The following is a 141,664-nucleotide window of genomic DNA, read 5'->3' as shown; positions in this document are numbered from 1 at the left end:
AGCATTATTATGATTTAGTCATTTATAGTTCTAACTTGCACAGAAAACAACCCTCAAGACTGAAGGTGATTTTACTCACTAAAATAATGCAAATTTCATGCGTGAGAGTCTGGCATTCTTTATATCTCTGGATCCTTCCTGTGTCTTAGGGATCTACCAAGTACTATTACATTCATCTCAGGCTGAAAAGACTGTCTTGCAGTTGCTGAGAGCAGATTACATCTAGAAACACAGCTCAGATATTTTCTTTATTTCTGTAAGCTGACAGAGCAAGCTCTGACCAGAGAGTTCTCCTGAAGTGCAGTTCTAAAGGAGTTTTGTATATGAGTCATATGAAGTAAATATTCTCATCTGGTTAAGGTTTCAAAAGGTTTGCTCTATCTGCAATTAATTAGCTCCCTTCAAAAGCTCAGTATGACTTCAAGGTCAAGTCTCCTGATAGCTAACTGATTGTCAGTTACTTTTGTACATGAATGTATACTCCTCAGAGTAGAGTGAAAATACTTGAGATTGGAGTAGAAGGTTTTACTTCTAAATAGAATCTTCAAAAGGTAGTGGGAAACGGCACGTATATCATACAAAGGATATATTTAGAGAAAGTGTTTCTAGCTAAAAAATGCTTTTGTAAAGTGACCTGAATATCTGTATATGCCTAGAGAAATACATTGAGAAAGTGAGCCTAGCGGACATCAGGTTTTCTTCCGGGCTTCTGGATACTGAAGTAACTGGAGAGTCCCCCGGGGTGAAATTAAGAACCAAAAGTGCTGGAGAGTCTCTGAGAACTCTACAAGGACTGGTAAGAGATCTGACAGGCTCTAATAACTGTAATACTTTGCACTCCCATTGCACCTTCCATCCAGAGCTCTCCAAGTACTTTAAAACCAGCTATTAGTTAAGGCTTACAGCCTTTGCCAGGTGAGGCTCATTAACGCCATTTTAAAGTTGGGGAACTGATTGCTGGAGTACAGCATTACAAATCAGTCCTGTTTTACTCTGCTCACTCTGACCTCCAAGAAATGGACCCCAGCTAAGCTGTTTGCCAGGAATTTGAGGTTTGCCAGAAGCCTGATCTTCTGAACTGTAGCAGGCAGTCCAGAAATTAAAATTCATATTTAACATTTCAAGACCAGTTCTAGAATAAGTCAGATGCAGATAGACCAATATGCCTATGTAAAATCTTTGGCATTTTCTGTAATGCTGAGGAGAAACAGGTCTTTGCAAAAGCAGTCCCAAATGGGACTGAAAATAGAACTGGTTGCTTTTGCTTACAGTGGTACAGTTGCTTAAGAAATGTGTTGAGTAACCTGCTCAGTGACAGGTCCTTTACTCCTTAGTTATATCATACCTACTACTGACACTCGTGTCACGCATCTGGAGTAAAAGATGCCTTCACTGAAGACAAACAATGTATAAATGAGAGAACAGTTCGCTCCATGCTTTCCTCCTGATGCCCAGATACCCCTACATCTCAAGAAGGAACCCTTCAATAATCTCCCAACCCACCATGGGCCAGGGAAGCCAGAAGCTGTCCTTATACTATATGAGAACAATTCAGAGCATGGTAGAAATACCTACAACTGACACATTGCACAGCAATTTTCTTAACATTTGGCCCTTGGCTTTCTGGTATACTATTTGCTCTTTTGCCTCTAATTATGGGAAATATTCTTCTTTCTTATTTTGCTCTTTACTTTAAAAAAAAAAAAAAAGGAAAAAAGAAAACAAGAAAAACATGCTGTCTCAGGTCCAGGCCCAGTCCTAGTCACACACAGGGTCCAGAGGAGGTCACTGCCTGCCTTCCAGCCAGGCTATGCCAAAAGAAGGCTCATGGGTTTAGAGTTAAGAGGTCTTCCCAGAGGCAGCATCAGGAACCTGAGCAGGTTGCTTCTGCTGGCTGTGACAAGAGCTGAGGCCCTGTCAGTAAGAGAGATGAAGAACATCTTTTTTCTAAGCCAGACTGTCTGACAGCCCCTCATGGGAAGAGACCACATTTTGACAAGCTGAAGTCTCCTGCCAGCATTGTGTCATGGTGCTACTTGTGGTCTGTGACTCCCTGGCCTTGGGTCCCGGCCTTCAGATGCGGCCCCATGCGGAAGAAAACCACCATGACTCTGGCCCCCCACCACCACCATCTGTGTTTGTTGAAAACAACTCAGGGGCAAGGCCACCCAAGAAGAGTTGGGCATCTCCCTTTCCCCGGCTATCCAACGTTATATGGTCCCTCAACTGCCAGGCGGGAGCCCCACATCGGTGCGAATGCAGCTTGACTAACATGTGTTCCAACCTGGGGAAAGAGGACATGGAAGGTTGGTGGGAGAAGAAGCATGCTTGGGGGGTGCTGGGTGGAGTGTGGGAACTGTCAGCAGCTTCCAGCGCTTTCCCACATCACTCCTCCCTGCTGTGTACCACCCACAGGCTGCACAGAGGAGCTTGCTGGCTTAGTGGCAGCTTCCCATGGCCAGAACTGCCACCACTGAGTTGCCACTTGGCTCCCCCCAGTCCCAAGTGATGCACACAGTGACAATGACAATTTCCATTGTACGCAGGTCTCCCTGGCAGCCCTTACAGGTCTCCACAGCCTGTCGCAGACCTGGCACCAATTCCACACACAGGGCAGTGCACAGCAAGCAGCCGCAAGGGATCAGATGAACATCTCTAAGAGAGATTTGGCTTCCCAAGTTTTGAAATATATCACAGGATCACAAAGTCCATTGGTTACTCTTCCTAAGGTGGGGAAATCCAAGTCATGCTCATTGAAGTAGTGTCACAAGGCTCAAATTTCTCTGTGCCTGACCTACATTTGTTTAAAAACCTGGGTGTCTATTGAAAAAAAAGGCATACTAGTAATGCAGGCAAGGAGGTGAGCCTTTTGGATTCTAGCATGTATTGATTTTATCTTCTCACTATATTCTTCAAGCCCTTTCTGTTACATCTCTTCTTTCCTCCCTCCTATTTTAATTTATTATCTATCTATCTGATCATGTCTATGTTAGCTTGCTGTAAGTTTCAGCAGACATACTTTAAACATTGCCAGATCTTGATGGGGAGAGGTTCATTGTGTACACTCTACCACAGATTTGGAATTTCTGTGGATCAGAAACTTGGTGGAATATCATATTTGCAAAATGAAACAAAAAATCTGAAGCCTGAAACTTGGTCTTGTTTACATCAGAGAATACAGTGAAATTATTTTTGATTTCTGAGTGTGTAATTGAGATCAGACTTTGGCTGTAGCCATGTCTTCTGTCAAAGGCAGAAGACCACAGTCACCTTTGGGATAATGGTCAATTATAACCATCAGGCTGCCTTTCCTGTGCAGGTGGTGCAATGTCATATCATGTGTTTATTCTCCCCAAGTATCTGACTTACTAGATCTGCAAACTTCCCAGCCTCTGTGAGCTGTTCTGTAATAAGGAAGAAATTAATGATCAAAATCAGTGATAAGCCACAAAGTTCAAGTCCAGACTGGACTGCTGTAAGAGCTGGGGCTGGAAGCAAGGTTTGGTTATAAGGTTTCATGTCATCTAACTAATATGGAGCAAAAATGGATTGGGGGAAGAAGTTTGGCACCTGTGAATGTCTGCAGGTGCTCAGCACTGATTTAGGTAGGGCCCAGTGTGAGTATTCACAAGTGCAAAAAGAAATTGGACTATTCCCCACACATGCATGCAGCATTACAGAGAACAGCAGGAAAAGCATTTACAGTATCCTCCTGACCCTGAATTCACCTCATCCTTTTTCAGTACATAAACTACTGTAAATGTCAGATGTGACATACTGTAGTTTGATGCAAGCCAGTACAAAACTGCACGTGGTTCATTTAAAGAAATACCTTCTCTTTTAGCCACTGGATAGAATCAAAAGCGACCACATTTCCACCATTTCCTGTGTGCACCTGATATTTGCTCCTACAAGTTCTCAGTTACTAGTAAAAACACAGCACATCTTGTGCAGTAGTGCCAAAGAGAAGAAAATGTTTGCATTGTACTGAAGCATAGAAATGGTTCATTTTTAGCCTGGCAATGCAATTCACCTTCAAATACCTGCAGCAAACCATAAGCTGAGAGTTATTTTAAAGGATGGTGAGATATTTTAAAGTTAAAAGGCAGCCTTCCCAATCTCTACCCCATCTCCTTACTGAAGACAGGAATGGAGGATGTGGTTCCTGTGATGTGTTAGAAGACAGGCAGGGCCAGTGCAGGTCCCCATAGACTCTGCTTGCAAGAATACAGATGCAAACTTCTAAAAAACTGAGCACATACAGTGAGAACCCCTGAACCTGATTTTGGAGAAGAACATGCTAGATACTGAATTAGTATCTGGCTAGAAGAAGTAACTACTAGATACTGCATTAGTGGTGACTCCCAATAGTCTTCCTGTATTGCCTTCCACTCCAGTGTCTCAGGATGCCAGTGTTGTCGATTTGTTAAAGAGTTGAGATCAATTGATTTTATTGGTTTGATTATCTGATTTTATAGAGTTATTTTATAGAATAGAAATATAGGAGGATAAGAAATATTTTTAATGAAACTTATAGTTGTACAGTAAAAGCTGCTATGAGATTTTCTGTACGTCCTGTATCAAGGCTAGAAGAAGGGCCTGGAACTATTGTTAAAACATAGGTAATAACTCTAGGGTTGAAAGGTTCCTTTGTATCTAACTAGTCTTCTGTATAAAGAAAGTATATTGAGATGTCAGAATGTAGGATTAATGGGAACTGGGGAGAGTCGACTGGAACAGCTTGTAGTTACCTGCCAAGAAACTGTGAACTTTAGTAAAAGGTAATTCCGGCAGGGGGAGATCGCGACCACCGACTCATATACCACCTACCCAAATCGTACCCTAGACCCATTTCTAGACCTTTCTACGCTTTACTGCGCAGAATCGGATATAGGAGGAGAATATGTTAATGATTTCTGGGAAATGTTATGATTATGCATGAATAATTAATGAATATGTATGAATAAGCTCTATATATGGAATCTGCTTTTGAGACCTGGCGTGCGTTGATCGCGAGAGGACTCGCTCACGCACCCGGCCGTTAATAAAGAAGTGTCTGCTTATCTACATCACATTGGTGTCGATAAGTTCTTCATTCCGAGATTTCGGTAACACCAGGAAGAGCAGCTGCAGCTGTTGGAGTCAGGTGTGCATTAACCAACTTCACTTCTGAAAGCTGTCACTAGTTTTCAATGGGGAGAATGGCCGGCCTCTGTCCCCATGCCAGTCTCTTCTAGGGAGGTAACATTTTTCTTACTCACGAGGTGTCCAAAGAACTAATGTCCTCCTTGATCTGCTGTGTCAACCTTGCCCTGATGCTAAAGCCAGTGTGTTGGTTTCACCTGGGCTTTTTTCTCACCACACACATCAGTCAGGTTCTGTCTCTAACAGTCAGATGATCTCCATGTGCTCGTGTGATGACCCAGCACTAGAACAGAGCCTTCAGGTCAGGTTTCTAACTTGGAGACAAAAGAAAGGGCTATGAAATTTGAAAGTGATTCCAAAAAAGAACTAATAAATGTTTTAAAATAAAAATGCATCCTCTTCCTCCACAAGAATGTTGACTATACGTGACCTAACCAGTAAAAAATAAATTTGAGAAGAAAACCTATCCTTTAATGTGGAGATGAATACTTCTAACCCCATCGTAAGAGTTCCTGAAGAAAGAACATGTCCACAAATATAATGGGTAATGTCAGGGTATTGCAAGGGATGATCAGTTAAATATTTTTCAAAGGATCAACTAAGAAGGATACCAGACATTAAGAATACTGAATTACCAGTTAGCTTTTGCCAAACACTTGCCTTTTATCTTTGTTCATATCACAGGCTCTGAATTTCAGTCTCTGATTCTATGAAATGTTCTAGGAATAATATTACTTAGCAAAGTGTAGGTACTGTGCAGCACTAATGCACTTAATACCTGCAAATTCTATGGAAAACTTTCCGTGAAGTACTTTCAAATGCACAAATGTATTATTTTCTGTTCTCTATCTCATGCCTAAGAAATATTTTTTCTTTACAGCCATATAAATTTGTCCATAATGTGCATATTTTTATTAATCATCACTAAAAGCCTGTAAATATCTAAAGAGAAAATCACCCGATTTAATAGCTATACCCATGTAAACAAGCTAATCCACAGCAGTGGTGAGGCTCTGTGTGTTTCTGTAGGTGTGTCTCTTAGGCAAAGAGGGGGAGAACCTAAGATTGCTTCAGAAATTAACTAAGGAGATGAAATACGTAAGGTAGGCTTTTGTTTCAGCATCTCCAAGGTTGTTTATTGTATAGTTCAGTTACTACATTTTCACAAAGTATGAAATGTGCTGACAATTATGGGTGCAACACAAATGTGTCATTCTTTAAAAGTTTATGTATGGTACCAGGAAATGCCATAAGAATGGATTTTATCAGAAACAAGGACTGGGCGAACCTGGCAAGTTGCAAAATATCAGTAGCCAAAAGATTATCATTCCCTAGTGGATTAATTTTTACAATACCAGCTCCATTTTATTTTTGCTCTGTTGGAACATGAGCTATATGCTATTGCTGAGAAGGGATACTGTAGTCTGAAAACAAGGACAAAAGCTCCATGGCAAGCATACGGTTTGCTGAGACTGAGGTTTTGTTGTTTGGAGCACTTCAGGAGGGTCTGATCTCACTCTGTCACTACTGTGCCACGTAACTACAGAAATGTAGTGCTCCATTTTCCAAGCAAGCTACTACTACTTAGCCTTCCCAGTGATGTTATTTCACTGTCTCAGGCGTGTATGCTAAAGAGGGGATTGCAAAAGTTCACTTTACAGTGCTGCTGTTGTTAGTCATGAAGCATAATAAACTGAAGTCCAACTGCTTTCTAGTGCCACTGAAATGACCTCTTCCATTCTTTAGGGCCTTGAATTTTATCTTGGTATCTGTTGCGCCTTTGTCTAAATCAGTTTTTGTAGCAAAAAAGCCCCATAAACCTAAAAAACTGACCCTAGAAGCCAATAAAAAAACTGCTACTGATTTTGCTGGAGACAAAAGATTCTGGGGCATTTACCTGACATAGTTCTTTAATTGAGTTGTACTGTATTAGTTGATTATTCTGTGAATGTTAAAATAATATTCTGTGTTTCTAGCAGGGAAGTAGCTGTCATTTTCTTCTGTGGTATGGAGTTGCAAAACAGTCTTGGCTCATTACACAAAAGAAGTTATGATGTGTTAGCAATAAATGCTTAAGTGAAGCAACTCTTTTAGACCTGCAGAACAATACCCATCATCTGCATATTCTTGAAGGCTCAAATTCTCCTTTTTCCTGTAAGTCCAGATTTCTTGCCATACCATTTCAATCAGTCTTTTAAAAATTGCTATATATAGATATAGGTATATATAATAATCTTACCTTTAAAAGACAATTTATTTAGCCTGATGGATGGCTTGACGTAAAAATTTTTGCCTAAGTGAATACTTTGTTCCTTTAAGCCACAAATTAAAATCCTAGCAGCATCATTTCACCCGTGCTTTTCAAATCAAATCAAAATGTCATGCCCTATTCTTTGGTAGAAGATGGTGAGTTATGTTAATTATTCTCTGGCATTTTATGCAAGAGATTTTTCTGTACCTTTGATCAATCTTCCTTTCTTCTCTTCATTACCTAACATATTTCATGTGCATTAGTTTTGTCTCCTTCATGGCAGAGGAATAAAACAACAGTGATGCTACACAGCTCTAATCCCTGAAGTGCTTTGTAATAAAACGCAAACAAAAGAGTTACTGCTATGTGAAGTAAATGTAAAATATTGGTCTGTATTAAAATGGTTTTGTGGCACAATAAGAAGCTTCAAAATGAACATTTTTAAAAGGAAAAACAAGAAAAGGGGTGGTGAAAGATTATCTCACATTCTCCCAATGCACCAGGGCCCAGTATGACTCATGCCAGCCTGTAAAAAACAGTTGTGATTTCATCCTTTTCATTAAGCTTCTTTATATTCTTAATTTGCCAGTGCATATAGGAATTGTATTCATTAAAGCCTTGGAAAAGAAGAAGATTTGTTTTGCTTTTATGCTTATACAGTGTTTATGCTGTCTTGGAATGTTTATACAAAGCATACTTGTTTCCAAAGGGTAATGGCACTTGGTCCTTCCTTCAGGGAAGTGGGCAAAACAACGGCATAATTTTTCAAGGAAGCAGCATAAAAAAAACCCAAACAAACAAACAAACAAAACAAAACAAAACCAAAACAAAGCAAAATAAACCCAACAAACAACGTTCTGTGGAAAGTATCTGATTTCACTGTTAAGTCATCCTGACTAAATGTTCATTTCTTCTGATCTGAATTTATGCCCTCTAAGACCTCAGTTCTGCAGTGCTGTCTGTTCAGATCCAACCCACAAGCAAATGCTAGCACAGCAGTCATAGCATCCTTTTCCTCTATATGCAGAACTGTGCACTTACATTAGTCTGTTGTATTTGAAATACTCCATTTACAGTATAGAAATAGAAAGTTTGTAACTGTGACTAATATCTGAATTTTGCAAACTTTCAATAATAATTATATTTTAAAAAAATCATAAAAAGAAATTACTTTTTTTTCTGCATTTGGAAAAGTTTCTTTACTCCGGCTAGTGTCTTCTGCTTGAGTGTCACTGGCATTTTATGTGAGCAAAATCAGACCTACTGTGTAAGACCCTAAGACAGGACAGTAGAACCTGTCCTGCAGCTCCTTTGTGTCAAAGTACTGATACAAAGTAGCCCTAAACCTGTGGTAGCTTATGACAGAAGCCTAGCTTCCAGCAGTTTAGAACGATAGTCAAGACTCGATGTTCATCATAGTGTGACTGGACCTAAAATAGGTGAACCCAAAAAAGACATATATTTTTAGTTTTCTTGGAAAAAAAAACCACCTTCATACTTCTTGTTTAATATATCAGATTATGTTTTGTGGTTTTAAAAAACAAACCCCACACTTGTCGGAAACAATGGATTTCCATTTTGGAGCATTTTTAAAAAACAATAAAACAGGAAAAGATATGACAAGCTGAGCTGGCTGACAGCATCCTTTTTTCATGGCAGCAGAATTATCAGAAAATCCACCCAGACACGGCAGCTCCAGATTCAGCCACATCGTCTGCCTCTGTGCATGAAAACAAACAGTTCCCTTTGGTGTATCCCAGCCACCAGGCAACACAATACCTGGGAATGCTGGAAAAGGGTTTGTGAACCTTTTAAAGTCTTCCACTTAGTATAAAGTACAAAATAGTTGTTGGAAAACAAAAGTTCTTCCCCCAAGAGAATGCCAAAGGCATCCATCAATGCAAACAGCATCTATGGCCTCCTTCGCGGCCTCCTTTGTGAAGGAAGCGTTGAACCCTTTCTGAGGTGACCCAAATCCAATCTACTTGCTGCCTGAATAGTGTCAAGCTGAACTCATCAATCATTTCAGGGTGAGATATATCACATTTGAGGGAAAAGGATGATACTACTCATATAGTACCATAGTTTAAATTGTGACACTGCAAACACTGGCCAGATTTCCAGAACTTTGTCTACTAGCCACTACCATCAGCAGTCAGGCTGCCTGTGCTTGGAGGACACTGGAACAACACAATGAACCTTGGAAATGGGGAGCTAACAATAGAAAGAAAAGTATTTTGCTTTTTGATTTCCCTTTTGATTTTGCATGGCCTCAAATGTAGCTGGAAACCTATGATTTTCTTTTTTTATTATTGTATCATTAAATATGCAGCACATACATACAGTGGGTGTTTAAAATCTCAAGGTCCATCTTTTCCTTTGTTTCCTATGTTCAGGGCTTCAGGAAGTAAGAGCCAGAATATCAGTTTAGTGCTCCTTTCTCTCAACACAAAGCAAGCTAATTAGGGTCTTGATGAAGCCCTGCCTGCCAGCCAGCAGAGCCCACGCCTGTGCCCACAGCAGGGGTGATCCCCACCGGGAGGAACAGGCAGCCACAGCCCTGGGTGACAGACAGAGAACACTGACCCCGGGCGAGGGAGCAGCCAGCATGGCAGGAAGAGCTGTGCCGAGGATCCAGAGCCCCCATCAGGCTGGTGGGCACAGCAAGCGCCTTCCACCCTTCCCTGCCCACCAGTGACAGCAGCACCTGACAAAGCCAGAGAAGCCCAGAACCAGCCCTCCTTGTGGCCTGGGTTTAGGGAGATAAGGGAGCTCTGGGCAAAGGAAAACCTCAGTGTAGGAGCAGAAAGTTATTGCTGTTACTGTGTGCTTCCCATACTACCCACCTCTTCCCCTGCGCTCATCCTCTCCACCCTGACCTATGGATTTGTCCCTATGTTGGCTGCACAGTGGGATTTCTGGTCTGTGCTAGGTCAGAGACACTCAAATATAGCAAATAATAATGATACAATAATATAGTAACACAACAGGGAAGTAAAAGCTACTTTAACTTGCCCTGATATAACCAGGCACTGTAGATATTCCACATGCAAGTACCAGAATGATTGGCATTAAAAGTATCTCAGTTAGGGTGTAATTTTATATAGTGTAAATACTGAAATACCCAGCCAGACCAGGGTGAATTAAGGATATGGTTTTGCCTTTTTAGGTTTAAAAGAGACAACTTTAATTTATGTAGCTTTTCCTTAGTTTTGAGCATAGCATGTACAGTAAAACAAAAACAACACTTATTGTCCTTGTACAGCTTCCAAAATCCGGAAGGATCAGTTATATTTATAAGAAACAAAGCCCCTGCTACTGATACCGTGTCCTGCCTGTAGCCTCTTTGGATTGGATACATCTGTGGACCCATTAGCAGTGAGTGCCTTTTGTGAGGCATTGGCTCTGATATTATTATCAGACTCTCCAGACACGATGTCATGAGAGCGCTGTCAGTGTGGTGCTGTGATACAACATGTCACCAAATTTTTCCATGAAGTAGCTGAAACTGTCACAAGAAATAGCTTAGTATGGGTGGTATGTGAGGGCATACAGCTTGTGTGGTGGGGGAGGTTTTTTAAAAACAGTGAAAAGCATCATTTTGTAGTAAGAACTAAGGGATTTAGTCTGCATTTCTTTTATTGTTGCCAATGGCAGCTTCTTTTATCCAAAGAGATTAAAATATGCTTTTAAGTGCTTGTGAAGCCTTGGAATGTGTGGTTTGCAACAGTATTAAGAACTGACCTATAATTACAAATAGACATGGCACTAGTAATTTATTTGGTAAGCTTCTGAAATGCTGACTGTTTCATTCCTTCTTATAGATTGAATTTAGGTTGTCCAAAAGCAGGCAAAGCAGAAGGTCATGGTTTCCCTCCATGTCCCCTTGCCCCGGGAATTCAAACAGAGTGTGTTTTTTCTGGATGCAGCTTGATTCCGAATGTTTCCTTTCCTTCAGAATCCACAGCACTGAAGCATCCCTGACTCTATCTAACCCAAGCTGATGCTGGTCAGGTTTTTTTATACAATACACCTACTGGCAGGGCTTGTCCACTTTACAACACTGGTGTCTGCAGATCAAGCAAGAGCTCAACAAAGTAACTTTTAAAAGATCAGGAATAGCTTATAGACACTGCCTTGCTGTACAAGTCCTCTCTCGGTAGAATGAATGCCTTGCCACCTTTGCAAGCATCAGAAAAGCCCAGACACTGATTACCTTACCTGTGCCATGTGAGAAGTCTTTAGCAGAGACTAGCCAGCCGAGAATGGGGCCTTTGTCTTTACAGTTCATTTGATGTATTTGCTCAGCCACTCACGTAACACTGAAATGTACCCATCACCTATGCCCAGAGGACTAGCACTCAAAATAGACCTTAAAGAGTAAAACTGGGAATTCTGCCTTATATGAATAAACTCGTGACTGATTTTGTTGCTATTGTTATGATTTACAAGTCAGCTCAAATCAGGGTTTTTTTTAAGTAATCAATTCTTCAGTAGTATATTGAACATTAAGAAGTGAAACCCATTTGGGCTTCTTTTAAATCAAGATTCATGCAAAACCCATGAAAATTTGTGGCAACAAAAGGAACTTGAAATTTTTCATCAGACTGGTGTTGTTGTACAATGGTATCAATTCTTGTGTTTCATCAAGCTATATAAAGAAAAGGAGTGACAGGGATTTGCCAAACGTGCTTTCTTTAAAGAATTTAGGAAATGTTATTTTCATTGCATCTGTTGACCCACTTACTTCAGCAACGACATATTCAGAACTGGAATTCCTGGGACTGATTATGGTGGCAATGACAGAAAATTGAGCTGACAAGGCAACCCAGTGTCAAGAATGCATAATCTGAGAAGTTCAGGTTCAAGTGTTACATCTGAATTCTTAATGTCAGTCCTAAATAATGAAAGAAGATGTCAGGATTGCCATTTCAGAAAGAGGTAGGTACTAGGCTGGATCAGTTGCTATTATGCTTTTTCACCACTTTCTTCATCGTGGTCCTCATAATTTGTGAAATTACATTAGTCAAAACTCTGACTCCTTCAAAGTATTTTGTGTTTTGGTGTGAGAATTTGTCCTTACCAAATATTATGACAAGAAAAATGGTAACAAAATTGCATAATCAGTTTTAATTAGTGTTTACTATAAGGTTAAAATGCCATGACGCAGTGTGCTAAAAGTAGCAGCTGGAAATGTGTCCTGGGTTCAGCTGGAGTAGAGTTAGTTTTCTTCTTAGTAGCTAGTGTGGTGCTGTGTTTTGGCTCTAATGTGAGAACAATGTTGGTTGGACACTGATGGTTCGCATTGTTGCTGGGTGATGTTTATACTCAGTCAAGGACTTTTCAGTTCCTTGGGCCCTGCCAATGAGAGGGCTGGGGGGGGGGCACAGGACATGGGGAAGGGACACAGCCAGGACAGCTGACCTGAACTACCCAAAGGGATATTCCATACCATGGGACATCATGCTGAGTATATAAACAGCGGGAAAAAGAAAGAAGGACCTGCCTGCCCATGGGAAGTAGTGAATGTAGTGAATGAATTCCTTGTTTTGCTTTGCTTGCGTGTGCAGCTTTTGCTTTACTTATCTCAACCCTCGAGTTTTACGTTCCTTTCTGATTGTCTTCCCCACCCCTCCGGGTGAGGGGGAGTGAGCAAGTAACTGCGTTGTGCTTGGTTTGCCGGCTGGGGTTAAACCACTACAAAATGGAAGATGCTCATAACACTTACTAGAAAGGAAGCTAGAACTGTGTCTTCTTACACAGTTGCAAACCCCACTGCTTGTGCGCCAAGCTAGAGGGTGATGGGTCTGTTCCAGTGTGGAAGTGATTTTAGCAGTGGTAGTCAAATGCTGTAGCTAATTCAACAGGGCCTGCTGAGAGTTCTCCTGAAAGGCAAACATATTATCTCAGGCTCACTGCCATGCTAAAGCACCGTATAGCTTCAGCTATCCAGACAACCAGAGCAAGCATTGGTCTCCTTGCAGCCTCTCATACAGGCATGCTTTTAGAGCCCAACTCAGAAATTTAGTCCTAATTTTGCCATTCATTTGGTACTTCTAATGTTAAGAAATTGCAACTGTTCCACCACAGTTTTTCTCAGGAGTAAGAAAGGATAGAAGCCATTTGAATATTGGAAAGGGTTTACAGAGAATAATTTAGGTTGGAAGTGAGTTTGAGAGGAGGACATGAAGAGATTTTTAGGTTTGGCAAATCTTAAGCAATCACTGCTTTAAATAATTTGGACATTCATACATACATAGACACAGTATTTTAAGGAAAAGAAGCAGTAGAAGGAGCAGAAAGTTCCAGTGAAGGATGCTAACCTGCATAGGAGTAGGAGGGCAGTTTACGCCAGCCTCTGGCCAGAGGCACAGTACTGAGAAGGCAAATCAAGAGACACATAAATTGGTGAGTACTTCACTCAAAAATGGCCAAACACTTTCAGTAAAAGGTACCCATTTTCATGAATGTGACAAGAGAAAAGCTAATTTACTTTTTTTCTATATATTTTTTTTGTTAATCTAGTTTTTGGTGATTCTTGTCTTTCTGTCTCAGTGAAGAGGCAGAAAGATGCCTTTGATTCTGGTAACCACATCATCAGACAACATATAGCACACCTGCAGAAAAGGCAAAGGAAAAGCAAGTTGTATTCTTTCTGGTACTTCTTACCTCTGTTTTATCTCATTTAAATGCTCAGCCCTCTCTGTGAATACAGAGGAAGGGACTGATCGTGTAACTGTGACTGTGACTGTCAAATCTTTACAGCAGTCTTTACAGCACACAATTCACAGCTAAGCTGTTGGCTGTAGTATCTTCTTACAAACCATGTCATGTTAGTTACTGCCTGAACAATGGGCACCTTCACATAGGGTTTTTAATGGGAAATTCACACTAGCAAAAAGAATTAATTTGATGGTTATTTGTTATAAATAAATAATGGAGATCGTCCAGCAGCAGCAAAGACAAACTTCATCATCTTTATGGGTATAAAATCTTTACAGGGAAAAAAAAAACCCAACCAAATAAGATCACATTAAATCTGCAGTTGTAAATGGGGAAGTAGCAGAAGAGGCTTAAGTTACAAAGAAAACATGTTGTCAAAGACTTCTAGAAGCAAAGAGCTTTAGGTTCTAAAATATGGAAAAGCCTTACTCGTTCCAATTACAGGCATGAAGAAAAGCTGGGTAACAGCGCAGAGAATAAACCTCCATGCCTCAGTCTAGACATACACCACATGCCAAACAGTAGTGTGGATAGTTTTGTCTCCATACTGTTCAACCTTGGTGTCAGTTCTTCTATAATGCATTTCTTATTTGGTATCTTTCTCTTCATTTTACTACCCATTTTGCTCATGGCCTGCTTATTTTGGCTGGTTATCCTTTCAGTCCTCTCTACCATCCTATGAACAGAGCACCTTACTTCTCTAGTCTATAATAACCTAGGTGGGATTGTGTACTTCATGGATCTCACTTTGAATCAAATTTAATGGAAAATATAGTAAAAGAGAGGACTGACTTTTGGGTAGAGTTACTGGACATGAACTGATGACAAAGGACAAGTGAACTTTCCATCATTGTACTTTTGTTTTCCAAAGCCATACCAGTTTGCTGTTGTTGTTACAGTTGATCAGAAAGTATGTAAGTTCTGCTGCACTTGCAACACCTTAATACACTCAGGGATATCAGCATTTCAGGGGGGAGCTTGGGGAGGAGGTAGCTGTGTTCCTTTGCCATTTCTCATCACACCCAATAAGAATATGTGCTACACATCCAACCATTAGGGTCTTCAAATATTTCAGCTTATCACAGAGAAAATGTACTTGAGTTTGCTCTTCTTATGTACAAGGAAAATTCATTGCAGCAGAAGAAAAGCTTGGAAGAAAAGCTTGGTCTGACATTCTGTCCTTTATTTACCACAAAATTTTCTCTCTAATCCAAATTAATTTACTTGCATGTTCAAACATGAAGTGATAGATCTAACTCCTGCCCTAGTTTTCAGACTCTGCTAGTCTCCTTGAGTGAAAATCTTATATGATAAACTTTTCATGAATTGGACTTCCAGGATTATAACTGAGAAAAACACTGACTTATAAAGGTGTTCTTTCATGCATAAGGGGAAAGGTTTATCCAGCTTGATCCTATTACAGACTCTGTTAGCACAGCTTATACTATTACCATGGCAGTGCTCCCTAATACTTCTGTGGCTCAAAATCTGTCAGCATTTCTCAAACACCCATCTCTTTGAGCTAACATTCACCTATTATTTTATCTCTTTTAAACTTCATAAATATATATGTTTTAAACAATTTTCTTTGGCTAAAGAAGGCACATAGATATTTGTAACTGTAGTTGTGTGAGATTGTAGGCTGTGTTACATACATTGAAGTGCGGAACAGCATCAAAATCCTGTGAACAAAAAAATACAATGGTGATGAACTTATTCCTTGGTTTTAAGAGCAACAGATAAGTGGAATAAATAAGTGTTTATTTCCTTCAATTAGCTGCATTTCTGTCCTACCACATAATGTCCTCCCTATATCTTAAAAAACAAATGAGAGCCTAGGCGTATTCCACCCTAAAATAAAACATTGTTTTAAAAACTGTTTGTCTCACAGAAGTGAGGGATCTGATACTTCAGGACTAATCTGCAGTCCAATACCATTCCTAAAAACCGGAACGTATCTTGTTATTTTAAACAGTGACAACAGCTTAATTTCAGAAGTATAGAATTACCTCAAATAAAAGATTTCCTATTTTAGCAGTTGTTGCACTCTCTGAGTCCCTCAAAAAGATCTGAACTTGATGTGTATATGTCACAGGATATGCAAAAAGCAAACATAGGTTAAGTGGCAAATGAGTCGGCTTTTGCAATATGGAAACATAGCATAGTTCAAGCAAAATCCTGACCCTAGTGAAACCAATGGAAATTTTGTCTTTTTTTTTTTTTTTTTTTTTTTTTTTCAGTAAAGCCAGAATTATGTTCTGCATGGGAGCTTGCAGCACTTTGACAACCCAGTTTGAACCCTATACATCTTTTTTTTTTTAAAAAAAAGCACACTGAAAAGAATTGCCTTAACTTAGTTTACCTACTTGTTTTCATTGATTTAGTGATAGTGTGCAATTTACTCTGAGAGATGTGTTAAAATTACAAAGCAAACAACAATTAACAACATAAAATTATTACCAGGTGGTCCTGGAGAGGCTGAATTGGTCCCTACTTCATTGAAGATGAAGCTGTGCTACACACACACACACACAAAATACAAACAAAACCACAAAAACACAAAAACCCAAACAAACCAAAACACAAAACCCCCTTCCATTACCTTCAAGCATGAAAATACCCAGAAATGGTGAACTAAAATTTACCAATTGCAGATGAAGGGAACTCAAAGAAACTTTGTATTATTTTTGTCTACTTACTTTTTCCTTGAAATCTTAAAACCAGTAAAGTTTCTTAACCAACATGACTCTGACCTTAAACCTTCATTCACTTAAGTAATGGGGTATTTTTTCAGTGTATCGTGATGTTTACAATATGCGTAATACTTTCTGTATTCCTGACTACTTACACTGGAAATCTAGTTTGCCCTTAACTCGGAGAGAAATGGTGGTAATAGACAATTCTTTCCAATGGACATAAGTATTTAGAAATATGATGAATTTACCTTGTCTGTTGTTGGTGGGATAGCTGGTGGAATAGTTGAAGCAGGTTAGAAGTTAAATTAATTCCACTGCAGCATGTTCACCAAACACTCTATGCATCCCTAGCACATTTAGCTTAAGCCATTCTGCAATCAGAATGGGTACATCGTCATTACTTGTCATGGTGTCATGATGCTGACCATGAGGGAAATTTAAGGATAGATATGAAGTGGAAGTATGGAAATGCAGGTTACCGCAATTGATAATTCAAAAGCAAATTGCTAAAACAGTAGAAGGAGAGGGAAGATGAGTGATGAAGAGATCACATCTGCCACAGGGAAATTAGATGTGGCAAGTAAATTTTCATTTCATTTGGACAACAACTACCTGCGTAGTTACATACAGCATTTAGGATCAGATGAGGTTATTTTGTTTGCTTTTTCCTGACGATACTCTTGTTGAGGTTCTTTTCTTGTTGTTTATCCCTGGTTAGTGTTACATATGGAAGAATAACACGGACTGAAAAAAAAGAAGCATATAGAGCAAACAGAAGGGATATGCCAAGTCAAGCATATTAAATCTAAAATAGCAGCTGGCTGAGAAAACGTTTGGCAAGGGGAAGAACAATGCCAGAGAACAGGCATCTCAGTGCTGGGTCAGGATTACTTCATATTCAACTGCATGAACTGTTTTACTTTTTTCTTTGTCAATAAGGCATTGAAAAGCCATCCAGCAGTCCAGGGACATGTGCTATTTCTATGCAATATCAGAATAGATGGTTACAATGAACTGACACTGGCAACATCAGATTTTCATGTAAAAAGACACACAAAAAGAATACATGGAAGAATTCCTCTACCTTATAAACATCAGTTGGACACCTACATGGGCACTATTGCCTGATCTTGCCAACAAAAGAACAGTACATCTTCTAATTACTCCATATGTCCTGAAATTCCATGAAAGTATTTCTCTTGCAGTTAACACTACCCTGACCTATTTTCTTGCTGGATCTGCTGACTGTACTTCCAGCCTTCTTACGCAGTGTAATCAAGTTCTGTCCCACTAACACTAGACCCAGCATAATCTCTCTCCTGAACATTTCCTATTTTTCCCTATTCATTGTGCCTTCCTCTGCTGCTTTCAGGATTCTCTCCGTCTTCATTTTCAACCCTATGTTTGGAAAAATTTTGTGAAGTCAGGGTGTTTAATCTCGACAGGTGCTAAGACTGCAGATTCCCCTGCTTTCCTTGAATGGGGTGGCTTCAAAGGAAGATGCACCTATCAGTGTCAGATCACAATTACTCTTGTTTTTTCTATTTTACCCTTAAAATTCACAGATTCTTCTTAGCTAATTCATAATTACCTCCATGATCTCCAGTACTTGAATGTTGACTTACATTTTAATTTTGCTGGTATCATCCTTAAGTGAAATAACTGACCTCACACATTTAGGTCTGGTTCTGAATTTGGCCTTTTCAGGCTTCACCATTGCTAGACACCCAAAATGCAATAGCTGGCAAAAGTACCTTGGGTTTTGTCGCTGGCTGGGAGACAGCCTGTTTTGGCAGATGGAAGTTTGGCTGGGAAGATCAATGAGCTTGGAGCCTTCAGGCTTCATTATTGCAATGTAACATAACTGGTCCAGAATAATTTCCCACAGGGTGAAGGATGTGACAGTCCATAGCTGTACACATTCTGATAGTACAGATACAGCATCTGATCCAGTAGGTTTCTGGGTTAAACTCCAAATTCTTGATGCAGATTCTCTTGAGGCATTCAGTTGGGTCTTGGCAATCACATAAAGGGGTCTGGGAGGAGAAGGGCTGAATAGCTTGATCCTCATGCTGGTCCAGTGCCAGGTCCCAAACAGTTAAAGTGACCAAAAAGGCGTTTCTAAACTACACCAGCTGCTAGCAGCTCCACAGGAACCATCTGCCAGGTTAGTGCATCCCCATGCAGTCATGCCTTCATTATGCAGCTTCCAGTTCTTACATGGGGAGGATGAATTGTATATAAAAAAACAGCTAGATGTTGACATAAAGCTTCCTTGGAAATCAGGAAATTCTGTTCCAGCAGCTGACAAGTTTCAAGCTACTTTGTAATCCTGTCATATGGCAAAGAGACCAGAAGAACGTGAGAAGATATAATTTCACATCTTAATTTTCCAAGTTCCCAACAGGCTAAGGACTCTGGAGTTATCCTTATTATGCAGGCACACCACAATAACAACAAATTTCTAGAACAATGGAGTTGTCACTAAGCGCAGAGGCTGGTACTTCCGTTGTGGCCCATGGGTGGAGAACATGCTGCCAAGAGAGATTCAAATCTGTTTTCTTCTGGAGAAAAAAATTGGAACCTGTTTCTTTGCCATTCGAATAACAATAATATCTCAAGGGAAAAGACAAAAAAGAAAGAGGAGGAGAAAAGGAAACGTCTGGAGAAAAGAGAAGAGTAACTCCAGTGTAGTACACAATACTGAGAGGACAAATACAAAGAAAATACGAATACTAAGTAAGATGTGCTATCAGTGGCTACTATTATGATCCATACTGAAATATTGAAAGGAAGAAAATGAAAGAGCAGAGCTGGAATCTCTATGGGTGTAAATCGGCATCACTCTTCCTTGCTGCAAAAAGCTATGACAATTTAGAACAGCTGGTTTTTTGGCCCGTGCTGTTTTTTAGGGTTTTTTTCTGGTTTTATTTTTGTAAATCACAGTGATGATCACAGGACAGAGGATGGATTGACAATATGAGCTGTGAATCCCATGGGATTTATCTGCTGTTTTGAGTTTTCAAAGCCTTTTGAATGCTTAATGCAATGCTATTTGAATAACTAACAAAGTTTTCTTTGGCAGAAACCCTATTTGGTATCAGAACAACTAAATGATGACTTCAAATGATAATTACCGAATTGTGTTATTGCTGGTTCATAATTGTATGTTTGGATGCTGGGAGAGGGAGGAATTAAATCCTGTATCATTGACCATGTCAGGAGAACTGGTATTCTGAGTTCAGAGGGAGACTTCAGTTCAGCTTTTGCTTTGAAAATGTGCTTTCTTCCTTATGGGGAACAACAACATGTTGTTTCTTAATTAGGTTTTGGTCTGTTTTGCCCACAGCCCTTATCTGCTTGTCAAGGATATTTACAAAGAGTACCACAATCCAGCACGCCTTTATAATTGTGACTCTTTTACAAATGATTTATTGCAGAAAAATAGGAGTATATACTACTCAGTAGCAACAGCAGAGTTGTAGAAAAAAGAACATAAATTGTTTTGTCTTTTGTTCACAGTACTTTAAATAGCCATGCGCTAGACATCAGAGATGGCAAACAGATAAATAATTACAGCAGTGGAAGAAAACAACAGTGAAATACAACATAGCAGAGTCAAAGGAAAATGCTGCCTGAAATAAGCTTGTTTGTAACTGCCTCTGTACATGGGTAAGAAAAACAGGCTTTCCCTATACAGTCATCTAGCAGCCAGGTTAAGTCTGTTTGAAGGTTCACAAAACAATTTGCTTTATCCACTAGGAATGTATAATACCACATGAAAATCTTTTTCAAGATGTTAATTATGGTAAATGAAGGCACGATCCTACTGTGCTTTTCTTCATTCTTAATTACTGTTTCAGTTCTTAGAAGTTTAAGGAGGTAGTTTTAGTAAGCTCTGGTGAAGACAGATTTGCCAAGTAATGGGTCATGTGAACAGGAATTTATTTTCTCATGTGAAGTTCAGTATTCAGAAATGTCTTGCCAGCCACTGAGAAGGTGAAATCTTTCAACACCTGCTCACAAAAATGAGTCTCCCTTTCCTCTGATGCTACAGGTGAAGTAGCTGCTTTGAGAACAAAGCAGCACCAATAGCGAGCATGGCCATAGCCTCCTGTTGACACCCATCAATGAAATGCCTGCGCCTAACTTCTGTGCAACTGCCAGATTCATTTGATGTCATCTGTCTCAATATATTGAAGATCTGTTATTAATTTTACGCAAAGTAGTGCCTTTGGTCTGGATTGGAGTATTTTAAGAGGTTATTTGAGAAGGCATCACAACGAGAGTGGTCTGTAACTGTTCAGTGTGGCCACTGTTAGCACCTGCACTTTCCTAAGAAGCAAAACAGACCACTTTGCACTCTCATCTGTTGAGCTAACCCAACAGATTAATCCTGTCTTCTAAGTGATTCACAGAGAATTAAGAAGGTTAAAGAACTGGTGTTTTCTTCCAAGGACTGATTATCAGGGCTAGTTTTGGCTATCACTGTGACAAGTTCATTTCATATAGATAGATAAGCAGACAGATGTCTGTGTCTGTGTGCATCTGTGTGTCTGCATGTGTTTTCTGAGATCCAACAGGACAAGAAAAGAGAAACCAGCCACCTCTCTTAACTGCTCAGGAACTCCTCATTTTGTCTCTGTGGCCCCCGAGTTGCCTCTGCCGAGAATTATTGTTGGACTCCTCATTTCAGCAGAGAAGTACCAGGCCCCAACACAGGCATTTGGTCAACTGCCAAAGTTGGAGCTTTTGCACCCTAATTTTTTAATAAGAAATAGTCCTCCTTTGTCATGTAGAGATTTATTACAAAGTGGTCTGGAAGTCTTTGCCTTCCTTTTAGGCCTTCGCTACACAGTCAGCTGTTTTCCAGAGATTCCTCCAGACTGTTTTTTTCATATCATCATTTTAGCAATTACTTAAAGATTGTTTGAAATGTCTTGCTTTGAACTAGTTCAGGAGATGGAGCCTTCTGCCAAGAGATTGACAGTAAGCGTAGATTTAAGATTTCTAACATTATTAATGGGGGTATCTTCAAAACAGTTGAATTAGTAGTGAAGTATCAGTTATAATTGTAAAGTTTTTCATTAATTCATAGGGTTGCTGTGATTAGAATTCACTTCTAGCTCTTACAATAAGTTTATGGTGGTACAGATTTTGCTTAAGGCTCAAGTGAAACATAATGTTTGGTCTTAATCCAATGTAATGTGTTGCCCAGTCAGGATTTCCTCTAATGACTCATTCATACACCTACTGAATTGAAAAGGATATGTGTAAATCGACATTGGACTCAAAACTCCAAGACTCTTGACTGTTTATCTTATCTCTGAATTGGCATCATACAACATATTTATACTGTAATCATATAAAAACCGCAACTCTTCCTTTTTGCTTTGTTTTTCCTGTCTAATGAGGTCACATCAAAGAATACAGGTCACACATACAGGATGGGACAAAAGTGGAGTGTAATTCTGGACAGCCAACTGCACGTGTATTCCCAGTATAAAACAGTAACTGAGTAATCCCACAAGCAAGCTATAATGCTGTAAGCAAATGCAGGAAACAGCGGGGTTCAGCTACTTTGCGGGATCTGCTTCTGTGCACGCTCTCGCCTCCTGATGAGTGCAAGTTCACTTGCCCCTTAACAAGAGCTCCTTCCCCCAGCAAGTGATCTGACTTCAGCACAGGAGGGAGAAGGGGCTACACCAGAGCAGTTATGGAGCAGAGGATGTAATCTGCTACTTCAAAGTTCTTCTTATCTTGCGGCAACTTATGTGGCCATACACAAAGGTGGTCTTTGTACATATAGCAGAGGAATAACAGATAGAAAAAAAAAAAGATGTGTTACCATCTGTAATTTGTTTTAAGGACTACACTTGAAAGGTTTCCAATTTGCCAAGATTAATTTCAGAATTAATATCCATGACGTCAAATATTCACAAATTCGAAGTTGTGGGCTGGTATTATTGTCAAAATCTCAGGGAATTCCAATAAATCCTTTAGCATCTATCCAAATAAACTTTTGAAAGGAGGCTTAAAAGTATACTGGAAATAAATGGATGGTAAGAAAATCTATGAGAATGGACAGCTTCTTATTTACAGTAGGCAAAGGCAAAACTAAAGCCAGTGTCAGAATTTCAAAACTCAAATAGCTGCATGAGAAGCTGCACCAAGCATACATAATTTAACAGTGAAGCTAATTACCTGTTACAACAGTGTTGTTGGGAGTGTAGTGATCAGGATTAGATCACTTTCTGAAAAAACATTCTTTAGTTCAACCAGGAATTATGGGGCTTTATGCCAGAAGCTAGAGTAGCTGATTATGGTAATTGTTCCTGACCTTTTGATCCAGTAATACCATGTACTAGCTTTCCAACCATACATACTACGTGCACTTCTTCTGCACAGTTTTCCTGAATGTGAGCAGGACCTTGGATGCCACATTGTGAAATACTGTGTGTGATTCACCCAATATAACAGATCAAATCAATAAGCATTTAACAAAGCCCAGACTTGAGACTCCTCTCCCCTCATGCTAGTTGCCAAGTAGATGGCCTCTTAAGATCACAGAAAATATCTTTCTGCACAATCCCAGAAACAAAGCTGTATGTGCTGAGAGATGTTTTTTAACTAATTATTCATGTTTTCATAATTCCATGTCTTCTTGCGGATGAGGATTCAACCTGCATCCTTTTCAAGGCAACCTCTTGCTTTCTGAAATTTTTTTTGGCAGCAGATAGGCCCATTGTGGGCTAATGGATCAGGTTCAGACTTCATAAACATTGAAACCAGTACAAAAACACTGCAGAAAAACAATTCTTTTTTATTGCAGTCCCAGGTACACAGTCCTACAGTTCCTTCAGATATAACAGCTTCATGAATCTAAGATGGTAGACTTATTTGTCAGCCCATGTCTGGTACTGTTTGTTGTAACCAAAGCAAAAGCAAAGCAGTCAGTCAGTGCCTCTTATCAGTCTGTGCAACGTTGTCATTGTTCTCTTGGTCAAACAGAATTATGCCTATATTTGCTATATCTGCTTCTCAGAATGGAAACGTTTTTCCAAATTAAGTAAGATATTTGATATATTGTAGGGCAAACTGACGGTGGAAAAAACTAAGAATGATGAGTTTTGAGAGTCAGATGCAAGGCTGACTTGGCCTATGTCCCATTTATCTCCATTCAGAATCTGAAGATGAAGACAGGAACAACGAACTTTGTTTGGGCTCACTCTTTTGAAATGAGTACATACATTCTGTCATGCTCTAAAAATGGTAGTTATTCTTACTGGTCCTCAAAGGTGAATGGGATTTATGTATTTATTTTTTAAGGAGAGCATCGAAGTGCCCTGATAACTGCTTCAAATGACTGTGATCATCATGGATCATCACATGACCAAGTTACAGCTTGCTCTTTGTTACTTCAGGAGATGTAATTACTCTCTAATTGCTAGGTTTTGCCTAATATGATACCGTTGGTGGTGTTCCTTGGTGGAGATATCACACAGCAGCAGTCCTAGGTCACCATCTGGAAGTCCACAGGCTGCTGTTATGTATGAAGCACTTCAAAAACTCTGCAGTGTTACCAACTCTTTAGCAGAACACTGACTCCCAGCCTTGCTGCTCTGAAAAAAAAAAAAAAAGGCAACATACTGTATCTTACCGAACTCATCCCTTTCTGGCTCCTGCTGCTTCCTTTTTGTTCCTATCCACCTTTTCTGTTGCAGGACTGCTCCGCATTTCCAGGAACAAAGAGGGAGGCACAAGAGCTGGTCCTGTACAGGAATAGAAAAGCTGCTGCAGGACATATCTCCATGGGCTTAGTGCCTTAACTAAAATGTGGTCATGTCTTCATGAGCAGTATTATCAAGCACAACACTTTCAAATCTCTCTCAAGGTCAGCTCTTAGAGGAGTTTCAAAAGTCATGGAAGGTTTTCTCTCATATTCATTAACATCGACAGATGTGATCATTGATGGTTGCTGTGATTGCTAATGACTGACATGGGTCCTTGGAGGAGGCCACAGAATTCTGTTTGGAAGTGCTGCTAGCTCACAGAAGACCTATCTTTTCCCATGTCCATCCAACCATCAGCCATGCAATTTTGATGCAAATACCAGACCCAGCTTCATCAGGTAGGAAAACTGAGGTTCAAGAAACCCTGAAATGATCCTAGAGCAACGTGCTAGGAAAACAATATGCAACATGGGAATTTGTTTCTATTTCTATCTGCTCACAGGATAAGAAGAGAGATATCATTAAATGATTTTATTTTAGCCAAAAAATAATGATAGTGCCATGTAGCTGGCAGTAAAAATTCATGGTAAAATTCTTAGAGGAACTGAAAGTTGTATATCATAATTCAGATTTTGTACAGCCATATAGCTTGATCCGCACTTCTTATTCAAAAAATATTCCCAGCAATGAGTTCAGAGGTAGATATATAAACAGGGTTATCAGCTCTAATTGAGATACTATCATATATAACACATACAAAGACACTTGGCAAGCTTTTATCTTACAAGCTGTATTTGCATATGGATGGTATTTATAGCCTCTAAATTAAAGTAAGATTTTTTTTGGTTTTGGTTTTTCATCAACACTGTTCGTCAAGAAGGCCATATAGGAATATGACATTGTGTTCTGGAGCTGACCTGCATTCCTTTCAAACCATTTAATCACACACAGCTGACCAACATTCCTGTAGAAAACCACCTAATCAAATGCATTACAAATACCCCAAATGGTTACTTAATTTCCGTATATGTACAAGTGTGAAATGTGCAGTGTCCAAATATGCCCTTTCATAAAAGCAAATGACATAAAAGCAAAAGGTGTTTCCAAAGTAAACCTTCTCCCCCCCTCAATCAGCAAAGACTTTTTTAAGGTGGTTAAGATGGTATTGCTCCTTGTAGTTGGCCTTGCACATGAATATTAGAATTCGCTGTAATTCGTATTCAAGTTTGTTTTCTACACATCTTAAAAATACAATTTAAGAAGAAAGAAATACAACAGCTTTCCACTTCTGGGCAAGTATGTCAAATGAGCTGCAAAATATTTGAAAATGCATGATGCTGTGGCACCCAGATAGCTCAAGGAACACATCACGGAGAACTGCACTTCCTTCCACCTCCTGATCACTGGGTTCAGCTGAAAAGCTTCTTGAGGCTGTTGCTGTCTGATGACTGTGTCTCAGGATTAAGCGAGTTATTATAACGAGTTATTTTCTTTATGCCCAGTAGCCACACTTCCACTAGCACTTTCACTAGAAATCCCTATAGGAAGGACAAAGACTCACTGAGTGGGGAAGCTGAACTGTTTTCCCTGTTTCCAGAGATCCTCATCTGGAACGCTGCTCCGTGCTGACTGATGCGGGCATACTTGCGGTGCTGCTGCGTGTGCCTCATGTGTTCTGCGGGCGATAGTTTTCCAAAATGCCCAACTAGCATAAATTCATTTAAATGTCCTAGATGGCATCTTTCGGGATTTTGCGGTGTTTGCTCATCAGAGAAAGTGAAATCTGAGAAGCTCTGTGTTTGAGATGTGAAAAGCTCACTAAAGCCAGGGGAGGTGGAAGGGTGATACATTTAAGAGACAGCATGGAAACTGCCTATGAACAGTGCTGGGTGGGGGAAAAAAAAAAGCCAGAAAAAAATAAAGGTCCCCGATAATGCTGCGAAAGCACGGCACAGAACAGGCTAAGTCACAACGAGGAAAAGCAGACAGCAGGCTCCCTGTCCTGCGCGCCCTCCACCGCCACCCACCACCCGCCACCCACCACCCGCGGGGCGACCTGTCGGGGTGGCCCCCCGGGCAGCCCCCGCCGCGCCTGGGCTGCTGGCGGGCGCACCGGGCAGCTTGGTGCGGGAGCGCCGTCGCTGCTCCGCTCGCCCCCGCACCCCGCGGGGACGGAGGCTGCGGGCCGAGACCCGCCCGCGGGGAGGTGCTGGGGGGGTGGGATGGGGAGGGGGGGTGCCCCGGCCCCATCCGCGCCAGCGGGCGGGCGGCGGCGGCGCTCTCCAGGTTTTACAGCGGACCAAAAAAAAAAACCAAAAAAACCCCCGCAGAACAGCCGCCACCCCAAACCCACCAAGTTTTTATTCCAAACAGATGTGAGCGGCCCGAACTCGCTGTTTTCAGGTATTTTTAGCGCAGCGCCGCGCCACGCGCTGTATCGCCTGGCACGAGGGCGCCGCGCTCCCCGCGGGCGCGGGCACGGCCGCACACGTGCGCAGAACGCGCGTCGCGGGGGCGGGGGGGCGGGGGGCACCCAGCGCCCGGGACCCCCGGCGGGGCAGCGCCGCCTCCGCGCCCCGGCCGTCCCGCCCCCGCCGCCCCCCACGCCTTCACGGGGCGCCTCCCCCCGGCGGGGGGTGGGGGGTGGGGGGGGGGGGCGCCGCCGGTCCCCGTCCCCCCTCCCTGCGCCGCCGGTCACGTGGCGTCGCCCCCCGCGCCCCGAGACCGCGGCGGCATTGTGACGCAGCAGGCCTCCGCCGCGGCGGGGGGAGGCGCGGCGCGGCGCGGCGGGGCGGGTGAGTGCCGCCTGCGGGAGCGCGCCGCCGGGCGGCCGGGGAGCGGGGCGTGCGGCGGGGCCGCCCCCTGCCTCCTGCCGGCCCCGGCCGCTGGCCGGTGGAAGGGCGGGGCGGCGGGAGCCGGGCCGCTGCCGGAGCCCTGCCTGCACCGGCGGGGAGTGGCGGGGGGCGGCAGCCGAGAGGCGGCACCTGGGTCCTTCCCCGTCTCCATCACCCCCGCGGCTGCCGTGGAACGACCGCGGCCGAGCGGAGCGGAGGGGTGAGGTGAGGCGACGGGAGCGGAGCGGAGCGGGCGGGAGGCTTTGTTGCCGCCGACAGCGCTGTCCCGCGGGGCGGCGGGGGGAGGCGGGCGGGGCCGCGGAGCCGGGCCCGGGGTCCCCTGCGGGGGGATGCGGTTAGCGCTGGGGGCGCCCGGCGCGGCTGGGGGCGTCCCGGGGGGCCGCGGGAGCGGGGGTGCCCGGGCGGCGGGAGAGGCGGCCGGGGGCGGGGGGAGGCTCGGCCCCCCCAGCCCGCCCCGGGGAAGTGCTTTCCGCATGAAATCACGGCTGAACGCGGGGGGATTGACCGGGGCCGAGCACATCCGTGATGCCAGCCCCGCGGGGTGCCGCCGCGGAGCCCCTCGCAGCGCAGTGGAAGCCACTGACACCCGAAGCGGTCGCAAATCTGCCGCTGCTCTGCGCGGGGCCGGGCGTCCCTGGAGGGGCACGCAGGCTTCAGCGCCCTCCTGTCCCACCGGGCACGCTGGAATCTGGAGGAAAACCGAGCAGGAGCGGAGTTGCCTGTAACTGCGGGGAAGCAAATGCCAGGTTGCCTGGCAGAAAAACTGCACCTTGGCTCATGTGCTTGGGTCGGTCCGAGATCGTGTTTTTGCACCACCAGGGATCAAACCTTTTCCATACCCACATCAGTGAGCGTTTTTATGTGAGCAAATGCAATTTGCGTGAGGAGCTCGAGGATCGGGTTCTGGGAGTACTGGCAACAAACCGGCTCCCAAAGAGTCTCAGTCTTCATTGTCAGTGTTATCACCCCGTGGCACTTTCAATGGCTGGCTTAAAGCCACAGCTCTTGGAGAGATACCACATCAGTCACAACTGCTTTTCAGAAAGCCTCCCCATCCCAAAATCCACCAAAAAACTGCTGCTGCCTATGGTTTCCATAGAAAATCTTGGAAGCATGGCCTCATTGTACACCTTGGCCATCCAACAGTGAAAGGTAACAAGTTTAAAAAAAATTATTCTGGAGCAAATCACTTGATTGTTGGATCCTTTTGTGATATTTAAATGGCTGAAGAAAAGAATACAATTGTAGCATAGGAAAAATCAAAACTACATTATATCTTAGGCAAATAGGTCTGATCCTGCGGCCAGGAATTACGTTGAATGATGTGCACGTATTCAAGCCTTGTACATGTCGCGACTTTCATAGGGTCCTGCCTTTGCTGAATTTAGTAGGTGTATGTACTGCACATACCTCCCACAAGCCATGCATAATATGACGCATTTCCTTACTGCCACCCATAAACATGAGCTTCTTCATCCTAAAATCCTCCGCAGCTAGCTCATGGGCTGCCCAGTGGACATGGTAAGTCACTCCCCTCTTCATACTGCTAAGTCTGCGAGTGTACCTGGCACCATACTGGAGCCATAGTTTGAAGATTTTGCACCTAAAGCTGGAAACCTGGTCTAGAGAGCAGGCTTGAGGGGTCACTCAAGAGAGAGTTCAAACACAGTGAGAAGAGCTCTTCATGTGAACAAAACAATTAGAATTTGACGTGTCCGGTTGTCAAGAAGAAACTTTACCACTGTCATTGCAAAATTGTATAGCAGCATTACCTTTAGGTATTCCTTCAGTTAACAGAGGCGTCGTGCCTGTGCCTGGTGAGAAAAGGCTCCCTTTGTAAGGTGTGGTGTGTTTCCTTTCTCTATGTTTTTGTGTGTCAAAGACTTGACTTATGCTAAGTGACTGCTCCCACTTCACCCAGTCACTAGGGTGTCTCAAACCAGCAGTTCGGTCATTTTTCAGATCTTTGTGATTTCTGGTCTGTGTTCTTGGCTCAATGTGTGGCAGAAAGCAGATGTGGCTTGTAGCTTGTTGAGAAAGTGGGTAAAACAGAATTATATTGGAGGAAGGGGCCAGTGAGGAGTTATCTCCAAATCAGAGGAGCCTGTAAAAGACCAGTCTGTTAAAAAAACCTCCATGTTTGAGCGAATAGTCCAGTGTGGGCTACTCAAAATACTCTTAAGTGGCATTTTGGCATAAGGAGATGAGCAGTCTTTCAGGTAAGTAGGTCCTGTAGAAGACAGTAAATTATGTTAGACAGAAACTGCTTGTCATCTCAACGTTTTTTCTCTAATGACGGTGACGTGGTAAGTAAGTATGACATGATTTCTTTAAGGCCAGCATCTGAGTTTACAAAGAGCTGCATGGGAAAGGTAGACTGGTTGGACGTGTGACTAAGTGGTACTTTCGGAGATGCAGTCCCTCTGCTGAGTACTGTGAATAAGTGATAGGTCACTTTGCATTTATTTTTTTCGTGATTGGAAATCCATAATTCCAAGTATCTACATATTTTGCAACCGTTTTTTGACAAGGCATCAGCAGAGCTTCAAGAAACTAGGAAGTGCCTCTTTCTGCCCCTCTGCTTCCCAAATTGTCTGGTCTTGCTGGGAGCCAAAACCTGTCCCCATGCAAACTTCATCAGTGCAAGAAGTCTTTCCCACACATACCTGAGGTGGGATACCACCCACACTGGTACACGTCTTTTTGCACAGTCCTTTTCCAGGATGTCCCAGCCCCCTGTTGTCTCTACACCCACAGCAGCTCTGTCCTGCTTGGACACTTGCCTGATTAGAACCAGGATGGGGAAAGCCCTGCTGCAGCTGCTGTAGTTTCTGTTGTCTGAGATGGACACATGCGGGTAGCACTGCCTCCACACTGTGATGAGATGCCAGCAAGAAAGGGGAGCACATGGCCAGAGGCAGCCCAGCGGGTGGGATTCTACCATCATGGAGAGCAGTACAAAAGTAAAGTGCAGGGATGCTGGGGCATTGTTTGATGCCATGTATACATGAAGTGGTGATGCTGCACCTCACAAGCACGAAGACCAGAAGTTCCAAGCAGCCTTTGTGGGATGTAGCAAGTTATCTCCCTTCACACAGTTTTTAAACATCTCAGCTGACAAGATGGGATGTGCAGCAGAGCTTTATTTCCACCCTTGTCTGACTCTATTACCTACCTGCATGAAGCTCCAGAAGCAACCCATGAATCATGAGCATGGTTACAGGAGCAAGGAGAGGAAGAGAAGGGAACAATTTCCATTTTTATTTCAGTGTTATTACAATAAACCTACATCTATTTCAGGTTAGAGTTGAAGGTAAATTGCCAGAAGGAGAATATTCTCATCATTCCTTATGGAACCATGTAATTAGTGCTAAGTAAAATAAAGTTCATATTTTTCAGGTGAAATTCGTTGTAAGGAACCAGTTTGTCAATGCTCTACCATATATTGCTTAGAAAATACAGTGATTTTGCACAGTTGAATGTATATGTTCATTGTCAAGATGAAAAATATCTTAAAGTTGAGAAGTATTGGATTTTGGAAGGGCAAGTAGTTGTACTTTTCAACTGCTGTCAGGATAGGACCACAACTAAACTAAAGGAAATAATGCTTAGACAGTTGGCAAGAGAACTTGGAGAAGTGTTGTGTCTGTGCTCTCTGTTTTTCTGGCAGATTTTGCCATTTCTCAAAGGAGACAGAGAAGATAGGCTTACATGGAGCAGGTGCATAGTAAACACAAGGGAATTTCTCTTTAAATGCAAATGTGGTTGTGCGATAGATTTATATGCACAGTGGAACCATTGGAAACAAGAAAATAGAACGTGTGCGTCAAATACCTTATTGATTCAAGGTCCCAAGAGTTTTTAACTGAGGGGGGGAAAAGGTATTTAATTAATTACTGTGGTGGAAATGTCACCTGCTGCTTACCTGTCTAAGGTGGAACTGTAATTTCATCTTTCAAGATAAAGCTCCAAGTGATTCAGAGGTCTGAAGATCTTAGAGGTATCAGCTGCCATAGTTTGGCAGTTGGGGCAGTCCTTCATTAGGTATGTTTTCTTGTATGTTAAGGACCATTTACAAAAGCTTATTTTGAGTATGAATGTGGTTGATTTGCACTTTATTAAGAATTACAGAGTAATGCTTGAAAATTGTTTTTCTGGTTAAAACGTAGCATTAGGTTCGTAAAGTTTGCTGTAAGTATTTCCTTTTCAGTTCCGTTTCCTCCCAAGTTCTTGTTTGCAGTCAAACTGCTGCCATTATTTTCTTTGTTTATACTGGAGAAAAAGGCATTGTCTCGCTTACCTTTTAAACTCAATACAGTGTATTGCATGACCTCTTCTTGAGTATAAATCCACACCCCCCACCCCCCCACCCCCCCCCACCCCCCCACCCCCCCCCACCCCCCATCTGTTTTATTGTTACTGTATCAATCTGGAACTTAACATTTACAATTAAATTCTAATCCGGAACCTAACACTTCCCTTCAAGCCTTGCTCCCCGCCCCCCCCACCCCCCCCCCCCCCCAGCCCCCCATCCTTTTAGCAAACTTGTTTACATCTGTTAGTAAAAATCAGGCTGTGCTGCATAGCTTTCTCACATGTGCATGACAGGGGTATGCACATGATTATGATTTGAAGCTATACTGCTCTGCTGGTTATTCATCCATGCAGGATCTGGCCACACTGAATGACATTTTTCTTAAGAAATAGGAAATATATTTAACTGTCCAGACTAACAACATATAACTGCTGGCATGCTTATACATGCGTGTACCTATCTTGTGTTCTCTTTTACTAAAATACAACTGTAAATACTCTGTCCTTTGTATGCTATGCTGTCAGTTCCAGTTTAATCACAGTAGTAAATTTATGAAGAGCCCAAGAATTGCTTTTGAATTGGCTCAAGATTTTAAGTATTGAAGTTGTCAGCATGGTGAGAGATTTATTTTAATATTTGTAAATCTGCGTCCAAGATGTTTTTAAAAACAAACCAACCAACCAAACAAACAAAATAAAACTGGGAAATACAGTGTGCACAGAAGCAGAGTGCTAGCAAGGTAAATAAGCTGCACATCACACTCCCTGACCCACACTCCTATTCTGCTCAGTCTAAGTACACTAATTTCTCCTCTTGTACATGCAGAGAGTCTGAAGGTATGTGACCTAATTACGTTAAATACTGGGATATTACAATTTTGCAAACTCATATGTTGAGCTCTGGATAAAGCACAATATTTATGCTTGTTGCTAGGACATGGGTAAAAACTTATCTTGAATTACAGAATGGAATCACCATAAGTTATACTTACATCACTAATTATTTGCTTTTCATTAACTTGAAACAGATTTTAAATTAGAGGTAAAGAGATTTATGGTGGCTAAATGTTAGCAACTTTGAGTAAATACTGTAAACTTGAACTCCACCAACGCTTTTCACTTCATACCTGCAGAACTCTAGCATTGTTCCTGTTTAAATTAATGGGCATCCTTGTGGTAGGTGTGAATGGAGTGAGGTGGTGTACCCATGGAAGAAGCAGCAAGTTAGAAAAAGGAGGATTCAGCTTTTCCATGTCCTCTAGAATATGATGCATTCTACAACATCTTGATGCGATATTTGCTTGAAGCAATTTGATAGCATAATTTTCAGGAGTCTGAGTTTGTTTGCATTCCTCTATATACATCTTTTTATTAGTTATTAGTGTATGGCATTTTAAGTTCACCATAGGAAAAGGAGAACTATCTTTTAATGTCTAATTATGATAGCATTAGTTGCCGTTATGATTGAACAGGCCAGATCTTGGAAAAAAACGCTGTGAAAGGAATTAGTTGCAAGTGAAAAGAGAACCAAATTTGTGATATACCGTTACGGAGCACATGGTGCAGTTCCCAAAATTAATAGTTGAAGGTTTTGCATTTAGTTCAATATGTTTCTTTTAATGTTTGTGTTAGAGTACCATGTTGTATCTGATAAATGGTAATGACACTGCTTTTGGTGATAAGTTGACTCTTAGTTCTAGATTCAGGAAGCCTCTGTTTACAAATAGCCCAATACAACATTTCTTGGAACAGAGTTTTGGGAGCACCAATATCTGAGAGATTAACATAAAATCATTACCTGTTGCTCAACATTATGAATCTGCTACTGATATGTATGACACAAATTTAACAGTTATCTCAGCTGCTTGGTAGTGCTTTCAAAAGCATTGATGATGTCAGTATAATGGGTAGGTTTTTCACAACATGGCTTGGCAACTTTAGCTGTTCATTCTCTAAGGCTGAACAGACAGCAATTAAACTCTCACCCACATCCTTACAGTTGTTCTTGAGAGTCATAGATGAAGCACATTAGCAAACAGTGTAATGGAAATTGTATTTCTGTTCTTTACTGTGATGCTCCCTGTGTAGAGGAGTTAACCATTGTCTCTCTGCACTTCCTAGTAAAGCACTTCACAAATACGATCTGAGATGAAATGGCTGGAACAGTACTGCCCAATAACTAGAGGTTTAGCTGTGATTGAGTGCTGAAATGACCAGGTCTGGACAGCTAAGTGGAGCATGACCGTGCATGTGCTCAAGGTTTCCACAGAGGGACAGGCAGCAGCATGGGATTTTTATCCATGTGCCCAGAATTTTCTGTAGTTCAGTAGATCACTTCTTCCCATGGTAAATGAGCCCATATATAATCCCTGCTGCTGTGATACGATTCCTACCAGAACTTTAATTGTCTGAATCAACACTAGCTTGTGTGTCTTTATACTCTTCTGGTGAGGCAGCTAAGCATGCTGAAGAGCTGCATTCCTTCTTAACTTGTCTTCTGGTTGTGATTTAGCAAAACACACTCAAAATCACTCTGGAGTGAATCATTCATGATGCAGTTTAGGAACATGTGTAAATCCCTTTGGTCACTTGCTGGGCAAATGGCAGTAAGTGATCCTTGAGAGGCTGTAGTGTCTCGTAGTTTGCAGCTAGCAGAGTTGTGTTGCAGCTGTACAGCAAACCATTGTCTGAGCGGAGGAGGTCCTCAGTTTGATGGAATTCATCAGCTCCTGGGTTTCTGCATCACAGGAAGTTCTGCCCCTGGTAGCAGCAGTAATGGATGAAGGCACTGTGGTGTCTTGATGTTCTGAAATAACTGGCCTTGAAGCAGCAGTTAACTGATGTGCCTGCTTAGGTGAGGGCTTCGGCATCCGGCATTAACGCTTTATGAAGAGGAATGAGTGCCGTTTACAGGTAACACAGATGCCTCCAGCTGCCTGTAGAGTGTAACAGTCTCTCTTCATTAGACAGTAAAGCTGGGTGAGTTGCTGTACCTGAAGGATCAGGATAATCTGGCCTGACTCAGTGAATTCCCAGAGGAAGGGCTGACCAGCACGTGTTACAGTGTCCTCCAGGAGGACAAGGGAAGCAAGTTGTGTAGGGGGAGGAATTAGCCCAGCTAATACAATTACCAAAATGGACACTCTTCCCAGCATGTGTTCCTCATCAAGTCCTATTTGCTTTACAGTGTGTTCCCAGGCTTTGCTTTTTGCAATTGCAATTTTTAGATTAACTTATCTACAGTAGCACTATTTCTGGATGTGTCTACACTGCAGTCGAGTAGTGTGATTGCAGGACATGCAGACAGATCTGTACTACCTTTGATCTATATGTGATGTGAAGATATGCCAGCCTAGGCTTAAGGGAGGACTGTCGAAGCCTTCTGGACAGATTGTTAAGCCGTGCTGAAGTCTGTTTTCATCTGTCTTCACTGCTATTTTTAACAGGGCTATCTAGATTAGCACTACTGTGGATACTCCTACGCATGCTGACATAAATTCACGACTGCATGGTCACTGCTTCCTTACAACGCTGTTGGTGGATGCTCTGCACCTGGGTGTGTGTCCCTTATTCTTTATACTGAGACAGACTAGTTTTATTTTCAGCTGGGTTTAGTTGGTTATTTCACTCTTTAATTCTTCTCTTTAAGGAATTATAGAAAGGGCACTGGAGTGTAGGAGAGACTTCTGGCAATTTTCCACTCCAAAAATTCATTTTATAGTCTCTATTCCAAGTCTGATTGTTAAGCTCAGCTTTAAATAACCTCCAGACCCAGGCCCACACATTTTTGCAAGTGTTAAAATCCAAATGAGAAACCAGGTTGATGGAGCAATGTTAAAAATTTAGCATTTTGAAATGTTCTTTATGAAAGCGTTGAACCTAGAGTACAATTATGTAAAAAAAAGTTGTGGTATTGTATGAAAAATAACAGCAATGACAGTAAGGTGGTTACCATACATAAAACACAGTCACACTTTATTAAAAGGATTTGAATATATTTTTAAGAGAAGTAATGTGTACGGTTTTTGAATGTTTCAAGGAGGAGCCCTACACTGCTGAGTTACTTGTTGGTTTTGTTTGGGTTTTGTTTTGGTTTGGTTTAATGGAGGTAATAAGGGTTATTTTTGCTTTGTCAGTCAGATTAATCCTTATTTTACTCCACATTTCTGTCAATGAAGTGTGCTTCTAATTAGGGTACCACGTTGTAAGAGTAAGGTTTGACCAACAAATATGTTTCCATGTCAGATTTTAGTGGTTTTTTATTCAGAACTCATTATAATCCAACCAGGCAAACAAACAAACCAGCAGAAAACAGCAAAACCGATCTGTATCTAAGGATATACTGTGAAAAGATCTGTCAAGTATCTAATTCTTTTACTATGCAATTTTAATGCTATTTAACAAAGGGAGAAAACAGGGCTTGAAAATTAGATTTAGGGCATAAAAAGATGAATTAATGCAGATTTTTTTCATGCCACAAAAATATTTCACATAAAAGCAAGTACTGTCAAACACAGAGGAATACAATATAGACTCTAACAAGGCATATGTTTCTGTGACATGAGACATGCTGTAGAGAAGTGAGGTGAAGCTGAGCTTTTTGCTCTGGCGGAATGTTGCAGCTTACTTATCTGCCAAGAAAATATTTTGTTTCTAGATAAATGGTTGAACTGAAATAAATAAAATATTCCCTCATCTTTCCTTAAACAGTTCTTTAAAAAAGTATTTTTTACGGTTGTCCTTGACACCTTTTTGAGGAAAAATAACCGTCTTGGTTCGCCAGATGGAGGGCAAGAACGCAAGCACATACTACCTAAGCCTGGTTCTAGCACCACGTGGCCCTGAATAAATTATCTTAACTCTTTTCACTTATCCATCTGTAAAATGAGAAGAAAATACATTAGGGAACTGCAGTAGCAGAATTGTCAATAGCAACATCTTTTTGTAATATGGAGATCTGAAAGTAACTAATATTTTTCATTGTGAAAAAGATTCATCCTTCTCTTGGAACAGCTCAGCCAGAGGCTGAGTGTATCTCCTGTAGTGTACTTAGTCTGCCTCGGTCCCCTCAGTGATCCTGCAAAATGCCAAGGGAGCCCTCCCACAGGACAGTGCTCTACACAGGTAGCTCATCGTGTGCTAAAAGTGTAGAACTCAACGTCTTCTTTTGGTTGAAGCTCCTTGGAAAAACAGCCATCACTGGAAATTACATAAACACTTAAAAGATATCTGATGATTACAAAGTCAGATGCTTTTGAATTAAAAAATCAAGAGCCACTTTGTGCTGTCTTTGCTCTTCCCATTTTTGGCAGGTTGCATGGTGGTCAAGGATGTTTAGCAGGTATCATTGGCTCATTTGCTAATGGAGCTGGAAGGCACATAGATAACAGGGTAAAGAAGCAGCACGGGCGACCTGGTTACACAGCACGTAGAAGAGGTGAACGTACTGAATGCTGCCTTTGCCTCAGTCTTTGCTAGCAAGATTGGCTTTCAATGGAGGAAGGCTGGAGCAAGGAAGGTATACCCTTGGTGGAAGAGTGTCAGGACAGGGAATACTTCAGCAAACTGGACATATGTAAATCCAAGGGCCCTAATGGGATGCACCCATGAGTGCTGAGGGAGCTGGCAGATGTAATTGTGAGGCCACTCAGCAGTCTTTGATCAGTCATGGTGACTTGGAGAAGTACCTGAAGGCTGAAGGAAAGCAAATGTCACCCCCATCTTCAAGAAGGGCAAGGAGGACCCAGGAAACTATGGTTGGGCCAGCCTCACCTCAACCCCTGGGAAGATGCCCCTGCAGCTAATCCTGGAAACCATTTCCAGGCACATGAAGGACAAGAAAATAGTCTCTAGTCGTCACTGGGGAGGAGGGGATAGTCATGCTTTACCAACTCAATACGTTTCTGTGATGAAATGTGTAGCCTGGTAGGTGAGGGGGAGAGCGATGGATGGTGTCTACCTAGGTTTCAGTGAGGCATTTGACACTATCTCTCATAAGGTTCTCACAAAGAAGCTGTTTATGTGTGGGCTGAATGAACAAGCACTGAAGTAGATTGAAAACTAGCCGTATGGCCCAGCCCAGAGGGTTGTGACCAGTGGAACAAAGTCTCGTTGGAGACCAGTTACTGGCAGTGTACCCCAGGGGTCAAATCTGGGTCCAGTCGTGTTTAACATCGTCATTAATGATCTGGATGATGGGGCAGAGTGCATCTTCAGCAGGTTTGCAGGTGACAAAACTGGAAGGAATAGCTGATATGCCAGAGGGTCAACATTGCCAACCAGAAGAGAGCTCAACAGGTGGGACAAGTGGGCTGATAGTAACCTTAAGTTACTGCACAGAAGTGCAAAGCCCTGCACCGGCGGGAGGGGCAACCCCACATACCAGTATATGCTGGGGGCCACCCAGCTGGAAAGTAGCTTGCAGAGAAGGACCTGGGGGTCCTAGTGGACACCAGGTTGAACATGAGCCAGCAAGTGTGCCCTTTTGGCAAAGGTGGTGAATGGTATCCTGGGCTGAACTGGACAGAGGACATCCAGCAGGTCAAGGGAGGTGATCCTTCCCCTCTGCTCAACACCGGTGAGGACATGTTTGGAGTACTGTCCAGTGCTGGGCTGCCCAGTATGAGAGAGTGATGGACATGCTGGAGAGACTTCGACAAAGGGCCACAAAAATCAGTAAGAGATTGGAGCATTTCACATAAGAAAAGACTAAGCATCTGGGACTGTTCAGCCTGGAGAAGGAAGGCTTAGGGAGAGCTTTTATTAACATATAAAAATACCTGCAGGGAAGGTGCAAGGAGCGTGGAGCCAGGCTCTTTCCAGTGGTGCCAGGGGACAGGAAAAGGGGCAACAGGCAAAGACTAGAACACAGGAGATTCTCTCTGAACATCAAGAAACACTTTTTCACTGTGAGGGTGACTGAGCACTGGCACAGGTTGCCCAGGGAAGTGGTGGAGTCTCCACCCTTGGAGATACCCAAAAGCTGCCTGGACACAGTCCTGGGCAATGGGCTGTAGCTGAAACTGCTTGAGCATGGGGGTTGGACCAGGTGACTTCCAGAGGTCCTTTCCAACCTCAACTCTTCTGTGATTCTGTGAAACACTGCAAAAAGAATCATTATAATTAATACGGACAGGGCAACACTGGCTAACCTGTGTCTCTGCCTCTGTCTGCTGGCCTTGTACGGTGGTGCTAAGCATGATACCCAGCTCATTATATAGCAGGCAGCCATGAAAGCTATATGCTTTCACGTTTAAGTTGTCTACATCAAGCCTTTTGGTGTCTGGTACATAAGAGATGTGAAATGCAGTGAGAGTCATCTCCCACTTCTGGCAGTGATGAATACAGTCCGGAGATACGAACAGATACACAGGTACTCCCATGCACCGTTCCTGATCCTGGCCCTTCTCTTGTGTTACTCAGTAGGTTCTCTGAAGTCCCTTTGTCTCCGTTTCCAATTTCTGCATGGGGATAATAATGCTTTCTCATCTTGTAATGGAGATGGTGAATGAATTAATGAATGTTTGTGAAACACTTGGACAGTACTGATGAGTGACCTTGAAAAAAGCAGATATAAATTAAATAAGATTTAGAGTAGCTAAATGCTGGATGGGGGGAAATAAGAAGTGGAAATAACCGCCTGCTGTTTCTGGGTAGTCTTGGTTGTGCCCTGCATGAGGTTGAGTTCCTTTTGTAAAACACTACAGTGTGATCCTTCAGTTAGACTGTATCAAAGTCAGTACAAGGAGATGAATGTCCCCTTGCGTAAATTTTGTAACATGGTAGTTATTGACATAGTGAGGTTTATTTCTTTAGCTCATTTCCAAGGTGTAGTTACATTTTTGTAAAGGGTTTTAAGAATCTCTGAAAGAAGATGCTACAAAATTACAGCTTAAAATAGTATTGCTACTTCTGTAGCTGGCATTTCTGCTGTCATCTCATCCTACACTTCTGTTAGAGCACTAGTACCTGTACAACTGAGTGCTAATGTTGGGTCATATTTGCTGCCTTTATCATTTAAAACAAATAGTGTTGGATAGCAGCACTGTACGTATGGTAGCACTTTATAGCTGCACAAGTGCAGTTGCAGTCTACTTCTGATTTCTCAAATTAAAAGAAGACAGTTTTGAAAGACAGCGTTCTGATCTAGGGGTTTAGATGTCTCTCAGAGAACTTTAGCTGTTCTTCATTGAATTTTCCAGTTTCCACCAAACTGAAATAAAAAATTCTTGTTTGGCAATGCTTGAATTTCCAGTAATTTACACTGTTTAACTTCTACGAACTTTTGCAAACAACATTTTAGGCTATATCTAGGGAATAAGGTATGAAAAATTGTAAAGATTTTGTCCTTTCTTCATTTTGATTTTATCAAAATAAGGATATTTGCATAGCTGTTAACGGTCAAGTGCCATTGCTAATTATGAGAAAAGTAACTTGTAGTAAAATGGCTAGATGCTTTTTAATTATATTTCTTTGCTTTGAAAGTAAATACCTGTAATATATGCATATAGTCAAATTTTTGTATTTCATCAAGTAGTCACAAATGGAAGTGGGTTCGTCCGAGTGACAAGGAGAGTGGCCTCTTGTGAGTTTTTGAGTTCAAGGTTTGGGGTTTTGGCCCATGTCCAAGATATGTGCAGGTACGTGCTCTGTGATGTGCCGTGCCTAACACTGACTCACGTACCACATGGAAGTGTACTGCTGGTTATCTACTGGTGCCCCAGACCCTGACTGTGAGTAAAACCCACTTTGCATCTGCAGAAAGTTTCCCTTCGAAATTTGGAGTATTAGACTTTGTTATAGTTTAGCCATTGAATACCGTAGTGAATTTCTGTTTGCAGAGGATGGGACAGTAAGAGTCAATTGTCCATAAGTTAAAAAAGGAGGGAAAAAAAGGGTGCAGGTGGAGGACAGAATAGGAGAGTGGTTTGGCCTTTGTTGCAGAGAAAACAAGCCTTCCACACGTCAACAGGGTGGTGCAGAGAGTTCACACAAATGGTGGATATACTTGACATATTGTGACTCTTGTAGGGAATGTTACTTACATAGGAGTTTTCCCTTGAATTTATCATTAAAGCTCACACGAAGCAAAAAATCATCATGGGACTAAATGCAGGATATATATTTTGGCAGGCAAATGTAAATGAGTCAAGTTCTAAATTTCTGACTTCAAATACAGCATTTGAATGTTACAGACTTAAAGAGAGCACTGTTTGGCATTAGTTCTTTCCCAGGATATTTCTAAAAGTAATAGAACAGACCACTATGGGACTACAAGGTGTTGAAATTCTAATGGATGATTATTGAATTTGTGTTAAGGAATTTAAATGAGAAAATGAAGGATGCAGGGAAGTGTTTGAAAAGTGCCTTTTTCTCATTCTAATAATAATAATGATAATGATTAAAAAAACCCCAGACCCCAACATGACCTAACAGATGCTTCAGCATTTGAAATACATTGAGCAAAGATATATCGGATTACTTGGTTTATTGAAACAATAGTTATAAATGAAATGTGTTCTTCAATGAAAAAAGCAGCTTAGGAAGATTTATGGAGATGATATACCGATTAAATTAATTCCACATTTTTCTGTGATTGGTGCCACTGCAGAAGATAAGGTGAGTAAGAGTGTTGCATAGCATTAAGGAGACAAACCAAAGCCAAAGCCAGGATTTGAGCAATGTGTCAAAAAACTGCAGTGTCAGATACTTTGATTTAATTGAACTGGTTGTACTAAAAGCAGAAACTTATGAAGGATCGCTGACCCAGTGCTACTGCCCCCAGTGCTGCTGCACAGTGTGATTCAGTGGAAAAAGGAGAGACCTCAGTTTCTGGTTTTAAATGGGAATGCAATGAGTCACATCTGCTTTATTAAAGACGTTGACACAGAATTCCCCACCTCCCCCCAAACCAACACATGGTTTGGAAAGGCTGAGCTCTGCTATGCTTGATTTCATCCTCACATAAGTGCTGGAGCCTACATTAGCAGTGGTAGTTGCCATAAGCCCTTTGCTGTTCTGTCATACTTTGGGGCCAAGTATCTGGTTCCTTGTGGATGCAGTTACTAGGGTGTATTATTTTTGGATTTTTACACATGCACTAGGCTACCAAAAGAAGGCATCTTTTTTATTTTGTATAATTCATGAACTAGCAACAGCCCTGCAGATGTTGAATATTCATTACCTTTGCCAAAAAAACTTTAGAAATTGTGAACAATTTACGGCACAGTGCTTGTCAAACTGTACTTGGAGTAAACTGTTGTTAAAGCAAAATATCATGCGTATTTGGATGCATCCCTTTCTTCTCAAGTTGGTTGGGAATTGTATGTAACCATTAATTTTCTGAATATTATGTTTAATTCTCAAAAAAATGCATGTGTCTGAAGTTTTGCTCAAGTAAATACAAGGACAGTGTGTATACTCACACATGCTTTTTCATGTGGTGTTTCTTTACTCTGGTAAAGTTTTACATTACGATTGTGTGGTTTTAGGCAACACATGGGCTTTATACTTTCAGCCACCATTTGGGATATAATAGTTGAATTTTCATTTTTCTGTGTGTTTTCTGTACAGAACAAGTCGTGGTTGCTGTCTTAATGCTAATGGCTTATGGTACATTACGAGGATTGATAGGAAATGTGGACATGCAGAGTAAGACATTCAAATAGTTGATTCCTCCTTATTTGACAGTGTTACCAAATAGCTGCACAAGGCTGTGCTCTTTCTTTGCTTACTTAGCAGTGTACAGATTGTGTCAAATAATTTAGGAGACCTGTCAGCTGATCTCCCAATTCTCATTTAGTAGTTGCCTCCTGAATTAAAGAAAAGGAATTAGCACTGGCTTTAATGTGGAGTGCACTGTATTTCAGTTGCTAGTATTCTTTGAAATAATGAAGTGAACTGCAAATAATCTTGACATGAAATAGCACTGCATTTTATGTCTCTCTTTCAGTGTTCCAAGCAACCATTACTTGATCCATATAAGTCTTTGGTTCAGTCTCAAATCTAAGTTTAATGGAGGATTTACAGAAATGTTGAACAGCGCAAGTACTTGTACATGATTGATGCAGTGTTCTATATATATTTTACAGTTCTGCATTGTAAATTATTTGGTGGTTTAGTATTAAAAACAGATGACAACCTATAGCTTTAGTATTATGTATGCATAGAAGATGGCTATATACCCATACATACTCTCTGTATTTGTGACTGTTGAATCTCTATACTATATTAAAATGTATTATTCATTTCTGCCAACAATCATGAGTCAGTGGAAAACAATGGGTGCAATCATTTGAAAAATGTGCATTCACAATTTACTTATATTCATCTCAAAGTTCAGACTGCAGATGTGTAACCATTCATTTTACTGTTCTCAGTGATGCGTGTAGGCCTCCTGAGGATTCACATTTATGGACTTGCTGCATTGCCATTCGTTTTTAAAGTAGAACAGATAGGTAACATGAAATAAAATTTATTTCTGCCATAGAATTTACTGATATAAGAGGTAGTTATATAAAAAAAAATCAACACTCAACCTGATTTTGTTAGTTCAGCTGCTCTATTTTCACTTGTGAAGTCATAAATTCAATTTGCAGCGGGCTTTTCCTTGTAATTGCAAATATTGTATGTGCATTTTCTCCAAGGAGTCACACTTTGGAGTACAAGCAGCTTTTTTCCCCTAAAATTTTGCAGAAAGTAGAGAAGGAAAGTAAGTATCTTTTAAGCTTACTTTGTTAAGCAAGCTTTTCTGGTCAGATTTCACCTTTCTAAAATGACCGAAGAACAGAATTGTTAATTCCTGTTGTTTCTGCTCAGTCATAATTTTCCATGGAAAGTTATGTCATACACAATGTCCTGGTCTGTATGTGAATATATTATTTTAACCTAGGTTTAGTGTTAGGGTTAAATTACCAATACTCAAAACAAATGTATTGGAAGACTTCTTTGGGTAGCTCAGCTTAAGAAAATATTTTTAAAGCACAGAGGAGCTACAATGAACTAGTTACTAGCTGCACAATTTAAACTTGAGCCTTTGTACATTCAGTGCTCCAAAATATATCAATAGCAGATTTCCCACTGTTATACATGTTCTATTTTATTACTGATTGTTCCAGATTGTGCTTCTGGTCTGATTTAATCATATTCATAGCTTGATAGGATATGTATTTTTTTTTCCTTTGATTCAGTTGTTTTTGCTTTGCTTTAGTCCTTTCATTGATACTGTATCCTTCATGTTTTTTCACCATTTCAATAAGCAAAGGAAAAAAGCCGTTTAATAGACCTTCTTAACAGAGCTACTTTTTACGTATTACTGAGATCTTGCCGTTTCAGAGGTTGTTTTGATTATGGGGATAGTACAGTGTGATTAATCATAAATTCAATCTTACTAGAACCTCCATAAGAAAATATTGCAGTATCAAGCCATTGCTGTAAATTTTGGCTCTTGAAACAGTTTGGAATAAAAATTAAGAAAAGCATTTTTTTCTTCTTTTTAAAATTTTAATAACATGTTAAGATTGATTGCTGTGAAGGGGAAGAAAGTGAAAACGATGTTTTAGCTACAGGTATAGTGTAATATAATGTTACCTAAGTGTATTTTAGATCTCCAAATACAACGTGAAAAATGCAAGTTTCACCAGGATCAAGAGACACAAAAATTCTTTTCCCGTCAATGTAGTGGTTTAAACCAAACAGAATGCTTGAAAAATTACAGCACTTACAAAATCTTTTAAAAATACTTGCAGATTACAATTTTTCTAGACATAGGCCTCCAGGATGGCAACATAATAAATAACCTGCTCTGAGGGAAATCGCTCCCATGAAATTGAGGAAGTGAAAAAATCACCAACGTTGTGTTTACATCACCTGCATAATTCTGCAGAGTGAAGGAGGTCATTCTCTTTCTCGCTTTGAAAACTAAATTTAGTATACATTAAGAAAGAGATAGAATATTTTTTTTTTCTGCATCCCTCACTCACACCCTGTGGAGTACTCTAGGGCACCCTGTTCTGGCTGAGAGGCGGTGATTTGGAGTCAGTGTAGCTGATGCCAGAACTGTTAGATCTTTAACTGGTGAAAGGAGGAGGATAATCAGGGCTTGCTTTTTTCTAGACTCAAAGGGAGCATTTCAGATTTCTGAACTGGAAAGTTCACTTATGTCACGACTTTTGGTGCCTTAAAGCACCTACCCCTGAGTTCAGTTTTGGAGACTGGCTGATTTGGAAGCTCTGGTTCTCAGGTGGGTAGATGAATCAGTTACATTAGCAGCAAATCCTGTCTGGTTGTTCACTGTAAATCTGAATTTTATGTTCTGTGGTATACTAGATAAAGCATGATATTCTGCAGAATTGCTTGTTATACACACTCAGTTTCCATATATACACAACAGTATTTTCTGTCCTAGTGAGACTGCCAGCTGATTCTCAACAGTCTTACTTAAATCTGACTTAGATCTACTTTCACTAGTATGGAAAATAACTGCTTAAAAGGTCCTGCTACAACTTTAGAGAATTTGTACAAGCCTTAACTAACTTGCAGGCAAATGGAAAGTTGAGTCATCTTGCAGGGAAGAATGTGGCTTTGTAAGTATTTCGGTGCTGGCCTCTTTGAATCTATCAGTTAGAGGAGAGGTTATTGTCTTTACCACTTACAGTTCTATAGATGTGCCTAATCTCTCAATGAAACTCTCCCATAAGCCTCTTAGTAGTTTCTTTGTTTGACTGTCCAGCACTTCTTGCAGCTTTGCATGTGTTTCTGCAAATCCACAAAGAACAGTACTGCCACAAAACTCGGTTGCTTATCTGCACTTGTAACTGTGTTCGACCTTTGAGTGTTTGGGCAGCCGAAGTGGGTGAAATTCTTCCTAAATGGTCTGAGAAGAAAAGTTGAAGAACTTGGCTATGAGGGTTGGAGACTGTCGGATCCAGGACTTAAGGCAGATTCAGAATTCACTTGCCCCTGTTATTCTGCCTTCTCCAAACCTAATATTGGTTTTAAGGCAGTAAAGTTGCAAAATTTATATGTCTGAATAACTACCTGTTCAGCACAGTATCTGTACTGTAGTTCACATAAGGCTTTACTATGATATGACAGCTATTCACAAAAAAAGAACTGCTGCTGCTGACATAAGGGACATTCATATTTTACATGAGCCTGAATCACTAGTTCACAGAGAACTTGACTGCTGCAGACAATGCAGTCTTTTCTTTGCCCAGCCAGGGTTCTTTTCAATTGTAAGACATCACCTCTCATCTCCTGATAGCATTCCTGTGAGTTACAGCTGACTTTTGAGTAGCAAGAATACTCAGGTCTGTCTTCGTGGAAGATAGATTTGCTAGATAACAAGCAACCTAAGATCATATTCATCAGTAGCAGCTGAGTGCTGAACTGACACTGGAATCCAGAGTTCCTTTTCAGACTATATGGCTATGATAAAAATCAGTGAATCATCTGTATAATTGAAACACCATATGAACATCCTGGACGACATAAGGTTCTCAGCTTTGACAGTATTCCACAATTCACATTCTGGGACTGGCGAAGTTTTCTTCTGTGTAGTAGGATATATGAACCAGGAAATCCTTGTTCCTTCTTGCTCACCAGCTGTAATGCCCCTTTACCTTGCAACTAGTGAGTGGAAAAGATTGGAGCTGGTTTAAAAGGAATAATCTCTTAAACAGTTGTAACTGGTGCTTATTTGTTCTGAACACTATTGAAGGTGTATTTTCTTCGTCAAACTGGGACAGATCCTACCTGGAGTGTTGGTGCTTGTTTCAGTGTATGTGTGCATGGGAAAAAGAGGCCGTAAAATAAGTACTCCTTTGCTGGAAAAATGGAATAACACTGCTTAGCCAACTGCATTTGTTCCCAGTAGAGTGACTGCACTTGTACCTTGGTCACGTGCCAAGACTGATGATGTGCTTTATAGATGCAGAAAATTACATTAATAAAACTACAAATTACAGTGCTACTATCCACAAGCACAAGCTTCCCTATGACAGTATTGTTTACTTAAAAACTAAACATTATAACATTGATGCTAAATTACTTGTGCAGATTTTAAACCAAATCTGGCCAATCAGTTTTCTGCTTACTTGTCACTTGCAGATAACTAAATATTTGCTTGTGAAGCTAAGCTGTTGTCTGCCAAATGTTCTCAAGTTTGTTTTTTTCCTCAGTAAATAGATGTATTCCAGTTTCTAATTTTATTCTTTTACACCCTTCTAGAACTAGGAGTAGAAATGTTGGTTGTTATGATTTTAAGTGAAAAAACAGAGATTGTGGTATTTGGCCATACATTCTTCCAATAATCCCTGTCAACAGATTGTACTAAATGTAACAGCTGTTCCTGGTGGGCCCAAGAGTCACTGCTAGAGAAGAGTTCAAGAGTGCAGTGCGGGCTATCTTGGTGGAGGTGGAGGAGCTGGGAGGACTGGAAATTAAGATGATAGCTCAGTGCTTCTCTTTGTATGATAAGCAGCTCGGTCATACAGCTTCTGTATCTTACATTACAGTCCCTTTTAGAGTCATCCTAAGTGATATGGTTGCATAATATCACTTGTGAAGGTTAGCAGCTAGGAATTAGAGGAATTAGAATTGGATTTAATTGGAGTTAATAGTTACCAGAGATCAGACCCATTTTTGGCATGCTTTCCTGTTGCCTTGAACACGTATGGTATGGAAACGTTGGTGTGGAGCAAAAATGGAGCTACCGCTGAGTAAAAAACCTAGTCAGAAATCAGTCAATACATAAGTATATAAGTACAGTTATGTACCTCTGTTGTCCCATTCTCGTTTATCACCAGACCCTGTCTGATCATCTTTAGCTGTTCAGCTTCCTAGATCTCACTGTCTAGCTCATTACGCAGTTTGATACTTTATGAATGACTTCTTGTTCAGTGAAGTTTAAATAGAATGTATAACTAGAATATATAAAAAGAAAATAAAAGGTGTTTTTAACAGTTTCAATAGGCTCATCCTTGTTAATGTTTTCATTTTTCCGCTACCTTTGAGACTTCGAGGTCAGTGCCCTAAGTTTTCATTCATTGGAGGCTGATTTTTGAGTCATTCAGCTTCTTCATATGCTTGAACAAGAGGCACTAGGCTGTTTCTCTCAGCTGCTAATGTTTTCTGTGATCCAGCTCTGATTTTTCCTACTGTTGTCACCCATGTCCACGTATTTTGGTGTTTTTCCAGACAACAAGGCTGCTTTTTGGCTCCTTCATTTCCTTTCCATGTGTCCTTAATTAACAGTGACACCCACAGAAGTAGCTAGACTCCTTTAGGCAGAGCACTTAAAAACTTGGGCTTTAAGAGAGTCACATGTAATGGAGCAGGGGAGCCTGAATGGTTGTCTGGAGAGTAGAGTCCTGGATGGAAAGTAACAGAAGTGCAAATGAAAAGGTTTTTTCTGTTTGTTTTAGTAATTTATAGTGTGGAGTCAAACCCAAGAGATAAATTTAAACTTTAGCAGTAGGACATTTGTGGTCTGTTTTCCAACTGTAGTAGCAAGTCATTGTGGCCAACTGACATCCAAAAAGTTAAAAATACTATTGCAGTATTTTCACATGTGGTAAGGAAAGCACACTGGTTTAAAAACTAATCTTACATCTATGATACTGAAACATGGAGGACATCAGTTATAGATTTCTGTATGTTCATTAGAAGTCTGATACTTTTCTCTTTCTCCTTCATTTTATGCAGCTATTTCTATTAATACAGAGTAAGTAGAGAATAAAATGGAGAGAGTAGAATACTGGTAAATCAGAATGGAGGAGTTCTAAATCCACTTTTTACAAATGTAGTAAATTACACAGGGCAGAAGTGCACCAATCCCCTTTCCTTATCTGTGCTATTTTTTAAGCACATAATTTAAACTTGCACAAATCATAAAAGTCAGTATTGCTCCACTGAGTATAAGACAATGAGGCTGCCTGTCCATCTGTCTGGTAAGCAATTCTGGAAAAAATAGCATTTGAGAGAGGGGGTGATGCATGTTTTCAGATAGAACATACACAGTAGCCCTGGCAGAGTTCTGATTGCTGCTGATTCTGGTTTTGGTAAAAATAGATAATTATAGTAGGTGATACTGGATCACAGAGCTCTGTAGGAAGACTAATTGCTAGGTGTGTGATTTGGTATATGAAAGAACTGTATTTAGAGTAGAAAGTTGAGGATATTTCTTGCATTTTTCTCTGGTTGCATTTAGAATGTTTCCATGTCTGTGTGATCTCATTTCCTTTAACTGAATTGCCCTGTTTGATGGAAGAGAGTGAAAACTCAGAAAAGTAGTGAAGAAAAAAAATAGCTGAGGAAGTCATGCTGTCCATTTTAGACTGTAAAGAGTGATCTACATTTTTCTACTGGTGAAGTTTTTTAAAATTTTCATCAATGTTAGTCTTCTCTATCCAGAAATTTGTGACTTTTAGATGTCCCTAATGGCTTATAGATATTTAGCTGAATGACAATTAGTAAGGGAGCTGTGTTGATCTGTTTGCGTTCTTTTTGACGTATCAGTCAATAGTAATAAAAAACCTGTAAGATCAATTTCAAAACCTCTTAGCCACCACATAAAAAATAACAACTGTATTGATTTCTCTGATAATTGTCTTGGAAGAATGGTGGGAGCTTAATGGTACAAACGTAATGAAATGCATTTATCAATAGACTGCACTGGATATACTGCATTAGAAGCCTACAGCAAGATGCTGTCAATGGGGTTCTGGATGTAAACTTTCATGGACTCTTTCACAGATTGATGGAAGTGCAGAAATCATGAAAACAGGAAAGGAAACAAGTATTGCAGAATACCTACAGCAAAAAGCAGACATTTGAAAGGAAATGCAAGAGCAATGTCCTCTTCGTTAGTCTAGCAAGATCCTTAAAAGGATGTGAAACATAGTCTGTTGTACATATGTTCTAGATTTTATAGAAGATACTTTGTGAGAAATATTTTCAGAGCCTTCTGGGATATAGTCAGGATTATGGCAATTTCCCATAAGAACATGTGTTTACCAGCTCCAGCTTCCTCTTGAAACACTGTAAAGAATTGCTTTCATGAATAGGTTTGGGTTTTTTTCTGTTTGAACAGTCAGAACAAACAGGATATCTTGGTCATAATGAGCAGCACAATGAAACCATAATAATTGCAGCTTGTTTACGTAATGATTACACAATTATTTTGATAGGTATTTCTGTTTCTACACACCCTCAGAAGTCTTTAAACAGTATTGTCTCTTTTTATTCTTTTCTCTCTTAAATACTTCAATATATAAGAAGGAAACTAAAATGAAAAAGCATTGAAACCATGCCGACCTCTAAAAATGTATATAAAATGCAAAATTAGTCTTCATTTCTGCCTTGGGTTTAGTTCTCAATGTTGGATATCCTACATTATTAGCATCATGATATCCAGTGTTTGAAATGTAAACTACATTTTATTTAGTTTCACACAAATTTGTAAGCTAGCAAAGTAATAGAAAATAAATGCCTAAAAAAAGAAGTCATTGTTAACATAACAGCCACCAGTACTAGTCCATACATCTCTTCAGAGATCTGCTTGGAAGAATCCCATGCATTACAGTCCTGGAAAGAAGAGGAGTCTGAAAGCACTTGTTGATATACAAGGATCACCTCAAAGCTCAAGGAAAGCCCAGCCCAACAAGCAGGAATTCAAGGAAAGGGAGCAGGAGCCAGTCCTGCTTGGTGCATGGATGAGCCAGGAGTGACTGAACTTAGACATGAAATGTACAAGAGCTGGAAACAGGGGCAGGTGACCCGGGAACAGTATAGAGTTTTTGTGTGATCTTGCATGGATAGGGTTAGGAAAGCCAAGGCTGACCTGGAGTTGAGTCTGAAAAAGGGTATGAAGGGTAACAGAAACAGCTTCTGTAAGTTCATGAGCAGCAAAAGAAAGACCAGGGAAAGCATGAAACCGCTTCTGAATGTGGCAGGGGGAGTGGTGATAAAGGACACAGAAAAGGCCAAGGTACTTGATGCCTTGTATCAGTCTGTACTGATATGACAGGCTGCAGGAATCCCGGGCACCCAAGATCAGAGGGAAGGTCTGGAGCAAGGAGGGAGGAGAAAGAAGACAAGGTAAAGGGCAAGGTTAGGGAGCACGTAAACAGGGCACATACAACTCCGCAGAGCCTGACAGGCTGCACCCATGAGTGCTGGGATGGCTGATGTCATTGTGTGACTACTCTCGATTATCTTTGGAAAGTCATAGTCATTGAAGACTGGTGGAGACCAAATGTCATTCCTGTCTTCAAGAAAAGCAAGAGGGAAAACCTGCAGAAAAACAGTGATCAGCCTCGCTTCAATCTCTAGTAAAGTGATGGAGAGAATCTTCCTGCAGAGCACTTCCAAACACATGAAGTGCAAGAAAATAATCTAGAGTAGTCAGCGTTGATTTATGAAGGCGAAACAATGCCTAACCAACCTGACAGTATTCTACAACTAGTTGACTGGCTTGCTGGATGATGGGAGAGCAAGCAGATGTTGTTTGCTAAGGCTTTTGACATTGTTTCCCATAACAACTTCATAGACCAGCTGACAAAGTTTGGGTGAAAGAAGAGGAGGGGGAGATGGATTCAAAACTCCCTGAGCTGCTGGGACTGGAGGGTTGAGATCAGCAACACAAAGTCTAGTAGGTGGGTCACCAGGGTCTACCTCAGCAGTGAGTACTGATGCCAGTACTGCTTAAAGTCTTCACGGTGGCAGTTAAACAGACCTGAAAAACGGGATAGAACACAGTCTCATTAAGTTTGCAGGTGATACAAAACTGGGAGTTGTGCTGCCATTTAGAGGAACCTGAACAGGCTTGATGGACTGGGCAGAAAGGAATCACACAAAGTTCAACAAAGGGAAATACAAAGTCCTGCATCTGGAAAGGAGTAACCCCACACACCAGTACATGCTGGGAGCCAACGGGCTTGAAATGAGCTCTGCAGAGAAGGAGCTGGGGGAACTTGTGGACACCAAGAAGACCATGAGCCAGAAACATGCCCTTGTGACAAAGGCAGCCAACAGCCTTCCAGGCTGCTTTAGGCAGAGTGTTGCCAGTGTCCTTCTTCTTCTCCTCTGTTCAGCCCCAATGAATACACTTGGAGTACTGGGTCCAGTTCTGGGCTTCCCAGTACAAGACAGGTACGGACTTTACTAGAGCAAGTCTAATGCAGAGACATGAAAATATTTAAGGGACTGGAGTCTTTCATGTGAACAGAGGCTGAGAGAGCTGAGACTGTTGAGCCTGGAGAAGGGAAGGGTCAGGAGCTTCTTACCCGTGTATATAAATATCTGATGGGATAGAATGAGAAGAGGGAGTGAAGCTCTTCTTCATGGTGCCCACTGACAAGACAAGAGGCAGTGGTCACAAAGTGAGACACATTGAATCTATCTGAACACAAGAAAGCAGTTTTTTACTGTGAAGCTGATCAAACACTGGCACGGGTTGCCCAGAGACATTGTAGAGTCTCCACTCCATCCTTGGAGACACTCGTAATCCAGTGGGCACAGTCCTGGGTTTAACCTGCTGTAGCTAACCCTGAATGAGTAGAGGGGGTGGACTACACGGTCTCAGGCAAGCCCTTCCAGCCTAAGACGTTCTGTGCTTTAACATCAACAACTCTGTGCTTTTTTGGGGGTAAGACTGATCTACTTATGAGTTATTTCTGAAGATTTATAAAGCTGTTAAAAATATTTTTCTTGGTTTTTTTCACTTTTTACTTTAGGAAAATGAATTTTCCTTTTCTGAAAACCAGTTTTTGTTGCTGGAAAAATATTTTTTAAATTCAGTCTTTGCTGTTAAAATTTCTGCTTGTAAGAGCACTGTTTGCCTGAAATGTCCATTTTTTTGAAATCATTAGAACATTTCATATGAGAAGATCAATTATATTTCATGGGAAAGGTGCTGATCTTTTTTTGTGAGTGGAAAAAGTGGTTCTTTCATTCCTGAACAGTAAGAACGTCACACTTCAAGTAGCTTGCTTTTTTTTTTTTTTTTTTTTGTAAGTATTTCATATGCCTCTAGATGACTGGTTTTCAAATTTACAAGTAGATAATTTTAAATAGACATCAGTATTTCTCCTGTAACAGAGATTGGAGAACTTACTCTCTACATTAAGCAGAAACACTTTGTCATTTTAGAGTCACGCTGTCACAAAATGTTTAGCAGGAAGATTGAACAAACTCATGTGTTGAGAATGAGATGCAACCACAGATAACATGAGGTTAAATGCATATTCATGGAACAGTTTAAAGGAAGAAGCAGAAGCTCATTACCATTTAAAGACCCTTTCTAAACAAGTGAAGAGAGCAGCCATCATGCCCAAATAGGGTCAGTGGCTGGCAAGAAGTAGTACTCCACAGCTTAGGTAAGTGAGATGAAAGCAGCTTGAAATAAGTAGAACTACAGGTTATTTTCCACACTTGGTGAGTTCAATGCCCTTTAACAAAAAATGGTTGAGAAGAATGAACAGTTTATTGTTTCATTTTATCTTCCCTCTGAGGTAAAATCTCTTTTTTATATGGAAAATTACTAAATAAGGAATGAGCTTATAGAAATTAATGGTCAAAGTTACTTTGTGGTCCTTGTGTGCGAGAAGTGTAACCACATGTCATAGTGGAGAGGAAAGGATGCTGCTGAAGTGCACTCAGTAGAAACTGTACCTCTGTGCATGGTACCTTTGTTAAAGCACTGCTTTTCTTACTAGCACAAGTTGGCAAGTGGGTAAGTGGCAGAGCCAGACCAGGCTCCACTTCTAATGCAAAAGTTCCACTTCTAATTCAAAAATTAGAAGTTGGAGTAAATCACACCACCTGCATTTCTAGAAGTTTGGTTGCAAATTGCATCCAAGACACCAGCTGTGTGTCCCACTCCACTTGCACACAGAGTATCCAAGTACCACTACTATCCTACTCTGGCCTCTGTGGTCACTAGATCACTACAAATTATGGCATTATAGAAATAACTTATGGTAATGGAACAGCACATATTCTTGTTGTTGTGTTCGTTCTTGTGGAGTTTTTGTCGAGTCTTCCCCTCCATTTGTACATATATGTACGTATGCCATTTACAGAGAGGAGTTGTTTGATCTGCTTTTGATCTGCATGTTGATGAGTATTAAAGCCTATAGAAAGAGGTAGCTGGTGTGAAATCACTGAAACAGTTGCCATATAAGCAAGAGTACCATAAAGTAAGCATATGAATTTTGCATGACTGGAAGGTATTTCATATTAAAAGCAAATAGCCTCGTAGTAGTTCAAAGGGAATAAAAACATAAATTAATCCAATACAGCCAATGCAATATCTCTTTTTCAGAGAATCAGTTGACCTTTTGTTTGTTTTGATCCTGTCGTTAAAGTGAAGCAGACAGTGCATGAGCTTTTGTACAGTGCTTGAATCGCATATGCTGTTTCAGTTTTAAAATAACAGCTATTAATTTCCAACTCCAAAGGTTTCTCCTTCAAGGCTAATTGAAACAAACAAGTTTGTTTTTGTAAGCCTCATTCCAGAATGCTCAAGTGCATATATTCTGGCTGAATATTTGGAGTCCAGTTTTCTTTGTGCTTCAGTCTTGAAGGAAATATGAAACTGGGGGGTGGAAAGGAGGGTTTTATTATGAGGAATCTGGGGTGATTTGCAGTGAACAGGTGTCTTTCAAGTTGTGTTTCAGTAAAAACAACTCTTTAGTTAGATCACTCAGTAGCCTGAATATTGGATTCCTTTTTGTTAGGGTTTCTTTTGGAATGAAGTAGAAACACTCTTTTTTAGTATTAAATGTAATGGTTATTCATGAGAGTGCTAAATGGAGTAGCATTTAGAAAAGCAAGAAGGAAGTACTTCCTAAGAGCCAGATAGTCATGTCTTGCCTTAAAGTGTGTGATGTCTTAATCAGACAGATATTAATGGCAAAGTTTTCATGTACTTTACTGGAGTTCAGATGTCACCCTTGGACTAACACTTTCCTTCTGTGGTAGCTTATGTGGAGTACTATCCAGTGTGCTAAAAAAACCCCAACAAACATGAGCTATGTCTTACTAAGCATACTTTACTGTGTACATCCTGACATGTATATTACTTACAGACTACATAGTATCATTCACTGTAATTATTAAAAAAAACCTTGATGTTAAAATGCCTCAAGTTTTGGTGGATTTTCCATGCAATTCATGGCGGTAGAAGATAGAGTAGGTGAATGATACACTATTACATACCTCCACATGATTTCTTTGAAATTATAGAATTGTAGAATAGTTTGGGTTGGGAGGGACAAGAGTTATCTAGTCCAACCTCCCTGCAGTGAGCAGGGACATCTTCAACTAGATCAACTAGACTCTGGCCATGAACATTTCTAGGAATGGGATATCTACTACCTTTCTGGGCAACCTGTTCCAGTGTTTCACCACCCTCATTGTAAAAAAATTCTTCCTTCCTTATAGCTAGTCTAAATCTACCCTCTTTTAGTTTAAAACCATTACCCCTTGTTATATCGATACATGCCCCACTAAAAAGTGTCCCCATCTTTCTTATAAGCCCACTTTAAGTATGGAGGAGTTGCAATAAGGTCTCCCCAGAGGCTTCTCTTCCCCAGGCTGAACAACCCCAGCTCCCTCAACCTTTCCTCTTAGGAGAGGTGGTGTTCCAGCCCTCTGATCATTTTTGTGGGCCGCCTCTGGACCCATTCCTACAGGTCTGTGTCTTTCCTGTGCTGAGGACTCCAGAGGTGGATGCAGTACTCCAGGTGGGGTCTCACAAGACAGAAGCAGAGGAGGAGAATCACCTCCCTTGACCTGCTGGTCATGCTTCTATTGATGCAGCCCAGGATACAGTTGGCTTTCTGGGCTGCGAGCACACTTTGCTGACTCACCTCCCTTAAGACTCCATAGAACTGCTTTATGTCCAAGCAGTATGGATGAATATGTGGTCTTGAGGTCTAGGTAGGTGACTAGAAGAAGTTTGATTATGTTTGGCTAGAAACAAATACATTTATTCTTATCTAAAACCAGTGCTGAATGTGTATTGACTTCATAAGGAACAGCACTGGGCTTGGTATTTGTGCCTCTTCGGGGCTATGGGTGGATTGTTTCTGCATGCCTGGAATGCAGAGTTTTTCTGAATTGTAAAGGTAGCATCTGTTGGTCTTGGGAAAGTGTCGTGCTTTGCTGCATTCCTTCTTCCTGTCCTATCAGTGTAGCTTTTGCACTGATGGTACTTGTGTTGTGATTAAAAGCAGTGCTTTTATTTTTAAATGTTTTAGAAGTAGCATGCTGTTATGAATTACTGCTGTGAACTTTTAAACTCAGGAAAACTTCTGAATAAATGTGATAAGGGATAAGGTAATCCTGGTCTCAGGATTCATTCCTTCACTGAAATAAATCACATCATTTTTCAGCCTCACTGTTAACTTTTTTTTTTTTTTTTACAATAAATTGTTATTTAAAATCCATCTTTATTCTTTAAAATTTTTCTCTGCTCCTACTGAGCTTTCCCTTTATATTTTTATATATTATATTTGACTGGACAGGTAATTTCCTGTACATGATACATTTTTATTGGCTTATGTAGAAGAAAGAAAGGTAAATAAAATAAACTAGTACAAGAGAGGTGCTCAGTCAGTAATGGACAATACAGCAGGACAAGTAATAGAAAATAGAAAAAATGTTATTTAACACAATTAGAAAAAAACACTTTGGGAGCCCCAGAAAGTAAGAAAAATGGGTTGCACAATGCACTTCAGACTGCATTTTAGTATCACAAACCCTTATATGACTTAAAAGTGCCAACATAGTCTAACCATATGTCAAGTTGTCATTTTGTTTGAATGCATGAAGCTAAGATGGTATGTTTATAACACAAAGGAACCTCTATTTGATCTGCAGGATCGCCCTTCACATTCTCAAAGTCATGTGCTCGAATGTTTGCTGACTATAGCCAAGTAATTTGCCCCATAGAGATAAAAAAGAGAATGTAAATATGAATGAGAAGCTGAACTCTTCTAAGAGTGCATGTATGTATAATTTTAAATTTAAAGCATTGCTTATGACTAGGTATCATTGTAGGTACCTTCTAACTCAAATATTCCATCCCATTCTATCATATTCTATTCTCTTCTGTTCTATTCCAAAAAGATGAACTGCAAGCTTTCTGTGTCTTTCAGGCTTTCTCCCTGTGTTGAATGCCCCACATTTATGACTTGTGGAGGCGCCATCTGTATTTGGCAAATCAAGATTTTCAGTTGTTCTGTGGTTCTACAAAGCTTCAAATGTGACCTCTTCCAGAGTCCACTGCAGTGTATTCACATCTTATTATTTAATTGGAATACTCTTTTACCATGGAGGTCTGCTAACAGACAAGGACACAGGCTATGCGAAAAGCTGGACAAATGTAGAGTGACAACACAATACCTGTCTCAAAGAACATGTAGTCTTTAATAAGAGACAGCACACAGCTAGGCACTGGGGAGCATAAGAACCAGTAAGAGGTGTGATAGCTGGGAAAGTGGTGGTGTTAGCCCCAGCTAGCTTTGCTAGGACCCACTGGTGAGGCTTTCTTGCCTTCATTTCAACAGTCCAGCTTTCATATCCCCTAATTACAGCAGTGCCTCTGAACATACTGTAGTGCTTTCCTTATACTGTGTAGTAAATAGGGTCACAAGGCCAAATTATTTTTTGGTAGGGCTTCGCTGTTACAGTGGAATATAAGGATGGAGGAACAGAATTCAAAGGTCTAGCTGTTCCCTGCTGCTGACAGATGATGTGCCTTCCTGAACTGTAGATCTTAATCAGGTGCTGGGGCTTTCGCTGCATGCTAAGTAGATGTAACATAATGTAACATTACACTGTTGTGTTTGTTTGAAAGTGAAGAAACTTGGTTGTATGATCTTGGTATTTTTAATGTTAGGGAATAAAAATCAGACATTTACCAGATTTCAAACATTTTAAAAATTTAAGCATACATTGTGCTTGAATTAAAGATGTAAAGTCTTTCTACCCATGAATCTTGTTCATCTTGAGCTATTATAGCCTCTGATACTTACAAAAGGGCAACATGTTTGTTTTCTTATCTCAGACCTGTAATTGTAAAATGTAACCTTATTCCCGTTATGGCATTCTGGAATTTGAAGCCTAAATCTGTAATATTAACTGTGCTTAACAGCCTTCTGCCAATCACTATAGAAGTATTGACATCTGATTTACTTTATATTTGATTGAAAGTTTAAGTAAATCCCCAAATATTTTGGTATAGTAGTTCTGAGATGAGAAAAATAAAGTCCCATGTGGCATTTAGCAGGATTTCTTGAAGTGACAAATGCAGTAGGCATTTAATTGACAGCAGATCTTCTTATTGTTATTTGTTCTTGTTATTTATGTATCCATAAATAATTCGAATTATACATTCTCAATTGGTTGTTTTGTTTTGGCTCAATAAAGGACATCTCCCCTGTGCTTCTTCTTGGATCTAGTCTTTCACATGTGGCACTTGAGACTGTTTTTGGCAGAGGTAATGGATCAGATTCCTTTTGAAGTTACCGAATTTGCTACAACCTTGTTACAAAGCAGTCGCTACAAATCAGTTATGCTATTTTAGTCCATGATTTTTCACTGAGCAAGGAGAACAAGAAACTGAACCTGATGCTTGCTTATGTATTGCCTGTCATACCAGTCTCTTCATTCACTCAGTTAATTGACAGCAAATACTCACCTGTATGGCCTTGTTCTTGCCTGCTGTGCATTAGTATGGGTAAGGTGATGGCCATTGACTTCACAACACAGTCAGAGAAAGGACTGGCTTTTAAAGCATTCCGGCCATTCCCACACTAAGCCTTCATCCTCAAGAGGCACACCAGCCCCTAGGGTTTGCTGCTGGTGTGACTGTTTTTTTGAGACGGTGTGCTGGGACAAATCCAAGGCTTGATCTACCTTTAAAAAAGAAATCTGTGAATAGTGTAAGCATTTCACCTGTAAGTAATGTATGCCGTCAGTCTGGAGTGGAGTTCTAGTGTTTGCAGAAATTGATGGATTTGTTCCCTGTGTCTAGTAATTCATTGCTTTTCTTTTTACTATTACTTCACTGGGAATTGCTTTCTTTGCCCCCTTTTTTCCTCATTCGCCTAATTGTATGGAATATTTGTCAGTAACAGGACGGTTTTATCTGAGAAGGACAACAGCAGAGAATTTTTTTTTTGTGGAAAAACAATAAGGATTATTGCTGTTGTATGAAAACAGGAAGGTTGGGGTATTTTTGTCTTTATTTTACAACCTGATCACTGTTTAGTATCTGTGGCAATGCAACATATGCAATATGTTATTGTTCTGGTACTATTATCACCACATTTTTGTGTGGTAGTTCTTAGCTGGATGATTTCTCCTGGTAGAACTGTTTCATGGAACTATAAATATCATTTTTTCTTGAGTACATATAGGTGATGTTTATGTGGTTTTCTTCTTTTAACTGTGAATCCTGAGAGCAAACAGGATTTCTTTTACCTATATAAAATGTTTATGTGTCTTTCTGCAGGCCAAATTACCAGAGAAATACCCTTTTGGGGGTTAAAATTTTGTGAAATATTTGATGACTAGCTTCCAAAATACATTTAGGAAAATAGACCAGTTAAATGTCAGACATTTCTGTTGGTAGGCTACAGAGTCATCTGTATTGCTTTGGTGTTGATGCTGGAAATACATTATTCATCTCATATCATCCATTGCTGGCAGTTGCAATTTTGCTTGCAATTATTGTTGCCTTGAATTTGACCAGTTGTGCTTATGATCTGCTTGTGAATGCTATTCAGATGTTTATAATTCTGGTGATATGCTGGTTTCAGCCATTACAAAGGTCCCAAAATAGTCTGAGTACTATCCTTACCATATGGTTTTCATTATATATGGTGTAGTTCTGCTGTGTTAAATTGTATCAAAAAAAGTGCACCTCTTGAATAAGACTCCAGGTATAGTCTTGGGATATCTGATTTGGTCATAGTATTTATCCTGAGTTGCTGTTCAGTTTTACCTCAAGAAAAAAATGAAAAACTTATAGCAAATTGAATGCATGAGTCTCTTGTCCTTTCTTTACATATAATTGAGCAGTATCATCAGAAAGTTAAGTTTTCCATAGAGAAGATGTGTTTGTTGTGGTTACCAGCTTCCTCTTCAACTTTGTGTGTTTCATAGTCTTTATGTTTTGAGAAGACACAAGGTAACATTTTAGGGAAGTAAATGTTGAAAGACTGGCAGGATGAGTGTTGTATATCTCTAGGTGAAGCACAGTTGTTTTGTCAGTCAGGGATGGGTGCATCATTTTTTTGCCTCGATGGCTTTTTGCAATGTAGAACTAAAAAAAAAAGTTTGAAAGGTTGAGATCTTTTTGTTCTAAAATCTTGAGATATGTGGAAACCAGGAATAGTAGTTTTTTATTAAAGCTATGGAGGTTTTTTAGCCAAATAAATCAGTTTTAATGGCAAAATAAAAACTTTAGGTCACTTCTTGATTCTGGCTTATTTATGTGGCATGTTTAGAGTAGCTTTGTTTACTTCTTCCATTGTTTTTTAAACATACTGGGTAGGGTTTTTTTTAATCCATTTAATTCCAGTGAAAAACTGGAACTCAGTGAAGCTTTAGTTTGTTTTTAGGCTATTTGTATGTGATATGGTCCATGTCTTTAACCTTTAAACTTCTGTATTTTAATTTTCTTCATTTGTGGAATGATACTGGTTAGATTTTATAGTCCTGTAATTTTGTGTAGCACAGTGCATATACAGTTGGCATTTAACTTGCTTCTAAAACTGATATAATTGGTTTGAGCTGCTATCAATAGTCACAGTGATAAACTGACAATTTGTCTTTACCTCTGTGAGGGACACTGTGATGGATTGATCTTGGCTGGCCGTCAGATGCCTCCCACCCAGCCACTCTTTCTTATTCCCCCTTCTGAACAGGGCAAGGGGAAAAAATAAGATTAAAAAGTGCATGGGTTGGGATCAAGATGTGGAGGTTGCTCACCAATTACCATTGTGGGCAAAACAGACTCAGCTTGGGGAAAATTGGTTTAATTTATTGCCAATTAAAAATAGAGTATAATAGTAAGAATCAAACACAAAATTTAAAACACCTTCCCCCTACCCCTCCCTTCCCAAATTCAACTTCACTCCTCTGTTCCTGACTCCTCTGCATCCTCCTCCCTGAGTGGCACGGGGAGGTGGGGAATGGCGGTTGCATTAAGTTCATCACATGTTATACCACTGCTCCTTCCTCCTCACACTCTTCCCCTGTTCCAGTGTGGGTCCTTTCTACAGGGTCACAAGTACTGCCAGAAACCTGCTCCGGTGTGAGTTTCTTTCCATGGGGTCACAGGGCCTGCCAGGAGGCTTCTCCAGCACAGGCTCTCCACAGGGTCACAGCCTTCCTTGAATGTATTCACCTGCTCCAGCACGGAGTCCTCCATGGGCTGCAGGTGGATATCTGCTCCACCATTAACCTCCATGGGCTGAGAGGCACAGCCTGCCTTACCATGGCCTTCACCATAGTCTTCACCACGGGCTGGGGGGAACCTCTGCTGCGGCCCCTGGAGCCCCCCCTGCCCCTCCTGCAGCGCTGGCCTGGGGGGTTGCAGGGCTGTTCTCACATTTCCTCAGTCATCTCCCCCAGCTGCTGTTACACAGTAGTTTTTTCCCCTTCTTAAATATGTTATCACAGAGCCACCACCAGCATCACTGATGGGCTCGGCTTTGGCCAGCGGTATGTCCATCTTGGAGCTGACTGATGCTGGCTCTATTCGACATGGGGATGGCTTCTGCAATCCTCTCACAGAAGCCACCTCTGTAAACCCCCTGCTACCAAAACCTTGCTGTGCAATAAACCTTAAAAAAATACACTGAAATTCTGTTTCTGTTAAGAATGGAAAACCTCTAATGTGGAAAAGAACCTGTAGACTTGAATGGCTCACGCCTTTTCACAACAGCTGATTGCTTGCATTGCAAGGATTTTGTCTGATTTAATATTTCCCTCTAAGAATGAGTTTAGCATTTGGGAACGGTGCAAAATTAAAAGCTTCCAATTAGTTTCACATTGTAGCTGCTTCTGTTTCCTCATATCAGGTTGGACTGAGGGCTTTATACTGGTTTTACCTTTTTGTAGCCATCTCCTTTCCTTCGCTCAGGTCTAATGAACTCAACTCTCTCTGCAGTGAGAGCCAGTAATAGGTAGCTGAAGTTGTTTTACATGCTTTCTTCCCCCCCAGTTCCTCCTCCCTAAGAGTTCGTTCCTTCTCATATTGCAAGGAGCAGAAATACCCTAATACATTAAAGAAAACTCCTGGGGTTTTTTGGTTGTTTGGGTTTTTTTTACTTTTTCTTTTTGATTGTCATGGTTTAACCCCAGCTGGCAACTAAGCCCCATACAGCCTCTCATTCACTCCCCCCTGGTGGGATGGGGTAGAGAACCAGATGAGTAAGAGCAAGAAAACTTGTGGGATGAGATATAAGTAAAGCAAAAGCTGCACATGCAAGCGAAGCAAAACAGGGAATTCATTCACCACTTCCCACGGGCAGGCAGGTGCTCAGCCATCCCCAGGGAAGCCGGGCTCCATCACATGTAATGGTTTCTTGGGTACACAAGTGCCATCACTCCAAAGGTCCCTGGCTTCCTCCTTCTTCCCACTGAAAGAAGACATGATGCCATATGGTATGGAATACCCCTTTGGTTAGTTGGGGTCAGCTGTCCCAACTGCGTCCCTTCCCAGCTTATTGTGCCCCCCAGTCCACTCGCTGGTGGGGTGGGGTTGAGGAACACAAAAGCCCTTGGTTCTTTGTAAGCACGGCTCAGCAGTAACCGAAACATCTCTGTATTATCAACACTTTTTTCCAGCACAAATCCAAAACACAGCCCCATACCAGCTACTGTGAGGAAAATTAACTCAGCCAAAACCAGCACATTCATTTATAGAGAAAATTGTGTTGAATAGTCCTTTACCTTCAGTAATAACTTGGTGAGAAATAAGAATTTGCTTTTCCAGCTCTTTCAGCTTTAAACTCTAGATTCGCCTTTTGGTTCTTTCCATAACTTTTCAAGAACAGGTGTCTTACGATCAGCTTTCTGCTTTGGTGAGGTGTTACAAAGAAGATTAATGATGTAGGTTTTGTTTGCCAGTAAACATAACACCTGCAGAAAAGTGTTTTCTTCAAATCCCTTATCCAAGGACATTCTTAACTGCATATGAATGTTTCACACAATGATTTTATTTAGGTCTGCACAGCTGACTTCATTATTCATAAACATATTTCTTGGCAGATGTCATATGAATAAACTGGGCTTGTATAATATTTTTTTTTTCCTTCAGGGAATTAATTTTGTTACGTAAAATGTACTGGAAGGATTTAATTTGCTTCCGGAACAATACTTAACACTTATGTAGTACCTCACATTATTTAAAAATACATCATGCTTTTCTTTTTCAGTTTCTTTTAAAATAGTTTCCTTTTCCACTTTTACTATTGTTATACTTGTCTGTAGTGATAATGCATGTTCATTCTAGTTAGTGTTAAGAAGGTAACAAGGGTTTTATTGTCTTTGACCTTCTGGCTGTTTAAGCTGCAATTTATTCAGAATTATATATTGACTTTTCCAGCTCTAAATTTCTTGCTTTGCAAGAGAGTTTTCTTTTTCCCCTGCTGTGAGGGAATGGTTAAGGCCTCTGATAATCAGTGCACATTGATATAATTCTGCTTTTGCCTTAGTGTTTTGGGGGAAGTTCGTTTGCAGGCTGAGGAAAGATAAATCGTCCATCTATAAAGCACTGACTGCATTGTGTGTTAGTCTGCTTCTAAGTGGAGATAAGGTGTGGTAGGATTTGGTTTTCTGCGCACAGCATGATGCTCAGTTCTTTTCTGCCTTCTTGAGCAGAGGAGAACTATAGTAACAAGCTGCTGTCTTCAAGCCAGTGAAGTAGTAGCATTCTTAAGAGAAGATGCATCATTAATGCAGCTGTGGTTGCAGGGTCATAAGGGTGCTCAACCTTATGGTGTGGGTCTTTACACCTATAAGGTCTAAAGATTAGGTCTTTACACCTATATTGACCTTCTGGAAGGACTGAGTGATGCTGAATAGAGTATTTTTGGCTTCCAGGTCAAGTATCACTTAGCTATTCTCCCTGAAAATTGAAGTGGCTTCTTCTTAATGTGCAAAGTAAAGATGGAAAATCATATTTAGCTTTTAGGATTACATTATGAAAGACTTTACTGTACAAGTTAAATGTTTTCGGTAATACAGCAACTATATTAAACCATTTCTGTGTGATTTTGACTCTCTAGTAGACAATCCATTTCTCTTTTCTTAATTAGGTCTTTACTGCTGTGCTGACTCAACCAAAATGTCTATAGAAGAATAATGGAAGCCCCTGAATACCTTGATTTGGATGAAATAGATTTCAGTGATGATATATCGGTAAGTACAAGTCTTATTTTATTTGTTCAAGTTGAGTCAATCTTAGATATCTCAAGCCTGATATAACAAACAACACTATTGTTAGCAGCCACATTCTTTTTTACTTCATATATAGGCACGTTTAAGTAGGTTGAATCTAGAATAAAATAAGGTGTTTTGTAATGGAATTCACTAATAAGCTTGGAAGGAAAACGTGATTCCTCTTCAGGTAGTAAAAATGACTTGCAAATCAATAAATTAATTTCTGGGTTGCTTATCTACTCTGTTGTCTTGAACGAGTTATGTGCACTCCAATGCTAGCCTTAGACACTAAAATGATGTTTATCTTTTTTTTTTTTTTAAATATATTGCAGTTGTAAAAAACCACACCTGCCTCTCTCACCTCTGAATTGCTCCTTCTCCATTTAAGTTTTTACTCTGCTCTTTCCACCAGTAGCCATCTCCAAATACAGCAAGGTTTTATCAGTAGTTGTGGTGTAGCTACCTGCGTCATGGTAAAGTATAGAAAGGGGCAGCAAGACTTCCAGGCATTCACAGACAGCACTGATCCTTAGTGTCACACTAAAATGACTGCAGCTGTAATTGCAAGTAAAAATAACTGTTCATCTACATTGTTAGTGGTTCTTATGGAAGCACTGATACCGTATATTCTATTACTCAGAATAATACTCCTACTGCCAGTGTTTCTGCTTTTTGTGTAATAGAGTTGCTAGTATGTTGAATGTCTGATTAACAATGGACTTGAATACATAAATTAAATCCACTATAAGAAAATGTATTAGTCCAATGAAAGTGTACCACCATCTCCTTCCACATTTTTTGTAATTTTAGAGTTTTATTTCTTCTTTTTTTTTTTTTTCCCCCCCCACAAAGGGCCTGCTTTTCTCTTTAGCATTTTGGACTCTTGATTCATTTTAAAACATTCCAGATGCTTTATTTGCAGACAGATTCCTTTTGGAGAGGATTTATTTATTATTTTTTTTTTACCTATTGTAATGTTCAATTGTTATTGAAGAGGAATATGGCAAATCCCCAAAATATTACAAGACAATGAGCCAATCTTGAGCGAATATCTTATTCTGGGCAACTTTCTTTTTATTACTGTTATACACTAGATCATGTCCTGGTATCTGTTTCTATACTCAGTTTTGTAAAACTGTAAAACATAATAGATGTAACCTCTCCGTGTCTCTCCCATTGTGGCTGTTGCTGCATACTGGTGGGTTAGGTTACTCACTTTTCTGCTGAACAGCTCAGGCTGCCTATTTTAATAGGCTGTGCTTTCACTGGATGCTGAGCCTTGAATAAAAAAACAGCACAAATTACGGAGGCAGCAGTTTTACTCCCTGCTTTAGCAGGTAAGAGAACAAAGGATTTGTTGCCGGGATCCAGATTAAAAAGAGAATTCATGGTTATTCTAGTGCTCTACTCCTATCTCACCATATACAATTTAGAGATACCTGACCTTCACATTTTATCATTAGCCTGCTGTGGAAAGAGCAGCTGCACAGCATCAGTGTTAGCAATTTATATTGTTCCTGTTAGCCCTCTGATTCTAATCCAGTGCAGAAAAGTACTGACTAAAAATAATGGCAGCAAGAAGCCTGTTAAAATGATGCACTTACAAATGTACTTGTGTTAGAAAGTCACTACGTATAGTCCAGACCCCTGTAGACCATTTCAGACAAAATGACCACAATGTAATAGACCTAAAAAATAAAAAGGAATTTGTTCTAAAAGACAAATAGACATATGGGTGGGCTTGGTTTCTTTTGTTTCTTTGTTCATGTTTCATTTGTACATAAGCAAAAGAAACTGTACATTTCTCCAATATCATAGACTCATACAATGGTTTTAGTTGGAAGGGACCATCAAAGGTCATCTAGTTCCAATTCCCCTGCCATGGGCAGGGACATCCTTCACTAGATCAGGTTGCTCAAAGCCCATTGTGGTGGATTGACCTTGGCTGGCCACCAGGTGTGGACCAAGCCACTCTATCACTCTCCCTCCTTCAACAAGGTGGGGATTAAAATATGACAAAAAGCTCATGGGTCAAGGACAGGGAGATCACTCACCAATTACTGTCATGGGCAAAAAAAACCTCAGGTTGCGGTTATTGGTTGGATTTATTGCCAATCAAACAGTGTAGGACAATAAGAAACAAGAATAAACCCCAAAACACCTTCCCGTCACCCCTCCCTTCACAGGCTTAATTTCACTCCCGAGTTCCCTACCTCCCCACCACAATAAGTGCCAGCGGATGAGGGGAATGGGGGTTGCATTCAGTTCTTCATATGTTGTCTCTGCCACTCCTTCCTCACACTTTTCTCCTGCTCCAGCATGAAGTCCCACCCGTGACAGACTGTCCTCCACGAACTTCTCCAATGTGTCCTTCCCATGGGCTGCAGTTCTTTATGAACTACTCCAGTGTCGATCCTTTCCACAGGGTGCAGTCCTTCAGGAACAGACTGCTCCAGTGTGGATCCCCCACGGGGTCACAGTTCCTGCCAGCAAACCTGCTCCTGCATGGACTCCTCTCCACAGTTCCTGCCAGGAGCTTGCTCCAGCACAGGCTGCCCACATGCTGCAGGTTTCCTCAGTGCACATCTACCTGCTCCAGCATGAGGTCCTCCATGGGCTGCAGAGTGGGTATCTGGTCTACCACGGTCTTCTCCATGGGCTGTAGAAGAATCTCTAATGCCTGGAGGATCTCCTCTCTCTCCTTCTTCACTGACCTTGGTGGCTGCAGGGTTCTTTCTTTCACATATTCTCACTGATGTCTCTCAGCTGTTGTAGTGCAGTGTTTTTTACCCTTTCTTAAGTATGTTGTCTCAGAGGCGCTACCAACAGCACTGATGGGCTCAGATTTGACCAGTGGTGGGTCCGTCTTGGAGCCAGCTGGAACTGGCTCTGTCTGACATGGGGGTAGCCCCTGGTGTCTTCTCACAGAAGCCAGCTCTGCAAGCCCCCCTGCTAGTTTGCCATATAAACCTGATACAATCATCAGTGATGGGCACCTACCACATCTCTGAGCAACCTGTTCCAGTGTCTCACCACTCTCATTGTAAAAAATTTCTTCCTTGTATTCAGTCTGAACTGACCCTATTTCAGTTGCCCCTTGTCCTGTCACTACAGGCCCAGGTAAAGTCTTTCTCTATTTTTCTTGTAAGCCCCTTTATATATTGAAAGGCCATAAGAAGGTCTCCTTGCAGCTTTCTCTTCTCCAGGATGAACAACCCCAACTCCCTCAGCCTTTCTTCACTGGAGAGGTGTTCCAGCCCTCTGACTATTTTCATGGCCCTCCTCTGAACCCACTCAACACGCCTTTCATGTACTGGAGGCCCCAGAGTTGGATGCAGTACTCCAGGTGGGGTCTCCTGAAAGTGGAGTGGAGGAGGAGAATCACCTCCCTCACCCTGCTGACAATACTCCTTTTTGTGCAGCTCAGGATACAACTGGCTTTCTAGTCTGCAAGTGCACATTGCCAACTTATGTCAAATTTCTCATCCACCAGTATCTTCAAGTCCTTCTCTGCAGAACTGCTCTCAATTCCCCAGCCTGTAATACTGGTGATTGCCCTGACCAAGGTGCAAGACCTTGGCTTTGTTGAACTTCATGAGGTCTGCATGGGCCTGCTCCTCCAGCCTGTCAAGGTCCCTCTGAGTGGCATCCCTTCCCTGAAGTGAATCAACTGTGCCAGTCAGGTTGGTTCATGTGAAAACTTTCTGAGGTCAATCCCGCTGCCTATGTCATTGATGAAGATATTAAATAGTATTGGCTCCAGTATGCACCCTTGGAGGACACCACTCATTACTGGTTTCCACTTGGGAGATTGAACCGTTGACTGTAATTCATTGGACATGGCCGGTTCTTTATCCGTATAAACATCCATCTATCAAACCCATATCTCTCCAAATGAGAGACAAGGATGGTGTGTAGGACTGTGCCAAAAGCCGTACAGAAGCTGAGGTAGATGACATCTATAGCTCTTGTCACTCCATTATAGAAGGCCGCTAGATGAATGAGGCACAGTTTGCCCTTTATGAAGCCATGTTGGCTATCTCTGATCACCTCCCTGTCATCCGTATGTTTCAACATAACTTCCAGCAGGATGGGTTCTGTGGTTTTACTGGGTAATGAGGTGAGGCTGACTCATTGGTAGTTCCCAGGGTCCTCCTTTAGCCTTGTTGAAAATGAATGTGATACTCACTTTTCACCAGTCACTGGAGACTTGACTTGACTGCCATGATTTTTCAAATATGATTGAGAGAGGCTTAGTGACTACATCTACGCATTCCCTCAGAGCCTGGAATGCAAATGCAATGCTTATTTTGCAAACTAAGGCAGTACTATTCCAGATCTATCTGGTATAGTATATTTGAGTGCAGTTTAGACAGCAGAATAGGTTTCTGGAACTCTTGTTTACATTAAACAAAAATAATATTCTGTCTGTAATGGCATTAAGCAACCAAGCTGAATATTTTCATTTATTTCTTTGTAACTACTCACAGAAAGGAAGAAGAAAAAAGTATTACCTTTAAGTTGCATTAAATGATAGATACACTATTAAAAGTATGTTTTAAACTTTTCCCTTTTTCCCATTAATATTCTTGATTTTTTCCATAAATTTATTCCTGCTTATAAGTTGTTTGCTATTGTTATTGTTACCTGAAGGTGTCCTAATCCTTTAATTAAAATGTAGTATTTATATTGCATTGGCAAATTGTGCAAATTGAAACTTAATTTAGTTCTTGATTTACAAAAATAATACCAAATGACTTAGTCATAACCAGACCTCCCAGTGCTAGATATTTGTGAATTATTTGGGGTTGAGGGTATAGGTTATTGCTCCAATGATTCAGATAGCTCTGTGTGAATGAAAGCCTGCCTCAGCGGTGCCAATGCAGGACTGGACCTGATACAAAGGTCTGTGAGATGTGAAGTGCAGTACGTGAATTTAAATATCTTTAAGCAGCTGTTGAGTTGTCCGGTATTTATAAACAGCTTGAAAAACTTCTTTATGTCAAACCTCCCCTTGCAGGGCAGATGTAAACTGTGTATGGTCAGGAGTATGACTGATCTCCTGGCCTCCCATTTATGTGGCATCTGGCACCTCCTGCGCCTGCTGCCACCCTTCTTTGGTCATGGAAGGAGCTGGGTCACCCTTCAGGCTTGGGAAGGTGTACAGGCAACAGAAAGCCAGACTTTGCCTACCCAGTGACCAGGACTTCAGGGCTCAGCATGTAGGATCTATATAGCTGTGCAGGCACAGTCACTGACTGTGGCAGCTTGATTGATTTCCCATCCATCTAATGAACTCATTGATATTCGCCCCTGCCCCTTTCTCCCTTTTCAGAATGAAACAAAACGCAGGTGGACACTAAAATGTTCATAGAAGGTGTTAGATTCAGAGAGACGTTTTGTACCTGTAACAGTGTCAGTGTCTATATAGGTCTCCTTTAAAGTTAAAGCAAAGAATAATATGTGAAGTGTTTTTATAAGATGCTGTAATCAATGCATAGGACGAATAACCTAACCAGTGCTCCAAAGGTGCTGATCGCAGCCGTTAATGGGGAGGTGTTATTTCTCACATGCACCGTGCAAGCCAAATCTCTTTGCTCTACGGTTTTTGCTCTGGAGCGGCTTAAATTGACACTACTTTTGAGAATATCTTCCTGCAACCTCATACCAAGTATTGTTGCTTTACTTGTTCTCAATGTACCTTGCTATTCCCAAATGTCTAGGAAAAAGGGTGATGTTGCACAATTTAGAAGTTATTAAGCAAATATAATATAAAGGTGTCAATTTAATGGTATTTGAATATTAATGAAACAGTTTATTTTCCGCTCTAGCAAATAAACTGAAATGAGACTGTTAAATGGCTTACAGTAACAATAACACCCGGAAACAAATTAACTGTAATGAAGGTATCTGTTTTCTCTATCTAAATGAAAACAGAGAGCTGTGCATGTAAGAGCAGGACACAGTCACTGGTGTCTTGATCCACTGGAGGTGAATTTGTTGAGTTTTGATGAGTTGACTCCAGTTGGAACAGAACATGGTGCTTAGTGTTTTGGGGGTGTCATGGTTCTGATGATGTGGTCTGAGAGTCATATTATGTGTCCCACTTTGCCATTTGTCTCCATTTCAGGAGACATTAAAGGTATTCTCCACAACAGAATGCTAAAAAATAACTTTTTTTTTTTTAATTTATGGAGTTTTACTATTTTGTATATTCATTTCTACCCTGCTATTCATGATGCAGTATTTATTCTTCCTTATACTTCTCAGACACAAGTCTGCAAGTGGCTGACAAGTGGCACGGCACAGAACAGCCTTACTTGAGACTGAAGCGTTTTTTCCTCATGTGTTATGTGTTGGGTTTAAAATTCATTGCTTTAAAATTTGAGAACCTTGTGAAGTTGAAAAGGTTAACGTTTGCATTAATTCAAATTCTATAGTGCAGTTTTACATAATGAACAAATGTTTTGTATGATAAGGGACATTCTGTTTTCCCCTGAATTAGCAGTGTCAGTTGAAGAAAATTGGGAATATCTTGCAATTGCATGGAATACGTGTTACTGCTTCTTGTCTCTTGTTTGCTGTTGATACTGTTCTTCCACCTTACAAAGTTCTTAAGAGGTTTACTGAAATTCACTATTTCAGGTTGGACATAGGCATGCCTTAAATGCAGAAAAAGAACTCAAACAGGAATAAAAAATGCTATTACATGCATTATCCTGGGAAGAAGTCCTTGATTCTGTTGCAGAATTTCACCATCAGCCACAATACACTTTGATTAAATACCAGAGATTGCAGTAAGCACTGAATACCAAAAGTGATCCGATGTGCTTAGCTCTCTCACTGTCACGTGCCCTTGGGCATGGCCCTCAGCTCTGGTTGGCTTGGTTACTCTAATGATCAAATGTGAGAAATGGTGTTTAATTTTGTATGTAAACCAATTTAAAATTATTGAATGAAAAATGTGAAATAATTAATTTTAAAAGCCTTTGAGTAAGTATGAAGTCTAAAATTCTGTTCCAGGGAATGGTTGCAGTTCCAGCCTCTTTTGCTGTCCCTCTGTGATACCCCAGTAACCCTGAAATTGTTGGTTGAAGGAAAACTAACAAACGTTACTGATGATCAAAGCTGGAGCTAGAGTATGAGAGAAAGTAGTTCTAGAGGGAAGAGCTGTTAATGGATTGTGCTTATGGTTGGGAAAGGTCCACTTTAAAGCATAATTTTAGTCACTTCCTGGACCAAAAGCCAGTTCTCCACATCTTGACCACAAAATAGAAATGGCATAAACATAAATGCACAGAAGTCTTTTTGAGGGCAGAGACAAGTGGGAGGAAATCTGTTAATGAAATCAAACCAATGTGATTAAAATGCAAATCAAATTTATAGCATTTAATAGATTTTTGGTGGTGGGAGGTGGTAACTGAATACATTTTAGTGCAATGTTGAAACAGAAAGAAAATCTGTTCTTCCAGGAAAGAACAAGACAAAAGACGAGAAAGAAAAATGGCTTTCTGTCTTTGAGGTTGCCTGACAAAGCACATAGCAGTGGAATACAAAAGGCCTCATTCTAATTGAATTACAAACTGTGTAATAGTTTAAACTGCACCAGCTGGTCTTATGAAGCTACCATATTCCTTGGAGACATGTTCCTTGGATTCTCTTAAGAATCTTACTAGACCAGTTCAACATTGCCTTCTGAGTCTTTGTGCTGAAATAGCAAGATGTATAGCTTAACAGCTCAATCTTCATTAAACAATAACCAGAGTGAAGCATAGCACATGGTGTTTGTGCATGTGTGTGTTTAACTTGTATTAATTTGTGTTTAATAGCATCTTTCTCCTGGTCTCTGTTTTTCTGCTCTTTGTTGCCTTAGGCTGTCACATCCTGGAGCAGTCACACGGAGCAACCCCTAGTTTAACAGGGATTGGAGTCATGGGTAGTTATGTGGAGTGCTGCTACACTTTTTAATTAATGAGTTCACTGTTGATCTTGGGAATACTTACGAGAGATTCTTGTCGTACTGAGGTTTCTCAATACATCACTGAATCAGGTCAGCAAGGGAAAAAAGAGTAAGGCATGGGAGGTTTTTGAGGTTTAATGAAATAACTACGATCAGTTGAGCAGCAGTCTTAAACTTGCACCAGAGAAGTAAATTACTTACTCAATCTGTCATATGAGGTCAACTTTAGATTATTTTGAAGTAGATTGCCAGCTGTGCATTAGAAGCACATCAAACTTTGAATGACGAACTGTCTGCAAAAAACAGGACAATGTATGACCATTTGTTTTTTGTGTAGAAAGTTCATGTGGTTTTACATGTAGTTGCTTTCCTTCATTGGTCAATAGCACACTAGCTAAAAATATCTGATTCTTTGAAAACATATGGTGTTTATATGTTCTTTAAAAATTTTCAGTTGTGCTAATCCTAAATGCTTCTTTCTGTTTTAGTTTCCAAAATACTGGTTTTAATGTTGGGTTTTTTTAATATATGAGCAAAGCCATTGATCTTCCACAGACATAATGACTTTCATTTGTTTGAGTGAAGATTCCTGTAACATTGAAGCATTTGATTAAGGAAGGCTTGCTGTTAAGTAACTTAATTTCTGTATGTCAGAATGTGTAGTTTTGTAACACTGGATCGTGTGTCTTACCAAGGGTATTCCACAAGTTTATAAGAAAAAGATTTCTGTTTAGTAAGATACATATGTCATCTCTGGTTTTTTCCTTTTTAATGCTCAGTTCAGGGACTAGCATACTGATTAATATCAGGCACATCCTGTCACATCGAAGTAATAATGCAAGTTTGCTTTAATAAAGCCTAGATTAGAGAAATGAACCTGTCAACCGATACATGTAAGTACATGCATCCCTCTCTAAAATCAGGTCTCTGCTGTGCAAATATTCTGCATTACTTTTACATACTGGTTTGTGAAAGCTTGACTTCTAATTTTTAAGCATGAAGTATCTTGCAGTATAGTGACTGTAATAGATGCCCAGGTGGGCAAAGCAAGACCTTCGACATTTACTGCGAAGCCTAGATCTATTCTCTCCTTTGATGTATCTTGCTTTTCTCATGCAACCTGAGATGACCATCAGACTGCCAGAAGTACTCTCGGATTGGTAGGTTTAGGCTGTGCCCATCACATCAGGACCTCTTGAAAGTCTTACCTTTTATCTTTTTAAATTAATTACTTCATATACTTTTTTTTTTTTTTTTTTACTTTTTTACAGTATTCTGTAACTTCTCTCAAGACCATCCCAGAATTATGTAGAAGGTGTGATTCACAAAATGAAGACAGATCAGGTATGATGCCCACTTCTGTCCACCCATCATTTTCTAGGCTGCTTTTTATCATGTACAGCTTGGCAACAATAGCTTCTTGGCAGTGTTCTGTTGTTTTGTTTTCCCTCATTTTTGTACAGCTTTCTGGAAATACAACTTCTTTTTTCTTTCTTTTTTTTTTTTTTTCTTCAACAGATGTTAGTTCATTAGAAGGAAAAAAGTTCCAAAAAAGGATTTGGCTGTATATAGATAAATGTAGGGCTTCATCTCAGCAGCTCCAAACCACAGTATATGCAACAATTTACTTGAAAACCCGAGAAACCATTGGTGACAAGACGTAATAATGTAGGCGCCAATGAAAAAATGTTGGATACATTTACTACCCATATGGCCACGACCAGTTTGAGCAATGATGTTTTGCCAGAGTCTGAAACTATCAAGGATGCTACATGATAGAATCTACTCTAAGGCATACTGTAATAGTTAAGATTAAAGCTGAGTTTTTTAGTTTAATAGTGTAAACTAAATGAATAATCATGGCATATAGATGAGAACCAGCTGGAGACCTTCCCCCTGCCCCCCTGACAAAAAGTGCATTCAGTGTTGTTTTTCATTCTGTAAATCAGATTAATCCGCTTTTGTTTTTTTCTTCCTGATGGAGGAGAAATGAATTGGTGAGAGGATTATTTCTGTTGAGCTATGAGAAGTTTACTGTGCTTTCTGATGTTTTAATTGAACTTTCATTAATGTTGTTTCATCACACACTTTTATAACAGAAATGGGAGACCTGCAATTTGTGGGAAAATAGAAGGCTTTAAGAACTGTGCTATATTTTGGCAACTTATATTTCTGTATTTCCTTTTAGAGAGTTTTTTTTGTAAATTTCTGAGGTGTGTAATTAAGTCAAAACTTTATTCAAGCTAGTTCTACCAGAGTCATTAAAAGCCAGGGCATCACAGCTGTGTGCCACCACTCTTGGCAATAACGGGAAGCAGAGCTGTCCTTATCATACTAGCTTGCCGTATTACTGCCTGCACAGGGTACAGCAGTGATTGTGGTTACCTGCTGCACACTGAGGCAGGGAAGAAGTGGAAAGGGAGAGGACGCCTTAGTGACCCCTCTCAATTTGGCCTATCACATTCTATCCCAATCTTTGCCCTCTCCCCCACTATACTCTGCCATCCTCCCATCCATACCTGCCCCCCCCCCCATCCTGCCCCATTTTACATCAAGGCGTTTCTGTCCTTGCCTTGCCCGACCCCCATCCCTTTTCTTCTCTTGCTCCTTCTTCCCCCCTTCTCATCCCTTTCTTCCTCCCTACTTCTCCTTTTCCCCCCTCTCCTTCCCCCTTCTTCCCTCTCCTTCCCTCCTTTCCGGTTCTTACCCCCATTCTCCCCACTCCCCATTCTCACCCCATCTCCCAACCCACCATTCTTCACTCATTCCTCCTCCTTCCTTCCCTCCTCCTCCTCTTTTTTCCCCCACACTTCTTCCCCCCTTTTACTCCTTATTCTTCCCTGCCATTCTCCTTATCATTCGTCCTGTCATTCTTTCCCATACTCCTCCCACCATTTCCCCCCCGTTCTTCCTCCCATTCTTTTATCCCTATTTCTCCTCACTGTCCTCTCTGCCATTGTGCCCACTGTTTTCCCACCCATTTTTTCCCCACTGTTTTCCCACCCGTTTTTCCTACCATTCCCCCCCACATTCTTCATCCCCATTCTCCCCAATGTTCACCCCACCATTCTTTCCCCACATTTCCCCAGAGCTTACCTTCTCTTCCCAGACATTCTTCCCTTCCAAGTCTTTCCCAATATTCTTCCCCATGTCTTGCCCCTGTTTTCCCCACAGCCTTCCTCCCAGTCTTCCCCCACAACCCTTTCCCATTATTCTAGACCCCTCTTTCATTCTTCCCACTATTCTCCGCCCCACTGCTTACTGCCCCTCATTGTCACCCTCTTGATTCCCCACCCAGCACCCCACTCATCTCTTCCATGTTCCCCCTCCCCCCTATTTTCTCCCTATTGTCATATCCACCACCACACTCTGCCTGTCAATATTAGCAGCTGATCATGTGGCAGAGCATTAACTCATCTTCTCAAAAGAAGAGTTAAAGCCATTCATTCACTGGCCTGCCCCAAGAGCAAGGTGAAGCAGAGGAGAGCAAGAATAGCCACTAAAAACACATTATACTGGGTGGTCTGTTCATAAGGACTACTCACCCAGAGTGGCAGCATCAGCATCTGTTTTCAGGAAGAGTGTATTCTTTTTAAAATTCAGATAGTAGTCTGAAAGTAAAATGCAGACCAGTAGCAAGGATGGAGCACTGCTTATGAGCTCTTCCTTAAGACCATGAGAAACTGACAAGTTATTGTGTAGCTCTGTTGTTTCATGGTCACTTCTTCAGTCAGACATTTTTCAATGATGATTTTAATTACATGTGCATTCATCTAGTGCCTTGAAAAGCGGTTGACAGAAGCAAGTACAGGCGTTGCTGGAAGGCAGTAGTAGCACTGGGGAGTCTGCCAGTGGAAGTTAATTCACAGCTTTGTTTGCAAGTCTTGAATCAAAAAAAGAGGACTTTAGCATTGATAATAATTTTGGCAAACTGGAAACAGTACTGAAATCTATTTTTTCTCTCTACTTATCACTTATTAGTTTTGGTGAATTGGAAATAGTCCTAAAATCTATTTTATTTTTACTGTGTTTAATCACTGGGTGAACATATAGTGCCAAACAGTGTTATATCTCTGTACAGACACCAATATCTTGAAATATCAAAAGAGCTGCATCAGTCAACATTGGGTAAGGCCCCATCTGTTGATTTTTCATAGTTGCTTTTGGTACAGTCTCTTGCCTTCCTCATATTGTAGAGCAATAAAAAAAAAAAATGTTCCCCAAATTATTATTGCTATGTGCTATTTTTTATGAAGATAGATTATATCATAAATGCTATTTTATATCGGTACTCCACTGGTAATTTAAGTAGTTATACATAGAAAACCCCAGAGGTTTTACAAAAAGCTGATTCAGCTTTCTTACCTCATAATGACTCCGGCTTAGTCAGAGGTTGCATTTCCTCTTTACAACAGAAAAGAATGTAGAAGTGGAACTACCCAAGAATTATTTTTTTTAAAGAACTAAAAGTTAAGCATAACTTAGGCATAAGACTAGATATGTCAGGACACTAACAATCTAAAAAATAATTCTCAGCTTTGTCTTAGGAAAATATTTAGTTCAATAAGACAGCTAAAATTATAGAGAAAATAAGATTTGTCTTTATACTTAAAAAAATATATAAATATGCAGACAAACATTTTCACCAACCAGATTGTTAACATAGACTTAAGTCAGACAGTTCCTCTTCGTGGAATTACATTTTTTAATTATATGGCTGATGTTGTGGAAGTCCTACTATTCATTGTTCACATATGAGTTTAGTAAATAGCCCTGTAAATCGCATTTTCTTTCCTCATTTCATGTAAACATTGACTAATATGTCAGTAACATATGAAAGTGTTTGGTTACATTATTTTCAAATTACTCTAAGCACTTACAGTCCTAGGCAAACACACCAGTGTTTACTGGTCAGTGTGCTTTCTCAAGCATTTCACATAGACCTTTCAAAAGAATTGGGTTTTTTTTTTTAACTGTTTCTGTCTGCCTGTAACTTTTGTTCAAAGTACTTGTTCTTTTGGCCAAAGAGAGATTAGAAAGCCTGAAAAGGGATTTCCCTATGTGTGGGTTTTCCTCCTTGAATTTCCAGTTGCCTCCCTTTATTGGGCAGCACTGGACAGTGCTGCACCTGTGCCGGTGGGAAGGTCTGGTGTTTTCTTCCTCACCCTTTTGCAGGATGTGCACGAAAGTCAGTCACGTACACTCTCAGTCCTGACTCGTCTGTGTCTTTCCCTGGATTTGTGGAATTCTGACTCAGGAAAATTCCAGGGGATCCTTGGAGCCAAAATATGTGTGTTGGTACCCCCAGATTACGAGGCAAAAGACATGAGATTGGAGAAAAGGCGTAGGGCAAATCCTGGTTTATCCACAATTAAGCATGATTAAGGGCAACTGTTTACCATCATGCTTCAAATGAATGATCTTTGTAGCTAGCATAATAACCACTAAGATAGGCATTGTTCTTCCTCAAAGATAGAAAATTAAAGAGTGTAGTTCAAAAATGGATCTAGCTAACTCATTTTTCTGAAATGAAGTGTTAGCCAGCCTGCCCATTGATTTCCAGCATTGTCTAATGTAGAACAATGGTTTGAAACAGAGATCAGTCCTTTATGCTTTTGTTATTAAGCATGAAATTGCTTGCTTTCTTTCTGGGCAGATTTTCTAAGGCCACTTGAGCAAATGGTTCAAGATGTCTGTTCAACAAACTTCACTGAGCCATATTGTTGTTGAAATATATTCTGTCAGCTATTACAACTTTTGGTTGTCATTAGATGTGTGTCTCAAATGAGGTCAATATCCTACTCTCTATCTTTATTCAGAGGTTGATAAAAGCAAGTTCATCTTTAATCTCCAGCAGTTATCCTTATCCAATTCATTCCCAAAGTAACTGTCATTCACAAAAGTGATCAGCTTAGTTCCCTTTTTGAGAAAAATAAATAAAACAGCGAATTCAAAATTGCACACAATTTCTATCTTAGGCTCTTGGTGGGTTTTTTAGCTGTAAGAGAAGTTAAAGTAAAATTTTATTTGGAGGCAGTGTTATATGGCATTAATTTCACAGTCTGTTGTGCTCTGAATATGTCCCAGGTAAATATGTCTGAAACAATACAGTATTGATTGGATAATTCTTTGGTAGGATACTGAAAAGAAGATTTTTCCTAGAAAAAACAATAATCAGCATGCAGTGACACTTGTGATAGCTATACATAAGCTCTTTTCCTACCTCTTTTTCACATCCTTCTTGTTTTAGACATTTTGTGCCAGAATGACCTTTTCCAATTTTTCAGTAGAACTTCATTCATTGCCTCCCTTTACATCCTTAGATCAGTCGTTAGAAGGGTAAACCTACTTTATTAATTGCAAAATTTTCTTTACCTCTTCTATATTCTGTATTTCAGAAATGACAGCTTTTGCAGTTCTTTCTCAAGCCAAGAGAGGAAAAATTATTCATTTACTGAGGCTTTTACTAATGTTTGAATTACCTGGAAAAAATGCATTGCTATTTAAAAGAATGAATTATTATTCACCCTGTTTACCCATTCTTTTTCAAATTCCACTTAAATGGGAACAAACCCTCTCTGTTCTTATGTGTGCAAGGTTGTTCTTCAATTCGGGTTCTCGTGCTGTAGAGCTTAAGTTAAAGAACCCTAAAATATACTCCTGGAAGTTATTAATATATTAAAACTATAAAACAGTGCCACCTTCAGTTAAAATTGTTAAATATTATTTCAGTGATATTTATAAAACAGTAAACAGATATTCAGAACTGGGTTTGATTATCCATTGATAGGTAAGAGGCATCCCTTCCTCCATCTCTTAACACCTCCAGTGTTGGAAATAAATTGATGTTTACAGCCATGAGGAATTTTCTAAAAGTTTCCTTAGTATAGGCAACACCTCAGTGTCTGTATATAAAGTTAGAATCACAGTGTGCTAAATGGACCTGGAATTAATACAAGTCTTAATTGATTCAAAAGTCTCTGCTGAAGACCTATCAAAAGGAAGAAACTTAGGCATTTCTTTCAGAGGACAGTAAAACTCCAAATGTGCAAGTTTGTATATACTTATGCAGGTATATATATATATATGCATATACTATATGCAGGTCCCCAAATTATTGTACAGTACGTGAGCAATATGGTGAAATAGTGCATTTAAAAATATATTTAATAGGTATGGCCAGTTGTCAATACTAATCCCAGGATTTCATCATGAGGATGATGGAAAGTGAAGTAAATTCCACAGTAAGTGAATTCTTAAAGCAAGAAGGAAGAGTTTCAGATAAAGGAAAGTAATTTGAATGTGTTCGTCCTTTGGTAGCAACAGAGTCAACCTAACAGAGTTTGTTCACATCTACAGAATCATAGAAACCTAAAATGGTTTGGATTAGAAGGGACCTTCAAAGATCATCTAGTCCAACCCCCCTTTCAGGGCCAGGGACATCTTTTGCTAGATCAGGCTGCTCAAAGCCCCATCCAGCTTGACCTTTAAACACTTCCAGGGATAGGGAATCCACAGCTTCTCTGGGCAGCCTGTTCCAGTGTCTCACCACCCTCATTGTAAGGGTGCAAGACCTTGCACTTGGTCTTGAACTTGAGCTTCATGAGGCTCACATGGGTCCAGTCTTCAAGCCTGGTCAAGGTCCCTCTGGATAGCATCCTTTCCCTCAAGCGAACCAACTGTACTACTCAACTTGGTGTCATCTGCAGATTTGCTGAGTGTGCACTCAATCCCACTGTCTATGTCGTTAATAAAGATACTGAACAGTACCAGTCCCAGTACCAATCTCTGAGGAACACCACTCATTACTAATCTCCATCGGACATTGAGCTGTTGACTGCAGCTCTTTGGCTGTCTAGCCAATTCCTTTTGCATCAAGTAGTCCATCCATCAAACCTGTCTCTCCAAATAAGGGGCAAGAATGTTGGGGGGGGCTGTGTCAAAGGCCTTACAGAAGATAAGATAAATGACTATATAGGCACTTTCTTTGTCCGCTGATGCAGTCACTCCATCGCAGGAGGCCACTAAGATTAGTCAGGCATGACCTTCTTTTGGTAAAGCCTTGTTGGCTGTCTCTGCTCACCTCTGTGTCACCCATATGCCTTCACATATCTTCCAGGAAGATCCCATGCACAGAGGTGAGGATGACAGGTCGGTAGTTCCCAAAGTTATCCTCTTTACCCTTTTTAAAGGTTAAAAAATTGAAGTCTAAATAGTAAAGAAGCTTCTTGTGTTGTCAGCAAGGGTAGGGAGTACCTCCCAGTACTGTATGCTGGGACTTTCCAAGTATATGAGGACAAGGTTGTAAGGTAAAAGCCCACAATGTCTTCTCTTGCCTTTTTTCTCAGGTTTTTTTGCACTTTGTTTCCAGTCTTGCTACCACATGCAGGCAAGCAGCATTCTTTCAGGGTTCTTACCTCTTCATCATATCATAACTTAAGTCCAAAGGCGCCTCTGAAGGCCATCTTGTCCACCTCCTTGTGCTCAGAGCAGTTCCACTTACACTATATTGCTCAAATTCTCCAAATGAATGTTGCAATAAAGAACATTGCAACCAAGCTACTTTGGGAAGTTAGTAGGGAAGCAACCATAATGCTCCCACTTTGTCAGCAAGAAATAACCATGATTCAACCTCAGAGGTTCATAGGCCATTGAAAGATCTATTAGGCATGATAAAATCAGCAGGTGGTTTTACCATAGTCCAGGACTGTCAGCTCCAAGGCCAAAGCAGTGTATTTTCCCCTGTTATTCACAGCTTTATGGTGGTTTGTGACTGCACAAGTATGGAGTTCATAGGGGAAATAAAGGTTGAAATACAGAGCATTTAGAGTTAGCACAGTCTGGATGCAGATCAGGTCATTAGGCAGAAGCACTAACTGCATTGATGACTGATAACTCTTTGGATAAGGGAAAGTCAAGTCATCCCCTTTTTTTTTTTTTTTTCTCCTGGACAGTGGTTCAGTGCAGTTGACTGTAAGATACTGCTCTCCATCCTGAGAAGGAACAGAGACAGCAAGCTAAAAAAGCTCCAGAATTTCATTTAGGGATGTAGCCTAGTAATGGGGATCACTGGTTGCCACCAGTGGATTGAAGAACAGGAGTGAATTGAAACTCTTTTTCATTCCTGTTAAACCAGTGCATAGGTGTCAAGTGACCTAGTGGAGCAACATGGACTCAGTTGCCAACTGATCTGCAAATGATTCAATCTTTACATCCAGTTTCCTGTTTGCCTGCATATATGTGTGATATACAGCCTTTTGCAACCTATTTGTGTCACCAGTGCTGTAAACTTCATGAAGCCATCATCATTTAAAGAATGTTACTGTACCCATATGCCAGGGAGACAAGCTCTTGCACACACACGAGCCCCTTAATAGAGCTGAAGTGAAAGCAGAGTTCTATTTTCACTATACTCAGGGCAATTTAAAGGTATTCTGATGTTTGGCATTAGATTTTAAGTATCCCAGAAACTGTCTGTCACAAGGGTGAAGTTTCATCTGTGCATGAGGTAGTCCTGATGATTGAAAAAAACTCATATAGTTACACTATAATTCCACAGATGCTCATATACCAGACAAAACTCCCCCTCACATCTCCCCATGCCCTAGATACGTGCTCTGATGTCAACAGATGCTTCCAATTGGAAACCTGTTGTAAGGATCTTTTTTAGGAAGTTCAAGGTAAATTTTGGTTCCTGAAATAGATTCTGGTTAAGCTATTAAAATGCAAGAGAAGTTGTTTCCTAATTGTTCCCTTTTCTGATTATTGGCCCCCCATAGTTGTAAGACACCTATAAATAAATAAGTAAATAACAAATAAAGTGAAACTATAAATAAGCCTACAGGCCTGCCTCTTTATTCACATTTTGCATTTTCCTCAAGAAGAGCATAGAGCACAATATATGTTGAAGAACTACATTTGCACATTTGACCCTTGCAGGTTTTCATCAGAAAGTGTTTTCTTTAGTGCCAAGGAAATGCTTTGACACCTCAGGTCTGTCAGGCAGCACAGCACTTCTTTACTGATGTGGATGAAGTCTTCCCAGTTTTTGTGTTCCTCTCTTTTCACTTCAGCAGCACAACAACAGGATCATCCAAATCACTCATATTAGCAAAATAATCTTGACAATGTAGTTGGGAAAAAAAGTTTTGTCATCGTCTTTTTACACATGAGATATTGGTGCACAGAAAAGATAGGGCTTGTCCAAGATTATACTAGAATTCTTTGTCAGATTCTGGAATCAGGCTAGCTGCTCCACATTCTAGTCCCCTGCCTTAAACTCAGACCATCCTTTACTGTTGTTTATAAAAGAATCAAACAGTATTTATTTGACCCAGACTTTTAAAGGCCCCTGCCTGAGTTCATAGTACGGAGAGATGAGCGAGAGGCTTTTCCCCTGGAGCAGCTGTTGAAGACTACTCACATAACTCCTGCTGTGCTGGTGCTTTGGAGGACACAGTCAGCACTTGCTTTTCCTTCTTCAGGGAACAAGCCTCTGAAAACAGAGTGGAAGAGATTCAAGCCGTGCCCTGGTCCACTCTGGCCTGTGGGTTCAGTGTTGTGTAGGCAGAAACTAGCTATGTGTAACTGCCTATGCACAGGTGCAGCTGTACAGCACCTGAGCAGGAAACAGCACAAGGAAGGATTGTGCCTACCAGCCCGACTTGCTTTCTTCCCTACTGCTATGTGGTTAAATGCTATAGTCTACTCCTTTATTAAATGCAGCATAAATTCATCATCCCAGTTAAGTGAAGAATATGTTTGAAAGTCAATAAAAATATTGCTAGCTGTTCTCAGTGTTCCGTTGTTTCTGGAAGAAAGGTGTTTCTAAAGAGATGTTGGGAAGAAAAACAGTGAAAAAATGGACATACCTTACTCTGCTGTAGCTGTAATGAGAGAAAAGAGAAATACATTACTTCACAATGATGCAAGACAGATTTGTAACAAAGGTCATTGCTTCTTCACAGAGTCCAATTTTACAATTTTGTCATCGGTGGTTTATGTAAATGCATGTTATTAAGGTTAGAAAGTGGAGAAAGCCAAGCAACGAAATAAATGTAAGCTTAAATAAAGTGACGACAAACAAAATGTTGATGCCTTTTCCTCTGTCTAGACCCCTGTGTTGAAAGCAGTGTTTTCATAAAACTCAGACAGAATTCATTTCCATACTGAGTGCTTAATAGTTCCTGTCAGAACAAAACAGCTGGGAAACATATGGTATCCATTTCCCTGTATCACTTGGAAAAAATTTCACATGTAAATAAAACCAACATAAAAGTGTAGCCCTTTGAACCTAGGATCTTATACAATACATAAATAAGTCAGCACAGTGCATTCTTTGTATCGGCCTACTAAGTTACATGCCTTTTGATTATTATTATTTTTATTTCTTCTTCGGAAATGTATTCTTAAGCGCTTCCAAAAGCGTTAAGGTAATTTTTAGACATGCATAACAACTCAGCCTTACTAATCTTTCATTCCAGACATTAATGTTGCACTGAAAGTGTATATATGTTTCCTTAGGAAGGTGTTCATGGCAAATTGTGTGTTTTGACCACAAATTAGATCCCACTGATATGCATTTAGCACGTGTAATAAATCTGCTTTGTTTAAACAGTATTATTGACTTTTAGAATACATTAACTCTTAGTGAACACTGAAAGTGGCATAGAAACTGCATAAACGCTCTCATGGTTTCAGTTTAGCGGCCCCTCAACTGAAAATAACAAAATAAGGAAAACTTTGCCAGAGTTCACCAGCTGGGACTGTGAAAGAGTGCAGGTACGGTAGGATTAAGCATTCAGGTGCCTTGAGCTCCTTTTCTTCTCTGCAAGTCAGCTTCACTGGTCAAACTCCATATCCTGCAGGGCACTGAAATAATAGTCTGTAAGGTGCAGAGCTATATGTGTGTGTCTGTGTATATACATACATACATAGGTTATGTATATAAGGGAAGGAAGGTTTGACAGAGAAGCCCAACTTAGGGAGCAGAAGTGGAAAAGGAAACACCACACCTGAATAAGTAGGCTTCATTTTCAGATCAGAGAACCACAAAATTGTTTAGGTTTGCAGGGACCACTTGAGATCATCTAGTCCAATGGCCCTGCTTAAGCAGGGTCGACGAGAGCAGGTTAAAACCAGGACTGTGCCAGTCAGATTTCTAGTATCTCCACAGATGAAGACTCCACAATGTCTCTGGGCAACCCATGCCAGTCAGTGTTTGATCAGCCTCACAGAAAAAAAAGTATTTTCTTGTGTTCAGATGGAATTCAATGTGTTTCACTTTGTGCCCATTGCCTCTTGTCCTGTCAGTGGACATCATGGAGAAGAGCTTCACTTCCTCATCTCCGTTGCTTCCCATCATATAATTTTAGGCAAGGACGAGATTCCCCCTGACCCTTCTCTTCTCCAGGTTGAACAGTCCCACCTCTCAGTCACTGTTCATATTGATTTCCAGTTCTTGTGTGAAAAATACATCTCCCAGAGGTAACAGGCCTTAAAAATTAAATTGTTGTTACTGTTGTTAAAACAAACCCACTAAAAAGTTTTGACTAACCCTTTTGTTAGCCTTCCAGAAAATCATCCTACTCATATGAAGCATCTTCACACAATTAAAAAAAAGTAGAGTGCAAACTAGCATAGTTGGACAGAACAACTGTAATGCCACTAGGCTCTTATTGATGTCCATTACTTGATTAAAACTACTTTATTTGTAGTTGATTACAATGTCTGTCCTGTTTGAAGAAAGTTTCTTTTCTGGAGTGTCAAATTCTTCAGCGGTTTTGGTAGGGGTGCCATTAAAGGTGCTTAGATGTGAATGTGGCATGTGGCCATGTAATTCTTGTTTCTGGTGTTTGGCCAGGTATATCTATATCTAGCTATAGTAAAGCATTCTGTATCATGTCACAAGTCTGGTAGTAATCACTTCTAAATCACATTCCTCTGTTTCTGTAGTTTCCAGCAGCAGCTGGAACTGTGGAGTCTCAACTCTTATCGGAAATGCACAGAAACCAACAGGAATTGCAGATGTGTGCAATAAATTCAGACCAGTGAAGAGGGTTTCCCCATTAAAGCACCAGCCAGAAAGCTCTGAGAACAACGAAAGTGATGACCGGAAGAACCAGAAGGGAGAATACCAGAAAGGCAGTGATTCTCAGTCTGCACCTCCAAATGATGACCAGAGTCCAGGAGAAGGAGAGAGCCTTAAAAGCAAAAACATCGAGCCTGCTGTTCTGCTTGGGGAGCTGGAGCACTATGACCTGGATATGGATGAAATTTTGGATGTGCCTTATATTAAATCGAGCCAGCAGCTTGTTCCGTTTACAAAGGTAGCTCCTGAGAAAAAAATTTTGGGTGTTTGTTCAGCAGTGAATGGTCTTAGTGGCAAGACCTGCTCAGCAGGGAACACAGAGAGCTCGCCTGCTGGCGGGACACAGTTCTGTGTGCTGTCTCCTGTGAAAGGCTCTCAGCTCAGAAAAACACAGCCCATTGTCCTTGATCAGCACAAACACTTAACAGAAGAATTAGAGCTTTCCCAGCCTTTAGTTAAGTGTAGCTCGGTCCATGAATCTGAAGCCCAAAGCAAGGGCTTCCTCAGCAGGACATTCGTTGATCCTCATGGTCACAAAACAGAGAAGACTATGCCCAGCTGCCACCTGAGGACTTTCCACCTGCAGTCGGCGGTGGCAGAAAGCAAGCAGCTAGAGGAGCTGAGTATGAACTGGGGCAGTGCAGGGGGGCACGAAGAGAGGAGTGAAGAGGTGAAAAAAATCAAGAGCATCTTAAACATTGTAAAGGAAGGCCAAATATCTTTACTAGTAAGTATAATCTTCTTCATAAAACACATAGAATAAAGGCGATCTGTAATGTGGTTTACTAAGCCAGCAAAGCTGATGAAGTGCTTGTTTTGAACTGGTGCCCTTTTTATCTTGTACGCTCCTTAGAAATTGAGCATATGGGCTTCCAAATGGAATGTTTTACTTAATCTTTAAGTCAAATACATAGCAAAACCAAGATACCAGTTTTACGTAAATTTGGCCAAGATTACTAGTTTAAGTAGTACACTGAAATTGTTCAGAAGGCAGGTGTTTTAACTGTTGAGATCACTTAAATATAAAATTTAAATCTTAACTGAGTTTTGCCTTTCACATTTGTGGGTTGCTTTGTTCAATTATTGCTCTTTTACCTCAGTTGTTATTTAGAGGCTGATGATGGGAACAGAGGGGCTTCTGTTGTATTCTGATTATTATTCAGGAGTGTTTATGCTGTCTTGTTACAGCAGCATTCTCAGGCAGGAGCTTTCTCTAAAGCCTCATTGGCCTCTGACCCATATGAAGTTTTCTTTGGTAAATTCTAGCACTGTGATCAGACGCTGTCAAGGACGGTTTCCAAAGTAACTAGATGCAAGTTAACATAATGATGCAGAGCAAATGTTCTCCACTCAGAACAGCTGGTGGAGGCACAGTGTATGTATAAGAACTGGTTTTGTTAGATTTTTGTTTAACTTCTCTGTTTACCAGTCTAGCTCAAGCATAGAGACACATATTACCATAGCAGGAAGAACAAAGGCAGATAGATATACAAAGACTAGACAGAGGCAGAAGAGAATATTAAGTTGCCCAGTAAGAAATAAAAGCAAAGTAAATTCACCCTGAAATAGGAAAGGGGTCTGGGGGGGGGGGGAGGGGGGGGGGAGTTGGGGGGGAAGGAGGTTACCGTAGGTAGGTAGACGGAAAGACTATGCATATTTTTTCCAAACAGGTTGAAACCTCTGAATGAAGTAGACTCATCGAAAGTACTCTGGCAAGTCTGCATAACGCAAGGAACTTACCATTGCTACTCCTACTCCTTAACTGTCTTGCTTCTGTTTTCCTTCTGGAGCTTCTCAATCCAACTGTTTTGTCTCAAAATAAGATTCAGGCAGAAATAATGTATTAGGTCATGGTTGTGTATTACTTTAGGTAAATATTCCAACATTTTTTTTCATGGAAACAAGCTATCAAATAAAAGTCTTATTTTAGATCATGCCAAACACAAGCTGCCACTTTTGTGATGAGCAAAATTAATCAGAAGCTTTTTTTAGGAGTCATGGATGTTTTCTGTACAATTACTCATCAATATAATGACACAAAAACAAAAACAAAAAAAAAAAAGGAGAGAAGATTGATCAAAGTAGTACAAAGATTTAAAGTTCCTCAAGATCTTGCACTGTTGTATGACAATTGCATGAGGAGAGAAACTACACAGTGAATCAAACCAGCAGAGCATCCTTCATCTATCCTTTTGGTAGCAGCAGCCAGGTTCTGTGTAGTGAAGTGGCAGGCTGCTGGTTTTGAGTTATAAAAGAACATGCCTATGGGGAAACATCTTTGTATTTGCCTTGTGTCTTGGACTGTGAGGTTTAATGTTCTGTATATCTTTTTATCCTTAGTTGTAACTAACCTAATGGTTTTTTTAACAGCCACATTTAGCAGCAGATAATCTGGATAAAATCCATGATGAGTGTGACAACAATCTGTTACATGTAGCAGCATCAAAGGGACACGCAGAATGCCTGCAGCATCTCACTTCTTTGATGGGTGAAGACTGTTTGAATGAACGAAACGCTGAGCAGCTAACTCCAGCTGGATTAGCCATAAAGGTAACGTACTTTCTGTCTCTACTGTCCTGTGATGTAAAGGTCATTTAGTTTCTTTCTGTGATGGCAGTAAGTAATACATTCAGCAGGATGCTATTTTTCAAGCATTTTGTTAAGTCGGCTGGTACCACATGAGCAAATAAAAATGGATTACTATGCAGGATACAATGTCAGCTCTATAACACTGACATTTTATACACAGTTGTCAATACATTTTTAAATCAGTTAACTGACTCAAAAATTTGTTATTTTAAGGAACTTTCATTTAACTCAGACTCAGTTGTTTCTTTAGAGAGAATAATAGTTTCTTGGCTTTTTACAAATACAGGTATAATCTTGTAAGACAAGTGTGGGTACATGTTTACAAAGCATAAAAAACCTCTGAACCACATCTGGCAGTGAAACTTCTTGGCTGTCTAGAGCAATTGCATCAAAGTTAAAATGTACATGTTACACAACAACCTGTTGTGTAGGAAGATGTGAAAATTGTTAGTGCTGCTGGACTAAAATAAAACATAGTTGTTCACAAGAAGGCTGATAATTAACCATACTGATTCTGCTTCTTTAGAAAGTGAGATTCCTTTCAGCCACTAAGCAGATTAAGAAGAAACAAGGAAAGGGGTGAAATATAATACAATAGTTTCTGTTTATCCTGGGGTTTTCTTGTTATTTGCTTCTGGGGGAAACTTCAGAAACTGACAGAGGACCTGATAGATTCCAACCTGCAGGTTTGCATCTTTGAGACATCATTTCAGTGACCTCGGGCCCTTGTGCAGGTTTCAGAGTCGTTTTTTATTTCTTTTTCTGGAACAAACTGTATGAATATAAAATTAGACTGATATTTGGTTGTACTAATGAAATGCTGTTATAACCTTGGCCCATGTCCAAACTGAATAGTTATGTTCTGCCACTTTAAAGTATTAGAATTTTAGTTGGAAATTATTTTCTTTCTTGTTTTTTTCTACCTAGGTATATAATGTGTTTATAAGGCAATCAAACTTTTTTTCTTTTTCTGCAGAAAGTTTGGCTTTTTTGATAGTTCCTTTAGTTTCTAAGATACTTGAGCATGCTTTGGCTTTCACAGAAAAGCATGTAAATGTGATGGAGCTCTTCATGTAAGTGAGGGTGACTCAGGCCCAAGTGTTTCTAATGATGACCTGCATGGCTGGACATGTCCTGGTTCATTGCAAAGTTTTGTGAGAGCCTTGAAGTAATCTGGCATAACTAAACTTTTTAGCTCTTGATCGTTACTCCCAAAGTGGTTTTGCACACTGGTAGAACAGACTATTATTCTTGCTCTTACTTTATACCATTGTAACTCCCATAATGGTATACCATGTCGGGCATGCACCTATGTTCCACAAGAATTATGACTATCAGAAGGAAAGCAAGCTTGTAAGCAGGAACATAAATTTTGATGGAAGGGAATTTTAACAATTTACTGATGTTGTGTAACATTTCCCAGTAAGGAATGTATTAATTAAAAATAATTCTTTTGATTTAAGGCCTCTTTCTGACCTTAAGCTATGAGCTAAAAAGTGAAAATGGAGTGATACGTTATGGCCAGTCACACTTTCATATTGATAGTTTATTTTAATTAACTGTGGGGAAACCCTTTCCACATCAGCAAAATTGTCTTCTTTAGCAAGTACTTAATTTTATTAATACTTTACCTTAATTTTAAAGATACAAAAATATTTTACTTAGTTGTAATACAAATGACAACAAAATTAAGAAGTGTGACTTAGTCATGCTTACTAATATTTGAACCCGAATATGATGAGGAGGATTCTTCTAGCATAATAAGAAAAGTACAAATAGTTTCATTGTTTTACTGAAATTGAGAGAAATAGATGAAAGTAAAGTAAAATGATGTGCATTTACGTGTTTATATACATACATTACATATAGAAGGAATAAGACAAATATCAAATTAATTCTATTCCAATTTTTCTTTCTCCCATATAATTTTAAATGGGGTCATATTTATTGCATTCTTATAAAAATAAAACTGAAACTTGAAATGGATATGTCTTTCCTTCTCATTATATATTTTTCCATTTTATGCATACAGCTATTTATTTTATATAAATTGACCTCTGTGAGGTTTTGATTGAGCAATTGAAATACTTTTTTCAGCTGTAAAGAATGTAATAGCCTTTATGATCATGAGAGTTGAAAAAGGAAGAGTGGGCTGGAATGTAGGTCATGCCAAACTGCATTTACCGAGGTACCATTGCTGAAAAAGGGTTGCAGCAAGAGAGGTTGCCAAAAACTCTTGCTTTTACTCTGGACTACCAGCGTGCTCTGAAGAAAATGTTCATCTATTTCCACAGCATCTACATCCCACTTCAAAGTAAATTAAAAACTACTGGGAGTGTGCATAGCGGGCTGGCAGTCTTGAGACTAAGCTGTAAAAGGTGTTGAAGAAAAGAACCATCTCCTTTTTTGTGTTTGTGCAGGATCTGTTACAGATAGGTCCTAATCCATGGGGATTAGGTGTTTAGATACTACATAGGTAAGAATAATTTAGGAAGCCTGCATTAGGAAGTGATCGGTAAAGACTTGAGTTAGTAGGGAGACTGTTCACTCTGCTTCAGCAAATGATCTCATTTAGTCATCGAGCCTTGCTGTACAAGTGATGGAAAAAGAACTATGGTTTTGCTCTGAACAATCTGAGAGTAGGGACCAGGTTGTTGTAATACCATTGGACTGCCACATCCATATTGCCACTTTTGCTACAGTCAATAGCCAAACTATAATTGATCTAGGACAGCAAGAGAGCAGATAAAAGAACGCATTTTCAAACAAACTGGAATTCTGTAACATCTTAGTAATCCTGATAAGCTTTTCCCTATTTAGTAGATGTGTTTAGAACTGAAACAGGTGGAATGTAAATTTTTTTTTCTTTTATTTAGAACGGTCAGCTGGAGTGTGTTCGATGGATGGTGAGTGAAACAGAAGCTATTGCAGAGTTAAGTTGCTCAAAAGACCACCCAAGCCTTATTCATTATGCAGGTTGCTATGGCCAGGTATGACTGTCATTTACTTTTTCAAATAGATTACTTACATGCTTATACAAGAATTTCAACTTAAACCATGTTTATAATTTTGTGGCTTTTAATTACTGGTGTTCTTAGTAGTTCAAAGATAGCAAAATATTTTCCCACTTAATCCGTATATTTTTTCAGTATTTTCCTTAAGTTGTTGGGTTTTTTTAAGCTTTAAGTAATGGCTGGGAGATTAGCTGGCATATTAGGCCAGCCTATCAATCCCAAGAACATCAAGGGAGATCAGGTGTTATGAACCCTAAAGGACTGCTAGGACACATCAAATAATCATCAAAAAGATTTGAGATAGTTCACATTCTTTTTCCAGGAGAGAAAAAAATTGGCAAATTATGACTTCAGGAATTCAGTATATTGGCAGTGAAGTGTGGTGAACTTGAATATCATCTGTCTAGTTCTAGCCAGTAATATTGAGAATTACATATAAAAATATGTTGTAAATCCATCCTGTTCCACACCTAACTTATCTATAAATCTAATGATGAGAAACCACAGAAGTACAGCATTTAAGCACTTTGCTAATGTCTGGGGAAACATACACCACTTAATCGCACCACATTCTCTTCCCACAAAGTCTGTTTTTTCCTAAGTAGACCTTGCAATAACCCCTCTTAAAATGACCTTCTCCAGGACCTACTACGCAAGGAATAGTGATCGGTTATTCTTCTCTAATCTCTTTGGCAGATGGGCCACTTTATCACACAGTTTCTTCAATAGACATTAAGGACAAGTTAAGAATACCCACTCTTTTTGTGCTAATGCTTTTTTTTCTACTACTTGTTAAGAGAGAACAAGCAAAATGTAACCACTAAGAAAACTATCTTTTTCTTTCCTGTAGAAGTGTGGCTGTCCTACGTTCAATGCCGTACGGTTATTGTGGCGTATTTCTGCTGTTAACTGATCCTGTCGAAGCATGATTTTACTGGAGGGGGGAGGTTTGGAAGGCTGTGGAGCTGGAAATCTACCCTTTCTCCTGCTGCTCCCATGGGCACACAGACACCCTTGTTTTCATGCTGTGCAAGACCTCCTTTGCTATTTCTCCACTCACCTACTATGCAGATGTTACAGGTGCAGGTTAGGACCCTGCTGGATGTACTGATTGGTTGTGACCTGCTTTCTGTAGCAAGTTTGGTCTGTAAACCTAGCACTGAATATAGGGAGGTTGGGAGCCAAACCAGAACTGGATTTGAGAAAGGCGTGTTTGCTACTGGGATGAAAAAGGTTGGAAGAGGAAGTCTTATGTGAACTTGCATTCATATCTTCAATTGATTAGCCTTATTTTGTCCTGGTCTCTAAAGATAGTTACGCAAACTAAACCCAGTGAAGCTTTGGGGTTTTTTCAGCGAGCTATGCTGTCTACTGCCAGGAAAAGATCTGGCACACTTTATCTAGATTCTTTTCAGAGCAGGACAGCAGCTCTACCAGTTAAGAAACACCAGCTACAGTCAGCCACCCATGAAATTTAAAAATTATATATAAATTGCTGCCAAATTTTCTTAGCTGAATGCCAAAAAAAGCTCACATGTAATGTCAATTATCTTTTTTTTTTATAATCCATAAACATCTTGCAAACATGAGGGAATGTTGAGGCTGAAGAGGTGCCAGACTATCTTACCCAACTGTGTTAAAAAGAAAAAACTTTGAGAAATTAAAATGCGTAGTTGGCGCTATGCTCGAAGCTTTAATTTATTTTGCCATTACTTACACGAGAGAGATAATCCATGTAAACACTGGTCTTGGCAGAATTGCAAGAGTAATATTTTTACAGGGAAGACCTGATATTGAATCATTTTCTAAAAGAATCAGTCCATCCATTGTTTCCCCAGGCATTAGACATGTGCACCATATTTTTCTTCCATAATTTCAAATGGGCAGCAAAAGAGAGCTTGTAGCAAAACTCCTATGTTAAAGGTCATCAAATCACAATCATGGCCTGATCCCAAAGACATCTCAACAATATTCTATTTTTCCAGTGAGAGAGGGACCACATAAATTCATCTAATGGAAGAGGAGAAGAGTTTAAAGTGAACTTGTAGCCTGGTCAGCATACTTCCTTAGCAAAAGCTTCTTTAAGCATGGGATCATGCAAGGAGCAACGATGTTTGCTGGCAGGCCTCTCCATGCCAGGAATAAGTCATGGATGCATAGCAGATTGTGTACCAGGCATCTCTGGCACAGCCACCATGTGACAGGAAGGAGACAGTAGTGCAGTCCTAGGTGCACATAGTATGTCCTGACAACAAGCTCCACAGGGCTGTCATTTCTTTCCAACACAGATGCTGTGGTAGCATGGATTGCACAGGTAGAGACAGAGGGTGGGGAATGCCAAGGATCTGCTGCCCCTGAGCTCCAGAGTCTCAGGGGACTTCAGGAAACTAGAGCTACAGCATGATGGAGGACCTGGAAGGGGTTCTGTGTACCACCTGGCAGTGGTGTACTGCTGGAGAGCACAGTGGGGAGGAGTGTGTGACTGCCAGATACACAAGTGCTTAACAGCATACCTTTTTTTTCACCTCAGGATTGTTTGCCTCCCTGTCTAATGTTATTTTGCAAGGATAATGTGCTGCTTTCTCTTACTCCTACTCCTCTACTATGAAGGGATACTGGGAAGGGCAGCTTTTTTAATTAATGCTGAGTGATGGGGCTAGGATTAGGTGTAGAGTCAGTACTCTTCACCATGCTAACCCGTCTAACGTCTTTGTTAGTTGTTCTTTCTGCTCCAAAAGCCAGCTGATGGAGCCAAAGTCTGCAGCCTGTCCCAAAACAGAAATTACGTATTGTGGCATTTTCCAGAATCTTTTTATAGGGAGGTTTGAATTATTGTAGGTCTGGAATATGTCAGAGGTATATTAAGCACTGCTAAAACGTAGGACCATTGTAGGTCTTAAAATTATCTGATATCCTGAATTATTTGTCAGTATTTGTCCGTTCCTGTAATGTAAGAGATATGTGATTATTTTTCATCATCTTGACCTACTGAATTTTATCATTATCCTTTGTTTTGTCTGAGTAAACTGAGTTGATGTCCATACACCTATTCCTAAGAATACTTTTCTTCCAAATAAAAATGTGTTACTAAAGTAATATATGATATATTGTGAAATATGTTTTCATTTTCCCTAGATGCAAGTGAAGAAAATAGTTGGTTTCTTCTTTTTTTGTTGGTTTCCTCTTTTTCTTTTTCTTTTTTTTTTTTCCCCAAGGATACATTTTCTAAAAAACATAGTCACTTGAGAGAAACAGAAACTGTTTGAGTAGGCCTCTGACTTTGTGCCTGTGATCTGTTGATGCGCAGACTGTCCTAAGTACAGATGATTGCATATAGCCATCCAGGCACTTGATTTCCCTGATGATGAGACAAATGACTAGAAAGCATAATTTGCTCCACACTGATTGTGATCCTAAAATTACAGAACATGCTTAACATTCTGGTGCCTGTTATGTTCCAAAGAAATATATGATTTCAAAGCTATAATTATCTTCCAATTCTGCAGAGGAGTTTTGCTAAAATATTTTTCTTTTAATTATTAAAGCATAAGGGCAATTCATAGGAGTAGTGTAATCCTTCTTCACTGCTGTCTAACGCCACAGGCATCTCGAGAAATTGCTCAAAAGTATTTTAAAAGGGATATGTGATCTGAAGTCATATCTCCATGCTGGCTGCCAGCTTTATCAGGCATTCAGCCAAGGAGAAGTAAAAATACATATCACTTCACCCTGTAATAAAAACAAAACTGCTGTTAAAGTGGAAGTATGAAGAAGGTAAGTTCCACACAAACTATCCTTCTGAAGTAGCAGGCAGAGATCCAGGTTCTTGAAGGGGCAGAATCATTTGAAAGAGACCTAAAAGTGTCTGAGGACCCATCTCCTTTTCCTTGACGTTAAAATTTCAGGGGTACCTTTAAAAAGAAGTTTATATCCAAGGTTCCTAGGGAGAATTTCCTTTTCTCATTTTTATTCTTTCTTTTTCCTACTGATTACTGCTCACTCAGAGTCCTAGACAGGCTTTCAGTACTGTTTTATCTAGGCCCACTTTATACAGACCCACATATGTAACTGTGGGCAATTATGTATTTATGTATCACTGAAGCTACTGAAGTGCTGCAGGTTAAGTCTGTGCCTCACCAACACTAGAATCTGCAAAGCTCTTTTGAACTAGAGCTCTTAGCCAATATAACACAGGCTAGATATCAAAGGAAGATAACAAAAAAATCATGTTTAAATAAAAAGGTTTTAAGCTTTATGTATTCCTTTCAGCTATTCAGATGCAGAAACCGAGAGTACAGTTGTAGACAGCTGTACTTTAATGGACCTCACTTTTTAATGTAATCTATAGATTTATTCTAGATTTTCAATATCTATCACATTCAGCCGGGCACAGTGAAAATTAATCTGGAGAGGCATGGAAGGGTCCTAGACAGAAGAAGATTTTTCCAAATAAACCTGCTGGGGAAAATAAGAAAAAAAATAATCTTACTATCCATATATAAACTCTCCATTGTTAGAAAAGAATGCCCATATAAATGTGTATTATACCTGCATCTACACACAAAAATCAATTTTAATAACAGTTAAGTTGGCACCTCAGTTTTGGCTTCCAGACTTTCACTTGCAAGTTTTGCTGTCCAGGTCTCCCCATCCTTCCAAATGCGCTGGTCCATTAGTCAATACACTGAGAGCTCAGGACAGAGAGATTTCCAGGTTTTAATTGTGTTGCTTCTCCTCTTGCACAACAGGCCAGAGCTGGGGCGTGATGATAGATTTGAAGAATCTAACTGCTCAGCTCTGTGATCTGCACATACTCCTGTTTTAATTTTCCAGAGAGGCTTGTGAGGTTTCACCAAATTTGACAAGCTGATATTCAGATTGACATGTAGGCTTTTCTGCTTCAGCTCTCCTTTCCAACATACATACATACATACTTTTAAATGTATAATTTCTCAGAATGTGTTACAGTACTTATATTTTTTCCTGTTACTTTTTTTATAAAACAAATAAAGTATTTCACCTTATTTCCTTGGGGAAAACAAAACAAAACAAAACATAACAGAGGCGGGCCCGTGGTACACTGAGTACTACAAAGTTAAGAGACTGAAAACAAGGAATTATTGGACAGTTTTAGTAACAGGTGAAAGTACCAGTATTCCTCTAGTACACCTAGCTTTTCATTATTTCTTATCTTTTGTGACATCTCTTTTCCCCTTTCCCTAGGAGAAAATCCTTCTGTGGCTTCTTCAATTTATGCAAGAACAAGGGATTTCACTGGATGAAGTTGACCAGGATGGAAATACAGCTGTTCACATAGCTGCTCAACACGGCTATCTAGGATGCATACAGGTAGAATGATAGCTATATAAGAAACCTCTTTACATCAAACTTGAATGACAACAACCATTAAAGTAAATATAGGAGATCTTACAGGTGGGAATAATTATTGATACATTAAAATATGCTAGAAGGAAGAAATGTAAACCAGTAGGGCTTAGACTGAAATACTGACAAGCTCTGGGTTTTTAATTTTATTCTCAATTATGCTATTGTTAGACTGAAGTAACTGTTGTAGAGCAAGAAGAAAGCATTTTTATATTGTTTATACATAAGCAGCTGCTAATGTGTATGTTTTTATTTTAGAAAAGGGCAGCCAGTGTGGATATGCATATTCTTCTTACTGTTCTGATATTTTCCTTCTGTTTCTTTTTCCAATGAAAATTTAGCTCTCCAGCTGAGAGGAAGTCTAACAGATAAGTTTCTTCTGTCTTGAAGGATTTCCATCTTGAGTAAACCATCCTTTCCAGACTAGTAAACTTTGGATGTGTCTGTGCTAAATAATGAAACACGATGGTGATTTCTAACTAGTTCTCAATGAATCAGCTTGGCCACTGAAAGCAATACATATCTGTTGTATAGAGCTGCTGAAATGAGTAATTTGTCCTGCTGAGAAGGCTTCCACACTACAGTACTTTTGGGAGCCAGATCTGAATAAACCACTTGGGACACCTGTCTACAGTACCAGTGTTCAATGCAGACATACCAAAAAAGCTGTAGGGTTGAACTGGATAGCTAGGTGAACCGTCACAACTTTGCACGGAATTGCAGATGTGCTCTTTGTCCATCAAAATTACGAGAACCATTAGTCACAGGAGTACATTTCAATATTTGGTGTTGTCAGCACTTTGAGTGAAAGCTGTTTGGAGAAGATATAATAATAAAATTATTCCAGGAGACTGCAGAAAGGAATTTGAGAGACAGATTAGTCCTTGGAGAAGAACAGATAAAAGAATAAATAACCACATGGCAGAAAGGTAAGAAAAAGAAATCAACGTGATCAAGTAGAGGAGGAAAACATGTCTAAGAAGGAGCAGTAATTCTCAGAGTCTAAGGATCAGATATGTGTCGGTAAACATGTTAATCCTGTTACCACACATGAACTGATCCACAGAATCTCTTAGGCCACTGCAAATACAGAAGATTTCTATTGATTCAACCCTAAAAGAAATATAGCTAGTTAATTCTCATTAGCTAACCTCATCAGAGACCTAAATATATCTGTGCACACTGTTACATTGAATCTACAGATGCATAGCTGCTGCTGCTGCTGCTGCTCCTTATTATTATTATTATTATTGTTGTTGTTGTTGTTATTGTTGTCTATTTATATATCTGGACACAGAGAAGACATAGCTCATCAAAGCCAGTTTGAAAGTCTCACACAACAAAAAGTGTAAAACAGGTGACACTGAGCTGAAGGAATAGACTTGAAAAGAACACCGTCAAATAAATTTGGAGGACATGACCATCTCTGCCTTTTCTCATTGATAGGACATGTCAGTCTTTTGAAAATGTCAGGAATGGACCCCGTACAAACTCTTATGAGAATAAAATAAACAAGTCATCACATCCATGCTAGATTGCTGTGATAGTTGGAAAGAAGTGGAAAGAAGAAGAAGAAATGTTAATCATTTACCAGTGGGGAGCACCATTGTGATAGGGGGCATGCTTAGGGTTTCTAGCTCAGCAGAGCCTCACTAAGGTGTACAATGCATTTGAAGGATAAATGAGTAGATGATTTTGAACAGAGTGGTGACATCTGCAGGCTGATTTAATGGATAAAACTAAACAAAAAAGAGAATAGCTCTGCTTTCCCTGTGAAGAATGAACCTTAATTAAATGGCTTAGAATTATCAGGATTATTCTGTTGTAGATAAATATACAAATCAACAAGTGTTTTGTGAAGCCATGGGAAATAAATTATGAAAATATCTAATAACAACAAAAATATACAATGGCAGTAATGTCATTTCATTAACACCTCACAGTCTTAAAGTGTAGTTCATGTTTTGTTGTGCTGTGAAACAAAATAAGCCCTCCACCCAGTGAGCTTGTAGTCTACTTTAAAACAATGCACAGTGAATAATGTGGTAAAAAGAAAGAAGCAATAAAGGAAGCAGGGAGAGTATAAGCAACAGTACAAAAGATGGAGCGTCAAAGGCTGTCAGTGATTCCTTGGCCATCTTATTCACTGTGTTTATGAGCAAGTGAGACCCCTATCATGTTCCGGACTATAAGATTGCTTTCTGCAGGGTCATAACTCTCCTTCTTTATTTTTTTTTTATTGGCAAATTAAACCAAATTTATTGATATGAGATGCAGTGCAAGAATGTTAGTAAGTTTCCTTTCCAGATATATATTTAGCAGACCAGACAAGACCACCATTCCTCTTTGCTGTCAGCTGATGTAGAGGATTCTGTGCCTGCAGTTCTTAGTCATCAAGGCCACTCCAGTCCTCTGTGGCTTACCAGCTCTGCTTGGATAAGTCAGCCAAGAGCTCAGTCACACAACTCCGCTTCTGAATGTGTATGTGTATGTGTAATGTTAATGATGCTGTAGGTTTTGGATGCATTATGATTTTGTTCAGAATTTTTTCCAAAGTGCTATGAACTTTGTGTGTCTGAACATTGCTGAGAATACTTAGGTCCTATTCTAGGCTTTCCAGTAAAGCAAATAGTGCATAACACTGATTTTCACAAACAGCTCAGAAAGGGTGAAGGTTTGGTCTCAATTCTTGCTTCAGTTATTGGATGTCCTGAAGTCAGCCTGACAAAACTTATTTTGCCCTTACAACGCCCTGAATTCAAGTCCCAGACATAATTAAAATGTCATACTCACAACCTGGACAGTTCTCCAGCAACACGCTAGGATTCTCCGCTAGTACTGTGAGTAGCACAGGGGTATACATCCAAGTATAAGCCATTGTTTTTATTAGAAGTCTAAAAGCTGACACATATTTGAGTACCTCTTTAAACTAAAATAGAGGGTAACCAAGCAAGGGCAAATCAATGAGACTTCTTTCAGCATTAAAAAAACCAAACACCACAAACCAACCAGATTGAAAAAGTCATTGTACAGATTTTCTTCTGCAAAAACAGAGTTGTGTCTGTCTGACCTAAAAAAGCTGTTGGAAATTATCTGCCATACCTTTCATATCCAGACATCGCTTGGCTAAGGAATCTGGGCATTGAGACTGCTGCATTGAGCGTTTTAAACTGAGGGATTCGGCTGTGGTCAACCACAAAAGGAGACAGCAAACACTGTAGCAAAGGCAGTTGTAAAGTGAGATTCTAAGGGTATATTGCAATGCCTTGCAGAGATCCCAAGAGCAGCAGATAGCAGACCTGGTAAGCCATTACAGCCCATCACAACCCTCTATAACCTGGTAGGCAATGTGTTTGTGCTACCCTGGACCCTGATGTCATCTAGCACAGATGTCCTTTGAATTGCACTTGCCTGTGTCTTCTTTTTTAGGACTACCATGTGCATGTTCAATAATACATAGAGAGGTGCATATGAATGATTTTATTACTGTGGCTCAGGAGGGAATCAATAGGTGCCTAAATGTAAGTTCTCTTTTCATTTGGTGGTCCCACTCACTGTATGAATACTACAAGTCATGCTTGCTGTAAAACAAATGGACAGAAAACAAATTAATGGAGTAGACCAGCAAGGGGAGAGGAAGGAAGAATATAGTCTTTTTATAGCTCTTCTGAACCATAGCTCAGTCTTCTGTGTTATCCTTGCACCTGAGTGATAGATTTTAGCAGTATGTGGTTTGGGTTCAGGCTGCATACGGACTTCGCAGTGACTGATTTTTAAAAATTATTGGCTTAGATCAACAGTTCCAAGCATTTAATTCAGGAGTGCTTTGAATCCAGCTGTTCTTGTGGATGACCGGAAGTCACAGCAGAGACTTATACTTATGGGTGTCAATGTTTCCTTTTTTGTTTTTGCAGACATTGGTTGAGTATGGAGCAAATGTCACCATGCAAAACCATGTGGGAGAGAAACCTTCACAAAGCGCTGAGCGACATGGGCACACCATGTGTTCCCGCTACTTAGTAGTTGTGGAGACATGTATGTCATTGGCCTCGCAGGTTGTCAAGCTAACTAAGCAGCTGAAGGAGTAAGTGTTTCATTGTTATCAGTGATCATTCTTAAAATGATACCCTACTTTGTCTTCTGTTTATTAGCCATGTCTGTTTTCTGCTTCTTGTATATGATACTTTCATCAGATTTCTACCTTATTTCTCCACTCTTTCCTGCTCTCAACAATTTGCCCCTTCCCCTTTAGCATAAGTTCAGTTTTTCATCTGTTCTCTTTGTGGCACTTTGCTGTGAGGGTAGGTGAAGGCAGGGGGAGTGGAAAAGGGCATTTATGAAACAATCCAGTCCTTTTTCCCTTTGCATACCTTGGGACCACATCATAATCACAATTTCTGTTCACATAGCATGCTTTTATATGTAGTGACTGGTTCTTCCCAGTTACAGTGCTGGGTGTTGGTGCTGGGAGGAACAGTGGAGATAGTAGCTGGAGGGGGGTTTGAACTTGGAATGTCACCAAAGCCCACAGTGGCTACTCAGGAAATATCCTGTGTTCTGTTTTTTCTTCATAGGAGCTGTTTTTAATATTTTAGTATAGCTTTTAATAATAAAAATTCTGTAAAAAGCCCATTATTTTGAAACATGAATTTATGCAATTGTTTGCTTTTATTGTAGATGCAGCTACCGTGACTTAGTGTGTCAATAGGCTCATAAAATAAGGCTCTTAGAAAGCCTCAGCACCAACCTGTTGTTGTTCCAGCTTAGACACATGATCAAGAGCTGGTCAGCTATCATGAGCCATGAAAACGGCTTCTGACAATCGCATGTTTAGAGGAGACCATGTCAGTTTATGCAAGCAGCATCTCTGTAATTGTACTGGGTATAAATTACAAGACTGTTAGCAGGGGAGCTGCAAGGGTGGCCTATGTGAGAACAGGTGAGGCGCTGCCCTTTGCTGGCCACAGCTAGTTCCACTGGCTCTCCAACAGGCCCACTGCAGCGCACAGCTAAGCCCATCAACCAAGTTGGTGGCACCTCTGTGAAAACATATTTAAGAAGGGGCAGAAAATGCCAGAGGGGAGAAGGGAACAGAAGAGTGACAAACAGAGAGAAGAGCAAGGTCAGAGGACCAGGAAGTACACTGTGGCAGAGCAGGCGCTCCCCAAAGGGACCGTGGCCCATGGAGTAAGCACCCGTGCTGGAACCAGTGTGCCCCTTGAAAGGACCACAGCCCATGGATAAACCAACGCCAGAGCCGGTGCTTCCCCAAATAGACTGCAGCCTGTAAAGGGCCCACACTAGAGCACAGGGAAAAGTGAGAAAGAAGGAACAGCAGAGAGAAACTGCTACACATGAACCCTGACCTGTGCTGCGCACGGCCTCACTGTAAGGACAGGGTGTAACCTGCAGCAATGGCAAGAGGGGAAGAGAGGTGTCTGGAGTGAAGCCTGGGAATGGGGGAGAAGAGGGGCCTGGGGTGCAGATGAACCTAGGAGTGAAGCTGAGCCCTGGAAAGGGAGGATAGGTATTTTAAATAGGGGGAGGGTGTCTGTCCCTTTATTTTTCCCGAGTACCTGAATCAATAATTAAATATTTATGCTAATTGGCAATGAATTGCATTAAATTCCACAATTTGAGGCTCTTTGCCCATGACAGTTATTGGTAAGTAATCTCCCTGGGTTTGTCTTGACCACAAGCTTTTTTGCCTCTGTTCTTCCTATTTTTTGCCCTCATCCCACTGTGGCATAGGGGCAGTGAGAGTCTGGCTGTGTGGGTGCTTGGCTGCCAGCTGGGACCAACCCATTACAGTGATGCAATTTTTAGTTTCAAACCGGATATCATGAAAATAAGGGTAAAAATTATCTGCATTGTTAATTCACCCTTTTAACTATAGGTATCTATTCTGTAGTGTTTTTACAGCAAAAGGATGTGTAGTAGCAGTCCTTTCTGTCATTACAGAACACCTGTCTGCATTTGAAGTATGCTTATTTTTGTTTGATCCTCTAAGTTTTATATTATAAAGACATTTTCTCTTTGTGATGTCTTCACTCTTCTTTTACATTTAGATTCTCATAAATACAAACAGTGAACTAAGGATTATTATATTTTTCTGGTTTCATAATTTTACAGTCTGATCCTGTTCACTGGACATTTTAAAGTACCAGATATTTTATAGTTGATTCATTTGCTAAGAAATCCTAAAATATACAAATCAGCTGATATAAAGGGAAAAAACAGAATACAGGTACTTCCTGAGTAGCATGCATTAGTGTCTGACTCATCTCAGTATATAATGAAATTAATTTTCCCCATAACTTAGCAGAAAAAAACTGCACACATCAGGAAGCAGAAATTGCAGCCAGATTCTCCATGTCTGTTCTCTTCAGTGCATACCCTGTGCTTGATGTGTTACCTCTCACAGAAAAGAAAGATTTGTGTCGGTCTGCAGGCTGTTTACCCCCACAGAAATAGTCTAGTTCTGACTTTCCTGACAAAAGCATTAACACTTCCCCAAGTTTCCCCTTTGTCATCTCACAGACTGCTTACATAGGAAGTCATTTAAACGATTCTTATCTGGCCCCTGATGGGTTCCTTTGCTTGTCTCAGCTGGAGTTAAATCTGCTTCCCTTCAGCAGCCTGTTTTTTCAGGCTTCAGATTTAGCTCCAGTAAGCACAGCAGCAGCTTTTTCTTCCTCTTCCACAAAGAGATGTGAGTCTCTTGTGCAACCCTGTTGCTGTCTACTGAGGCAATGAAATATTCTATTTTCTGCTTGAAAAAGCAGCTTCTGCGTGGCTCTCTGGGCTTCCAGCCTCAGGCTGTGAGTAGCTCCGGTAGAAGCAGTAGACCATGTTCTGAGGCCCATGCTCAGAAGCTACAGGGGATGATGGAAGAAGACTCTTGCCCTGTTAAGCAGCCCCATCCTGCATAAAAATCCAAGCGTGGTACAAAGTAGCAGGAGAATTCATTTGCTACAGCACCTCTGAAGATCCTGAAAGCACCACATGGCAACAGATGGAAGTCCAGTCTACCAACCGAGTCACTTCAAACTGCTGTTGCATTGGAATAGCTCCAACTTGGGCAGCTGAGATGGCTTTTCTGCATTCTCTCCACATACTTCTGCTGCTCTTAATGGACATTGTTCTAGAGACAAAGGAGTTATGATTGTATCATGACTTGAATGGTCAGTATCAACACAGAAGGCCCTTATATGCTTCGCAGCCTTCCCTCAGCTGCTGTAAATACAAGCTGATCAGGCAATCATCTTTTACTCAGGGTGCCTTATTAGCCAGGGGTGAAAGCCCCTCTCTGATAACACTGTATGTCCGCAGCCACAGAATGAGTGGAATGGCTGATATTGTGCAAGAACAGCAGTGCAGAAACTGTCTGAGACTAGCACCTAGCACGACCTGTCTTCAAAGGTCCTAAACCAAAGAAGGAAGTACTGTCTTTCATTCTCTTCTTCTTAGCTCTTCCAGTCATCAAGGCAACAGAGAACAGTTTTAGAGAGAAGTTATCCCAGTCCATCACACTCTCGGGAGCAATCCCTGAAAGAAGGCACAATACTGAAGCAATAAAATCACATTTTGCCGCAGTCTTCACATCTTTCAGCTCTTTGATCCAAAGCAGCTGACAAACACAGAGGAGTATAGCAAAACCTTCTGAGTAGGCTCAGAGAGAAAAGCCTTTATATTGGAAAGAAAGAAATAAGTAGTAACTACAAATGTTCCATCAAATCTTCACAAGTGGATTAACAGACTTTTGCCCAAAACAGGGAAGGAACCAAGCAATTATTTCAATAGGTAAAAAGAAAAGTGGCCCACAAATACTTCTGTTACTGGCTTCGAAACTAAAGCTTTGGCTTGCATCTCTTGCTAATTATAGAAGTTTGGTCAGTCCACTAGGACTTTCTGAACTAAACTAAATGCTTAGGACAGTCACAAAAGTCTATACAAAATATTGGCTTTCATTTTATTTCCAGAGGTCTCCATAGGTCTTACAATCTTAGTTATTCCCTCACTGATTTCATCTTCCTAAAAAAACCTTAGTTGCCAGTGTAGAAAATGCCTACCTGCACAAATACATGGTTTCTAACACTGATGACACTAGTAGTAATTCCTTGTATTGTTTGGGCTTTCCTGGCCTGAAGAGACCAAGTCAGAACTAATGACATAAAATTAATGCTTCCCTAGATGACTTTTACAATGCTGCTTGATGACAGACTTTTCTACCTGCATTCCCAAAGGGTTGACTGTCCTATGTTTATGGACCTGAATGTGCAAAGCAATTAATGGAGACACTTATTGATCCTTTTGATACACTATCAAAAGCAAGGCAAGGCAAAGATCAAAGCAAACCATGAGTCAAAAGACGAAGATGAGAAAGTACTTTAATATCCTCTGTTACATCCACCACTTTTCTGTGTTCTGTTACAAAAATCCATGATTTTCCTGAAACTTCGTACGAATAGCTGTAAGAATAGGTGAATAAAAAATTATTGTTGTAGTATGGTAAGGTGTGTACGAGTTGCTGGTTTGTTTGTTGGTTGAGGCTGGGTTATTGGGTGTTTTTTTTTGTGGTAGTAAGTGTTATATAGACATACCGTAAGAAACCCAGTATATACTTTACAATGTTCATCTCTTTTTCACTTAGTTAAGCTGTTTTATTTTCTGCTTTGTAGTGTGGCCATTCTTGTTTTATTTGAAACAAAACAGAAAAGTAAGGCAACATACTATGAAAGATACTTCAGCAGAGTCCAGTGTCTTAGCCTGTTGCCCGTTCAGTTAATGAGCTCCTTGATTTCATTAGGAGGTAGCTGGGGTCCACAATTTCTAAGTAGACACAGAAGAGTCCTTACATATTACTTACTGGGAACATCGTCTAAGCTAAGACCCTCAGCACTGGGGCATTAAATATCATAAATAAGTGGACCCTCTTACCCCTGAAGCTACAGTGATCTAGTTTCCTAAATCAGTCTGGGTTTAATACTTTAAAAATATTGCTGTTCCACGAAGTTGTGATCCCTTGTTTTCAATTTTATTTTAGATATATATATCTTTTATAGATATATATCTAGTTATATGTCTTCAGGGATAGTGCTGGCAAGATGCATGGATTTCTGTGAGCTATTTACTAACTAGTTAAACTGTGAAAATGGAGGAAACTTTAATTCTTTTAGCACAATAAAATGTTTAAGTGGTATGAGAACATTAACTCAGTAGAAGAGGTGTCAGAAATTTCCATTAAACCTAAAAGCGTAGGAAGCTGTTAGCTACATTATTTAGATATTTAGAAATAGAAGTTGAAGGAAGCATAAAAGGCAAATGAAACAGATAAATTGCATCACAGTCTAATCTCAAATGAAAATTTCCCTGGCTCTTAAAAGAGAGTATCTGGGGAGTTGCAATATAAGCCAATGTTGACAGATGGTAGGAGTAATTTTAAAATAGTCTAAGGCAGTGTGTAGGCAAGAGGAAAGAAGATGGAAAATTAAAGGAAGAAAGGATGTACATAAAGCATGGTTGTGTTGTAAAATGTGATAGCAAGGCAATATGTTGAGATCCCACCTTTATTTCTGTAGCACTTTTTAGATCCACTCTGATACGTTGAAAGTAAAACATTTGTTTTCTGCCAGCCCTACAAATACAGCCCCTAGTCTAAAAAGTCGTCTGGATTCTTTCTGGCTTTGACATTGCCAGTTATAAAGACTGCATTTGGAACTCAGCTAACTCTTCTCTGATGGCATGCGAGCTAGGAAAGAGTCCAGCTCACTGGTGGAGAACTGTATTAGATCTGCAGATCCAACAAGAATAAAAGTACTAAAACTATGTTACTTCTGCAGGAACAGAAACAGAGCCTGAGAGAACCAGATAAAAAGCCATTTTCACATGGTCATTTTGTCAGGGAATAAAACTAAATGTACCATTTGTAATCTAGGTGAAAGACAGTATAGCTGTACATCTCTTGTGTTCTGGTAGTTTCCCGACAATTCTGTCTGTGCAGTGTTTAAAGGCACTGGAACTTACAGGGCACTAAACAAAATTGAATGCTGTCTGTGGTGGTCGACAAGCTAAAGGGATGTTTTGATGTTAGAATGAAAGGTTTAAATTGGATGGGAGCAGGGAGAGGTAGAAGAACTCGTTGTGGCAAATTGATCCATTCCTTTGTTTTCATAGAACTGCTTGAAGGTTTGCAGGTTGTCTGGTTCAACTGAGTCCTTTCTATGGAAATAAGTATGAGGCAGGAGAACAGAGATTGTGGTTACAGTTCTATGGTAAATGGAGTATCTGGTATGGATGTCACTTCGTATTACTAATGATATATATCTACTATTACAATTTTTTTAAACATTGGTCTCTAAAGTTATTTACAAAGCAGTGTAGGTCACAGCACCACACAAAGTGATAGACTGCAGTAGGTACAGCACTACTGAGTATAAGGTGGGTGCAGAGCACAGGTAGGACTTTTGGTAAGGTTGGGCAGCAAGCAGGTGTAGTTTTTTCTACTCCCCTGAATACACAGAGGTCGTACTTAGCTCCATCCTGCAGCTGAAGAAGATTGGACCAGCCCTTCCCGGTGGGCAAAGGCTCCTCTGAGTTCATTTGCGGATAGAAAAGGAGAGAGCAGTTGTCTGAGCTATTTAGCTGAGTAAAAGCCATCCACTAAATGTAAGTGACTTCTTAATCTGGCCCTTTCCTCTTCCTTTACACAAACGGGTAAGAACCAAGTGACCCTAAGTTTGCTGTGCCATATATTTGTTTCCTGACTATTATTTTCTTGTGGATCACTCGGTTCCAATTAACAGCTGCATATGGTCCCACATTTGTCCTTATGTAAAGTATAATCTCAAGACAAGTGTCTCTCAATTGGTCTTGTACAGTGGTCACACAATGTCCGCAAGTACAAACTCTCTGTTACTATTTATAATTTCTCTTTTTATTTCTTTACTATGTAAAGTATAGGTGAAGAGGACTTCTTTCTGAATACAAGGCTGAACGGGTAGTGTCAGTTATCGTACAGCTTACTAATGCTGACAGTTTTACAGTTCAAGGTAAACAGTCTTACATTTTCCTGCAGGCAGACAGTGGAACGTGTGACATTACAGAACCAACTCCAGCAGCTTTTAGAAGCCCAGCGGTCAGAGGGCAAGTCACTGCCCACGTCCCCAAGGTAAGGTGCCTGGAATTGTGCAGCAGCCTGGATTTACACAGTTTTGTGGCATATCAGTTATCAAGAGAATCTATGACCTATGTAAATAGTAGATGTGTTCTGTAAACTAAATATGGGGTTTTACCTCATGGGCCTGGAGCTGGATTTCTAGAATTTGACAGTGTGTGATGTTGTATACATATGAGAAATTTTGAGTATGAAGTGAATAGTCCCTGTTTCCCAGCAGAGTGAAAATCAGATTTACAGTGGAATAAAATGTATTTTGTATTAGATGAATAGCAGAGGATCCTAGACACCCCTAGGAAAGTTGTAAAGTTTGAGCTTGTGGTGTTCCACTGTACATTATTGCCAGCCATAATTCAAAAAGCCAGTTACCAAAAACAAAACCTGATTTCATATTAATGAGACTCCTTACACTCATTAAATCTTTTGGCTGCAGTAGCTTGTATAAAATGTCAAAACTCCAGAAATTTTATGTATTGTTTACATATCCTGTCAGAAGTCCTAGAAATAGACACAAACTGAGTACCATTAAAGAGGAGGAAGGTAAAGGCATAGGACTGGGTCTGGAGTCTGCTAACATATCTCTCTGACTTCTGCCATGGACTTCCAGCGTGATGCATGGAAGTGAAGCAAGCACACGACTTCTCTCCGATAGCAATCTGAAGAAGACTTTGAAGGGAATTAAGTTACTGACATGCAAATAGGACTTGATTTATCATTCTGTTCTATATCTGTATCTTCTATTTGAGTTCCTCTCTGGAAGACATATACAGCACTTCTTCCTGTTACAGAGTTGTTAGGGAGCTACTTATATGTTAAAATATAAAGCCAGCGTAAGAGCTTCTGCAGTCATTGATGGTCAGAGCTTTGGGTCATCAAGCATGAACTCAGGATCAGTGACTGCTTTTTTTCCATTCTCAAAGAATCTCAAGTGCTTTTCTGGACAAGTGCTGCATATCTCTGAATTTCTGAGTCTGTGTTTTAGACAAGTGCAAATAGTTGCAAAAGTAGATGACAAAGGCATTGGGAGTGGAAATGCATTTGTGTAAAGGAACATCAGCTAGGAAAGGACTGTAAACTCCAGACTCCTGCTGAAGTAGAAAACCACACTGGAAAGAGTTGTCTTGTTGGTTTTTTTAGAATCATGATCTTTGTCTTCCCTGCCTACCAGCTCAACAGGGACAATGGGAGCAAACACGGTCTTCCAGCTCATTTGGTTTCTGTGATTTTTGCTGACTGGTCTTTCCAAGTGGTCTCGCATCTGAGTCCTGTTGAACACCAGGACTGTTTTTCTTTCAGTATTAGATAAGATCAGGTGAGAGCAGATCTCTCATCATTCATTATTCCTGTTAAAGGGTAAGTTTCAATATCTTTTTAGCCAAATAAGCAAGTCTGAAAACAATGACTATTTTATTTCATAGTTGGTTACTACTTTTCCTTCCAGCTAAAACTCAACTGTGGATATTATCATGATCCAAGGAACCAGTAGCAGATCTAAAAGAACCTATCCCATTTACTAGGAATGTCTATTGTAGATACGTGCATATTCTTCAGTGTCTGTTTCACTTTGCCACAGGAGAAAAAGTGCAAAATTAGTTGAAGATAAGGTAGCCAGTATAGGTGTGTGAATTTTGTACACTGTGAGAACTATAGACTCATCAGAGTAGAAGTTGCTTGTCAAGAAAGAAATAAAATACATTAATTCAGTGCTTCACACCAACCTTAATTTTGTCACCTTACCCTTGCTTAGAGGAAAGGTGGTTTAAAATAAGAATGTGGAGTATTATGAGCTCTGGCATATGTCATGTGGAAAGAACTGGCCTCTGTAATTTATGTTCTTTGCAAATCAGACTTACCTGAGATTGCGTTTTCCTTGATATATAACATTTGGAGTTCTAAATTTGATTTATTATTGTAATAGTATTTAAATAAATTCATGTCACCTTTCTCATGCTTTTCAGTATTTCGTATCTGAAAAGGCTTTGAGTGCAAATGGCCCTGACTTTTTATGAGGTCTTATAAGACTATTATTAATACCAGATGAAGTTTAGATTTATGAAATCATTGCTATGCAGACAGATGGTGCTTTCACAGTATTTAGAATAAGCTACTTTTTTATCATGATGTGACTTGGATAGTAGGCATTTGGCCTTGAGGGGTTTTTTTTTTTGCCTTTTAAGACATGTCAACTCCTACAAATAGGAAACAGTAGTTTCTTTAAAGTTTCCCTCAGAAAGTCATCTTTGGCATTGAAATAACCATTCCAAGTTTTGATTTTAAGGAATTTTGTTTGTAAGAGAAAGTGAAGAGACTCAGATCCTAATTGGGAGTGGAAGCAGGGTTACATCCTCCTCTGTGTAATCTTCACTGTGGCATCATGGTAATGAATTCCATGTGAGTAGCGATGAAGAGGATAAGTAACAATAAGCTGAGACAGACACATACACTGGAAATGGCAGTTTCACATTTTATATGTGCATTAATTTGGCTATGGTATTTCCTCCTCTTTTTTTTTTTTTTTTTTCTTTTTTTTTTTTTTAAGCTTGCCATCATCTCCTGCTTCTGGCAAACCCCAGTGGAAACCATCTGAAGCAGATGAACTGTCTCCACCAAAAAGTAAATTGAACACCCAAGATGGGATTCAGATTCTTGGCAGCTTGGGAACTTCTAGTCGCAGTCGAGCCAAGATAAAAGATGAGGACTCAGATAAAATCTTGCGCCAGTTGCTGGGGAAGGAAATCTCTGAAAATGTCTGTATGCAGGAAAAGCTGACTTTGGAATTTCAGGATGCTCATGCATCCTCCAAGAACGTGAAGAAGATTTTGCCAGAGAAAAGGGAGCTGAAGTTAGCTAGACTGAGACAACTAATGCAGAGGTCACTCAGCGAGTCTGACACAGACTCAGCTAATTCTGAGGACCACAAGAACACCTCTGTGAAAAGAACTGACAAACCAAGACCTCAGCCCATCGTGGAGAGTGTTGAAAGCGCAGAGAGTTTGCACCTGATGATTAAGAAACACACTTCTGCAGCAGGGCGCCGCTTCCCTTTTGGTATCAGGGCCTCTAAGTCCGTGGATGGCCACAGTCCGTCCCCTACTTCAGAGAGCAGTGATCCAGATAATGAAGCCCCGTATCAGTCTGGTAGTGTACCTCAGAGCCAATTTTGTGGAGACAACTCTCCATCCAGCATGGACAGTGCCACTGCTCAAAAGGTTGCCACCAGCCCTAAGAGTGCTCTCAAGTCTCCGTCTTCAAAGCGCAGAACCTCCCAAAATCTGAAACTCCGAGTGACTTTCGAGGAGCCTGTGGTGCAGGTGGAGCTAGCAGAGTCAGAACTGAATGAGGAAAAGGATAAAGACCAAAGCAAAGGACTCATTCGGGCTCCCCCCAGCTCTGGGGAGCCGGTGGGGGACCAGCTGAAAAGGCCTTTTGGAACCTTTCGGTCCATAATGGAGACGCTGAGTGGCAACCAAAATAACAACAACAACTGTCAAACAGCAAACCTGATCAAAACCTCATCAACGCTGCCTTTTACCTCATTAGGAAGGAAGACAGCAGACAGCAAGGGAAATCCAGCAGCTCTTACAAAAGGAAGAAACAAGCCAGTGAGTGCACTGAAAGGAGGAAGGGCATTTTTTTTTCTCTTCTCTCTTTAAGTAATAAGTTTGACAGCTGCTTTTTCCTGCCTTTCTATAGCAGAAGGATGCACACCAATACTTTACTCTGTTTGACGTGTAGAAAGCCCATCCAGTGTTTTAATTTTGGAAGGCTTTTCCAAGGACTGGCAGATATTGCTTGGGTACAGAGCCTTTACTCTTAGTGCCCGTGGTTCACATGTTCTGTGTTGAAAGCTTTCCACAGAGACATGACTCACCTGAAAATTATGTTTGATGTTGCTCTGAATGACAAGTCATACAATGAGAATGTCACACTTGAGTCCATGGGATTTCTGAAGAGTAAATAACTGAAGGACTGGCCCTGTCCTGTCCTAGAGCCAAGACCGATGAGGCCAACAGGATAAAAATAAGTGATAGAATATAAAGAAAAAATAGCAGGAATGGTCCTTCCTGCTTCTGTGGGAGCTACAGCCATCCCCTAGGTGTTGAAGCTGTCACTACCCAGCCTTCTTTTTACCCACCCTCTCCTTATAGCACAGAGTCTTCTCATGCCAGATCATATGGTGGGTCTGTAGCAAAATGTACTGGACCTAGATAATCCCCTCACTGCAGTCAACACAGTGCCCTTTCTGGGATCCCAACAGAAAGAGGGTGTCTCCAGTTAGGAGGCTGGCTGTCTTGTTCAAAAGAAAGGGGAAAACACTTTGACCAAATGTATCTTCCAAGAGAAAGGAAGAGGTATTGCATGAAAGAGGCAGAATTAGGAAATACTGTGAGCACAGTGTGTTTGTGGAGCAGAGAGACGTGCGAGCATCTGGAGATACAATAAAGAGTTGAGTGAGAAGGAATGGTAGATGATTTAATCCACTGTGAAAGACAGGATGGGAGGGAAGGGGTGGATGGAAAGACATGAGGCAAAAGAATAATTTCAAGATGAAAAAAAAGAACATAAAGCCAGCCAAGAGGAGGAGGAGGAACAGTGAATTATATACTGTAAAAAGTATGACAAGGTAATGGGAGAAAAACGCAGGAAAATCTTAGGCACAGAGGAGGCAAAATTAGTATGGAAAAGAAACAGTGGAAAGAGAGAGCTGGAAAACACTGAGCAGGCCATGTTAATGGGTACTGCTGGAGCAGCAGTGCTGTAGCAGAATGTGAAATGAAATAAAAAATCCAAAGGAGACCTAATAGGATAAATTGAAGTGGGACTACATTTGTTAAAGTCTACTCAGAATCACAGTATGAACTACTGATTTGGGCTTTTAAAGACATACACCATCTAGTTGAACAGCCAATTTAACATAGAAGTATTTTCATTACACGACGGCAATTTTTTTTCAAGAGTGATTCAGATTTTATAGTGACAGAGGAAAAGACAGTCTGTCTTCAAAGATGTTCTGATAGATTGCAAGGTCACAAGCATTTTTCATAGTTCTCTAAGAAATCTAAAGAGTTTGATGAGGTAATTATAACAGTATTGATGCTTGCGCTGTAAAATGCATGTTGTCTGTGAAAAGGCCATGTTTGCATGTCATAGTTGCCAACATCGAAACAGTGGGAAGAATATATTTTCATACCAACACAAAGGACCATGGCGCACATCTTAAAGGGGTAACAGATTCAGCCTCATTTACTAACTGAAAAAGAAATCTGTTAAAATGTTGTGGCTATTTGACTGCATGTTTTGGTAGACCTCCATTACGCATGTGGTAACCTCAGTGCATGTTTTTAACTGATATTGATGTTGTACTTCCTTAGGGTCCTCACTTCAGCTACACCAGTCTTTCCTCTAGCATGCTGAATGAAGAACTTCTGTGTAACTATGCTTGGTATGTGCATATGCATGTTGATGTTTAGCACCTCAGTTGCTTTTTTTTCTCGAATTGCCTGTGTCTGCTAGTGTTATTCATAACTGAAATACTGGAATTGGTTGATGCACAAGACAGGAAATAGATGAACAAATGAACATCTAAATTCCTAGAAAAGCAGAAATTTGTGATGGATTTCTGTTGATGTCACCATTGAACTGGCTACAGGCTTTCATATCCAAGCAAGTATAGAAAGTATTCATACTCGTAAATCCACCAGGGAGTATAGTGCACTTTGGCTGAGTATTCAGCCTCTGTTGAATGAAAGTCAAGTACCAGATGAGAATGGAAATTAAATTTCCTCTCCTGAGGAGAGCAAAAAGACCAGAGTTCGTATCTAAATGGAGAGTACAGACAACATGAGGCAGAATGCTGTACTGTAAGTCTAGTGCTGTCCTGTTTTCACACATTTTTCTTACTCTCTCTCAGACTTTGAAGTTAAATCTGTCTTTTAAAACTCTGGTAAATTTGACTGTGTTCAAACTCCTTAATTTAGATGTGGTTCATCAAGAGTATTCAGTCAGATAGAGACCAGTCCCTCAAGGTCCATAAAGACATGTTGGAAAAAACATCATTTGATAATATGTGGGGGGGTTTTAAGAAAATGCTTTGTTAAAAGTACCTGTCATTTTTATCAACTCTTAACACTCACTAATTCTTGTGATGATAATTTTTTCTGTTACGCTGAGATGTAGATGCTTTAATTAGGCCTGGAAATGATTGCTATTCACACCAAAATTATAGATACAAAGGTACTTCTGGGAAATTGTAAATTAGTCATTCTGCAGTTCGGGAACCTAAATTACTTTTAAGTTACCCTTTTCTAAATGTGTAATAATATTTTTTTTTGCTTGTTTTCTAATGCCAGGCACTTCCCATGCTTAAAAACTCCTATTTCCGTGATGGAAATGGGAATTTTATTCTGAAGTCATTGCCACAGTATATGTGAAACCAGGAGCAGAACTTTAAGGTTTCCAGGCGGTTTCATTTGCTTCTGAAAGCAAAGAGAGAAATTCTAGTACGGAAACTGACCACACGGCAGCAGTTTGAGGGAGCATCCGTGGGCAGCCTCCAGTCAAAGCACCCGTCTGCCTGTCCAGACTCTGGAGTAATACAAACCCATTGATTTCATCCTTAAAGTTAGAGCCATCTCCCAGATGTAGCCAGTTGTTGCAATTCAGTATTGCTTTGTGCAAATGCTTTTGTGTGACAGATCCCTGGCAGCATGGTATTTCCCCAGAAGCAGCGAGAGACTGGGAAGGCCTGGCTGCCACTGCAGAGTCACTTGCTGGGAGGGTGAAGGTTGGTCCTGGACTCCTGTCTGTCCCTCCAGGACTGCTGATCTGGGTACCATGTCCTGAGGATGCCCCCATGGCAGTCAGCATGTGGAAAACCAGAGAGTAGGGAACAAGGAGCAGAGTGCACTAGGGGTACAGCTTCAGGAGGCTGTTGCTGTACCCACAGGTTAGGACAGAGGTGGGCAAATTGTGTGCCAGAGTCTGTGGCAGGAGGTTTCCAAAAATCACATAAGAAGGGAAGATGTATTGTGCTTGATGAAAGCAGAACACAGACCTGAAGGCTCTCCGAGCTTCTGAGCTAGTGTTTGTGATGCCTTTTGGTATGGCTGTGATTTTTGAACAGCAAAATGTGTGCCTGTTGTTAGACTGCTGCATGCTGCCCTGTAGCCTGTGAAATTTAAATAATAGAACATCACCATCATGTACGCTACAAGCCCCTGAACACTGTCTGAATTTTCACTGGATGGTCTAGGGAGGCTGCGTAATTACCACTGCAGAGTTCTTTGGAAAAAAAAAAAAAAAAACACCTTTCTAGAAAAGTGTCTAGTCTTGGTGTTTTAAACCTTTGTAGACTGTTATATTGGGGAGTTATATTTCTGGATACAATCCCAAAATCATTTTAACTTTAGAGCTTTATATAGGGAATTTTATTAGAATGTTCTGAAATCTGAAGTCATTATACAAAATCTATCTTCAGTCAGATGGCATTCCAGCCCGCCAGTTTTCAGCTTCTTTTCTTTAGCTTCTCTTTATTTAGTTTGTTTCATTTTTTCATTCAAAATACCCAAGTACATCAAGGTTTTGTAGTTTACTTTTTCAAACTGGTCACAGCTTAATAGTAGAGGATTTTATTAAATTTTCTAGTGTCTGATTAAAATTTTATACACCCTATTTTTGTTAGGGCCCTAGAGTAAATTTGGGATGTTCAGGATGGCTTGGGATATTTTTTCCGCTTTTGGAAGGATTGGCTAATTTCTTGCATATTATGACTCCAAGCAAATGCTTGTAGTTTTTTCCATCTTACATGTATGCCAATGAACAGTTCTTTCCCACACTTTAAATCATATGAGATCTGCAGTACATTAAAGTAAGCACTAACTCACCGTATCAATACAAAACCATGCATTAGCTGCAGCTATCAACAGCAAAAATTGCTTCATATGTCAGGGGCAATCAGCAGAACCTACCATCAGGTTTCTGTCAGATACCAGACGGGAGAAGCTTCTAAAACAGTAGGTGGATCTAACCTAACAGGTATCCCACTGACAGATCTACTGCTGAATAAATTACAATTCAGATATACTCTAAAAAAAGAATGCTTATATGTATTTCTAATAAAATAGTTATGATTCAAACTAGTACAGTATAAAATCAATATGAAAGTAATTAAGGCTTTGTCCCAGACAATTTATAGTCATTCTGTTGTGAACTGTTATGATTATGCATCAGTGCCTGTTGCATGAGGGGATGTTCGGTATTTCTGTGATGACACAGGCACCAGAAGATATTAGAAATGTGGCTAGTAATTAGTAATATTGGTAATAAGTTTCCTTCATATCAGCAGGCACAATTATAAAAGGCATGTCTGTTCAACATTGTCACTTAAGAGGCATCTGCATTAGCTAAAAATGATCCTCTTCAAGGTGTCAGTGCAACTGTTAGGCTGCAAAACGGGGTCTTCGGAGTGCCTAGTCTCTACTTGGAGGACCTGCCCACAGGGTCTTTCAGTGCTGCAAGTCTAAGCTAATGCAGTAGTTAATTGATGGAAATAATCTTAGCCTTAGAAAGCATCCTTCAATAAAGTTCCATGGCTAACACTAAACATGCTGTTAGTAACAGCAATGTGTATTAAGTGCCAAAAAGTAGTTATGGCAAAGAAGTTAACTGCTCATCTTTTGCCTCCTCAAACTCCATCCTACAAATTCTGCCTCCCCTAGCTCAGTTCTGTGTCTTCTGTTCATGTTTTGGGTATGTGGCAACAGCAATTTAGAAGAGTGAAGGGGATTTTAAAATAAAATGATCCCTTATGCTCTCTCATTAGGACCCACAGCCGTGGTCCCTAAGAAGATCAGCTTCTGTTAAATTCTGAAGTAACCACAAGGTTTTGTGAGCATCCTGAGTATCAGTCTCTTTGGGATATTTGGTTCTTTATGGTGATTGTAGACTGGAATACAGCTATTCTGTTTTACAAGCAACAGGCTCACAAATATGTGAGTGTAAGGCAGACTTTTTACACACATACTCTTGCCCTTTGCTGTGGTTAACCTCCTGCTTGTGTCTGTCTTTTGCAGCAACACACCAGCTAGTAAGAATTGTGTTGTCGGAGTTTCACTATACAGCAGTACTAACTAAAAATGAGCCTTTTAACCTGTTTGAAATTTGCTGTTGGCTGGATGCTTAATCAAGAATCCTTCAGCTGGAACATTAGTTGAAGAGAGGAGAACAGACTGGGGATTCAGAACAGGGGCATATGAAAGGAAGTGAAGAAACTGAGGGTTACAAATACTTAGTATTTAATTTTTCTACTTTAATTGGCAAGCTATCATTTGAGCCTCATACACAGTCAATAGGAGTGAGGTTTTTTTTCTTTCTTTTTTAAGTTACACAGTGTGGAAATGAAGACACACTACAAAGAAATTATACTTGTATCTGTGTGTAATAAAATCTTAAATGTTTGAATTGAGATTTTACCCAAATTACAGTGTTAAAAGAGATATAGGTCCCATGTCGGGAAGAGAATTACTGCTTGCCATTTTTCCTATGGCCTTTTTGCCACCATCTTCTGCTTAAGCAGACACATAAATTAAGTCCAATGAATTACCTTCTAAAGTTGTTTTATTTGTCTGTGTTGATCATTAATGGGGACTAGATGATTCCCTTACAGGTAGAGTCAAAACCAAATAGGATATGTCTAATGCTTGATGTACCACTATGGTACTTTTCCCTAAAGGACAAGGAATTTTTTTACATTCTGTCCATTATTACTAGAGCATTATGACAGTATACTAATTAATGCTGTGACTTTAAAAGCTCTTCATCATCCCATTGGTTTTCAGTTTTGATTTCAGAATAAGAGCTACAAGAAAGTCAATAAGAATCACAGTATTGAGAAGTATTTTGTGCAGTACATGTCTGGGGAAGTAAGCCCAGAGAGAAAGATTAATTCAGAGTTCAATACTTGCAAATGGAATGAACCAGGGTAAACAAACACAAGGCAAATCCCTTTATATTATTAGTGTTATCATGAGTAATTTTCTTCTTTTTCTCTCCAGGAATGATGACATCAGTAGGAAAAGCCGGAAATCTGACAGTCAAAAAAGTACTGAAGAACCAGAGCTGCAGGAATTCTTCCTCTAAACCACACCTCATGATGTCTCACTTTGTCTGAAATACCTGAAACATATCCTTCTGAAACACTAGTATGAGACATACCCCTCACCAGCAAAACAGCAGCTGTTAGGATGCCTTAATTTGTAGCAGTTAGACCATATACAAAACTTTTTTATGATATATGTGTATATGTAACTTGTTTGTAAGCTGTGCTGTGTAAAGGCATGGGTGAGCAAAAGTAACAATTTGAAAATTGTTAGGACACAGGCAACCTCCAAAGTGTTTGTTGGGCCACAGACCACATTTTGTACTTTGTGTCTTGCATGGATATATTGTCATATATCTTGATTTCCTTTTGGCAATGGCTTATACTGTTGAAGTTTCAGCCAGGACTCTGCCTGCTCAGCTCCTCAGTGAGACCAAGGCAAAAGCAGTGATTTTTTTTTTTTTTTTTGAGTATTTTTTATCTGTTGTTGTTTCTATTTTTTGTAAAAAGGAAATAAAGACAGTGTTAATAGGACACACTGAGTGCAGATACTTCTCGTGCTTCACTCTTTCATCTTTTGATCTCTAAGTGTTTTATTGGTCTCTTTGGTGTTTATTTGGTAATGAAACAATGTCCAGGATTTCAGTTCAGTCAGTCAGTTGAGTCAGGAACTGCTTTAATGTTTAATGGTCCCTTTTCAGCTTTAAAATGTGTAGAAATAAAAAGAAAACATAAATGTGATTTTAAATTACCATTTATTGTTACTTGCCAAACACTGACAATGTGCTCAGCTCTGTTCAAATTACCAAGAAATCTGCTAAGACCCAGTCCGTATTCTTTTAAAGCTGTCCTGATCCTTTTATTGAATGTTCTTTGAACCTTTCAGAGAAAATGCAACCCCTTACTGAATTCATTTCTAGTAAACTGTGAGCACATTCTGCAAATGTTTCATACAGCACAACATACAAAACCAGACTACTACGCAACCTTTACTTGACACATCTAATTGTATCAAATATGTATGTGTATATTTGCTTTATTTCAATTATATTGATCTGTTTCCATTTGAAGACAGCCACAGTTTGATGAGAAAGATACAAATACGTGAGGATTTCTTTTACTGACTGTTCTAATAGAACATAGGGAAGTCGTAGGAAGTGTGCCAAAGAACTCTTTTGTCACAAACATAATCATAGAATCATAAAGTGGTTTGGGACCTTTAAAGATCATCTAGTTTCAACCTCCCTGCAGTGGGCAGGGACATAAAAAATTATGAGGTTATGCAAATTAAATTCCTGCAATTGCAGAACCAACAAGTAAATAATGTGGATACTCAGGAGGATTCTGATGAAGTGCAATGGAGTTGCTTTCCATGCATTTCCTCTCGCCTGTCTTTTGCTGTATTCTTCTTGACCATTGGGCTTCCTTTCTGGTCAGTGGGAAGAGAATGGGACTTGAGTGTGGTTCATCCTACCTATTGTAGGTATTTCATTTACAGGAGTACCAGTCCCTTTCTACCTACTATGGGGGAAGTTGAAGCAGTAAAGCTCTTTGAAAAGTTACTAAGTATTTGAATGCCTTTAATTAAGTGAGATAAATGTCTTTCTTTGGGTCACTCTTCAGAGTGGTGTCACATTTGGCCATACAGTTGCCATAGGCCAAGATGACTGAATGCCCCAAGCATGCTGCTTGTGGGCTTTGGATAAGGACAGAGTACTACTGAATAAAATGGAGCCAATTGAGACATTAGCAGAAAGACCCACAAATAGAAATAATAAAAGCATGCACCTACAGAAATGAAATTCTGAGTTTCTTTCCACGGTTCTTATCTGTCACTTGGCAACACTTTGAATTTTGAGCTACAGTAATAAACCTAACACTCTAGCTGACCCGAGCTCTGTTGTTTAAAGAAACAATCAAACCTCCAAGAATATATATGTCATCCAGGAACAGCAATACTTCTGACTTGGCCTCTTGTCATCTGTGTACGTATGAAAAATCTGAATGCAAAGTGAGAAGAGACACATGTGCCACAATTGCCAGAGTGCTGAAAGAGAGCATAAGAAGGAGAGATCCTGTGTCTGGTAGATGGGTTTACAACAAATTGGCAATTTGCATTTTTGAGAGTGTGAAGTGTTGACTACAGTCATGTGAATGGCAGAAGCAGCAATCCTGCTGATTGATCTGGACTGGATGGAGATGTGTAACGTCTGCCATAGTTATTTGTAGTACCTAGCTGAAGCATGGTATAAAACTGAACTTCTGTGAAAGGATTTGAAACCGACTGAGGTGTAAGTATTGTCAAATCCTGGAAGAAAGAAATTGCCTGTTCTAAAGACTGAAGATTTAAAACCCACCTGCTCTCTGTAGGGTTGCAATTTTTAAAGAGTATATTCTCTTACAGCACATGGTGGATCAAATTATGCAAGTATTGTAGGGCAATAGAGGTTACTAAGTGAGATAAGATTTGGGTGCCAGAAGATGTTCAGTGGCCCTGGTTAAAGATATCTGCCAGGTAGATGATGCTGTGCTGAAAACTCCCATCCGAGGTAACGGCATAACTGACTACAGGTGGGCACAGCTGGGTGTCCACAGTGAGAGCTACACGTGCTGTGCATATGGCTGTCCGTGGTTCCTGAGCGCACTGGGGCAGAAGGCAGTTTCAGGGCTAGCTAGTGCAAAAGAGAGGACCACTTGACGTAAGCATGAAAAGTAATGTCTGGAGGGTTTTATCTCTGGAAAAGTTGAACCCCTGTTGTATAAATGGCTGATTTTATTGTTCCTAATTGGTAAGGGTTTTCCTACCTAGGGCCCCAAAGCCCACATGTGATACACTCTGATGTCATGCCTATTAGAGAAATGCTGAATTTGTGATCTTCATCTGGCTGAAGAGTGCACTCTGCATATTTGTATCCTTACTAGCTATAGAATCCAGGTGCCATAACTCATTCTGTTTGGTTTATAATCCTCCAGGCAGATCCCTCCTGGCATGAGTAAGTCAGGCTTCTGTCAGCAAAGCATAAGCATTTCCCAGAGGCAGAAGAGCTGATCAGGGATTTTCCAGCAGACATCTTCAGAAAGTATCAGTTAGCCAAAGCTTCTAACAGAAGCACGAACCCCTTTTGATTACAACCCTTGGCAGAAAAGATCCTCCCCTGTTCAGTTGGGAATTTCTGATCAGAAGAAGGTAGTGAAGTCATTTGCTGGTGAACCAATGTGTGTTGTAGTAAAACTACATCTGTGGACACCACAGACACAAAGAATGGCTTTTCATGTTAAGTCACCCCCAAAGATGTCAGAGTAAGACCTTTCTGCGTTTGTCCTGTAGTTCTGTACCAAAGGTGATAAATAAGGTGCCGGAGAGCAGTAGTGCATTCCCAATTTCATGTAATCTCTGGGTCTCCTCTTTTGAAGAATGAAAATCATTTGCTAGGAGTGTTGGCTTTTCATGGTTGACTGACTCATTTGATTGTTTCAGGTATTTGAGATGGACAGTGTATGGATGCATGCAGTATCAAAACTGCAAGTACAGTACTTTATTTCTTCAGCAGGATGGTGAGCTTTTTTCTGCAGTAGCGGAGCAGAATTCTAGTAATATTTCATTTATTTGACTTTTAGTCTTTGTATTAGAAGGCAAAAACATTGGTTTACTAGATTACTCATGAATAAAATAACTGTAGTCAGTATGGTGTATGAAGGAGATGAAGGAGACAAGTTAGACAAACAGTTTAGATTTAATACTCATTTCATTGTACCTGTCATTCAGAAACCTTTTCGTAACATCAAGCTGACATAAGATCAATGGCATAACAAAATGCAATTGACAGCATAACAGGGGCGGGGGGCGGAAGTACTCCAACATCCATTTATTTATAATAAAATGGTAACTGTCTCAAAATCGTCTTCTCTGAGAGCTGGTCTGTTGCATGTTTCATCACCTACCATTACAGCAATGTCAGAATATGGCCATGCAACACAGTCAAAAATAAAGTAAAAATGTCAGCACATCATATGCTAGGTATGAATTAAAAGATTAGTGAACAGATCTCATCATGAGACAACTTCTGTCTATATGTAGACTAAGATTCAGCTCCTAGCACCCTTGAAATATTTCTTAGCCATTTAAAAACCTGCTTGATGAAAATTTGACAGAAAGGTCTGTGAAAAATGTAGTCTCTGCATTTGTAGCATCAGGCTGCAAGGCTTAATTATCTGTCATGAAATGTTTTCTCAATGACATAATAGGAATAATTTCCCAAATTATATTGCATTTCCTATTGTAGGTTCAGAAATGTCTTTCTGACTGTACATCAGCTGTACCCAAGTATAACCTTTAACATTATTAGCTTTTGCATAACCTCGTTTCTCTTTATAAGTGCATTGTGACGTTGCAAGGAAGTGCGCCATTGTGCGTGAGCACAAAGTGTAGCCCATGCCCTGTAACCAAAATAGCTGTTGGACACCAAACTATGTTGAATAAATTACTCAAGTGAAAAAGCCCAAGCACTGGATAACCTGCAGTTCGTCCTGCCTCTGCACAATAACACTGGTGTATCACCTTCTTGCACACTGCCCACTATTTGCACCCACCTTTTCTTCATTATATGACATGTCAGTATGTAACTTTGATCCAAGTATCAGAGACTGCAGCCAGGAGAAATCAGGTAGGTTCTTAACGTACTGCATAACCTCTTCCAAATAAAGAATGGGTGATACACACAGCATCCACCCTCTGTCCTCCTTGCACACATTTAATGATGCATCACCAGGTTTCCAGATACTCCATATTTTGTAACATTGACTGCCTTTGTCTAACATATACGGACAGCTATAAATACTAGCTCAAGCCATCTGTTTCCTGGAGAAAACGCTACTCTGACGTCTGCACAGCCACTTCCTTTCCCACTCCAACAGCTAGGTGTTTTGCTAGTGTGCTTACTGGCAAGCAGTGTACAGGAGGAAGGAAAATAATTATTCTTGGCATATTTGGGAAACTGATAAGAAATCCTGAGGCTGTTAGAATATGGAACTAGCTTTTACATATCTCTTTTGTCAGTTAGCGATACTGCTCCAAGAAAAGACAAAATAAAATCATGTGGGTCTGGAAGGGAAGGGAAGGGAAAAGGCCTGAAAGGAGTTTACTGACCTTCCTGTATAGACATGAACATAAACTTACATGTAGATAGTGTGCAGATATATGTAGAACGTTGAAAAACTGCAGAATAGAGACCAGCTGAGGGGTTTTGTAATGCCAAAAGTTGTGGCCTGGCCATCTATGTATGTGTCTGCATATGCATGCAGATAGATTTCTGTATGGGCATGCAGTAGAAGGAGATAATCTTTACATTTTCTTAGCTGTGAAAATGGACAGAACACCTAGAAACATATCAAACAATGAAACTCGAAAGTGCACAAGTACAAAGCCATAAGGAAACAGTGAAAAGGAGTTAGTTACCAGAAAAGGAAAAAAGGGGGGGGGGGGGGGGGGGGGGGGGATAAAAAAAGAAAAAAAAAAGTTAAGTGACAAAGTCAAGACAACTGTCTTCTACTACACAACTAAAAAGGGGGATGGGAATAAATGCCCCATCCCTTTTTCTGTGCCCATTGCCTACTATGGGTAGAACAAGAAGCAGTGAATATAGAACTGTAGAAAAGGGAATGGATGTTACATCTTAGCAAAACTTTCCACAAGTAATAACAACACTGGAAACAATAGCCTGCAGGAAGATGTCGCAATTGGAGGGTTTTAAGAACAGGTGGGAGAAACAACTGTCAGAAACGGCATGCCAGCAACAAGCATCAGAAATGCCATGCGGCAGGTAGTTGAACTAGGATGGCCTGCTGAGCTCCCTTTCAGGATGCTCTCTTGTAATGGGTCTGCAATTCAATTGAGGCAGGAGCAGCTTAAAAGAGAAAACCATTGAGGTCTTTATAACTTACAGTTTTATAGCACTGTCAAGACAACCAACAATTCTGCCAGAGGTCTGTGATTATTATCTGAGAACCCTGATCAAATAATATCCATGTACAGCTTGGCTAAAGAATCAAATATGTGACATGGCTTTAGGTTTCCTTGAAAATGTCTCCGGAATTGTGGCAGCTTCTGAAGTATGTTTCTTGTCCATTAAGAAACCAGATAAAATCCTTTTGCTCAGTGTAATGCCAGTTTTCTCTAGGCACCGGGTTTCTGAGCTGTAAGAAGTTTCTTTTACAGGATACTCAGCAGTAGTGTCACAGGAGAAAAGAGATCACTCACTGAGGGTAAGTAATCAGTCCTGGTTTAGTGAAAAGGAAAAGCCTCCAGCAGCAACTAGAAGTGCCCATTTTGGTGAAGAGAAGCTGCCACTGCCCAAGCAAACCAGTAGAGCAAGCGTGAGATGAACAAGTGGCAATCCTAGGAGTGATCCTGGTCCTGTACTTAGCCCTCAGTTCCCTTCCCTGTTGCTCAAACATAGATTCTGTCTTTCCCTTGCTGGAGATATGCATAAAAAAAGCATCCTAGAGATAAAAAAATAAATGTGGCTTCTCCCAGAAGCACAGGAAAAAGTTACTTTTGCAATTCCGGTGTTCCGGTGATAACGAGTAGAGTTCTTGGCATGAAAAGGATGCACGGGCAAAGGGATCTTGAAATCCAGACTTGCTGCTGCTGCTGCCAGGTTCTGGGAGGGGAACAGGACAGGAAAGTTGAGTCTTCAGCAATAGCTGCTGCTCGAAGTGCTCTTGCCTCTCACTTGCAATAGCCACTATTGTTTCTACTGCCCTGACACCTGCAAAGAGACACCAGTGCTGGTGCCCTACACAACTGCCTGCTTTAGCAGTGCAGAAATTAAGAGCTGCACTGAGAGAGCACGTGCATAAAACAGGCTGTTGTTGAGCTTTTTCCTGGTTTTCAAAGGGAAATGTTTGTAAGATACCATTGAGTAAATAAATCTATTACAGGTACTGCTAGCTCTCTTGGGTACCTTGTTCTGCAGAGTGCTCATCTGCTGCCCTGCTCACTGTTTACTGCTGCTTTCAGGGGCTGATTCACCGATGTGGCTCAAGAAGGTCTCATCTGGCAATACGCAATGGGATGCTGGTTACATCTGTGCCACTCCAGGCCCTTTGTTGACCTGGGCAGGACCAGGTAAATAAATGAGCCAAGTTCTTATGTTTTCTGGAGCTTGATGCCTGACAGCTGTCCTAGAGGAGACAATAAACTTTACTAGAATGAAGATTTACATCCCAAAGTGGTGAGTGAGGTAGCTGTATTTGTATGAATTCCTTACCGAGATACTTGATAATGACAATACCCTTTAGAACACCCCTTACAGATGATGTTACAAATCACAACTGTACTTTGACTTCAGAAAACCTTAACAGGAAAAAGAAGTATCCTTAAAATCTATAGCCTATAATTTCTGAATCCCCTGTGAATGCATTTGAAACAAAAAATCTAAAATGCATTGCTTTTAAACAAAGTACAAGCAGTGCTGTGTGCAAACTGCTAACTATTCTTACCTAAGTCACTTGCATGTCTCATGGTCTTGAACGTGTCTGCCTGATATGTTCACAGGCATCCTTTCCTAAGCTTCTTTCCTGAAACAATTTTCCCTCTATAGCATGAAGCAGTTTGAAAACAGTCAGCCATATTCATGAACATTTCTAATTCCATGATGGAAAATTGCCATCCAGTGACATCCAGTGTCAGCACTGGAGATAACTTTTACCAGTTTTCAGTGGAATTGTGCTGTGCCTTCAGAAATCTGACAGTGCTGAAGGTAACTGCTTTAAAGTGTACTTCAAAGCATTAAAAGACACTGTGTACAAAAATTACAAAGAAATTTCAGTGTAGGTAACCATACTGAATGGTGTGTTCATGTAAGCAAGCTAAGCAAATGCTGCAGCAGAGGGCACAGTAAAAGGAGGAGGGAGGAAATCCTTTTTATGCTATAGCAATAAAAAAACAGGCATTCTCCCCCTTTGCTTTTTATTGTACTTTTACAACAAACATAAAATATGCAAATATTTCATTAGGCAGTGTTAAATAGACAAAACATCCACCTGGGGATAAAAAGTTTATGTATGTTCCAGTTTATTTTGAGGTTCCATTTATAAAAGTCCACTACTGGAAAAGTAGTGCCACTCATTGTTTTTGAATTTCTGGTTTCCTTGGATAAAGAAATTTGCCACACGAAAAATAGTAGGCATTTTTACAGAGCTGTTATTCATCCCTTTCCAGCTTTTTCCAGTAGAAAGAGAGGAGATATTTGTACTTCAACATAAAATCTTTAGGCCAGGATCTAAGCGTGTTTAACAGGTCTGTTGTATGTTCTGAACAGCCTTTAAAAAAAGGACCAGGCCATATCCAGCAGAGACTAAGGGGAAGAGAGTTTGGTGTTGATTAAAACCAAAGAAGCTAAGCCACTTGGACATCTCCATTGCTGCCTCTTAGGGAGATGCCTGGCAGTCAAGAGGCCACTTCATTTTTCTTCGGTGACTGTACCTTTTGAAAGTGTGGAAGTCACGATCTTTCAGACTGTTAAGTCAGATACTAGAACAGAATTAATTTATTCTGAAAGCAGAGCACAGCATTCCAAAAACAGAAGAAACCCATTTCTAACAAAGAATGGTTTTTCACTTCTACACCTGTCCTCTAAATGAATGGATAGCTAGATATTCTTTTATATGTAGATGTAGATGTGTATATAAATACATATATATATATATATCAGCAGAATTTAAGATGTCACATAGGTATAAGATATAACTTGACAGCTATCTGATAAACTAACAGGTTTTCTCTGGCATTTTGTGCTTCTCATATGCATTTATGTAGCAGAACATATGCCAGTCAAATACTGCTCATTCAGAATAATGGTAACTTCAAAGCAGTGAAAGCATGCTGTGCAAGGCTCCAAGGAGCTGTTTAAGAAATATTTCACATAAGAGCCATTTTAGGAGCCAAAAGTTTCCTAATTATATGTTTAGAACTTGATTCAACGTAAGTTTGGAAAGATTTTACATACAAACTTTTCAGAAGTTCAGTTCAAAACTGTATACATTGAAACTATATTTAAAACCCAGTAACTGCAAAATCATAATTCAGTAGTATGACCATTCAGTTAGCAAATATCCTTACAGTGTTAGTTTCTGTGTTCCAGATGGGGTGTTTTGTGCCACTTCAAGTGTAGCATGCTCCAGGTTTTAGATCATAGCTCTTTAACGTGGTCTCCAGCTTCTGGCATTAAAGTATTACAGAACATATTTCAGCAAACTGTTGACAAAACCATTATTTTAGGGACCAAGCTGTTAAAAAATAAGGTTCGCAAAGAAGAACACAGACATTGTTTGCATACAATCATTTGGGGTTTAAGTGGAAAGTGAACAGTATGCTGCACGTAGAACATGAGTGACAGAGAAGATGCAGTGACAAACCCTGGCAGCAGAGATGCTCACTGCCTTGTGGCCTCTATGATCACCAGAGGGAGACAGAGCGTGTAACATTTCAGAATAGCTCTGGAAATGGCAAGCGATGCTCAGGGTGAAGGTAGCACAAGATTATATGAGTTTTGAAAACAGTGGTAGATACACATAATGAGACTTCTCTGGTTTGGTCTGTTTTCCTTAGGGTTTGCACATGAATGACGAGAGAGGAGAGTAACTTTTTATCAGCTGAGCACAAAATATTCCTGAATAACGGTAGCCTGACTAGCAATCATTTTGGTTTACTCTAAGTTAAATGCAATACTTATGCAAGCATGAATGGTTTGACCAAATCAACACAAAAGCACGCGCGTATGTGCTTTGCTGGGGTGCAGCTTTGCTGAGAGAGAGCAAAAAGGGCTGTTTGAGAGCTCCTTTTCAAACTAGGAGAAATCTGGTGTTATTAAAAAGGGAATGTCGACACTGATATTTAGTTGTTTCAAAAATTATTAAGAATAATGTAAATTTCTGTGGCCAGAATAGTGGGGAGAAAAGCGCATTCTCTTTTATAACCATATTGCTTGTAATTGACCTGTGTTACAATGTGGCTGAAAAGACAGCAGAGACAGTCTCTGCCTGGGTGCCAGGGCCTAACACTTGCAGGGCAGTGAGATCAGCCTGTGGGTGATGAACTCAAGCCGCCTCAGTTTCATTAGCCAGAATAATGATATATAAGTCTACAGCGGCTGCAACAATGACTGCTGGAAAAAGAAATCTGGCAACCAAAAATCGTCGTAACACTCCAGGCAATAGTCCTGCAGATCTCAGAGGGATCATAATTACCTGGATGAGATGGCTTCTTACAGCTATCACAGCTAATCGACATCCGCTGCTCTCAAGAAGTTGGATTTGCTAACTGCCTATCTGGGTAAACATCTTCGTTCTGCTTTCTATCTTACCTTATTGATAGGAAAGAAAAAATTGGCAACTTAATTATATGCAAGTAGTCAGGCTGTCAGACACAGTTTTTCACTGAAAGACCATTCAGTGTCATTTTCCTGACGCGTCTCAGAGCAGCAGCACCCTGTAATGGTCAAGATAATATGGACTCCCAAGTACTCTGTATTCCAGAACACATGCAGAAAATCTATCATTTCTTCTGTGTACCACCCATGATTGCAGGAGGAATGCAGTGCTTACACAGCACTCATTCAAAATTACCAGGTACACTAAAACTTTCGTCTATTCAAACACAGTGATGTGAAGAGTTATTTAAAGTATAAGAGACAAAAAAGAAAGGCTCAGCAGCTTCTACAGCATGGAAAGGCAAAAAAAAAGTCTGTTAAACAAATAGTTCATTTTGTTCTGTTCAGAATAGTGCCTTCATGTATGGCTTTGTCCCTGTTTCATTTTGGCTATCACAATTGTTTCAAACGTGGTTTGGAAAAAGTGTCCCATGTGCCAGTTCTATGAACTTTTCTTTTGTAGCACTGAAATAATGCCATTTTCTTATTGGTCAGGCCAACAGGATTGCCTGGTTGTTAATTGCTTGGGTTTGGCTTTGTTGAAAGTTTTTCAAATTTAAGAATAAGCTTAAACAGGTAAGCAGACACATACTGTTCTTCTCTTATTCAATTTCCTCTCAGATTTGCCAAGTTTCTGCTAGTTCTCATATGAATTCTACATAGTGGGTAAAGAAAAGAAGCCATAACTATTTTTACAGGTAGTGCACGCATTCATTGGAATATTACCTGAACTGGAAATTTCCGTGCTAATGTAGCATGGTATGCTTCAGGAAATCTCACTGTTAGGGCAAACAGAAAGTTGAACAGGACAAAAAGTTTTTCAAGGAGCCAAAAGCCTACCATTATATCTATTTTTAGCATCCATTTTAAGATCACTTTAGAAACTATACACTGCTATTGGTTTTATTTCCTAATTTCTTTTCTATTTTTATTTAGTCGTTTACACTGTATCCATCATGACAAAATTTAGCCGTCTGTACTGTGTCATATGAGCCAAATATTCCTTCTAATGGAGTTCCTTGGGAATTTTGTCATTAATTTTCCATTATACTGGGAATTTTTCCCAGTATTTACAATTAAGTAATAGCTTTCATCTCCAGAGATCCTTAGAGTTTCTCACATGCTGTGGACCTGCCCCAGTCATTCTTAGTTCTTAAAAAAATTTGTCCCCAGTGATGGGATTTAGGTTTTAATTCAGCACACACAGTGTTGGGTGTGTATTTATAATGTTTCTATATCAAAAGCAAACACAGTTCTGTGTGAGCACTTGAGTCTGTACATGCACAAAGACAGGTTGTGTGTTTTAAAGAGCCATTGTTTTATTTCCTGGCAGAGCATAACACAGGAGAGGCTGACAGGAGGCAACAGAGATATTAATTATTTTGGCCTGGGAGTCAGGAAGATAGCTGAGATCCAAAGAAGCAATTTGATGCTGTCTCACCATCTGCAAAAAGATTTTCTCAGCTGATTGGTATAGACCGCTATGGACCATGAGTGAGCTCACGCCTGTGTCTGCCTGACAGAGCTTTCTGCTGCAGTGGCTGGAAAGACCATTTTCTCTCTCTCTGCAAAGTTTCGGGCAACTTTGCTAAGGAAAGGCTATGACAGCATGAAAGTGGAACACACAAACCCTTCCTGTGAGAGGCCAACTTCCAAAAATTAGTTTTATTCCTTTCATTTGGTCTTTTTGTTTGAAAAAATAAGTTACAATTTGATAGTAACAGGAAACTACTAATAACTCTTCTTCAGTTTCCATGGTTCTTGTTGGAATCTAAACTGCATCAGCCACTAATTGCCACTCAAATTCTCCTTTATCTTTGCCTGTGTTCTTTCTGCTCTCATTTCCTTCTGGAGGGAAGAAAGGGTTAACTCCATGTCCTCACAGAGGAGTAATAGTTCTTCCCAAAAGACAAGTCACAAGCAAACTATTTAATTGTAAACGTCTCACTGAAGAATTGGTACACGAATGAGACATGACTTCATCCTTTAACCCACATGCTTCACTGGTCTAGGGAACCCTGGTGGGTTTGGCCCATTTTAGTCATAGTTGTCATGGGAGATCCTTAATGACTTAGTAAGGTAGCTTAAAAAACCTCCATACAGAATCCAGCATATGGTATATTTATTGGCAAACGTTAATCCCCCTAGGAACAAATTCTGTAGTAACAAATGATGAATTATGTGGCTTCATAAGCACTCATGTCATCAAATGCACCATTGACCTTTTTACATTTTCAGGGGGATTTTCTGCTGTGTGCAGTTTCTCTGGTTTGGAAGTGAAGCAGTTTAACAACGTGTCCTGAAGAAAACAGGTAATCAATAATTTCAGTTTTGGTTACTGTAAAAGGTAAATGAGACCCATGTATTTGTTGGGCAAGTAAGCAATCCAGGGTTAAGCAAAGCTTAAGCAGGGACCTAACAAAGAACGTGAACACTTATAATACAGGGACACAAAGTAGAATTCCTTGACAGTAGGAAAGAAGTAAGAGTAGGTCAAATAGGTCTTACAGTGCCAAAGGAAAAAAAATGTTCATTTAAAGCATGATATTTTTTGGGCAAGAAGCAAAACTGGGAAAATACCTCACTCCAGTGAATAAGTCTGTTATGAATTTTAACAGAAGATGCTTATAAGGTAGCCGGCAGTCAGCAATAGGTTAATCTGAGAGATGATCTGAATCTGCCTGGATCCAGATCCTGTGACTATCATTTTGGTCTTGGGCTTGTTAGGACATGGGAATTAGGAACAGTATTGAGAACTGGAGAAGGTCTGCCAGAAATGACCAGATTGAGAACTGGAGCAAAGATTAGGATACAGGCATGTCTGCCTGTCCTCATAGCTTGAGACTAACAAGTGCAGCATCTGAACCATCAGCTCAGCAAAATAAGAATGCTGCTGAAACCAGAGCACCATTTCCAGCAGAATGGTTTTCCAAAGCTAACATTTTAAGATCTGATGGAAAGGATCAGCTATTTCTACACATATATAACACTCACAGCTCTGTGTGTACAGTACGCAGTCTGTGTTGCACATGGGTACCCACCGACTGCAGTTTATGCAGAGCTGTGACAAAGGATGCTTTCTTTTTATCATTGAGCATAGTCGATGTTAATTCAAAACTGTATTCTGTGTTGAGCCAGCTGATGAATTTGAGCTCTGCTGTCCTTGCCTTAATCACGACCACAGTCTGCCGTACCCAGAACTATTTCTGAAAGCTGGGTGCTAGAGCTGGTATCAAGTCAGGCAGCCCAAAAGGGAGAAATTGAACTTACATTTCATAAAGTGCAGCTACTGCCCAGTGAAACCAAAAATTCCGTACCGATGGTAGCAATGTAGCTAATTTTGGCCAGGCTCTCTCCCTGCACCCTGCTCAACAGCTGAGATGCACTAACATAACATGGTGTTGCAAAGCATGTACATGCTGCTCCAGCTGTGGCAGGCATAGCTGTTGGAAACACCTTTTTTCCTTGTAAATGAAACTGTAAAAGGCATGTGGGTAAGTTATCTTGATTGTAATTCAGTTGTGTGGTAGATGTCAGCACAAGTCTGAGGAACAGCTAATATTAATTTACCAAGCATTGCACTGGCACACTACATGTCCCTAAAATCAGTGCTTAGGAAATGTGCAGTGATTAGTCAGGGGGAAGGGGTGAGCTGTTGGCTGGACAGCCATTAGAGTTTCTTTATTTTATTGTATGCCCTATAGGGCTTTTCTCTATGGCTTAGCTGGCCTGGACCATACTTCATTGCAGAAATTCAGCAGGATTACAGTTGAGCTGGAAGTGCCACCTTCATTACTTTTGTGAAGACTGACCGTAACCACAGCCTGTGTGCAGGTAGCTGACCACTTCTGCAGCTCCTATCCCATCACAAACCCCAGGCTGCCTGTCCGCATTCGCAGGGACTGTTCACAGAGACCTCTCAATCACCTCCTCTATCCCTGCTGCTCATCCTCTGGGTTCAAGGTAAGTAGATGCCCTGTCAACATTGCAGGAATAATTTTTGAGGTTCCATTCAACCCAGAAGTATGAAGCAAACCACACTAGACTAGCACAGGCACACTAGAACACAGCAATTTAAGCAGATGGAATTGCTTGAGGCTTGGGCTGCCAAGAGAATTTTTGGGCCCTGAGAACATTTATATGCCCTGGGCCTGGGCTGCCTTCTCCATCCCAACATGACTAATGGTCCTAATTGATTGGAACTGCCAAGCCCGGCTGCCAAGCAGAATATTTTTACAATCCCAGTTCTATTTATGCACTGACAAATACAAAACTCAGTGTAAGAAAGAAATTGTGAAGCAGAACTGCAGGAAAATAAACAAATCGGTAGAGAAGGCCATGAAATGATGAACAACAAGACACAGAGGGGTGGTACCACATGAGTATACCTGTGCCTGGTGCAAGTGAGTGCTCAGAGTGCTTCTAGAAACATGTCTGTCTATATAGGTCTCTGTAACAGATTTTGGCACATATTTTGAGAAGTTGCTTTATTTTGAAACATCCACTGGCATATTCTGGAGATGCACTTTTCTGCTTTCAGTCTTTTTCAGAGACAAGTGCCACCCAAATTTATCACTTTTACCAGAGCACTTTAAAACAGAACAAAACCTGCTACAAAATGACAGCCACAAGGGATCTCAGTAGGAGCAGACTGGTTTTCTTGTCTGTAACAGAGAAAACCAGTTCCTTGAAAAAGACCATTCCTCTCTCAGGCAGCACTGCAGCTTTTTTAGCCAGGCAGAGGAAAAGGTGGTGTCCTGGTTTGATTTCTTCTGCTAGACAGAATAATCAGTGCACGTCCACTTGTTATAGAGGAGTCATCTTAGAGGAACATGGTATTCTTAAGGCTGGTTTTTACACCAGCACATGATAATCCAAGCATTTACTACACCTGATCAGAACTGAAACATCTTTTTGCCTTAATTGCTACCTGAAAAAGACAAGAATGCTAACAACTTCTCTCACAACAGCTTCACAGCTATGCTGCTGCTTGTGCACTGACCGCAAGCCTTCACAAGTTTGTTTGGCTTACCTTTATTCAGATGGGGTTATCCCTTCAGTAACATTTACTGTAGTTTCGCAAATGCATCAAGCTTAAATGAAACACATGGGAAAAGCTGGAGAGCAGCTCGAGTAGACCCTAGGAGGCAGGAAGGTGAAGCTAATCTGTAAGGTGATTATTTTTACTTTATCTGTGTTAGGATTCTATCTGCTTCTGCTTTTTTGCTATTTGGTATTATGGACTTCTGTTTCCTGTCAGTCTCTGAACCCAACTGTTCCAACAGCAGAGGCTATCTGCAGCTGCCCTTTGGGCTAGTAAAATCAAAGAGTAAAAATAAGAAGTGGATGCATTTCCAGTACCTGGTTAGAGCTTATCTGAGCTATTTCGTTATTTTCTTTGGGCTTCTTGACTGTAGCAATGAGCAACAAGATGCCCAGGCAGAGACTGAAAATAGCTAAGTTTGTCAAGGGACAGTAGGAAAGCAAGGAGGTTCAGTAAGAAGCTGCATTACCTGGTAAGTAAATGCAGCCACAGTCACAGCAAGGGAGGCAGACTGGGCCTGAATTGCGTTACTGTAGTAAGATCAGTGCTCTTTCTCATGCATGAAGTAGATAACCTGATCTTTTACTTCTTCCACCAAGAGTGTTTTATAAGCAGAACTGCCACACAGTCATTTGTCACTGTAGGGCTGAAGAGATGACTGCTGAGTTTTGCCCTTCTGTCTGCCTCCAGATATGAAAATTGATTGTGTATCGATTGTATGGTATATTGGCTTACTGATACCATCATAAATAAAGGTGGAAAATCTGCCCGCTTTTTCGCTGCCTGCATGGGATGTGCGCCCCGCTGTTTTCCCATCCAGGCACTGCCAGCAGCGGCAGCGCAGGGGGAAAACGAGCAGCTGTCTCGTGTGACAGAACATGAGACTGCGGCATGGCCAGGTAGCAACGGGCACAGGTGGAGAAAAGCGCCTGCGAAGGGATTTAATCACCTACCGCCCCCCACGCATCCCTGCTGGGAAGAAGCGATGTCAAACCTTCCCCCCGGCATCCCTACGGCGGGGGAGATGCCAGGCTTTGACACCCGTGGGAGAACAACACCGCCGTGCCCAGGGGCGCCGGCGCCGACCGAAAGAGCGTATTTTCCCTGGAAACGCCTTTCCTGGAGGAAGGCGGTAGAGGGGGGCCTTGCCCCGCAGCGAGGCAGCTCCGCTGCCCCCGCCCCCTCGGGTAGCGGCCGCCGCGGGGCTTCTGCGGCTGCGGGCAGCGCCCGGCGGTAACCGGTCCGCACGGAGGGGGCATCCCCTCCCCGCCCCCTGGCTTGTCTGCGGGCGGGGAGGGAGCCGAGCGACGGAAACAAAACGTGCCCCGCGCTGCCCTGGGTTAGGGGATGCCCTGACGCGTTTCCGTGGCGCGGGGGATGCTGCCCGCCCGGCTCCTGCCGGTGCTGCCCTGTGCGAAACCAAAACGGCGGGCAGCAACCCAGGGGAAGCGTTACTGTGGGATTTTCCCGTGCCCTGCGTCCTCCTTCCTCGAAACAGGCAGCCTGAGAAAATGCCCTTCCCCGTCATGCACCGGTGGCTGGTACAGGCACATGTGATGTTTTTGCTCCCTCTACCAAGGCACAGCTTGGTCTCGCATGTTTTGGGAATGGGCAGATCTCAGCAAGAAAAGATGAGAAATCCAGTGAGATTTAATTGCTTTCTCTGTATTCAGGCAAACCAGACACAAAAGGGCGTTACGCTCTCAATCCTGTCTGGTTTTCCAGGAAAGTAATTTGCAACGGCACATGTTTGCATCTATCACAAGTCAAGAACACAAAATGACAACGTTCCAGAATATTTGCACTTTGGATATCAAAAGTGTATTGGATGAAACTGATAAAAACCACAGAACAAGTTTTCACTGACAAGGCAGCATTTTTTTGATCACACATAGAATTAAAGGATAGGTAGTGAAGAACTGATTTAGCAATTGTCATCAGATTCATCTTATCTCTGGGCCTGATTCAATAGCACAGGGTTAATGCCGACGGGATAGTGCGCAGAAATATTCAAGGAGGAACCACGTTGTAAGATCTTGTCATAAAGTATAATCATTATTACAGCTATCACTGCAGAAGAGTTTGTTTTACTAATTACCGTTTCCTGAGGTTTCATGTTCTCTGTAGGAATAAAAGAGTGAAGAGCTGTCATGTTTAATTCACACTTACTCCATTTGTGTTTATTACACAAGAACTCTATATACCTTAGCATAAAAGGCAATTAATCTTTGTTGCATCAACCTACAACTCAGAGACAAGACAGAAACAGAAAGGAAAGTGAATGGCAACAAAAACTATTTCTATTTACTTGTGATATTTATCTTTTCCCTGGGATTTTACCTTATACAGCTGTCTCACTTCTTGGGGCATTCTGTCTCCAGGTGCAATGTAATACATTATGTTTGATTCTTCAAATGGGCCAAAATTTTCATGATGACCTGGAAAATAATTTATTTTTGTAATTGTAAAGCACTTCCTTATTAATTTTTTTTTATTATTGTCACAGATGGACTGAGGAGAAAGAAAGGATAAAATCACCAGCTTACATAATCCTATTTTAATATAAATTTAGGGATTTATGGATAAAGGAGATCATAATCTTATTTTTCATAGTTTTTAAGTAGTCATCTGATCATTTAAAAGCTATGGTTAGCATCCATTTCTGAGCAATTTTTTCTTCTACTGCACAACTGATCTTTATGAAGTACAACTTTTTAAGTATAAGGGAAATGCCTGTACATTTTTTTAAAGAAAATTGGTGTGATTAATTTTGTCATCTTGATCTTTTGGGGATCAGAAAGGTTTTGTTTCTTTGCCAAACACATGGAGGAGAGAGAAAGATGTTTGAGCATGCAATAATGATTCAGGTAGAGTCCTCGAACTGTCAACACTGTCCGTCTGTCAGGACAACCTGCTTTGGGTAAGCAGTGAGAAGCTGGCAGGAAGATACGCATTTTTAATGACTGCTAGGGATTAAAACTGAGGAAAAAGTGTGTGAAACAGAAGACAAATCAAGAATTTGAGATGAAAGCTACCAATCTTCTCTAGGGTTGTGCAGCAAGTCCATCTCTGGGAAGGCATCACAAGATAACATCAAGCTGATCTTGCTTAGGACCAGCTGGAACATCAGCCTGCTGCACCTCACAGCACAACATGGATACACCCTGTGCATAGCCCTCATGCACCCCTTCAACAAGATTAAGAGGTTAACCTCCACAGAGATTAAGAGGTTAATCTGGTTTTGTAGCCCCTTGCAGCTCAGGAAACTTTGCAAGTCCCTGGATTTTGCACGTTTCTCATCTGCCCAAGGTACCGTCAGCTCTCTTCTGTTAAGTGTTTGTCTCCCTTCCTCTCCCTAGGCAGAGAATGTCTGGACAACTGTGGCAGAACTGGAGTCAGGAGGAGGAGGAGGAGCAGCTCATGGGGTGGGAAAGGAGTGTATTTGGGAGTGTCATGCAGCATGCCCCTGGGGCAAAGAAGGACCGGAGAGAGAGAGCAGGTGCAAGTAGGAAAAAACCAGAAATCTAGATCGTGTGCTTGCACCTGTGTGCCTCTGTGACCTTTTGGCCACTTCATGTCACCCCATCTGTCAGCCTAGAGCTTTGGAGCCATTTGATGTATTCATGTGTCAGTGGGTAGCCAAAAAACACAAGGAGGCTGGAACTTGGGCTGGCAGTTATCACCCGGTGATGCTGTAATACTGAACAGATTTCTAGTGACCTTAGTGCTCAAACTTTCTCTGAAGCCAGTCAACACTTCTAATGCTTCTCTGAGCTGGGTAACAAAGCACTGCTGCTTTGTGTTTCCTGACAAAAGAATAGTGACAGAGTGGGTATGTGACTCATAACCTTGAAACATCTCAACAGCAATGTCCCTCCTCCCAGCAACATGCTCAGAGCTGTACCAGTGTCCCTTCGGTCACTTTCTCATGGGATCACAGGCTAGAGATGCTGCAGTTCTGTTACAGTGCATAACTACCCGAAAAGAGCTAAATCCTCTTCAATACTCACCTTGTCATCAGTAGAATTGTGCATTAGAGTTTTTGTTTTTCAATGGATCCTGGGTTTACAATAGGTCCTGGGGAAAAAAAAATAAATGTTGGAGTAATACATGAGTGTAAATAGCGTGCAGTAATGACCTGGGATCTGGTCTTTCACAGTATCCAGGAAAACCATCATTTACTGGCTTGCATTAAGCTGCTGAGATGCTGCTGCTAACCTGATACTACTGCTTGTCCATCTTGACTAAAAAGGTAGCATTTGATTTGGAAACTACATTTTTTATTTTAAATGGAATAGGAAAAAATTGATTTTAAGGCCTAATTGCATACATGTCAAATAACATGTCACATTTAAAGGCTGTCGTGGGAGCCAACCGGTGTAATTGTATATGGACAGTGTTATCTAATTTACCCTGCTTTGTATGATTTACTGGTATGTTTTGCTGTGGGTTGCATTATTTAGTTGTTTGATAATCTCTTTTTTTTCTGTTGTGATATATGAGATGGTATTTCTGCTTGGTTTATACCAGCATGTTATTTTGTCAATCAAAATTTCTTTGTGCAACAGTGATACACAAAAAAGATAGTGGAGAACAACCCATAGATTGCACCTAATGTTTTCTTTAAACAGATTATTTATGGGGAAATATGTTGGAGGAACCAATTTGCAAAGCAACGGTTGGTTATTCTCAGAGAACAAATGCTGCAATCAGCACTCTGTGGGTTTGCTTGCATATGTTTTCCAGATCTGTACAGTTGTCTAAATGATTAATGATGATAAAATGAAAATTCTTTTTTTCCTTTTGAGACTTTGTACTTTTCCCTTTTCTCTCCTGATGGTGGAGTCCTATCCTCTGTCTTTGCTGCATCCCATTTCCTCCTTACCTTTCTTGCCTTAATCTGGGACCAAGCAGAGAAGCGCTGCAGGGCCTGGCTGTTGCCTTTCCCTGCGACACAGGCTGCTGCTGCAGGCCAGGGGGGCTCAGAGGTTTTTGTCTGATTTGTCAGCTTTGTGCGCCTAAGTTGCAGCTGATGAATGAAAAAGGGATGGAATACATCCTAAGCATTCAAGGCTGTGTGTTCAAGGGGCTATGTACATACACCAAAGGCAAGATGTAGAAAAATAAGTTAATTACGGTCAGTAATATCTTCTCGTGGGATGAGAACGCAAGTACTTAATTTTATCTCTTTCTGCACAAGTATCAAATTTTCATTTGCATTTCAGAACACACAGTTTTACAAGCTCTTTCACTGGTCACTCACAGAGTTTTTTATTTATGAAAACCACTAAAAAGCAAGAATTTACTCAAATGAAATAAAATACCCACAAAACACATGGTTTACTATGAACTGTCCACAGAATACGGCAATGCAGTGACAGTGATGCCAATACCATTATACAAAGTAGAAAGAACAATCTTATAAGTGCACCAAATGCTTAAAAGAAAATGTAATCTAAAATATTTTCCATTTTATTAGAACCAGTTCTGCCAAGACAGGCACCCATTCAGATAATCAATTTGAGTCATAAGCAGTTGAATAATGATGTATAGTACATGCAAGCAGCCTTCTTAGATCACAGAGGTCATAAGCACAGTGTTAAATTGGTGCTGTTCAGTTTTGTATGTGTATGAATTCATGGTCCTGTTTTTGGCAATGGAAAAAATCAAATCGGCTTTGTAGGGACTCAGATTCACCCATGATATCAATTTATTTAGCTAAAGCCTTGAATCTCTGATTATGACTCAGTTATTTACTACATATATAATTCAGACATCAGCATAGTATAATCAGGACTCCAGATGCTTATAAGGAAAAGAAGGAAAACAAAAATTGAATTACCTCTATTAACAAGGAGCAAATACTTGTGTCTGAAATAACTTAGGAAGATGGAGTCTTTTTGTTGATTTCAAAGAGCTTTGGAGGGAATGTAAAATACTTGGGACGATATTGCAAGAGGTGTGCTTATACCTTTAATACATCTCAGATATTTGTCAGGGAGAAAAAGTGAATCTGTTTTTAGAAACAAACTTTGCCAGAGAAAAGGGAGCATGAGAAAGTGCAGTTCCCACCCAAGCTGCAAACTGGTATTTCCAGGTTAAGTGACCAGAAGGCTTGATGGCCCTACTCAGAATAACAGGTTTACATGCTTTCTTTCTCAGTCTTTATCTCTGCATTCACAAGCTCAACGGATGCTAGGTATTTAACTAAAAGATGATAATTTATTTCCCTGAAACAAGAAGGCTTCACAGGTCCAGGTAGCTTTAAAATTTACAACACGAACAAAAGTAAGACAGAAAAGAAATTAATTCAATTCTTTAGAATCAAAGCTGCTGCTAAGAGAAATTCAAGAGTATCCCTATTTTTATAAAATAATTAGACAATCAAAGAGCATTTTCTAAGGAAATGAGAAGACAAGCAGGGTGCTCATTCAGATAGAGGAAATAAACAGGTATGGTATTCTGTTATCTTTTTGACAAAACATAAAAATTCAAAAAATTAACTGCAGAGGCAGTGTTCAGAGCGTATATAAACCAAAGGCTTTCCTTTAATCCTTTACTAATCCCTGACTTATCTCTCCTACTGTACATGCATTGTTAACAAAGATACAAAGGGAGCAGAGACACGCAGGCACTCTAAAGGAGTTAAATGGCAATATTTCGAGTACAAAATGCAGAATACTCACCACTGAAGAAGTCTTTGTATTGATCATGCATATTTAATTTTTAAGATTTAAAAAGCATTTTCACAGTAGTTATTTCTGGATTATTAAAACATTTTTATATTTTGTTATGATAGATATAGAGGATTTTTAAGGATAATGCAGTGATCACCTTTGGATTATACCAATGTACTAAATTATCATAATAATTTAGGAATAAATAACAGGTGTGTAATTAAACTTATATTTTTTAATGTCTATCTTATGAGAGAAATTGAGTTTAAAAATTTATCTTTTGCTAGAAAAATACTTCTAGTAGAAGAACAGAAGTTGGTCCCTAAGTGATATTCTGGTCCTTTTCTGAAATTTAGCCCAAGATGAAGGTTGGAGGAAATAATACAAATTATTGACAGTGAATGCACTTAGATCTGAAGAACAGACCATTCGTGGTGATAATGAATTTGGCATTTGAGTGTTCCAGAGACCTGCAAGATTTTGTTAAAGGATGCAATGCAACTGGAATTTTCAATCTGCCTTATTTCAGACAATTTGAAAGAGACATGGATAGAAAATTGAAGCACAACTTTGTTTAGCTTAATATTGATGGGGTTTTATTATTATTTTGTAAGTTATTTCTATCATTTTGATTTTAAAATTACTTTGAAGGGGAAAACCTTTGCAGATATGACTTGTATAACCAAATGCTGTTGATTCCACATCCTGTAGTACATATTTTAATGGCTAAATGAGTAGGATTATCAAGTCATCAAGTATGGAGGTGTCTGTGACTATATTATTTAATGCTAGATATTTTTCTGAAAATTCCACACCATTGTTCATTGTTTGTATGATGGTGCTGCTGGAGGAGGTATGAAGCAAAGTTACAAACACAATAAACTAAAAAAAAAACCCCAACATAAACCACTAACTCCTTACAGACTGAATAAATAGTAAGAAGCATGTTTAATATAACTAATTTATAGATGAATGTGGTGCCAAGCCAGAATACATTAACAAGGTAAGGCTGCAGGGTCTCTAGGTAAGATAATATATTGCTTTCATTAAAAAGCAATCTGCATGGACCATATCCACTAACACTGGAAACTCTGCAGCTGTCACCTTTATCAGGGGAACAAGAGCAAGCCACTACATTTTAATCACTGGAGTTTGTCAGGAACGAAAAACAGCCAGCTTCCCACAAATCAACAGACATGTATCCTGATAAGGAAAGTGAATTGGAAAAGGACAGCTACACCCGCACTACACCACCTATTCTGGAGTGATCAAAGCACTGTAATTGTAGCAGATAAATCTACTGAATTAGGCCCTGGGATGAAACACCCGTCTTTTCACAAAACAAACACGTGCTTACTTGAGTCATCTGTGACATATTTCACTTTTTAGTTTGAGTATTCCCAGTAGTTCACAAAAGCAGCAGGAAAGAAAAATAGGATGCTTGTATCCAAAATCCGGTGACACTTTTTCTGAAATCTCTTTCCTGATCATTACACAGTAATTAATATCTGCACTGCAGTTACTGAGCTATTCTTCTGAGTAGTTCTGCCAATAAGAGTAAATGTAAGTATTTGTTAATACTCCTAGTCTTTGAATTTGTCATATCAGATATACACAAAAGCAGATACCATTTTTCTATGGTAGATAATTATTCTTCAAAGAGATGGCACTAAGGAATTGAGAGGAGTAAGGCTTGGGATAAGAAGACCTTGAAGATTCTCACAGAACACGTATTATGAGAGTCAAATTTTAACCTCTAGTGCAATCATAGTTATATGATAGCTATATGGTAAGCAATAATAGCAGATATGACCTCTATAACAGATAATATAACAAGGATTTCCTGTAATGAAAGAAGTATTAACTATAAAAATGTCATGGAAAATTATTTTGTCCAAGGAAAATGCAGAAATATTTGTTTGTTTGTGGAGGGATGACTGTAACATTTTTTTTTAAGGCAGGGAGGGACTGATAGATGAGATTTTTTTTTTCCATGAGGTAGCACAGTAAAAGAAAACTAGTT

General features: G+C 40.2%; 1 protein-coding gene across 2 annotated transcripts; it reads left to right on the top strand.

Moving 5' to 3' along the window:
* Positions 1–27,474: 27,474 nt before the first annotated feature.
* SNCAIP (synuclein alpha interacting protein) lies at positions 27,475–122,968 on the top strand. Of its 2 annotated transcripts, XM_080372651.1 has the most exons (12): positions 27,475–27,607; positions 64,057–64,159; positions 73,412–73,484; positions 85,095–85,957; positions 87,601–87,780; positions 90,696–90,809; positions 96,057–96,182; positions 100,133–100,302; positions 107,296–107,388; positions 109,934–110,996; positions 112,767–112,837; positions 117,447–122,968. In XM_080372651.1, the coding sequence occupies exons 2-12, from the start codon at positions 64,103–64,105 to the stop codon at positions 117,529–117,531; spliced, it is 2,895 nt and encodes a 964-aa protein (XP_080228777.1). In that variant the 5' UTR covers positions 27,475–27,607; positions 64,057–64,102; the 3' UTR covers positions 117,532–122,968. The 2 variants fall into 2 exon arrangements, with proteins under 2 accessions (XP_080228777.1, XP_080228778.1); XM_080372652.1 differs by lacking the exon at positions 112,767–112,837 and having other exon boundaries at positions 117,447–117,586.
* The last annotated feature ends 18,696 nt before the right edge of the window (positions 122,969–141,664 follow it).

This window comes from Falco punctatus (genome assembly GCF_963210335.1).
Source record: "Falco punctatus genome assembly, chromosome: Z".
Classification (NCBI taxonomy): domain Eukaryota; kingdom Metazoa; phylum Chordata; class Aves; order Falconiformes; family Falconidae; genus Falco; species Falco punctatus.
This window is presented reverse-complemented; position numbering and strand designations above follow the sequence as displayed.

Coding starts and splice junctions, on each gene's coding strand:
- SNCAIP (XM_080372651.1), top strand. CDS start 64,103: ATGGAAGCCCCTGAATACCTTGATTTGGATGAAATAGATTTCAGTGAT. Junction 85,958..87,600: donor AAGGCCAAATATCTTTACTA/GTAAGTATAATC, acceptor TTTTTTTAACAG/CCACATTTAGCAGCAGATAA. Junction 107,389..109,933: donor TCACTGCCCACGTCCCCAAG/GTAAGGTGCCTG, acceptor TTTTTTTTTAAG/CTTGCCATCATCTCCTGCTT.